The sequence below is a fragment of the Stegodyphus dumicola genome, chromosome 11 (assembly GCF_044657685.1).
Source record: "Stegodyphus dumicola isolate Sdum_Otavi_A_Nest chromosome 11, ASM4465768v1".
Lineage (NCBI taxonomy): Eukaryota > Metazoa > Arthropoda > Arachnida > Araneae > Eresidae > Stegodyphus > Stegodyphus dumicola.
In genome coordinates, this window is record NC_140778.1 from 28,822,785 (window position 1) to 28,966,963 (window position 144,179).

At 32.8% G+C, this 144,179-nt stretch overlaps 2 protein-coding genes across 3 annotated transcripts; both read right to left on the minus strand.

Annotated features, from left to right (window-relative positions):
- Positions 1-15,376: 15,376 nt before the first annotated feature.
- On the minus strand, positions 15,377-65,769 carry LOC146993858 (uncharacterized). Of its 2 annotated transcripts, none has more exons than XM_085826608.1 (5): positions 65,728-65,769; positions 58,060-58,254; positions 32,233-32,385; positions 23,553-26,745; positions 15,377-16,272 (listed from the first exon to the last, which is right to left on the minus strand). In XM_085826608.1, the coding sequence occupies exons 1-4, from the start codon at positions 65,741-65,743 to the stop codon at positions 26,642-26,644; spliced, it is 468 nt and encodes a 155-aa protein (XP_085682734.1). In that variant the 5' UTR covers positions 65,744-65,769; the 3' UTR covers positions 15,377-16,272; positions 23,553-26,641. The 2 variants fall into 2 exon arrangements, with proteins under 2 accessions (XP_085682734.1, XP_085682733.1); XM_085826607.1 differs by having other exon boundaries at positions 32,147-32,385.
- Positions 65,770-68,497: 2,728 nt separating this feature from the next.
- LOC118179708 (uncharacterized) lies at positions 68,498-78,332 on the minus strand. Its single transcript, XM_085826257.1, has 5 exons — positions 77,295-78,332; positions 76,989-77,219; positions 75,061-76,828; positions 72,215-72,327; positions 68,498-69,941 (listed from the first exon to the last, which is right to left on the minus strand). Exons 1-3 carry the CDS (start codon positions 78,330-78,332, stop codon positions 76,430-76,432), a joined length of 1,668 nt encoding a protein of 555 aa, XP_085682383.1. The 3' UTR covers positions 68,498-69,941; positions 72,215-72,327; positions 75,061-76,429.
- Between the last annotated feature and the right edge of the window lie 65,847 nt (positions 78,333-144,179).

Here is a 144,179-nt window from a genome sequence, read left to right on the forward strand (position 1 = left end):
ATGTGCTACATAAAGTCTAAAATTAAAAAATGAAAAACAATTTCAATTACTGATCACGTGTTTAAAACAAACTGCTCTGCATGCAATTTTATTTTATTGAATTTAATTGTAGTGTTTTTATTTTTCCTGTTTGTTTTGTGCTTGAATGGTTTTCTTCAGTTTGCTGTTCACGAGAACAGCTTTCAGGAAAGTGTTTTAAAAATTTGATTTACAGCGCGTAGGATGATGATTTTACACTTCTAGAATACTACTCGAAACCTTGCCTAGAGATACATTCTGAAGCATATGCGTAAATGCACATTCTCCAAGTGAAATGAAATTATCAGTTTGAAGATCTTAAATTTTTTCAAAAAGTAATTCAAAATTTTTCTAAATTTTCAAATGTTAAAACGCATTGAAAGTCTTACGTGTTTAGTACTAATATGGATTTGATAGCAAATTTTTCCCATTTTTTAACTTCTCGAATATCCGTCCCATTTCTTTTTGTGATTCGACAGGGATCAAATTACCTGTTTTCACAACTGTGCACCTCGGCTGCTGGTAAGCCCCACTATGAGCAAAAAAAGACCTAACATTTAATTTTCCACAAGGTACAATAATACACAAAGCTGCATATATATTCTGGCAAATAATCAAAGAAAAAGAAAACTTCTGATACTCAGGCATTCAACAGGTATAGCATAGAATCTCTTTGCTTTCTGATGCTTTAATACAAAGGAGTCCAACCTTTTAACTACCCTGGGCCACACAGGGAGAAGATGAGATATTTTCAGATACATAAATTATCTATTATCAGTGGCAACTCGTGATTTTCAAATAAGCAAATCACATAACTGCTTAGATTTCATTGAAAGGTCTCGGATTTCTCAAGTTTGACTCTTGACAAATTTTTTTTAATTTCACCGGTAACAGAGAATTTTAAAGGTTTGACTGCGTTATTTCAAATTTTCTCAGGGTGCACCACATATTAGGAAGCGCATATATAACACATATATATGGAACATTTAAATGAATGAGTGATTTACTTGATTTATTTGGCGAGCCATCACTGCCGAATGATGGCTGATGACTAAAAAAATTAATACATTTAAACAATTTTAAAACTTTATTAATTTATGATTGATTGAATGTAATAAAAGTAAATTAGAATTATTTTGACATTTGCTTTTAAATTTTATTCATAAAATTTCGATGCAAATTCTAATCGTATTTATAATAAATCATTAAATTAATATAATATTCAAACTTAAATTTGGAAAACTAATGTATTGATGTCTGTCTGGATTGAAGTGGTTGCCATTATCAGGAAGTTCTCAAGATGTTCATCCGATGATATGATTCTAACTTCGGTCTTAGTATGCTTCACATTGAAAATATTTGTTCGCAAATATACATACTGCGAAATAATGATGACAATGAATAACGCATAAATATTTATGAAACTGTATTTATCTGTCGGTAGGCATAATTTATAACATTCGGAAAAGGGACGTCATGAAGTTTCTTTGAGCTAAATGTCAGATAGCAATTCTTGTTCATTACTTACGTTTTTTGTATACTTTTCTGCTATATGCATTTTAAAATTACACGCAGTTACCTAATTCAAAACAGCATTTTGTGTGTTTTTTTACACGAAACTGATTTGCCCCTACTTTAGGCAGAGCGGTGAGTGTGGAACAAATTCTTTTTCTGCTATTTTCAGTGTTTGGTTTGGTACTTATATTGTATTCGACTTGCCGTTCACAGCAAACGTTCTCAGAACGTATTTGAGAAATTTAGTTTAAGAACGTTGGTTTAGAACGTATTTGATAATAATTCGACTTATTAGACATTCAAAATAATTCTAAAATATATTGATATAAAATGATATAGATAATATATTGATATAATTAAAAAAAATAATGTTCTAAAATATATTGATATAAACTTGATAGACATTCAAAATAATTCTAAAATCCTTGCTTAGAGATACATTCTCAATATTAAGCGTTAATGCGCATTCTTAAAGTGAGAAAGGCAATTAACAGTTTGAAGATTTAAAACAGAGATTCCCGAACTTTTTGTTCCTAGAAGCACATTCTAGAATATCCGTAGGACGGAGGGCACCATTTACTCTTTCAAGGGCGAATTTATAGTCGGCTAGAGTTAATAATGCATGTACATAAGAAAGGATTTTGCTTTCTGCTGGTATCTGTGTTAGACGCAAATTCTAGTTCATTAAAAACGTGAAAACATTCATATGGATTTTTACTGAAAACTAAAACATTTTTATTGTGATTGCACAGCAGCTGGCACCTCAGGAAAGTTTTTATCAATATCAGTGTTTCGATAACAGTAAAGATTTTCTGATAAACTTTAAATGTTAAAACATTTTGTAAGTATAGCGTGTTAAGTAGGAATATAGTTTTGTCAGCAAATCCTTCATAATTTTTATCTTCACGAAAATCGCTGCTATTTCTTCTTGTGATTCGACCCAGTCCAACCAATGTTCAGCAATTTTTCCCCTCAGGTTCTTGTGGGTCCCCCCGCTAAAAGCAAAAACCCTAGCATTTAATTTTTCAGGTGCTGCAATAGTACACGAAGTTGCATATTTGGCCTGGAAAATAAGCAAAGAACGAAACTGTTTGTACTCGTACAATAGCTTCAATCTAGGCATTCAGCAGCTGCAGCAAAGAAGCTCTTCCTGTTTCATGCTTTAGTGAAATGGAAATTCTTTAATCGCTTGAATGGAGGGAGAAGAGGAGATATTTTGTGCTACACAAATAATTTCTAATGAAAGTGACAAATGATGATCTCTCAAATACGCAAATCACATAACTGCGAAGGTTTCATTTAAAATCTAGTATTTCCTCAGGTTTTCCTGTATTGGTTTCATAGCATTATTTTAAATTTGCTCAGTGTGTTACATATCAGAAAATGCATATATAGGTAATAAAAGGGAATCAGTCATTTACTTGATTCATATGGGCAGCCGCCACTGCTTGACACTTAGAAGATCTAGCAACAAAAATCAAACTCTTATACAAGAAATTTGAATCCGTTAATATTTTATGATTCTTTTAATGTAATGACAACATCGAATTATTTGGATTTATTTGACATTTTATACATAAAATTTCATAATAAATCCAATTGCAGTGATTAGGGATCATAAAATTTAAATCACGCTGTGTTATTTGACTGATAGTTATAACCAGTGCAGAAGTTCGTCTCTGTGTTCTCGTTTGTCTTATTCGAACATGGAAATACTTGATGCCGATGCGTATGCAAGGGTAGACGCGTTCGACAAATTGCTTAATCCTTATTTCGTATCTAGCGTCGCAATCGCAGTAATCTGTTGCAACATTTATCTTTTTTGTGATTGCTTGTTATTATTATTTTTCTTTACATTAAAAAAAGGTAAGTGAAGTTACATATTATGTTAAACTTAGGTTAAATTTTAATTCTGAAAAGCAACGATTTTGAGCATAATTACTCGAAAACTGTTTATCTCTCATGTTTGAACCATTGTCGTATTCTTGGACGCGTAAATTACTAATTTATTGTAATACAAAATACTAAAATCCTTTCTTTAGTACTCATGCCCGTATTTTCTAAATTAAGATGCTTCATACAAATTGATGTTTGCTCTTGACGACTGGCATCAGGGGTACAATCAAGTAAAACAGAAAAATAAATGCTTTGCCTGTTTGATCTCATTTAAAGTAATTTGCTTTATATTATTCCCTAATAAGCTAATTGTTTTATTTTGAATTTTATCTTCAAGGTAATAAAGCATATTTTTTTTAATTTGAATTTTATTAATATATACAGACATGATAGGGTCAAATTTTATGATCATTCCCATACACTTTAAAAAAAAATATTATTTCATTCGAATAATTTGTTATTGAAACTATGGAAGATTAAGTTTTGTTTGGTTAAAACTGAATGGCATAGCTAATTCTTTCAATAATATCGCGCCAATGCTTAGTCTCTTGTTTTAACAAAATTTGAAATTCCGAATTAACAGGTTTATTCTTTCGTAATTCTTCTAAGGAATCGGTTAACTTTTTCGTTGTTTGGCAAGATTCCACAAAAGTACATCTGAAACAATTTACGTCCATTTTTGTCTTTTGGGAAACTGAAATTCGAAACCAGGTTTTGTGTAATATCCAGACAATTTTCTATTAAGGCTTAAGTTTGGAATGGCAATAATGGACTTAGGCATAATCCCGGAATCATCAGGCACAGGTAAATGTGTATATACTGCATAAACTGTATATTTCAATTGTATTTCTTCTGTTTTTTCGATCGGCTGCATTGAAGTTAAAGGTAATTCTCGGGTGAAAACACTTTCTCTTTCTGGTTATTGGTACTTAAATAATAAATTTGGTAATTTCAACTGTAGCTGAGACGTTGATGGACAACTAGTGTTAGTAGCGTCAGCATGGGTAATCTTTAGGGTTTTGTAAAAATTGTGTAACATTAAAGTTCTGGTTTATTAAGTCTTACTCTCGCTTTGTTTTTCTTCATTACATTCTGATATTTAAACAATTTTTTCTATTTTCTTCCGACATATGGGAAAAAAGAAAACAGAAAAAGGGAAAGTAAAAATAAAAGTAGAAAATAACTATTATAAGAACTATTGCGTTAAACACTTCTTCTTAAAAACTCTCTGAAATTCACTGTTTGAAATATTTTACCTTACCTCTGAAAAAGTGAGTATATCTTAAACCATTCCTTCGAAAATATATGAGCTATTAAGTCAATACCAAATAATTCAAGGAGATGGGGGTACTCTTTTGTTTATTAAGGTAAATAAATCTAATTTAAAGTATGTATTGAAGACATAATAACGGAGCATTTTCCTTCGATTCCTATATCTAAAAATCGGAAAATGGACAAATTTGAATTTCAGAATAACTTGTATATTTTTACTTCACTTCAAATCTGAAAGAGGTATATTTTAAATTCAGTGGTACTTCATAAATACTTCAATCCTTTCTTCTCGAAATGTAATAATTTATAGTTTAATAAACAAATGTTTCGTGTAAAAAAAAAAAAAAAAATTTCGAGTGATTATGCTCAAATCGTCGGTTTTCTGAATAAAAAAGCTAACATAAGTTTAACATAATATGTAACTGCGCTTACCTTTTTTATGTAGAAACAACAATAACAGTAAGCAATACCAAATAAAAAACAAAAAAGATAAATGTTGCACAAATTACTACGATTGGAACAGTAGACGCAAAATAAGAACTAAGCAATTGTCGAACGCATCTACGGCGCCCCCTGTACCTTTACATACGCATCGGCATAACGTAGTTTCGTTCACATATATTTACAAGATCAGCTCAACTTATGTCAACAACTGTAAAAAACATCAACTAACAAAAATTTAAGCGATATAAATAGTACAAATCTTATGCATGAACTGCAGTTTTTTCAAACTTTTGGAGGAAATGTGGTATCGCCGGTTGAAACTCTACGCTATATCGTTGTCAAAAACTTAGCGGTGTGTAGCAAAGAATTTTGGATATATCCCTGGATATCAGCCTTAGAGCATTTTTTGTACCCGGTTGTAATCACAGTTTGAACCTTGTCGTAAACTACGTTACGTACAACAATTTATTCAGTGTAAACTTATTAGACATGTATATTAATTTGTTTTTAATTTTAAGATAATAATTAGTGTTCAACATATTTGGTATGCAATGCGTTTCGCTTCTCTTGCAGTTTTACTTTTTTATAATATGTTGTTGTTGAACAATGCTTACTTGTCCCCCTGGCCTATCCTAATAGGTGCTTTGCCTTGCCAACTGTCATGTCTTCCCACAATGCATAAACTTCTTTAAATTCTCTCCTGGATTGCTTTATGTTTTCCATATGCACAAGCTAATACTGTATCAGAGACAGGTTTACTGGAGTTTAGAATATCAAATGAATTATTGACTAGTTCAAAAAAAAAATTCAGTGTCCTCTTCTTTTGGTATAAGATAGCGGATAACTAGTGGAGTATGGTTTGAAATTAACTGTATCTACATTTGCATGGTAAATTGATTCCTCTGCTTTGTTAAAAAAAAATTAACTCTTGATTTATGATTGTTTTCAGTTCAGTTTTTTCTCCATAATCAGATAATTTTGATTTAAATACAGCAACTTCGATTCAAAATTATATTGCGTTACTCATGCCACCTCACCTGTAATAACACCTTCCAGGAAAATCAAGTTTTTTTCAACGGCGATTATATCTTGCCAATTGATACATATCCAGCGTTATTTATTTCACGCTGTTACACAAAACTATAACATATAAATGTGGCTATGAAAGCTTATCAACAAATAGAGTTATGACGTTTGTTCATCTTTCTCTATTTCATGCTCTAAAACAACTACTCAAAATTACGAAAATGTCATCAGCCAGTGCAGTACGACCAGTTGTTACACTTTCGTTAAATGTTTAAAAAGTCATTATCTTTTTATTCTACTCCACAATTGCAATCTTTGTTTTGCTACATATCTTCATCTCATACAGTTATTAAGGTGTGTTGGAACCCCAAAATCTTCAAAAAATTGTGATTTCGGATTTTTGCATTTTCAATTTTATCTTTCTAAAATCACCATTCTTTAATCTCTATGAAAATTAGAGCTGTAAAAAATGTAGTTTTAATTTGTCATCTACTGCTTTGATCAATGAGAATTTTTACATAAAAACGCGTTTTTCTCCGAGCGTGATTTTTTATACTCGATGTATCTTTTCTCAGGAACTACTGCTCACAGGTATCTCAACTTTTTATGGCTTATTTATTAGATTCTCTAATATTTACTGAAATGAGCTTTTTGTAATTAACTTAGAAAAAAAAAATTCTAAATTTTTTTGTGTGAGAAAAGTGCTAAATTTTACTATGCCTAACAAAATATTCTGTAATTTACTCTAAAATTCAAAATGTTTCAAAAGCTCATTTCAGTATAATCAGATAGGTATACTTTAATCACAGAAAAACTTTCAAGCTTGTATCTACAACAGATTTTGAGAAAAGGTACATCGAAGATGACCAATTGAACATTGTCGATATAGGAGTTTCTGATACCCCTTAATATAAAATAGCAGCAACATAATTTAGACGAATTCAAAAACATTAAAATCCTCAACCTGGCTAGGCCGTATGCACAAATACAAGATCATCTCTAACGAAACGTTTAAATATTATCGTGCACGTGAATCATAAAATGTGGCCTAACAACGGAGAATGTTTTTTATTAGAAGAGAGCGATAGCGAAATGGAAAAATAGCGAGCTAGAAAGATAGAGAAACAGAAGCCGCATTTTAGAATTATGATCATCGTTTTCTTAGATGGCATTTTTGGAAGCTTTGAAATTTTCAGAGCCAAACAACGGTTGGAGGATTTTAGAGAATATTTAGTGCTTTAAATTTCATGCGGTTACCAAAATCATCATTTCAGTTCTATACTCATTAAAATTTTTTTCTTTACAGCCAAAGGGAAATGTGCTTAAAGTTCTCTATGATTTTAATCTCTACTCTTACTACATTGTTCATCATTCAGTAGAGGAACAATGTCTGAGGATACCTTCTGGATGCCGGATAAGTTAATCGAGGGATTAGATAAAATTCTTCAGCTTGCTCTAAAACAGTGTCCTTATTGTAGAAGCTGATATTATACGCGGTAATAGAAATGATATCAATGGCATTAAACACGAAATTTCTGATCTTAAGGTCTCACTATTGGAACAAATGGATTGCCTAAGTGAAAATAAGATGTCGAACTCGAAAAGAATGGCTTCTTCGGTTCTTGAAAAAGGTCATGATGAGATAGTGATAAAGCCTACCTCTGATGGAGTTAATGTATTCGAAGAACTTAGCAGCATGATCAAGCCAGATGATATCAAGGTTAGGATTAAAAGGTTCATTAGAAGAGAAAATGGAGACTTTTTGTTGAAATTAGGTAGTAAAGATGAAGTAGTTAGGCTTGAAAGTGCCATTAAAGAAAAAGAAAATTTGAGGAAGTATATCAAACCAAGGAGGCGTAGATTCATTAAACCGAAAATTATTGTTTATGGTGTGGGGGAGACTTTTAAGAATAAAGAGCTTGTAGATGTCTTGAAACGTAACTGTGTATGTAATGCCGAATGTGCTAGACATTTGTTTGATATTCCTACGAAAGGACTGGGTAGGACACTCCATCATGTTTTTTCCTGCTGATTCTGTTTGTCAAAGGGAAATACTGAAAGAGCAACGTCTGGCAATTGGATGGCGTGTTTTCTCTGCGCGATTATATTTGAGACCAAGACAGTGTACACAATGCTTGGCATACGGTCACTCTAGGAGATTTTGTAAAGTCCATTGTGCTGAATGTGCTGGAAATCATCTTGCGACTGTTTGTAAAAATAAAGACAAACGTAGAAAATGTGTAAACTGTGTGGTTTCTAATCAGAAGTATGGTATAGAGCTGAAAAATGGTCACAGTGCATTTGATAAGAACTGTTCCTCTTTAAAGAGAGAAATTGAATTTATTAGAGTTCACATGGACTTTAATTTTAAAGAATGACCAGTATGATTTAATTTTTATGAGTTTTAGCATGTATGTGCTCATTGGCTCTAGTATTTTATATAATTAGATTTTAGCAGCCGTGTTTTCATTTATGTGTATTTGTTCTATTTTCATATGATTTTACTGTATAAATTTATTTATATGATTATTTTAAGTATCAACCTAAACCACTGCGCCTTAGCTGCTGCCCAGCTCTTTGTTCTCCAAAATGTTATTGGTGTTAGTCCTGATCTGATCTTAGTGCAGGAGGAGCCCTATTGGGTTAATGGAAAATTGGCCTTTATTGAGAATGGTTGGAGAGTTGCAGCTGAAGTTGAAGGGCGAACTGCAATTCTTGTTTTAAATGAGGAAATTGATTTTATAGTGGATTATGAAATGGATGAAGTAACAGCTATTACTGTATTAATGGAAGACCAAGAATTGAGTTTCATATCAGCATACTTTTCTCCTGCAGAGGACATTGCTGTGAATCTTCATAAATTGGAAGAGGTTTTATTTATATATAAAAGGTTTTTAATTATGGGGGATTTTAATTCAAAGCATTTTAGTTGGGGGGCAAAATTGATCGATGCAAGAGGAACGTTGGTGTTTGATTTTATTATATCTAATAATTTAATTTTGTTTAATGACTTTAATTCTATTGCAACATTTAATTCTCCTGTCGGACAAGGTTGGACAGATTTAGCTATAGGATCCAGCAATCTGGATAGTAACAAATGCAAACTTGAAATCAATACTGATGATTCACTGAGCGATCTTCGATATATTGTTATTCGATATTAAGTGTTGATATCACTAAAACATGTATGCTGAACGAATGTTTTGCACACACTTTTTAAATGTACACATAAATACAATTAAATCATTTGCAGTAAATCATTAATAGAAACTTTTATTCCTTGATGAAACAATTTATCTAACTTGTTAGGTTTTATGCATTTTTATCACGCACATATATTTTCATGTCATTTTACATATCTCCTAATTAATATTTCTTTCTTTCACTTTCTCATTTCCTGAAAACTAGTGCTGCTGTTTAGTGTTTCTTATTAAGCTTTCATTAAAATATGTTCAGATTTTTTTTCTCAGAATTTTACCTCATGTTATGTTACAAATAGGCATTATTTCAATATGTTTGGAAGATTCATATATTGAATTCAGATCTTCACTTTATTGTAACGTATACACATGATAGACATAACTATGTCTTCAAAGTTATCCCTACTACTATGATGGTGAAAAACTGCAGTTGCTTATCATACTGTCAAGCTTAATTTTCCATCTGTTAAACTATTAACATGATCCAAGCCAGTCTGGTATTTAACATACTGAGGTAACACAGTTTAATGCATATATAATTATTTTAGATTTGGATGTAATGTTAATGTTTATGTCAGGAGAGTAAACCTATTTTGTAATTGTAAGACTCTTCTTTTTTTAATTGCAATCTATTGGTGTGAGAAAAATATAAAATAAAATTATGTAAAGTGTCATGCACATATTTCACATAAACAGAATTACTTTTGCTTTGGATATATTGCTATATTTATGTCAGGACAATCGAGCTATTTTAGACTCATAAGTCACATTTTTTTAGTTGCAATCTACTGGTATGTGGGAAAAGTATAAATAAAAATTATGTAATGAACGAGTGGTCAACACTATAGATGGCACAATGTTTTTAAATTTTGAGTTATCTATCATATATTAAAGGTTATAAATACTGCATTCATATTTTTTATATAATAAAATTCTATTGTCTCATGAAATCTCTTAGATAACTGTAAATCAACAATATAAATTCTTTCATGCAGATGTAATTATTAATTCATTATGCCAACTTCGTCTAAAAATATCAAAATGATCATTCCCAAGTTTTTGAATGCTTTATATTTTTCCTGTTATTTGCATAACTTAGCATGCAGGCAAATGCCCACATCCAAAATGAACATTCATTGGTTTTCGATACTTTACTGGTGACCAGATAATGTTCCAATTTGTCTTCACTTACCTTTTCAAAAGACAGGCATCATTAGAAGTTGCTTTATATTTTCAAATAATCAAAAACAATATTCTTTTTCAGAATTTCAGTTATTAATGTAAATGTTAACACTATTACATTTTATAATTTCAGAAAATATAGACATACCAATGAAATATTAAAACATTAACCCCTTCTTCTGACAAAAATTTTAAAAAATGCAAAAACAATTTTGTTTTATTATAAATAAAAAAACATCTCTTCATCTCAAGCTCCCGCTCTCCAAAAACTGAATAAAATTTCCTATGTTATTTCACCATTTCTGATATTTTACACGAAACATTCGGCAGTATTCTGAAATCCAATTATAAATACTTAAGTTCTGGTAATGAAATTTCCTGTATATCATTATGTATTTTGTTCAACGAAATTTCTCTTCAATACTTAACGTTTAAGAAACATTCTCTATTCGTAAAAAGCATATTTAACTTTATTATATTCTTTTAAAATACTTCATGAGTTTATGTCTGAAAAGCTCCGTGTTCTATATTCCCCAATAGCTATAACTTTTAATGGTTTATTATTAATTTGGAATTGAATATGCATTAGCTTATTTCCTTTTATCCAACAACGAATAAATTAACTTCTACAACATGTTCCACAATATGTTTTCATCTCGCATGCAATTGTTTTGACACGCGACCAAACAAGTTACGTTATTACATATCAGTCATTCAGCAAATCTCTTATATCTGATTTTACAAATTGCATTTTTGTCACTGTAACTTTACATTAATAAATGTATGCTGCTGAGAGTTTGTATTCTTTACAAACTCGTTATGTCATGTTTTACGCTTTCACAGTATCTCAACATAAAACTCATGATTGCTTTACCTTGTACTGCTCCGTCTGCGGCGTGTCTTCTTGTTTGGCCTAATTCCTAGGCTTGCGGCATCTTGCTCGTCTCCCTTATGCCATCACCTCATTCCCACAACTTTACCACGTCAGACTTACTACTGTCACGTGCCTTCAGGCATCTCTTCAAGAGCTGGGAACAGCATGCTACCCCAGCAATAATTGTTCAGATCGGATCGGATCGCATTTTCTCCACAGGGGTACTGCGAGTACATGTCAGGAACATGCATATCGGATTACGCGGAACTATCCTTGCTTATCTATCATCTTTACAAGACTTCGAGAATTGATAAATACTAATGCTATCATTTCTCCTACCCAATTTGGATTCCAGAAAAAACATTCCACTACTCATCAAATTCTTCGCATTATCGAACACATCAGTATAAGTTTTAATAATAAAGAATGTGTTATTGGCTGCTTCCTCAACATTGAAAAAGTATGGCATCTAGGAATTATCCATAAAATGATAAATTATAATTTTCTTACTTACGTCATGAAAATCATCAATAGTTCCGTCCAAAGTAGAAAATTCACAAGTAAAATCAGGAACTCTCTCTCCTTTTAAGTCAGTTCAAGCTGGTGTTCCACAAGGCTTTGTTCTTTCAACTATTTTCTGTAATATTTTTATTAATGATATGTCTAATCCTCATTGTACTCTTTTTCCCAAATCTACAGATTACACAACTCTGTTAGCAGGCCAGACAGTGCTTTTCAAATTCTTGAGAATGCACATAATGAGGTCGATAACTGGTGCATTAAAATCAACCCTTTTGAATATGTTGCAATTCTTTTCCACATTAAAAAAAAAAGCTACAATTTACAAATCAAAAATATCAAAGTGCAGCTCAACAAATCAGTAAAATATCTCGGAGTGTAACTGGACAATAAATTAAAATTCGAGGAGCATGTAAATAACATTTGAATCAAAGCACAGAAAGCTTTCACGGCAGTTTATCTCTTATTAAAAATAAACTCTCGCTTTAGCATTGAAAATAAAAGAGTTATTTCTCTATGTACGAAGGACCCTGTCATTCTATATGCAGCCCCAGAAAGGGTTGGGACTCCAAACCAAAACCAAACGAAGTTACAATATAGTACGTTTCTCCACATCATCTCTAATGCCCCATGGTTTTTACGAAACAGTATCATCCATGCTGACCTTCCTTTTATTTACATAAAATAATTTCTATCTGTGCATACACTTTACATTGTTACTATCAGTCAGAAGTCTTCAAATCATATTCTTAAAAAAAAAAAAAAAAAAAAAAAAAACTGTGGAGTAGGGAAGAATATATAAGTAAATACAGTATACCTTTATATATCCTGGTAACTACTTAGGTCAACTGTGTTTCAATCTGGCCCTGCTCTTCACATAAAATAAAAAATCAAATGTGAGAAATGAGAGTTACTATTTGCTTAACAGGGTATATTTTAAGCTCCTATTAGAAAGAAACGGTACATAATTTCAAGTTATTTGTATTAAATATAAAAGAAAGAAATTTTAAGACTTTGAAATAAAAAGACCTTTGTTTAATTCATGTCAACAATTACGTCTATTAATCCAGTGGAGAGCTATGAAGATTTGATCAGAGGATTCAGGCATTATCCTATAAAGACAAAATGTCTTTTCTAATAATATATTTTACTTTTTACAGCAACAGAGAAATAAACCAATCAGCATGCAAGAATAGAAAACATTTTAAAATTAAAACAAATCACAAAATATTAGAGATTATAAGTTTGATAATAATCATCAATGCCCGGTCTTAAAAATTCCAACTTACAAGTTAATTAATAAAACACTTATATTGATTATTCAATGCAAAATGCTTGCATAGAGCTCGATGAATTCTCCAAATAGCAAGTACATAAACTGGATGCCCTCACGTTCCAAAAACACAGTCAATTTTTTATATTTCAACACATTGATATTTACTAAGGTTATTTATTTTTTGTTGGTTTTGGTTGTGGATTTCAGATAAATAGGAATAAGTTTATCAAAAAAAAAAAAAAAAAAAAAAATTCCAAAATAATTTTTTTTTATGAATATTTTTCTACCAAATCTTCAAATTCTACACAATGAGGTCCGAGTTTCGATTTGGGTAGTAAAGTTGTTTTTTGAAGTTTGCATTATTAAGAGGTAACACTGTGATAAATCTGAACACTACTGGTATACATAAAATGACAGTTTCATTGGAATGCACTCTATTGCCTATTTGGGAATAAAAGTTTCTCTGCAATGCATGTTGACTTGCATTTCTTCACTTATTTTCTAAAAGATTTTCTTCGAGTTAAAGAAAAAAAAAAACACTTTTTTAATATTAATTATTTATAACACTCATACGAAAAGTTTATTACATAACTGTATTCTTAACCCCTTCGCGCCGACTGTCGGGTCTACGTGCCAGCAACGAACACACTCGCTTCCCGGCCGACACGCAGGCGTGCCAGAGCGTTTTTCCGTTCAGCCCCGACTGTCACATATTTGTACCAGTGTCGTGGAACATTTTAAAAACTATAATTTCTGCCACAAGATGGCACTGTATGTCCATATGGTTTCAGATACATGTACATTAGACCTTCTACTCGAAATGAGAGAAGCATGACTCACATACAAGTTTTTTTGATTATATAAACAAAAGGGGAAATAAATGTATCCGAATGGCGAGCTTTATGACGTCTCTTTAAATTCGCACGTGGTAGTTGTGTATTGTAAGTAGAGAAGTTTTATTTTCGCTAAAGCGTTGGGTATTTCCGTTTGCAGTTCAGTTTTTAGAAAATAATTAGATCTTGTTAGACGTGAATTCTTTCTGTTTTTACTGTTGCAATGTCGAAGCATCGAAAATGTTTAACAGAGCATGAAATAGCAGAAATGATGCAAAATATTTCAGATATTGATTTTGAAACAGATTCAGATAGTAGTGATAGTGATACTATGATATATTCTGATCATAAAGAATCTGGCGAATCTAATGATGATGACTACATTTCGGACATCTGCATGCTGAGTACGTCGAAAGCAAGTACTTCTCCATGGTCATCCACAATAGAAAATTTATCGGAATTACCATTTAAAGCTGTTCCTGGAATTAAAGTGGATAATTCGGTTGAAGAAGAAATTGATTTCTTTAGGTTTTGAAAAGTACCTAAAGAACCTAAGAAATTGATTTCAACAAAAAAAAAAAGTAAAAAAAATCTTCCTCTCCTGAGTTATCGGCTTAATTTAGTTAATCAAATTATTTATCATTAAGCACCAATGTTAATATCACACCAAGATCAGCAGAATCATTAAATCCGCTCAGATTAACTGAAAGACATTTTCCAAAACTTTGTTCAGAAGAGACTGATAAGAAAATGAGACGACGATGCTTCGTTTGTTCACATTCCCGGAAAAATCCTCCAAAAAGGCAAATGAGTTATGAGTGCAAGGAATGTAACGTAGGACTGAGTGTAAATCCCTGTTTTCAAATGAAAGGAGAATTTTAAGTAATATATTTAGTTTTCAGATGTATAATGTTAAAAGTGATAAAATGGTGAGTAATGAAAATACAAGGGTAAAATATGCATTTAAACAAGAAATAAGGTAATTAAAGTATATATAAAAATATCTATAAAGCATAAGCCATTTAAATATTCTATAGAGCATTATTAAACAATACGTTGATACTTCAAAAATTTCATGGATTTAGGCTTAATAGCAAAAAAGCCCTCAGCCCTGGACAGATGCTCGCGTAAGACACTGCCGGCCTCCGCGATAAGCGCGCGTTTGCGCTACCCGGCGTGAAGGGGTTAAAGAACAAAACATATTATTCCGATTTTAGCTTACGTCTGCTAAAATCAAACAACAGTTATAAAAGGAGGAGGAAACAAAAGGAATATGTTTGCTTTTTCTGTCTGAAAGAAGAATGCTCAACTACACAGTACACTAATTTCAAATTTATATTTTATTGGGACTTACTTTCCTGAATACAGGACAGAGAGGAAAAAAAATATTTATTTACATATACATGTAACCATGCGAATCGCATATAAAATGTGACTCTTAATTTACTTCAAACATTTCTTTCCATTGAAAACATGTCTTATTATTTTTTAAATGGTTTAAATATGGATTTGCGGCTCTCGAACATTCATGAAATCCACCATGAGGCTGCTGTCGTCATAAAGTTTGGCCACCCCAGGTATATATAGTAAGTTATTTGCACATGCAAGTATGTTAAAGGCACATATTGCTTTCCACACAGGTACAAAACAACATGAGTGTGTTCGTGCCATGTATACTCAAAAGTCATATTAAATCTTTATCACACATGAACAAGTTGTATGTGATGAATTGTTTGCATCATTAAAATAAAATTGTTTACACACACTGGGGGCAACTTACATGAATGCAATATTTGTAAATCATCAGCACACACAAGTGCATTAAAGAGACAAATACTTATCCAGCAACAATGAGAAATGACATAAATGTGATATTTGTAATTAGATATTCACAGTTAAATGTGTGTTAGAAACACACATATTTTTACCCACACTGGTGAGAAACTATAAACATGTGCTAAATATAGCAGTTCATTTAAATTCAAAGGTTATTTAGCAATACATGAGCTTATTTAATCTCATGAAAAAGTTATATGCAATAAATCATTTTCATGCATGAGTGAATTAGCTAAGGAGTTTATTAAAAAATGCTGCCTTTGCAAGGAGATATCTCATATTTAATCTTCAAATGTTTCATGCTGCATGACTTCTGTTCTTGTGGAAACTTTAGCTGAACCACGCTTTTATACTAATCACCATAATGCCATTTCTTGCAAACTGTAAATACAAATAAGAAAATATCTAGAATTACAAAATAAGCTTACTTGTTCTGAAATATTATTTGAATTTTCAAAACTGAACACAATGTAAAGCCAACAATTAAAGTCGAGAAATTATCCAAATTGGTGTACAAATATTTTTAATTCATATTTTAAATCTGGAACACAACACTATATAAATCTGATTTAAACTTATCAAAAACACAAAACTGTAATTAAACTTTATTACGGTTCACTAGAAAGTATGAAATTATGCATTGTATGGATATTTACCTAAATAAGTGGAATTTGGTTGGAAATTAAGAATACAGATTTGTAAATAGATAAAAAATAACTAGAACAAGAAAAAGAAGTTGAAAAGAAGCATTTAAAAAAGACTGATGAATAACATTTTGAATAACTCTAGAGTTCCATTCAATTAAATGAAATTTAAAAAAAAATTGTGTAAGTATTTTCATTTAAAATGAAATTACATTGAATTACCTAAACTAATATACCCCATCATATTATTTATTTAAATATGATTTATAATGTAAAATGACACTTTCCTTATAATCAAATAATTATAAATACAGTACAAAGTGTTTAATCCGGGAGTCCATAATCCGGAATGATCTATAATCTGGACCTCAAAGCTACAAACTTTCTGCACATGCGTAGCATTTATGCATGCGCATAATACGTTTACACATGCACGTTTAATGAATGTATAACGGACAGTATAAGCTAGGCTAAAATGATCTAATTATCTATTTCAGTTAATGTTGCAGATTGTGTTGTTCCTTAATCTTCTAAATGGATCCAGCTTATTATTTTTTGCAGACTATTAGAGCAGTTTTATAAAAAGTAAGCTTGAACTTTCGATTATGTCAAAGAGTTTCCGATTCTGAAGCTGCCAAAGGATCTACAAAGCGAAAGCATGTTTCGATGTCCATCAAACAAAAAATGGATAAAGGCATGAAGAAAGTGACAGAGAGGTTAGTGAAAACGAAAAAATTTCGACTGACAAGTTAGTCAGTATTCTCAGCACAGCAATTACAGGACTTGAACAGCGGAACTTTGCAACTGAACAAGAAATTTTGTCTGTTTATAGAATTAAAGAGAAAGTATTAGCACATAAAACGAAGCAACTTAAACAACTTACATTGAAAGAAATGTTTAATAAAGTAAAGAAATTTTTTTTTAAATTTTGATACCCTTTAGATCATAATTGCTTTTTATTTCATAAATTACGGTTTCATATTTTGGTACTTTTCAGTTTCGCTTGCACAAAACTCTCCAAGCAGACTTTGTTGCCGACATCATACAGTACACACATAAAAAATGTTAACAAATGTTAATTCTAAGAATTTTTTTATTTTGAAGGCATAAATATTTTAATATGGTTTAACATTTTGTAAAAATACATTCATTTAAGAATTTACTATGCTTTCATGGTTCTACATCCTGATTTGCCGGTTTAAATCGCGTGACCCCAAGTGATCTCATCTCACGTAAACTGCACTACAAAAATCTAATTCTCTCAGCAGTTATCTACATTAATTTCAACTTAAATCTTAATTTGGAATACAAGTTTAAATGCAAGAATTATTTCAATTTGTACGAATAGCTTACTCAGAAAATATGTAAACCGCAGTGCTTTACTTCGCTAGTGCATTCTCATTAGAATTTATGAATTTAGCAATTGATTTTGCCTTTTCTATATTTTTGCCTTCGGGTGTGCAGTGTGATTGCATTCTAATTGACTTAATTACCATGTCTTAGGGCATAAAATTTAACTATCTTGTAAAAATTCTACATAATTGTATGCCAGTATTGAAAGAAATAATCAATCGGATAAGAAATGGCTGCGACTTGTTTTGAAAATGAGGCGTAAAAGGTTATCAGCGAAGATATTCCGTTTGGCATCAGTTGTACCATTATTGGCAACTTTATATATTGCGCCGTCAAAACGGAAACGTACCCCTATTTTTAATTGTATAATTTTTGCATGCCATCTTACCAGATTTAAATTGATGATCTATCATCCGGAAAAACCTATAGTCGGGAATCGCCGAAGTCCCGACGAGTCCGGATTACGGAATTTGTACTGTATAATAGTAAACAACTATCTAAGATTGATGTTTTAATTTAGATGAAAGGTTAATTTCATATAATATTTTTTATTATTATATAATTTATATAGAAAAGGCTAAACATGACTGAATGGAAGCATAAGAGTAAATAACTATTCCAGATCATTATTATAATTTATATAAAAATTGCTAAACATAACTGAATGGATGCCTGCATCGCTATTTCGCTACCCAGTTATCGCTAAAGCATAATTTCATCTCGTTGGTTGTTCAAACATAATTTTCTATAATGAATAATGCTTTTTCTTTGAAAAAATTCTCGGTAAAGTACAGAATCGCCAACTTATTTGTTTGCTGCTTTTTACAAGGGTCAAAACAATTGCATTTTTGTCAATTTTCTTTTACTTTTTAAGTGAAGATAGGTCGATGTGTACATAGATAAAGTCAAGGGTGTGTGCACAGTGCCATTTTTCAGCAATTCTGGGATTTTTGTTTTTAAGTGAAAATAGGTCGCCGTGTACATGGATACTGAGTATGTGCAATTCTTAAAAATGTGTCAAGTAGTGGGTGATTCTGCACTTCACCCAAAATTTTATTGCAGACTTTTCATCATGGGCATTTCCCATATTGTTGAATCCATAGAATATCAAAAAAGGATTTAAAAATTAAACTAGTATTTCAATGGCATCTTAAGAAATACAAAACTATATAAGCTTACGCAATCTGAAATCAGTGCGTACGCTAGATTACGCGAGCTGTTAAATGGGCGCATTTGCGCTGCAATTCTTTAACGGTCCTCAAAACGGAACAATACCAAAAATTCTTTTGTACAGATAGCTCTCCACGTAATAAGATTAGAACTATTTTTGCAACTTTTGGTACAGGTGTCTAATGAAGAGAAAGTAAAGAAAACATAAACATGGGTAAAAGTATATTTACGGGTAACCCCTCGACAAAAACTGCAATTTTTGGCAGTACATTGAGACCAAGTTTGTGCGAATCTTTGACTTTTTATTTTGGCTTTGTGTAGCGCCAAAAATCACTGCTACACAAAGACAAAATAACAAGTCGAAGAATTGCACGGACTCAGTATCCATGTACATATTAACCTATTTTCACTTAATAAAATATCAGAGAATCTCAAACTTGGCATTGTGTACTCTCTTGGCTTGGCAATAAATGAAACAAAAACTTTATGATAATACATGGGGTACCCTTCAGTCTACACTCACCTAAACATGTTAAGAGACCAACTTTCAGAATCAAAATATTATAAATAAATTTATAATATAAAAAATATATAATATAAAAAATTCAAATAATTTTGTTTTCAATGTCCTTCAAAAAATTCTCCAAAAATAAGATATTCATCAAAAATTTCTCACAAAATATGACCATTAAATGATAATGCCAACAAGACTTAAATCATTTTGTCACATATTTTAGAAATCGTATGCCTTTAAATCCTGAGTATGTGAGTTAATCGAAAAGGCACCCCTACAAACTCTGTGCGAGCAAACAGACGCAAGACTTGTGAATTTTGAAAAGAAAAGAAATCAGAAAAGTGTAAAGTGAATTTTACAGAGAAAACTGATACACATTTAAATATACAGAAACAATTACACAGTATACAGTTCTCACGAAAAAATATTAAAGATGAGAAATGAAACTAATCTTAAAATAATTTCAACAATACTTTTACCTTTGCTCAGTACTTCCAAAACCTCCATACTTTCCGAAGCACCTAGCAAAAAAGCTACTGCCTATGACATTTATTAAATTGTTTATTTTTTTAACATGTGTGCTTTATAGCATTTATTATTTTATTTTATTTTTCAAACTATTCCTAAGTTCTTAAAATGGAAAATAATTTCATCTTATAATATGATAGCAGAAAATACAACTGAATTACTTTAGCTTTCTTTATCTATTACATGAAAAATTATAAAAGTTTTCAAAATAAATATCTATCATGCTTCGATTTCTTACATGCAGAGATATGACGCTACACAAATTTCTTCTTATACACACTACACACCTGGTGTCACTGATCTTAATATGTCCAAGATTTGACTGAAAATGTCGGAGATTTCATTTCACTTTTCTAACAATGCAATGGAACGCTGCACTAATTTTGTAAATTTTATACACTGACACATTTGATACTGGAGCACAACAGGCATGGTCTTTAATACTTGTTCAGGATGAGTGGATATATCTAATATAGTTTTCATGACAGGTGCCAAGAATGGTATTACTATCTGTAATGGCATGGTTGTAATACGTAACTGTGTGAAATTCAGAAACATTTTAAAGCAAAACACAAATAATTTACAGCATATACATTGGATGAAACATTTAGCTACCATTTAGAATTTCAATTTTTTAAGTTCTTATCCAGACTTCATTATGCAGCAGATATAAACATTGAACACTTATCATGTAAAAATATATTGAATATTTCATCTTGTGGAAACAAATAAATGGTTTATAATTTATTTTCATCAAATGTGAATTTCTGTTTCTTCTACAGGTTCACTACTATGCTTTACACTATTCAGATTTGCCTATCTGATTTCTAAGAATTTTGCTATACGAATATTCTGTCAACCTGTGAAAAAATTCTAGACATGACCTCAAATGAGATTTTCTAGCTACAGAGACAAGTGCTTACTGCAAAAGCAAGGAAAAGTTGTTTCTAACATATGTTCAAAACACTGGAGGCCACTCTTCTGTGCAGATAACATATACATTTTTGTCATCGCACTAAATGGCTCATTACACACGTAACATTTATCTCTTATGCTTATATCCATATTTAAATCCTCTTCGTGAAAATGAATGAACATTTATACACTACATAAGACTTCTCGGTACAAGTGACAACAGCGATAACCCCATTTGGTTACATCATTCAGAAAGCATACAGGAGCTTTGCAGGAGGAAGTCACTAGCGCGGAACGTTCACGATCTGGGCACCACTTTTAGTTCTTTGAGGGAGGAACATAACATTTACCCACTCTCATAAATTCATTGCATATCCTGGAGAATAAGCCTTTGACATACAATTGGGGGCATTTCTTTCCTTAAAATTCTCAACCTCTGTGCAAAGCTTAAGTGCAAGGGAAAGACAGGCCTACATTCAGAAGTTAGAATTGATTTTTAAGGCATCTTTTACGATTAACGGTGCACTCTGGCTGAAATTATAATTTATCACGAAAACGGAGAAGTACCAGAGCCGGGCTCCAGTGCAATTTAAGCTCTGGGGCTCCTGGTTAAAAACCTATCCCAGCAGAACATTTTTTTTTTTTTTTTTTTTTAATTTTTCAAATGTTGACGAGCATTGTATGGGAAAGAGTAATTGCAAGTCTGATATAAAGGTGACCATGAGTCGATGTTGATGACAAGAGTTCTAAAAATAAGCACGGAGTAGGCAACAAATTCACTTTCAAGAGATAGCAGTAACTGAGTGTGTAGTTGGATGGAGAGCTTGGGGGAAAAGTAGCAAACCTGGTGCCATTTATTGGCCATTTCAGGAGGTGTTGAAACTGAGGAGTTAGAGCAGTCATGTGCAAAGGAGGAAGAAGGTGGTAGGTGGGCGAGAGATTCTCAGTGTGCAGAAGGGCTCTTTTCATTGCCATGCAATTTTGAAAGGGAAGCCGAAAGCAAGGGGAGGAGAGAGGGAGGAGTTAGTCTAAGACATGGGAGTTAATAGAAGTTTAATTAAAATGAAGAAGAGTTGCAATTAGGAGATATCATCTGAATTAGTTAATTGTTGGGATATTAAGTTAATTAGAATTTGAGTTATTAGCCTCTAACAGGATTAGGAAGATTATGTAGATTTTTTCAATAACAGTTTGAGTGTTTCTTAATTCGTTTAATTTTTGGTTGATGAGCATTGTTAGCTTAGATAATTGAATACTGAAAATTGTTTCAAGTTCTTTTATAGCATTAAAAAATTCTATGAAGGCTGACAGGGAGTTTTTGGAGGTTTTCGGTTTTGACCGAGTTCAAGAGTGGGATAAGGTTGATTTGGAGTTTTTTCTATCTACTGTGGTTCAGAATTTTGATGTTTATTGAGTAGTACCTCATAGTAGGATTTTTTTTTTTTTTTTTTTTTTGCTGATTTGCACTAATAGTTTTGGGTTTGAGGAATTTTAAGGAAGCACGATAAGACGCAGAGTGAGAATTACTGCTGTTTACACAGATGGGATTTTCTAAGAAACTTGTTTTTGGGCATAGTGAAGTTTTGCGTTCTCCTGCGCACTTGACGCAACATGGGGCTAGGAAACAGTTTTTGGAAGAGTGATGCCATTTTTGGCACTGTGAAATGAGGTTTTTGTTTATGTACTTTTGAATTTCAACTATGAATAGTGAGAAATGTGTAATGTCATATAGAGAGTCAATTTTGGGTGTAGGAAGAAGTTGAACTTGACATAAAGGCATGGGTTGTTGTGTACATAAACATGTCATTTGTACTACTTTATGTACATTATAGCCTTGTTCAGTTAGAATGTCACTAATTTTTGTGGTGTCCATGTCAATAGGTAATCCTCGTATTACGACTTTAATTGTTTTTTTTTTTTTTTTTTTTTTTTGTGTAGTGCATTGATGAAGTAGTGTTTTTAAGATATGTAGTGAGAGTTCTGTGATCATCGAAGTGTTTGAAAATATTTAAAGAAATTCACCACTGAATGATTTTTAAGATAAGTAGTGAGAGTTTAGTGATCATCGGAAGTATTTGAAAAGATTTTAAGAAATTCACCGCTGCTTTTGTTGTAAAATTTAGAAGAGAATTCAGGGGCAAGTTGCTTCAGATATAAGTTTTGTTTGATGTTGCTTGAGAGTTTTACCATAATAGGAGGTACAAATTTTTTTTTTTTTTTTTAGTGGAATAGTTTGATCCTCAGGAGCTTTAGGAAGAATATTTTGAGTATTATCGTTATCCTGATGATATTTTGTATTGTCCGCATTTAAGATATGAAATTTATTGCTAGTAGTTATGGGATTTTTTTTACGTGTTCTTTTTTTCCTATTTAGGCTACTCGAGTGGGTTTAATGAATCCATCATTTTGAGTTGAGTTATTATCAGAAAGATCAGAGTTATCTAATATTTTCCTTTTTAGATGGTGCAAGTTAACATTACTAGCCGATTTAGAGGAGGAGGGTTTAGTACACAGAGAAATAAAAATATCTCGCTTACCTATTAGGTAGTCCTTCTGCAGCGTGTCTTCTCATAACATCTTTGCAAGTGGCCTTGGTGTATTTATCCAGTTCAGTAACAGGTCTAGTAGTGTCAAGTTATTTTTTCGTATCCTTGATTGTGTTAATTTTCGATTCCAATACCTTGATTTCCAAATTTAGTTTTTCAATCAACAGAAGGTCCATATTCAGTAGCGGTCATTGTATCATCAGTGAAGTCATCCATAGGCACACTCCAGTCGGAAAAGCTTTTATCCAGAGGAAGAACATCATGGTTCGACTTACGATCATGGCTCGCCATGAGAGCGGCGGAATGCTCTGGTGGACGGCGGAATCGTGAAGGATGGCGGAATGGTGAAAGACGGCGGAATGCTGCATGGGTGAAGGTTCCAGAAATTCTCATCCGATTCTCAAGGTTTTGTTTTAGATATAATCTAGAGAAAATTCAATTCATGGAGGTAGGAAAGGAAGGAGGGGCCATCCGGTGCTAGAAGTGAAGCACTGCTTTGAAGCTTGGGGGATTCAGATGGGGTGTTCTTTGCTTACATTCAGAAGCTCACTTGACACGGTTCTGATAGTATTTTGACAGACGAATGCCAAAATGTTTTAAATAAAAGACATTTTTTTCACATCCAAATATTATTGTAACATATACCTTTTAAAATTTTTTAGAGGAGAGGCTTTACTGCTGCTCATTTTAAACTCATCGTTTTAATTTTATATATCTTATTTGTAATTAGGCACATATGTCAGATTAAGTTTTTATTAAATAGAGTAACGCATGCAAGGGCTATCTGCCTAAAGAGAGAGATGCCATCGCGGAGGAATTTTGAAGAAAAACTGACCTTTGAGTGGGTATTAAAAATAATGCATATAATTTTCATTTAAATTTATTCATATATATTTTTTATGTAAAACTTTCAGGTGTATGCTAAATTAGTGTAAATTACTTTACACGAAAAATATAGTGAATGCACAGAAATTAAAGATTTGCAGGAAATGAAAAATAGGAAATATGTATGGGTATTTATGCATGTGCTTGCAAAAAGCATGTATCTACCTTTGACAAAATACATAAATATCCATTAAATTATTTATAAATGTATTTGAAATGGAGAATTTATTCACTTATAAACAACTGTAAAAGTACAGGGAAGAAATCTAATTATTAAATGTATCTAATTTATAATGATTATAAATGTTATCTGAATATATAATAACCTTAATATTGAATTGTAAACATAAATTGAAATCCTGTTGACAAATACGTTATAAAATTATTTAAGCAAGAATTGTAAAGCAATCTGTTAAAAGGTATTGTAAAGCAAATGCTATGAGATGCGCACTTAAGAACATAATAAAGAGTTTTGGAGTATGTATTGTTGAAATGAAGAGTAAAAAAAATCTGATAAGTATAATTAAAAGAATTATTCCCCTTACATTTTATAATAACTCAGTTACAAGTTTTAAATAATATTTAAAAAAAAAAAAAAAACTTATTTTATACCCTTTCAGAAATGTTCAGAGAAAGTTAAGTACTATTTAAAGTATTTCCCTAATTCCTAATAATTCTCTAATTTAAAATGAACTGAATAGAGCATTAATTATAAATTGACTTACATTTTTTGATTTAAAAGATGCCTCAAAAGCCAAAAAATCATGTCATATTTAAGAAAGTATTTTAGGAAAAAGCTCTATAAATAGAAAAGAAATAATGCATAATTTTAATATTAATAATACAATAAACTTTGATCTTAATTTTTGTATCTTAACTGAATAAAATTGAATTACCTTAATTTTTTTTTCTAATGTAATTAACGAAAACTTGTGAAAATATTTCATTCAAAGTAAACCATTCTGAGAAAACTGTCCTGTGAAAAGTATAGCATTTAATTCCGTTCAGAATGAAATGTTGTTTAAAAATATGTTGTTTTCATATACTTAGGACTCTGAAGTGTTGTAGAAAAAGAAAATATATACATTCTGAGAAAACTGTCCTGTGAAACCATTCTGAGAAAACTGTCCTGTGAAAAGTATAGCATTTAATTCCGTTCAGAATGAAATGTTGTTTAAAAATATGTTGTTTTCATATACTTAGGACTCTGAAGTGTTGTAGAAAAAGAAAATATATACATTTATATGTATATTTACGACGTAATTACAAAATATTTACATTCGAACGCGTCAAATCCCATTGAACTCAATGGTAAATGACCCAATGTTTTGATCACCACGTAGGGATCGCCGGTGCTTCAAAGCAGGATACGGGAAAACTTGCTTAGGGCTACTCCATCTTACTTCCTACCTCCATGCTACAAGGAGGGGGGAAGAAAATCTAACAAAGGCCGTTTTCAGGACAATTTTAGTTCACTCTAAATGAAAAAAAAATTGTAAGCATGGTTAATTTTTACTGCAGTTTTCGACACGTAAATAGAATCGAATGCGAGCCGGCCGGCGAGTTAGATAAAAATGGGCAATTAAAAGCTTCCATTCTGCTAAAGAAATGCACGAACTTTGATGCTAAGCTTCACCACGCCTGCCGAAATACCACATATATGTTTAAGAATAATATTAAAACCTTAATGTATGATACAATACTTCAAACATGCGTTTTAAATACATAGGTTTAAAAGGAACTTATTTAGGTTACCTCCTACACTACGCTTTTTTGCTGGGTTATTTTATTGACTAAGTATGTAGGCAACGGCAAACTGCTGATGCCTTTAATATTTCGAATGTTCTTCCGAATTGCGTTCAAACATAATTTATTTAGTTGAACGCAATTCTTTGATTTTCTGGACATTGTTTTAGAAACTGAAGAATTGTTTACATTGCCATAGATAATGATGCAATCCTCCCAGCTGTGAGCGTGAAGGTTTGCACCACAATCTATTAGCAACTCTGCCAGATTTTGATTACCATTCCGACAGGCATAAAACAATGCGACAAATCCCCTGTGATCACGGATGTCGATGTAGTTATTTCCAATCAAGAGCATTTTGACCAAATTTTCTTGATTTGAAATTACCGCCATGTGAAGAGGGGATTGTCCATTTGAGTTGGTTACATTCACATCCGCTCCTTTCTTCCTTAATAGTTCACATATATAAAAAAATAGAGGATTCTTTCGTATAGGAAGCACGTTCCACCGCCATCAACAGAGGGGTTGTTCCGCAACTTGAACACTGGTTCACCTAAAAAATAAAACCTGTTTTGGTATTAAATGCTAACTAAAATACTTTAACAAAAACAAAAGTAATAAAAGCGAAAAACTATGTGATGAATCATAAAGTTTCATATACTTCTCAACAAGTATGTCCGTTTTGAAGAAACGTTTTAAATCTAAAAAATCTTTACATAAATAAATACAGTACAAAGTTCGTAATCCGGACTCGTCCGGACTTCGGCGATTCCGGATTAGGGGGTTTTCCGGATTTTAGATCATCAATTTAAGATAAGATGGCATGCAGAAATTATACGATTAAAAGTATGAAATCGTAATGTATGAAATAAAAAACAATTATGATCTAAAGGGTATCAAAATTTACAAAAAAAGCTTAATATTTGTTTACTTTATTAAACATATCTTTCAATGCAAGTTGTTTATGATGCTTCCACAAAAAATTCAAAAAGTTTCTTTTTCTTGTGTCATATATAGTGGACTTTACAATGCCATACTTCTCGCATAATTTTGAGACGGATAAGCCTTTATCCATTTTTTGCAGCAATTCCACTTTTTGTTTAATGGACATCGAAACATGCTTTCGCTTTGTAGATCCTCTTGCAGCTCCAGAATTGGAAACTCTTTTTGACATAATCGAAAGTTCCGTCCATTATACATTAAACGCACATGCGTATAAAGTTTGTAGCTTTGAGGTCCGGATTACAGACTTTGTACTGTATCATCAAGTGTTGTTTGAAATAGTATTTCGTATAAGTTGTTATAGTTTATTAAATATTTCTATTCCATATGTACACAGGGGGTCTCAGTACCGTGTTTCAGAACTTCTAGGAAGGGTAGAGCCAAAGAGCGTCTATTCTTTGCCTCAATGACTCTGAATCATATACCAATGCAGGGTCTGAAATGCTTTTTTGAAGCTGGAGATGGTGTTCCGCGAAAGTTTTGCAGAAGTTCTTGCAGGGAATCGTCATTTCGCACCAGGACAGAGAGTTAGTAGAATGAATAATTATACAAACGAGTTAGTAGAATGAATAATTATACAAACGGGAAGTTAGCCAATATGCATTTGGTATATGAGCTACGAACTATAGTGGGCCAGCCGCACAGCACTTGTACGCGGAACGACAGGCTATGAGGTGTACACCTAGCCATAATTTGTTTGCAAGGCTGCACAGGAGGTTAGCTGAAACAGGTTCCTTTCAAAGAGCTGTCATGAATCGGGTACAATCAGCATAGACTCCGGACATCAAACAGAATGCCCTAAATCAGGTACAGGGAACTCCACGTTTAAGTACGCAAAGTGTAGTGCACGCATGGAGGTAGGAAAGGTTTCTACCTCCATTGCGTTCACTACACCTTACTTCCTACCTCCATAAGTGCACGCAGTCGGAGTTTTCCATTCCAGTATCTGGAGGCTTCTCAGCAAAAACAAAATGCATCCCTATCACATGCAGCTTATCCAAGCACATCGCCAATTGGGCGATTATGCAGCTCATATTCCTTAAAATATTCACAGGAAAGAAAACTATCATTCTTTTGAAATTATATTTTTAAGGCAGGCAGAAACAGCCTTTTTTGAAACTCAACAGCAAATGGTATTGAAGAGGTAAATGAATGTATATATATATATATATTTTTTAAAATTCCAAGCAGATATAAATATCGTAACGGAAATGAATGACCTACTTAGAGCAAATAATAAATGATTACATTTTGGTAGAACAACTTATGGAAGTGAAGCTAGCCAAAATGAAATTTAAAAAAAGGTAAAAAAGGTTTGCTGAAAAACGTTGCGTACCTCAAGGAAGATTTGGATGGTTTATTTTAGTTAACGCAAAGCAGACTAGAACTATCCGCAAGGGAGGAATTTTTCAAGAAAGCTGTCTCAGATTTCCATTAGGTTTTTGAGGTAGATTTACGTGAGATCCTCTTTTTGCAGAAGAAAATGTGTTCAGAAATTGATACATGTTTTTGTAGAAAATTCGCACTACCTTTGCAGCTTGTTAAAGAGCGAACCTTTCCGATTTCTATGAAACGTATAAAATTTTTAAGTTATATTCTTTATCAGTATAGGATCAAATTTTTCCTGTTTTTAATTATTATGCGTAATTACAAAATGAAAGCTCGATTTCAGAACTAGAAATTTTCTGAAACTGCAGTGAATATTAAATATTTATCAAGCATCATCTGTTACAGTTTATGTAGTTGGCCACGAGAAGGCGCAGCGTTTTTTACTTTAAGCTTGTTATATTTTTCTTACCGCATTGCGGATTTTTGAGATAGATGTAGTGGCAACCCGAAAAACATGTTGAACGTTCTAATGTAAGCATACAATTGTTGTACATAGCTGTAAATAAAGCTTCTGTGTGATAAAAATGAAAAGGAATTGGAAGCATTCCTGTGGATATTTATCAAGAAAGGTAAGCAAAAATTCACTTATCGATGTTGTTAAATGTAAATAATAAGAATACGAAAAAAGATCAAAAGTTGCAACATCATCCACCTGATTAAATTTCATTCATACTGTTTTCAAACAAATATATTGATATTTTGTACTCATTAATAATTTATTCATCTGAGTCTGTTAAATAGTTCATAAATTACAAGATGAAGTTTCTATGGAGAAATTAATAACTGAAACCTAAGTATGAACTTCTGTTACTATATCAATATATATAAGGTATTTTCTCTCTAATTTCCGTGTGCCTTCTTGGTGTAACAGTAACAAAGTATTCGAGAAGTTCAGATTCGTGTCTCGGCGAAGGCGTTGCTCATTTTTCACGTCTCCAGCATCGAAGAAAACCTAATGACTCTACAAGTGGCGCCCGAACTAAAAGGTGGTAGACAATAATTCGTCACAACCAGAATTTGAAGACTGGGTTCCCTAATCCTCACTCACCGTTTAAAAGGGGAAATATATAAGGTATTTTCTCGCTTCTTCCAACATGCCTTCCTGGTGTAACGGTAACATATGCGGCGCATATTCGAGAGGTCCAGATTCGACTCCCAACGAGGCCATTGCTCATTTTTTATGTCTTCTCCTTCAAAAATTTACTTAATGACTCTACATATTTATTTACTAATAAAATAGCATTCAATATATTCCAGGATTTTCTGCATAACTTTTCTAATTTAATTCCATATTTTCATTGTGTTTCATGACAAATGCACACAGACAGTTCAAATTATAAATGATTTAAACTAAAAATTTATTTAAAAACCTTAAAACATAGCTACAGTATCTCAGAAAATCCTTAAAAATAAATACAAAGAAATATGGACTTCAAAGAACCAAACTTTTTTCTTCATTTCAAGTTTTCTCCAAACAAAGCGTTGGTTTAACTAAGTAAAATCACAGAAGATTATTTGCTGGTTTGCGTGGAGATAGTTTTCACATGCTTTCATGAAAGACTTTCTAAGGGAAACGGATTCCCTTGGTTGCGTGAGCTACGTGGCGAAAAATCAATAAAGTATTTAAATGCTAGGCTATTTTATTGCTATTTGAAGCGGCGCCTACCGGAAACATCATCATGACAAAAACATCGCAGATGAACACATCTAGAAGGAAAAAACGCAAGGCGGAAACGTCGTCTACATGAGACAAAAAATAGCAAGGAGCATCGCAGCTTCAAACAGTTTAAAAACGTATCAATTTTAAACATAATAGTAGAAAATATTGTGGTGAAAAGTCATAGTTAAGGAATCAACATCCAAATTTTCGATTATGGGAAAGCACCTACAAATCATCATATAATGATAACATCAGACGCCTAGACGGTATAGTTGCTAGGGAAGCCAACTGAACTACCAAAGGGCCTGGGTTCGAATCCATGGGCGTATGTATATTCGTCCTTTCATAGGAGGCGGAGGTGGCCCACCTCTTAGGTGCCTCCATAATAAAAAGACCACCGCTTTTGGCCTTAGTAGTAGGACGGTTTGTGTCATTGGGGAAAAAATAATGAGAACATACCTGACATTAGTTTTTTTAGGTCAGACATAAGCTTTAAAAGTTGTAAATGTATATTTGCATAAAGATTTGTGAGCTCAAGAGGGAGTAAAAAATATCTTTACCTCTGCGTTTTCTATTTTTGAATTAATCATCATTTTTTTGCTAAAATGCAAGAAGGAAACTTAAGCATTTCGCCAACTGAAAATGGGCAGAAAATTTATGCTACGAAAAGTAGTTAATAGAAGTTTAAACTTATGTAGTTAACTGTTAAAAAAGTCACTATTTAGCTAGTCTCTTCTATCAAGTAGTACTGGAAATTTTTCATTAAAAATATAGTCTTTAAAATGATTAGTAAAGGGAAAACGAGTAACCGCATGAAGTATAAGCATATTAAAATTGTTTACATTAATTATCAAATAGAAAATTTATTTTTTTCACTTTATTAGTTTGATATACTTTTAGTCTTTAGTATTTAGAAATTAGTCACTTCATTAAAAGTGATTTACAAATTTTCCAGAAACACGTTCTATTCTGCCAAAATAATTTTAAAAAATTTGAGCTTCAGTGTTTATGCAAAAAATTTATAAAAATATGCCTTTTTGAATCAATGTATTTAAAGCAGAAAGCTTTAGTTTATGCATGCAATAAAATACTCATATGAAAATGAAAAAGTAATTTTTTTCCCTGTGAAGTAGAAACAGGAGAAAATGATTTAGCAGGCGGATAAAACCAATTATATTCGTTGATGAAGTTTTATGCATGATGTTTTCTTCTTGTTTCCTTTTCTCCCACAATATTTTATACGACGACGGTTTCGCCTTGCATTGTTTTCTGCGTGACGTTTTCATCCGCAATGTTTTCGCCTGCAACTGTTTGAAACCAGGTCAAACTATTATATTCACTATTCGAATTATGGAGCTATTAGCGGTCGAACTATTAATATCCGGAGTACTAATAGCAGTGTTTCCTGTCTGGCCATTAAAGGTATTCCTATCTGGTAATGGATGCCTGAAGAAATAAAATTTCATAAATACTGCGGCAAGACTCAGATAAGGTCACTAAAAATCCAGCAATATAAATGTAAGCAGCGTTGTCAAGGTGATAATGAATTAGTTCAGCATGATCCTTGCATTGTAAGTGACAGCATAATGGTCGTATGAGGTCGCTCTCTTAAAGCTAAACCACATTGTACACCTTACATTAAGAAAATCTATATACTGATTACTCAGAATTACTTTAATTAGTTCATATGTTAATTAATTAATTTATTTTACCCAAAACTTGCAAACCATAATTTTTTTGCTTTAAAAGCAGAATCTATATTTCAATAATAAAACTGGGGATGCATTCAAGCAAACGAAGAAAATAAACAACTTTTGTTCTGAATATGATGTAATTCTTAAAATGTAAACTATAATTTGAGAAAATATATTTCTAAATATAATTGACTACATTTATTTCTTACATCCGCTCCATAATCTAGAAGCGTAGATATTATTCTGTGTATATAACTCCTACATTTGTGATTCAATGCAGTTAATAGAAGACAACCTTCATTTTGTATGTCAGCACCATTCTCAAGCAAGTATTGGACAACTTTTGGTGAACTTTGAGAGCATGCTACGTGCAGCGGCGTTCTTCCAAACCCGTCACATTTATTCAGAATGGACCTGCTCCCGTTTTCAAGAAGTAGCTGTTTCATTGCTGCAACAAAATGTATATTTGAACTTTAAGCATTCAATAAAATGAAAAAAAAAAAAAAAAATACTATCAATGTTATGCATAATGAGAAACTACATGCATTTATATTTAATGATAACATACATAGGTTTAAAAATATTTCTATCCAGAGTATGTCAATGAAGTACTTCCACATATTATCGTCGCCGTAACGTAAAAAACGCTAATTCTACAGCTTGTGAAACAAAAAGAAGTCTAGGACTAATACGATACAAGAGGAGAAACTGAAATCCGCATCATTGGGGGAAATAGCAGTTTGGGAATTCTGAGCCGCATTTATGTCTTATTGCAGCAGGTTAGCATCAGGCCCGCGCCAAGCAAATGTCTAGCGAGCGCCTTTATGTAGTGACGATATTAAAGGGACGGTGCTTATTATTAACATTTAAAATTAAGCATTATTAACCTAATAATATGAAAAACCAAAAATATATATATATATATATTACCATTTGTCTAAATATGCAAATATTTTGTGCTTTGTTAAAAACCGCACTCAAACATATTCATTGAATAATTCTACATTCATTTGTGTTATAAAAGGCCGCCCAACCGGTAAAGTGGTTGATTGAGTGTACCGGTAAAGTGGTGAGTTGCTGACTGCCGTGCAAAGGCCTCGGATTCGAATCCCGGAGAAGTTATGGATGTTTGTAAATGTACAGTGCCTGTGCGGCATGGGGGCACTCTAAATAGGCGAGGTGAAAGTCCTCTTGAAAGGTTGGTGGTAGGGGAAGGAGGGTTCGAGACACTCGGACCCGTTTCCCCAGGTGCTCTCCATCAAAATTAGGGGCGAAACTGAGCTAAATTGCACTGTTGCCTGTAAAGTGCTCAAAGCTGTTGCCAACGGCACGCGTGGCGTATCTTACGCTCCTTGCCACGAGGAACTTCATGGGCTTCTGCTGACATAGGCCAGACAAGTGAGCATTAGTCAACAACAACATGTTATAAAAAAGTAACACTGCAAGCGAAACGAAATAATATACTAAACACATTGCATACCAAATATTGCTGAACACTATTTATTATTTTTAAATTAAAAACAAATTAATATACATATCTAATAAGTTTGCACTGAATAAATTGTTGTTCGCAGCGTAGTTTACGACAAGGTGCAAACTGTGATTACAACAGGGCACAAAAAATGCTCCAGCGCTGATACCTATCCAAAATTCTTTTCTGCACACCACTATGTTGTTGACAACGATACAGCTTAGAGTTTCGACTGGCGATGCTACATTTCCTCCAAAAGTTTGCAAAAACTGCAGTTTCTGCATAAGATCTATACTATTTATATCACTTTGATTTTTATCAGTTAATGGTTTTTGTACTTTTTGACATAAGTTGAGCTTATCTTGTAAAATATATGTGAACCAAAATACATGATGCCGAAGCATATGTAAGGATATAGGGGGCGCCGTAGATGCGTTCGACAAATTGCTTAGTCCTTATTTTGTTCTACTGTTGCAATCGTAGTAATTTGGGCAACATTTATCTTTTTTGTGATTTTTTTTGGAGGGGAGAGGTGATTGCTTGCTGTTATTGTTATTCTACGTAAAAAAAAGGTACATGCAGTTACATATTATTTTAAACTTAGGTTAGCTATGTAATTCAGAAAAGCAACGATTTGAGCATAATTACTCAATTTTTATTTTATTTTTTTTTTTTTTCATCAACCATTTGTTGATTAAACTAAAAAATATTATCCTTCGAGAAGAAAGGATTGACATATTTATGGAGTACCACTGAATTTAAAATATACCTATTTGAGATTTGGAATCAAGTAAAAATATTCAACATATTCTGAATTCAAAAATTAGCCATTTTCCGATTTTTAGCTATACGGAAAACCGAAGGAAAATGTTTCGTTATTTTCATTACGCCTTTAAATTTGATTTATTTACTTTAATAAACAAAAGAGTACATCCCCTTCTTGAATTATTTGGTATTGATCTAATAATTCCTATAATTTCCAAGCAATGGTTTAAGATATACTCACTTTTTCAGAAGTAAGGTAAATTATTTCAAACAGTGACTTTCCAAATATTTTCCAGAAGTGTTTTACACAATAGTTCTTATAATAGTTATTTTCTGCTTTTATTTTTACTTCCACTTTTTCTGTTTTCGTTTTCCCCTACATGTCGGAAGGAAAATGGAAAAAAACTGTTTGAGTATCAGAATGTAATAAGGAAAAAAAAAAGTGAGAGGAAGACTTAATAAACCAGAACTATAAAATTATTGAGTTTTTCCAAAATCCGAAGAATACCCAAGCTGGCACTGCTAGCACTAGTTATCAATCAACGTCTCGGCTACCATTGAAATTACCAAAACAACTTAATAATTAGGAAGAGTTTAGAAAGCGTATTCACCTGAGAATTACCTTTAACTTCAATGCAGCTGGTCAAAAAAACAGAAGAAATACTATTGAAATCAACAACTTCTGCAATAGATAACGCATTTGCTTGTGCCTGATGATTCTGGATTATGCCCAAGTTCATTACTGCCACCTCAAGTTTAAGCCTTAATAGAAAATAATCTTGGATGTTAACAAAACTTGGTTTCGAGTTTCAGTTTCCCAAAAGACAAAAATGGACGTAATTTTTTTTAGACGTACTCATGTCGAATCTTGCCAGACAACGAAAGAGTTACTCCTATTTCTTAGAACGATTACGAAAGAATAAACCTGTTAATTCGGAATTTCAAATTTTATTAAAAACAGAGACTAAGCATTGGCGTAATGTTATTGAAAGAATTATCTATGCCATTCAGTTTTTAGGCAAACAATATTTAATAACACATTATTCGAAAGAAATAATAATTTTTTAAAGTGTACGGAAATGATCACTATTTGACCCTATCATGTCTGTATATATTGCTAACTAAAAACACATGCTTCATTACCAAAATAAAATAATTAGCTTATTAGGGAATAATACAAAGCAAATTATTTTAAATAAGGTCAAACAGGCAAAACATTTTTCTACTTTACTTGATTGTACCCCTGATGCCAGCCATCAAGAGCAAATAGTATTAATTTGTATGAAGTATTTTAATTTAGAAAATACAGACATGAGTATTGAAGAAAGGTTTTTAGTATTTTAATTCTCGTTTGGAGAACTACTTCATGTAACTTCTCATCACCATGCCCATTGCGGAGCTCATTCATGTGAGCAGGTAAGTACTGCTATTGCAGTAGATAACCTGCATAATCACACAAGTATCAAGGTTTAGTATTTTGTATTACAACAGATACGACCGGTGGAAGATGAACAACTTTATTATTAAATGTCGGCTTATTAAAAGACTTTAGAGGAAAATGGTTTAGATATTAGTAATTTTTTAGGCCAAGAATACGACAATGGTTCAAACTTGAGAGCTAAACAGTTTTTGAGTAATTATGCTCAAATCTTTGCTTCGCGTTAAAAAGTTGACCTAAATTTAACATAATATGTAACTACACTTACCTTTTTTTATGTAGAAAAACAATAACAACAAGCAATCACAAAAAAGATAAATATTGCACAAATTACTACGTTTGCAATACGACACAAAATAAGGATTAAGCAATTTGTCGAATGCGTCTACCCTTACATACGCATGAAGTATTTGCACGTTCAAATAAGACAGAAGAGAACAACCAGAGACGAAATCCTGCTCTGGTGCTCTCAACTTTCGTTCGAATAAGACAGTGTGCTAGGCGGAAGGGGCACTCCAGGCTGGCAAACTCGAGGCTGCCCTAACACAGTTAAACACCCCAACTCCTAAAGGCAATCCAAGAAGCTGCTAACCTATCGGTCCAGTAGACGAGCTAAGACTAAGCTGAGTCGACAGGACTACTCAGCAACTCACATTTCATGTCTCTGTTCTGGAAGGATGGTAAAAATATCTGCTTTCAACAGGGGCCCCAACCCCGGACAGCAGAATGAAGTCACTTAAATACTGTCAAGACAGACCGTGCCACAAATCCGGCCTGCTAACACTAAGTCATTGCATACAGATGTCGGTTTTAGGCGCCCCCCCAGGGGGCAAACCAAGGAAGGATATGAATATGCAGTTTTGAGGCTCCAGTCTCACTGGAAACCTCAAGCAGTTTAAAGGCTCGCTGAGTTCGTCAACTCCATCAATGGGGGTGTTACACTCTGGACAACATGTATATCTGACTATATTGCTCCACTACAACCAATGGAACAGACAATACAGTACTGTATCATACCGTACATACCTGAAACAGCCATCACCAGCGATGACTCTAGTCCTGTGGAGACTGATTTTAAACACCCGTGGTCGATACTGCCTAAGTACAGAACCTAATCAGTAGCTTCCCAGGTTTTACCCGAGTCGACCGCCCGGAGGGGTGTTCAAATAGGACAAGAATTTTCCTGTTCAGACAGGCAGCGATACGAACTGCTTGTTTTAATGATTACCCGGCGCCTTTTTGAATTGGCGCCATCGTGCTAAGCACGACCTTCCACCTATTGTCGGCGCAAGCCAGTGAGCTCATAGCCGTCATAGTGGAGGGACGTGCTTCTTTTATCTCTGTGACAAATGTGATTTTTTTCCCGTTTCTTAAATATTTTCATGTGCGCAATAAATTGTATCTTGTGTGTGAAATGCTTCTCTGCATCTTGACACGTGTTTCATATCAACGTGATTATTATTGTGTGTATGCTAGTTCTTTAAATCAAAATTCTCAAAGTCCAAATTTCCAGTAACCATGCCTAACTTTCATATCAATGCTTTTTACATTTTCCCTTCAAGACATCGTTTTCATCCCAAATCATTTTTCTTTTTCTAATTGGATGAAGCACCTACTGCACAAGGCACAATAGACTTCATAACATAAACTTTCATTTTCTTATGACTATCGTTCAATTTACCACATCTGATCTGCCACCCGGCCCTTCGCTGTGGTGCGCTGATAGTGGTTTCTTCCTTCTGTGGAATGGCATCATCTTGCTCGTTGTCCTGCAGGACAGCTTAGGTCAGGAGCCATCTCGTTGGGTAGAGCTGTCGGTGCGGGCCTGGTTAGCATAATGAAAGCCTATTCTCATTGTATCAAAAAGGCATGTTATTAATAATAAACAGTGATAATTTTTTATCCCAAAATTGACATCTTAAAAACTCTCAGGCAGATTTCCAGATTCTATACATATAGGGTTGAGGATTCTTAATGTTTCCACACCCTGCTTCCTTGTTTCATTTGTTGGTCATAGTGGTGAAACCATACTTCATTTCCCTCCCCCAGCTAACAAACAATAAAAGCTTTTTATCGGTGTTTATCATGCAGAGCTATTCTCGGACTTGACGCTTCTTCTTTCTGGCTTCAACATTCTGGACACCACATAGCGCGGAACTTCGACATCCCCAACTTTTCACACAGAATTTCGTTTTCCAACCACTGCCTATCTTTCCAATCTAGGCCCATTTCCACTGCTGCGTATGCGTTGCGGTGTCTATGCATTTCTCCAATCAGTGAGCGAATTCACTTTGATTGACATCTGCAATCCAGTCGATGTGCGGTGACGGATGACGTACAGATGGAGTTCAACAATGTTCAACTTCTATCCGTATGTCTGCAGTTGCGTTGGAGTCACGTGGTAAAAAAGGGGCAATCAGGTGTTATCACCAAAAATTAATGGTGGCAGAAGTTGCGATAAACGCTGGCTTAAGGAAAGAATGTTTTGCTAAAAAATACTTATTTCTGAATTAACATTATAGCGAGAAATCTGCGAGCGGAAAAAGACAGCAATCAGCTGAATTTAGTTTAAAAAATCTGATGTGTACACCACATGACTTTCTTGTATTGGAATATTAAATTATACACATTTTTTCTTGCATTTCATTTACACTTATTGGATTGAATGAAATCTACTTCGCTGACAGCGCATAAACCACAATAGAATAAATGCATTCTTTAAAATTCACTCTAGTATTTGTTTACCATAGCGACACTCTGGCGCTAGATTCACTTAACAGTATTAATAATTATATAACAGTTAACTTATATAATAATTATGTAACAGAAACTAAGTTAACTGTTATATAATCCAATAATTATATAACAGTTAACTTATATATTTCGTTCATATTTAAATCATAATGCACAAAATTTACATCATTTAAAGAATAAAATTATCTAATCATTGCCACATGTTCTATTCAAATACTATAATAAAGCTAGAATGATGTATAAAAGAAATTAAGCAAACAAAACAAAAAAGAAACAGTTTTTTACAGACGATTGAGTATTTCTCATTTAATTAATTCAGTTCTCACTTCACGAGAAGGCAAAAATAAATAAAAACTCAAAATATCTATATTAAAAATTACAAAGTAAATCTTAAACACTTATTTCCTTGAAAAAATTCCAGAAAGAATTAAGCATGATTTAATTGGCAATAATAAATGAATGCATTATCTTTGTTGTTGCGAAGCTAAGTTTCTCTAGATTGGCAACAAATCCACTAGTCTCCTGTTTCAAATGTAAACATCAATGGCCGCCATTAAAAAAAGGCTCAGCGGCACTTAGACAACTTTAACCCATTTATGGAACATCCCTCACATAAAAGTTATTTTTAGCCCACGAGTTCAAGGTTGCACACATGGTTTGATTTGTGATGTCAGCCAGTTTGTAAGGGCATATGGTTTTGCTTAGAACACAGAGTTAGTCACTCCTGCAGATATTTGGCTGCTGTGATGTTGTGAAATTTTGGTCTTCATTTTCGTCAAGGTTTTTGTAGATTCATCTATAAACAGATAACTATAACTCTGTTACATTATACTTTAAAATTGTAAAAAAAAAAAAAAAAAAATTGTGTTATTATTCAATTAGTTACTCTTTATTACTGCAAAAAGAAAATGAATTAGTTATAGGCTTGAATTTCCATTTTGGAACACTAGGCAAAACCACTACCACAAGAATGCATATATTTTCTCTTCATATTTTTTTAGTTGAAATAATAAAAATAATTTTCCAAGACAGAAGATATCCGAAATATCCTTACATGAGTTAACTGATCTTTCAGAGACGTGTGACAACATAGAAGCAAGTGCCACAATCATAGAACCACCTGAAAATGCTACAGCGTCTGTTTCTGATGAGGACTCCAGTGAGAAAGATGGGGGAACAATAAATAATCTGCCTGGTTCTTTGCTGCGTGCACCTGCTTATCTTGTTCGGGATGGTTCTTTTGATGCTTACTCTGACCCAGATGATCCTTCATATTTCCCTAAATTTGATTCTCCTGCAGATGGGGTTCCATCGACTTCTTCTACTTTGCAGCAATCACCTCTAACAAAGAAAAAAAAGCTCGAAAAAGTTGTACGAAAATGGGAAAAAGCAGATCTAAATGTGTAACCCATATCAGGAAGAATTACTCAGTTACCAATTAATGAGGATGTCATGGAACTAATTGTAACATACTCAAATTTATATGCTTCAACTAAGGGTGTAAACCTAAGCTTGACAAACTCTGAATTGAAATGTTTCCTGGAGATTATATTTCTGAGTGGATATGTCTCTTCCTAGATGGCGCATATTCTGGGAACAAAGAACCAATTTACAAAAACTCTTGTTAGTATTGCCATGAGACGTGACTGCTTTGAAACAATATTTTCAAATCTCCATGTTGCAGACAATGCAAATTTAGACCCACTTGACAAGTTTGCTAAATTACGACCTCTTATAAACAACTAAATGAGCTGTGCATGAAGTTTGTTCCAAATGAAACACATTTCAGCATTAATGAATCCATGGTTCGTTACTTTGGTCGACACGGATGCAAACAATTTATAAGAGGAAAGCCTATTCGTTTTGGATACAAGATTTGGTGTGCGGCAACTCGTCTAGGTTACATTTGTTAGTTCGAACCCTATCAAGGTAAAAATCTGGCAAACAAATATAAAGAGTATGATGTTGGGGCTTCTGTTGTCTTATGGTTTACGGATGCACTAACAGAGGAGCACCCTGGGCAATATCATTTTGTTTTTGATAATTTTTTCACAAGTATTGCCCTGCTTGATAAACTTGGTTCAATGGGTCATCAGGCAATAGGCCACAGTTAGAAAAGATCGTATTGATAAACCACCATTGCAATCGGATGTTGCCCTAAAGAAAATGGAAAGAGGCTCATTCGGTTATCGAGTTGATGGCAAAGGCAATATTGTCTGTAGATGGCATGACAACAGTGTTGTGACTGTTGCATCATCTGGTGCTGGTGTAAATCCACTGTGTCTTGTAAATCGTTATTCACAAGAACAAAAAAAAAAAAAAAAAAAAAAAAAAAAAAAAAAAAAAATCCAAGTTCAGCAGCCAAACATGATAAAAGTATATAACTTATTTATGAAAGGTGTGGATAGAGCAGACGAAAACATTGACAAATATAGAGCATCAATTCGTGGAAAGAAATGGTAATCAAGTCCATTTTTGTTCTGTTTCGAATTGGCCTTACAAAATGCTTGGCAATTACACAAAACTTATGATGCAAAACCAATGGATCTTTTAGAATTCCGTCGTCATGTAGCATGCAAATTATCTTGATACTCGTGGTCATCCTGCAGAACCTGGCAGGAAAGGAAAACCCTCTCAGAAGCGAAACATTGATTCACGCTATGATGGCATAAATCATAGGATCGTAAAGCAAGGAAAGCAAACTCGCTGTGCTCAATGTCATAAAAACACCACTTTTCGATGTGGAAAATGTAATGTGGCTTTACATGTTAAATGTTCTTCCAATTACCATACCGAATAATGGGAATAACCACATTTTCAGGGAAACCCATGATTTTATACATTGTAACATTATAGCAATGGTTTTGCCTAGTGTTCCATTTTTGGAACACCATATAACTTGTAAACTAATTAAAATAAAAAAAAAAAAATCTTTTTCAAATCATTGTTTATTATATTTTTTTACTTAACATATAGAAATTTCATGCAAAAATTCCAATTTTTAAACCTTCGGCATAAATGGGTTAAAATTGTTGATAATTCTAAAAATATTGCATACAGATTTATTAAAGGCATAAAAACAACATAATACAATCATTTTTAAAGCAAAAAATGTACAATTTACAAACATATACGAGGTGCACATCTACATGTTATAGCAATCCTATATACAAAATTTCAACGTTCTGAGGCTACTCGTTTTTGAGTTATGCGAGATACGTACGTACATACGTTCGTACAGACGCCGTGAAAAATTCTCTTCAGAATTAATTTTAAAGCAGTTTTATAATTTTTTTTGAAGGAAAAGAGTATTTTATTCTGTTACGTACAGATATCATGCAAAAACATCGTTAAATTGCATTCGATAGCGGTCAAAATGGATATTTTCGTGAAAATATCCTGAAACTTATCTGCCTGAAACTTTTCGCGATTACAATACTTCCTTTTTACTTCATACAAGGAAGTAAAAAGATAAGAAAAATAAGAAAACTGCAACTATAGTACTTGTTCGCAGATAAAATCAGGCGTTCAAGAAAATCAGGCGCAAAAATTATAATTCCAAGTCCATGAAATAGCAAAATTTGTCCTGAAAATTATTTCCTAGTTCTGCATACATATTTACCTTTAATGAAAATGAATGCCTGACTATATCAAACTGCTATAGCAAATCAGATATTAAAAGATTTGTTATTTTTTCTTTTGAAACAGGTAAAAGCTAAAAACGTTAATTATAAATTAAATTTGATAGCCTTTTAAATATTCCGCTGCATTAAAGAGTATGTTAAATTTGTATTTCTCTATTTATAAATATACATTTCTGTCTAACATATATTTGTAAGCACATGGAATATATTTTTAGCAGCCCGTTTAACTTCAACCGGAATGCCACTTTAAAAGGTAATGTTTTTTGTAAGAAATGTACTAGAAGCTGAAGAACAAACTCTGGTGAATTTTTTAGACGATAGCACACTGAAATAGGACCAAAGAATTTAGTTTTAAAAATTGATTTACTTGATGATGCATATAAGCCGAAATATTCATATCGTTCCCGTGTGATGCTAGCTTAGTGGTAAAGGCTGATCGGTAACAACACTTAACTTTTGGGGTCGTGAATTCGAATCCCATGCACTTTTTCCACCCTGTCTGCAATTTTCTTAGCTTCTTGTTCAAATTTGATCTATATTCATGTTTTATAATTTATTTCTATTATTATATGCGTTAAATATAATGTTTTATTTATGATCTCATTTATTTAAATTTTCCCCGCAAAAAAATTTGAAAATTATATAATACGAATTTGAAGCATACCTTTGACTTTATCCATGAACACATCGACCTATTTTCACATAAAAAAACATCAAAGAATTGCACAAACTATGCTTTACGCACTCCCTTGAGTTTGTTCATGTACACATTGATATATTTTCACTTAAAAAGTCAAAGGAGCACACATTTCTACAGTAGAGGCAAACAAAAAATGCATAATCTTAATAAACTGCATTTTAAACCAAACAATAAAATAACACAAAAAAGGAAAAACCCCATTATGTATTTGGCTAAAGTGCAGAATCGCCCGCTTATTTGGCGCTTTGTGTTTGGCGCTTTTTACGAGATTGATAAATGATGCTAAAGCAAAGTTTAAAGTTTGAAAAAAATTAAACATTCAGCAGTAGTAGCAATAAAAGCTCCCTGAGATATGTTGTGCAGACATTGAAGACAATAAAAAATTTTGAACTTAATCAATTTATTAACAATATAATAAATAATAAAAACACAGAAAATAAATTTCAACAATATCAGAGTCTTAGGAAAAATATAATATAACCATCATCCATCAAATAATATTTTTACCTGGTCTCCAAAACACTGGCATTCAATACAAACAAAAATGACCTAAACAGTAATTATGCGGCCTAAAAATGAAGCTGGCTACACATTCAGTAAGTCCATAATCAATGGTCAAGAAAAACACCTGAAAATTTAAATGAAGTTCTTGAAAGCACTTAAAACCGGCCTAACTCCGTTTGCACGAGGAATCGCCGCTCACGTGTTTTAAATTCCGCCTTCACTGAAGAACATGGATGCCGCCCACAGCAGTCACTCATATGGTAGCCTCTGGAACCAAGGAACTTTATTCTGGAACAATCATTTTATGGATATGAACCAAGGAACTTTTTCCGGAACAATCATCTCGTGGACAGGCACCAAGGAGCTTTATTCAGGAACAGCCATCCCGCAAACCGGAACCAAGGCACTTCATTCACCGGACTGCATGCATCCTTCTGAAGGGGCTGGAAACCGCTCACTCAAGTGCCAGGAAAGCAGGAACTGGAAGGGGTTGAGCCAATGATGCCAATGATTTGCAATTTTTGGAGTGCCTGTGGTTCAAAACCATGTACCTCCACATCAGAATTACTAAAAGTGAGCAGAAATAGGAAAAATTTGGCATAAGTGATTTACTTGATGCTCAATAGAGGGAGCCACAGGCTCGAGAAAGTTTAGGGATAGGGATAAGAAAATAAAAACTTAAATATCATAATTTTTTATAAGTTTTTAGGTTTTAATAATTTTTTTGTACTTTTATATTTTATAATTTTTTAATACACAATACAAATACTAAAGCAAAAAGCGGATAGGAAAGAGTTTACGATTAAGAGGCTCATTGGCATGTGGCATGTGTAGGATAGTGCAAATAATAAAAAGGGAACGCAATGAAAATATTCATAGGCAGATTTTAAAATCTGCGGGAGATGTGATTCTATGCGAACAGATTGATAACTTTGCTTGAAGATCTTGATTGCAGGTATTGATGATGGAAAAAGCAATTATATGGCAGCTCGCTGAAGAGACGTCCTTCCTTCATGGCGCGGGGGCTGGAACTGGTGTTGAGAGGGCGTGTCTAGCCCTTTTGGATGGTGGGTAGATGTCGAACTCTCGGCCAATCACGGCTCTCGGTCTCTTCTGTGAGCTGCGAATAGCAGGATCGTATGCTGGCATCTGTTGAAGTGCTCGATTATCAATCTGTTCAATTTTAAGGAATAAATTTTGACTAAGTTTTTTGATAAGATAATCAACAGGTTTAATGTTAAGGTCCGAATGAATCACATCTGTACGGACGTACCAGGCTGCGTTTAGGGCCATACGTAAAGTTTTACTTTGAAAAGATTGAAGTTTTTTCACATGAGTTTTTGCAGCAGTACCCCAGATTGTACATGCATACATAAAGACAGGTCTTATAATTGATGCATAGAGAAGAATTTTGTTTTTAATTGACAGATGGCTCTTTCGAGCTAATAAGGGGTAAAGTTGGGCTCTAGCACCTTTCGCTTTGTTGAGAACATTTTCAATGTGAAGGCGCCAAAGTAATTTTGAATCAAGTACAACTCCTAGGTACTTGTAAGAGTTTGACCAGGGAACATAGTCATCAAAGAACTTAATATTAACGGGAGGGGGCTACGTTTGAAGATCATAGCAGCACATTTAGCAACATTAATTTTTATTTTCCAAGTGATGAGCCAGTGCTCAAGGCTGGAGAGATATCTCTGAATGATTTGGACCAAGTTTTTAAGGCGTTTGTGTTGGGCTAGGATGGCCGTATCATCTGCATAAAGTGCAACAGTGATACTAGGTGATTTTGGTATGTCATTTATGAAAATGTTGAACAAAATTGGGCCTAAAAGTGACCCTTGGGGGATGCCGCTTAGTATAGGACGGGGTGCCGAAATGAAAGAATTAACTCGTACAGAAAAAGATCTATTACTGAGGTACGAGTTAATTATGTGAATTAAATGGGCCGAAACGTCAAGTCGTATGAGCTTGATAATAATTCCTATATGCCAAGTCCTATCAAATGCTTTGGCTATATCAACAAATAAAGCGCCAGTAAGCATATTGTTACGAAACCCTTCGTGAATGAACTCCACTGTCCTCAGCAGCTGGTGCGTAGTGCAGTGTTTTGCTCGAAATCCAAATTGTTCATCAATTAGAACGTTGTGATTTCGGAGAAAATCATTCAGGCGTTTAAGTAACACAAATTCGTATATCTTTGATAACGAAGATAGGAGGCTGATAGAGGTCTATAATTTTGAGGATTTGAGAGGCTTTGGACTGGTTTTGGAATAGGCACAATGAGTGCTTGTTTCCAGCTTTGAGGAAAATAGCAATGCTGTATCATAAAATTTATAAGCATTACTAAGAAAAATAGATAATTGGTGGGTAAATTTTTTATCATACGATTAGAAATAGAGTCCATACCAGGGGCTTTTTTGGGTTTGAGGCTTGGTAATGTATTCACTTACCTCGCTCATGGATGTATAGTGTATTTCTCTCGCGAAAGGCGAGGAGAGGAAACGTTTAACATCTTGTGAGAAAGAACTTGCGCTGTTCGCAAAAATTCCTTCATTATGTGGTGTAAATTGAGTTTGAAGAGAATCCGCAATTAATTCGGATTTCTCAGCGTCTGTGTGAGCCACCGCTGCGTCCGTAGCTAAGGACGGAATGTTAGATTTGTGTTTGCGTAGGCGGGCTGATGCGCGCCAAAGACTGTTATCATTGGTCGTTAGGGACTGAATGTAATTCGTGTATTGTGATTGGAAGAACTGGTCACATGATGCCTTGATCTCATTTTGGAGAGCACGGAGTTGAATTTTTAATCCTGGATTTCTATTTCTTTGCCAAAGTCTCCGTACTTTATTCTTTTCTTTAATTTTGAGTTTAATTTCTTGAGGTAATTTACGAAAATTGGGTCTAAAAGTGGGTTTTGATACTTCCTTATAAGTATCTGTTAAAATGGTCATTAAGTGATCAACTGCCGAGTCTATATCATGGCTGGATTTAATTTCAAGGGAGGGCAAATTTTTACTTTTAAGTTTGAAACAAAAATTGTCCCAGTTTGTAGAGACGAGTGCCAGAGAATTTTGATTAAAAATAGTACAGTTAAGGTCTATGATCACGGGGTTGTGATCTGAAGATAAACAGTTTTCAACAGTCACATGATATCCAAAAGGGATGTTTCGAAAGAGTGCCAAATCAATGAATGAAGGGGCCCCCCGTGAACCATATCTAGTAGGGGAATCCGGCGCAATAATTTTAATTTGGGCGCACTGAGCCCATTTTAGAAGGCCACGACCAGCAGGGTTTGATCTATGACAACGCCAATGCTGATGGTGACAATTTAAATCACCAGCTATGATTAGATTGTTGGATAAGGTGAGCAATTTGTTAAAATCAACCACAGGTAAATTTCCACCTGGTGGAAGATAGGCAGAGATCATTACAAGGGAGGGCGAATTTTGAATGAAAATTTCAATGATTGTTGCCTCGAGTTTACTCATACTCGGAGTGTCAATTCTTTTGTGTGGTATTGAATTTTTAATATAGACACAAGTGCCACCATGATAAACATCACGAGTATTAGAAGCTTGTCTGTCATTTTTATATAATGCATAATTTGCAAGCTTGGGAGCTCTCCCTGGCTGGAGTTTGGTCTCTTGGACAAAAATAATGTCAAAATCTTTCTCTTCCACATAGTCTCTAAACTCATGGAATTTGGATAGGATGCCATTAGCATTCCAGGTGCATAGTTTTTCAATCCCTTCAAAGTATTGAATTTTACTGTCTGGGGATATCAGAGAATTGGAGAGTAATATAACTCTCAAAGATGTAGTATGCCGCGTCAGCACCAGCTCTGAGCTGCGGTAAGGCGTTTTTGAATGCCAAAAGAAGTCTGCTCTGGTCAATACCAGGCTGGTTTGAAATTTGAATAATTGCCAAAAGGATTTCGGTGCAATTTAGCATCGAATTAGCTCCTAAGGGGACCGATAAATTTGGAATAATTTGGGGTGCAGTCTGTTGCATAGCCGCGTCAGCACCAGCTCTGAGCTGCGGTAAGGCGTTTTTGAATGCCAAAAGAAGTCTGCTCTGGTCAATACCAGGCTGGTTTGAAATTTGAATAATTGCCAAAAGGATTTCGGTGCAATTTAGCATCGAATTAGCTCCTAAGGGGACCGATAAATTTGGAATAATTTGGGGTGCAGTCTGTTGCATACCCGTAAGGGCAGCGGAGAAAGAAACTCCAGGGCGAATATTATTTGCACTGGGTGTGGGTGCAGCCGACAGTGTTGGAAATTGGATGTTGTTTTTGAGATTAATATTGTTTGCGTTGGTTTTTTCAGCGGTCAGGCTGGGTTTGGTGCTCGGTTTCGGATTTGATCTATTTTTTGAACCCGGGAATCTCGGGCAGGAACGCCAGTTAGACGCATGATTTCCGAGCGCATTTGTTTGGTTCTTCAAATGGTTTCGGGCAGTCTTTGGCTTGATGTGGACCAACACATTTCACACAGCGTCTTGGGAGCGTGCACACTTCGGACAAGTGAAAGAACCCTTGACAGCGCCAGCACTGTGAAGGGCCTTTCTGACCTTTGAAATGCTCCATAGCAACTTCGGTTCCCAGTAGTTCCGTGATGTTGTAAATTTCAGTTGCTTTCAGGCTATTGTATATCTGTAGGTAGAACAAGGGCATCGGCATCTTGGTTTTCCATCTTTTGAGCTGTGAAATTTTATGGATTTTGAAACCGAGAACTTCCACCACAGTCTGCACAACACTGAGTGGTGTGTTTGAGGGTAATCCCCTAATAACTATTTTAAGTGGTCTGTCTGAATTAAGTGTGTGTGATTTAAATTCTATGTTATTGTCAGTTAAAAATCTAACGACAGTCCGGTAATCTGTTTCATTTAAAGTGTTAAGTTTGAGAAAGTCAATGTCCTGTTTTGATTGGACTGTCGGTGCGTGACATTTAAGTTGGTTTAGAAGAAAGTACCAATCAGCACGAGGCTTGATAAAAATTGGTGGAGGTGCCTGTACTTTTGGTTTTTGGGTGTCTGCCAGCTGCTGAGTAGTATGTTCTGTATTGTCAGTATTTGTTTGGATAACATTGAAAGAGTTTGTAGTAGCTATGTTATTATTATTTTCAGTAGAGATATGTTTGGTTTGGGATTTTTTAGCTATTAAGTGTTTAGGTGGTATGACAAACACTTCAGCATCAGTAGGGCGAGTAAGTTTCTTATTATCAGATTTTGGAGTTTCAGGTGTGATTTTAGGGTTTTCAGTAGGGGTGGTTTTAGGAGAATTTGGAGTGATGGGTTCCGAAATATTTGGTTTTGAAGATTTGGACTGACATTCTTTAAAGAATTCGTCTTCTGTGGCAGGGAGGGTAAATAAGTTAACTCCGAGGTTAGTACATAAAGTGTGAAGTGAAAATAAAATTCTCTCACCCTCGTCAGTCATATGTTTGATCATCAGGTCCTTGGAGGGATTATCAGAACGCTGAAGTCTCTGGATGTCGAATAGCAAGTCCGTGTGACGATTTTTCAGTGCATAGATTTGTATGGCACTTTTCGATAGTTCCATGGCTGAAGGAGAAGCAGGTGGAGGAGCAGTAGTATCCATGTCAGTATTAATCCGTAGTTGAGGAGAGGCAGCGGTAGAAATACCAGCTGGTGGCGCCATATTCGTGTTATCGTTGTCGTGCAGGAGCTCTGAGCTCTTACGACCATCACTTTCTTCGTCCATGACGAGAATGAGCGACGCGAGATACTTATAGCAGAAATATGAATGACGTCATCTCACAGCAACCAATCAGCTATCGGCACGAATCGGCTTTTCAGATGACGTAACATCACGTTTCGGTTTTGCATCTCAATTAAGTTGAAACAGTCCACTCTCAATGCAAACAGTGGCAGCAAGAAAAAGAAGTAGAAGTAACTACTATATTACATTAAAATAAGAACTAAACTAAATAAACATTTCAAGGAGGAGAGATGATGCAGTAAAAGGTTTAAAATAAGCTATATTTTCCAACAATAAATGCGCCAAATGGTATCCAAGTCGATTTTGCCGTTCTGGAAGGCGAATTTCAACGCATTTTCGGGCATGCCCAGTATGTATTTTGAATTGAGAATTTCTTGTGAGCGCGAAATTCGTAGGATTTTCGTGCGTGCTTAAAATTTAGAAGTTTTGATTGCTAAATAATTCGAGAATTCGTTACTTTTTGTTCTTCGGCTGAGCGGAGTGGATTACCGATTTTCAGGTAAGTGAAAGTACTTTTATTTTTCAGTATTTTGTAACGATTTTTAGTTTTTAAAATTATGTTTTTGTAAGGACTGGATTTTCATATTTTAAAATTTTTTGAAAGTGAAAGTATTAATTTTTCAGGGTTTGTAAAGATTTTATGTTTTTAAAATTTACTATGTTTTTGAAATGATTTAAGTTATTAGGTTTTTTTTCTTTTTGAAAGGATTTGCAGTTTTAAAAATTTCCCACTTATTTGTTTGGCGCTTTTTACAAGAGTAAGAAGAATTGGATTCTTGTCAATTTTCTTTTACTTTTTAAGTGAAAATAGGTCGATGTGTACACAGATAAAGTCAAGACAGTGCACAATGCCATTTTTATGCAATTCTGGGATGCTTTTTAAGTGAAAATATGTCGATGTGTACATGGGTAAAGTCAAGACAGTGCGCAATGTCATTTTTGTGCAGTTCTAGGATGTTTTTTTAAGTGAAAATAGATCGATGTGTACATGGATACCGAGTTTGTGCAATTCTTAAAAATGCGTCAAGCAGTGGGTTATTCTGCACTTTTTATAGGTGAATGTATTTTAATTATTCAGTGTTTTGTAACGATTTTAAGTTTTTGAAGCTTACTATGTTTTCTTAACCATGTTTGTTTTTCAAAATTATTAAGCTGTTTTTAAAGGATTTTTCAGTTTTCAAAATTTTGCTTCAACTTTTATTTTAACTGTTCGCCATTGTAAATGTCGCGCCTTGCGTAGTGTCTTCTGAAGGGGTTGCAAATCCAGGAGACAAGACACGAGAGTGTGCCGATTTTGAAAAACGTGCCAAGCAGTGGGCAATTCTGCACTTTCACCAGTCTGTGGCACACAAAATTCCTTAACAGCATCCAAAAACTTCCTAAAATTATCTGAACTACAATCCATATATTGGCATCACCACAGAAATTCACAAAAATAAGAATAATAAATATACTATGTGGATCCGGAGTATGGCTACTGACTGGTGTGTAGTGTACTAAGTGCCTGGTGTGTAAATGAGTAAACCTTCATTTACACACCAGTCAATGCACTTTTCCCCTTTCATTCCAAATCGTACAGAAACTTCAAATTAATCCTACTACATTCAGCCATTGCGCCGTCTAAACAATGAAACAAGCAATATACCTTCTAAACAACACACACCACAAAAGCCCTTGCAAAACTTCCCATGATTCAAAATTTCCCAGAATAATGCAAATGATTACGTTCATAATAGGGTTTCCATAACATTCAACTACTCAGGTTATCATAAATGATACAACAACTTGGCGATAAACAAAACAACAACTTTGCGATAATACAAGGGGGTACCTTAAAGTCAACTCTAACCCTATTTTTTAATTTGTTTAACTTTTTTATTTTATTTATTTATTTTTTTCAGTAACAGTACATTTTAGTTTTAATAATATATATATATTATTTCATTAATATTTAACGCATATTCTAGAAACGCAAAAAATTTTTTAAATTTTCTTCAGCTTCTATGCAATTAGTGATGTTCACAATATGCTTTATAACCTTACTTATCTAAAAAGTGCTAGCGTACTTTATTTCGCAGTTCATAAGCAGAAATAAAAATTTCCAATAACATGGAATTTAGTAAATAAAACTTTTCTGCGTTATACGTCAGGATCCATACTCGCTTAAGCAGGAAAAATTCAGATGTTCAGCGTCGTAACTCGCAAACTGGTTATTTGGCGCCAAAATTTTACAGCGACACCTAGCGGTGGAAAATAAAAATAATCTACGGATACGCGGCAGTGGAAACGCTTGTACAGATGCTGTAGGCGTGTCTTCAATTGACGCAACGCGTTCGTACGCAATAGTGGAAACAGGCCTTAACACTGCCCATTTCCGCAGCAATCTGAAAAACTGGCACACGTCTTTTACTTTCATTTACCGTTTACAAAAAATTATATTTATTAAACTTGCATATAGAAAATATAAAAAATTTTTATGCTTATGAGTAATTTTCGGAACCATTATGCTGTATAGTAAAAACAAACAAAAAAAATAATGTAAATTGAATTTTTCAGTTAATTAAGTTTCATTCTGGGGGAAAAAATATTTAATAATTTATTAAAATCAGTGAAAAATATAAAAATCATTAAATTATCCTTCCACTATAAGGTATTTTTTCCCTCCTTTCCGCATGCCTTCGTGGTGTAACTGTAGCACATTAGACGCGTTTTCGAGAGGTCCAGGTTCGAGTCTCTACGTGGCCTTCGAGAACAAGGCTCTACAGCTCAGTGACGTACAGTGCGTGACGTCAGTACAGACAGTGCACCCCTTCTTTGGGTTTAAGGGCAGCGTTGGGTCAAAGGTTATTGTTAGTCGCCATTGCTACGAAAGAAGTGGTTGAACTGCAATTATTGACCTAAAATCTTGGTATACACCGTGCTTTTTTCGTAGTTGGACACTTTAAATTTGAGTTTTTTTTTTCAATTTGTGGCTTGTTCTAGAAACAATTTAATGTCTTACATGTGTTCAGTGCCACGATGTAATTGAAATTACAATAAATATTTTCGCTTTTCCTGTTGATGCAGATGTGAAAGTGGATACGTGCAATAAAACGGAAGGATTTCATTCTGACTAAAACCAGCAGGGTGAACTTTCATTACTATGACTTTATTGATATTTAAAGAAAACTTAAATGGATTAAATATTCGATACGTTTAATATGTCTGTTTTTTAAGCCAAAATGATTTCTACTGAAAAACTAGTGTAAAATATAAAAAAAAGTAAACAATAAATTAATTAAGTCAAAAATACTACAGGATTATTTAATGTATAGCAAATTTTGTTACATGTACTGCTGAAACCCTGTGCAGTATGATTATATATTAATCATATAGCATTAAATGATTTGTAATATCTAATTTATTTCAGTTTTACTTTTGTCATTATATTTTTAACGATTTAAAAGTAATAATGTTTCTCATTTAAAAATTCAAATTTGTTTGTTTCACATTATTCCCTTTTTTTAAACTTTTTTAGTCATATTTTCAAAATTATTGTGAAACTTGTAATTAATATTATATTTTTAAAAATATATAGCCAAAATTTGAAAACAATATTGTTTACACCAGTTGCTGATAAAGCTTAGATTTTTTTTTTCCCTAAAATTTTGCTGTTACGTTTTTAAAATTAAACTTCATACATTAGCAAAATGCTAAATTTTTGAAGAGCTATAGAGTATATATTTTAAATGGATACAGTAGAATAAGCAATTAAAAAAGATTATACTGGGAGAATGAAGTACTTTCGCAAGGAACGTCCGGTATCCTATACCTATCATTGCAATTTCCTGATATATAGGCTCTACCACGTGCACTTCAGTAACGAGATGTGGGAACCTCGGCTAACTACCTCGCATATTTTTAAATTTAAAGCATAATTCTGCAGTGTGTTCCTTTCAAAATGTTCTGGCTATTAAATTTTCAGAGAATTATTATTTTTCCCCTTTACCATTCCTTAAGGATACAAATAAGTGCCAAAACATAAGAATCAAAACTCACTAATAGTTACAGGCACAACTTTTGATCTAGAGAGCTACGAAATTAACTATTATATTGTGTTCATAAACTCTAACGTGAACATATCAAGATTTCGCTAGAGAGTAATATAGAATAGTAAGAACTCATATCGCAATTAAAAAATTATTTAATAAAGACAGCTGGCAAAATTAAAATAAAATGATTTTCTGTGACAGTTTAAAAATAGATCTTTGGTTTTTATTCTGCTCTGGATCACTGCAAGTTTAATAATAACAGAGTTATTTACATAACCCCATTTGACAATTTAAAACAATGTTGACATAAAAAATTATCATTAAAAATAAATTTTAATGTATTTATATCGATAAATAAATGATGAAATATTCCTTTTTAATATTTAGTTTATTATACGAGGGCAATCCCAAAAAAAAGGTCTCCTATATTTTTAGATATACAAAGAACCGTTTATTTTTTATAATTGCTACATCACTTTAAAGATTGAAGAATGCTTTATTTTTCAACATAATCGCCATTTCAGTCGATGCATTTTTGTAGACGCTGTGGCAGTTTTACAATGCCCATGTCATACCAGCTTGCCGCCATGCCCTTCAGGAAGCGTTGAACCTCATCTTTCACCTCATCATCGGAGCAGAACCATAGCGGCGAAGAAATTGGCGGGAAGAATCAACCCGTTGCCGTTTGTGGTCTTCTGTCAGCATACACGGCAGCCATCTTGCACAAACCTTCCGATATTGCAAGTTTTCTGTTAAAGGTGTGGATGGTGCTTCTGGAAACCTCAGGAACCCAAACGCAGAGAGCATCCAGAGTGATCCTCCGACCTTTACGCATGAGTTTCTCAACTCCTGCTCCTTTCTTCGTCATGAATTTCAGTACGACCGGCTGTAAACTCTATACACAATTTGCGAACGTTTTCGACATCCATGACAACTGTCCACACACTTCCATCAATAGGCGATGAATTTCAACCGGTTTAACGCGTTTTGCGTTAAAAAATCGAATAACTGCGCGCACTTCGCGGTAACGTTTATCGGGAGCTCCATTTCGAATGGCTGCTAAGCCAAGACTGAGCATCCGAGAGAAGCGCCTGCGTGCTTGTGGTAGCGGAGAAGTCACCACTCACAACAGTGTTGCCAACAACCATATTAAAACTTTCTCTACGTCCCCAAAAAATAGGAGACCTTTTTTTGGGGATTGCCCTTGTAAAAGATCTTCTACACTAAATTTAAAAAAAAACAAAGAAATAACCGAAAATGCTAGTTCTTTTATTTTATCGCCATACTGAAGAAAATTATACATTATTTAAAAAAGTCTGTAAGTAAAAGTTGTTTCTTGTCTTACTCTTTTTATTCATATTTTTCATGTTCACATATGAATGAAAAATAATATGTAATGTTTTGTTTGCAGTTCCAAAGCTTAACATTTTCACGTGTTTTAAAGTTTATCCAAACTATGGAAAATAAAATGAGACTAATATAAATAATTATTGATCATCCAGGTGAAAATTTTTATCAAGCATTAAGAAAAATAAGCTCAGATATCTGAAGTCTTAAAGCATGATATATAATAAATGTTAAGATAGTATCATTTATTTAATAATCTCCTATTTACTTTGCATTAGAATAACATAAAATTAGCTTTTACTGATAAATTAGCACGCTGTGGTTCACTCGCTTGGAATGCAGAAGAGAGGTTTCTTCACACTCCTCATCGTGACGTCACGAGAGAACTGGAAGGTCTTGTTTCTCGAAGGTCACGGTCTCGGTGAGGACATTGCTCATTTTTCACGTTTCTTGCTTCAAAATAACTTAACTAACAATTTAAAAATCATTATTTATTTTTTCATGTGAATCTCAATTTACCTATCAAAATAAGTATTTTCTTTTTACAAAAACAAAATTTCTTCAAAATAAAATAATAATTGGACATGGATTCAAGTTCTGGAGAAGGTTTAGGTGTTTGTAAGTATATTTTCGACATGGAGGCACTTAAAATAGTATTAGCACAAGAAGTCCTCTGAAGAGGTTTGATAGAGAAGATCGATGAGAGACCCTTGGACCCTTCTGAGACGTCTTCATCAAAACCAGCACGAGGCTTTCTCGTTCTCGCAGGTATAATTTGGTCGCCCCTTGGTACACCCTCGGCAATGTTCTCAGTGAAAAAACGGCTAAATGGCCAATGAACTTTGGTTACACCTGACGAATGCATAAAAGTTATAAATGTTTGGCCATATGAAGCAACACAAAAGATATATCCAGGAGGCATTCGTAAAGACCGGTATATAACAGAGCTTTATACACGAAACGAATGAATGTATTTCTCTCAAAAAAGAAAAACAATAATAAAAGTTGAATTTTAGCTCACTGTCTTTTCTCTCTACAGAACATTTCCAGCCACTGGTTAAAATTATATGCTATGGATTTTAAAACAGTGGGCAGATTCAGCCGGTTCCTAAAATACAGGGTGTGTATAAAGTTCTGGACCCATTTTGATGTTTAATAACTTATAAAATAATGAAGATATAAACAAACTTATGGCATGTATTGATGGAATAACTTATATATTTTCCTTTTCAGGTTTGAATATCTTTACTTTTGTAAATATCATCTGCGCATGTGGTTAATTTCAGATAATTTCATTTTCCAGTCTAAATATCTGTACTTTTCTAAATACCGTCTGCTTATTGATTGCATTTTTCTTTCTTTTGTTTCTGGCATTGTTAATCGCCATAATGTGTGCATATGGGGATCTGAAAACCCCCATGAATACTGTGAGGCACAAAGGGATTCCCCAAAGGTTAATGTGTGGTGTGGACTAAGGCACGACCAAGTCACTGGGCTTTTCTTTTTTGCAGAAAAGACGGTCTCATCAGTCGTATACTTAGACATGTTGGAAAACTTCGTATTTCCACAACTAGAAGAACTTCAGCCACATGTCTTTTTGCAACAAGATGGTGCACCACCTCATTGGGGTACCATCGTTAGTAGTTCTTTGAATGACCATTTTACAGGAAGATGGATTGGGCGAGGAGGTGCAATTCCTTGGCCACCCAGATCACCTGATATATGGACTTCTTCCTTTGGGGATTTGTAAAGGACAACGTTTACAGGAGAAGAGTGTCGAATATGCCAAAATGAGTAGAACCGAACTCCCGAAAAAACAGCAATTCAGTAATAGCAATAGCGCAACTGTTCAAAGACGTTTTTTCAAGCAGATAAATTCTTTACTTGCTTTTCAGTGGCAGCTCGTAATAAGCACTGTGGAACTGCCGCACCCCCTATTCCACTTATTATTATGTTTAATATTTAATATAGTGAGCCCTTTAGTCTTTAATTCTTTCTTTTCACTTTTACAATACAGAATCTTTAAGCTTAATGTCAGTAGCCATCCCCAGAATGTGAGAAAGGTACGAAAGTCTTTGTTTGGAACTGCGCGTTTCACAGTTCCAGTGACGTAGTGTTTGGCTAAGCAGGTATGCGAGCCAAGGGAGAGAGAAGAGCACTGTCGCTCTTGCAGTGCCGAAATTCTGGCGTGTTATTGGAAATCTGATTTCTTTTTACTCCGCGCGTGTAGTATTCCTTCATCATAGGGACCATAAACAGAGTTCATGAAAATTTGCAACCTTAAAAAAATTACCTTGCTGAAATTTAATCAACATCAAATGCAGATCTAACTATTGCAAAAGCAACAGGAATTTTAAAATATCTAAATGATGATAATTTGAAGTGATGATCAGAGCTTTTTTATCAGATTATGCCTCATGTTGAAATAATATACAACTAAATGCAATCCAGAGAAATTAGTGTGTTTAAAGTTAATGAATATATAACAAATTTCAAAACTGCTATTTTAGAATTAAGAAACTCAAAGTACTGTGAGAATTTTTCAAAGACACTGATGGCAGAAGCTAAGGAAATATGTGACTTTATACTATGTACTGATATAATGCACTAATATTCTTCCACTAAACACTTAGCAGCTGCTAAATTGTTTAAGAAGAAATGCTTTGCTAGTTTTAGGAATGAACATCCTGTAGAAGAAATAATACTGACCACTGAAACATATCCAATGACTGACAAAGAAAAGCTTGAAACTGAGCTAAAAGTATTTTATGGTAGGTCTGATATCCATAAATACTGCAAATTAATTGAGCTGCTGAAATTTATCCTCGAAAACAATCTAGATGATGTTTTTAGTGAAATTACGAAACTGATCAAAATTCTCTTGAGAGTTCCCATGACTACATCAGAGGCAGAACGCTGCTTTTCAACACTGAAAAAAAAAAATGAAAACTTTTCTAAGAAGCACTAGGAATTCAGGAAGACTAAATGCCCTAGTATTGCTTTCAATAAAGCAAAATTTCCTCAGTTGTGATCGACAGATCAAGGAGAAAATTATTCATCTTTTCGCGCAAATTAAAATAAGAAGAATGGATTACAATTTTATATGACTAGATAGAGTTTGAACTGTAACAATTTAGGTTAACGTAATTAAAAAAGGTTTTATTTTTTCCTTGTAAGATTTCATGAAGTTTCAAAATAAATTTTATTTTTATACATGTTAGTTTCCTTTTACACAATTTTAAAACAAATGTTTTTTTTTTTTTGGAACAGCACCCCCACTCATTTTAGATATGAGCCACCACTGCTGCTTTTCTCAAAAACTGCATACACTGCGTCGTTTTTCTCTTTCAATTTTTAAGTAGTAATATTGATTTAAAGGGAAAGAATCGAAAGTAAATACTGTGCTTAAGATGCCCAGTAAAATCTCAGTGCATTCAGCTCAGTTTCACTGCACAATGTGAAAGAATACTCAAACATGTTCAGCATAAATTTAGATTTGACCTAACAATATTTTATGACAAGAACAGTAGATGTCTTTATCCTTTTGACTGCATAGATGGAAGTCAGATCTAATGTGAAACAATTCCTGTAAGAAACCAAGTGTAATGTGCAATAATTCCTGTTAGAATTAAAATCTAATGAGAAACAACATTAGATTTGGTTTCTAACTGGAACTTCAATTCATAATTCAGCAAAATCAAATATATGAATAGGAATTTTAATATTACCCAAGGACTCCTTTGTGCAAGCTATGTGCAAAGCAGTCTGGCCTTCTGAGTCCACACTGACAGGATCTAAACCTAGACTTAAACAAAATTGGACGTATACACGTTCTGAAGACCTCACTGCGATGTGGACTGCTTTAATTTCTTCCATTTTAGCTCTATCAATAACGGTGCCCCTTGTAACATGGGCATCCAATGCTAAAAATAAATTTTAAAACATGTAATAAAAATAATTAAATAAAGTTAAAACATTTAAATTAATGTAAAGTTATACAAGTTTCAGTGAAAATTTAAAAAAGCATATTCATTGAAAAATGCATTATATAGCAATATGAATCTCTACATGCTTTCTTCAGCATAAAAAATGTTTACAAATTTTCATTACTTATTAGAAAACTTAATAAATGTAATAACCAGTATTCACTGTAAAGGTGAATTATTCATGGAAACAAAAGATGTAAAAAAAAATAATAAATTGAGTCAACATTAAAAAATATACCTTTAATTATAGTCAGCAGTCTGGTAACATTACCTATCAGCATTGCTCATGTACACCATCATTAAAATTTGAAAATGGAGAAAAGAGTATTTTTTAATAGCGCAGATTGCATTGTAATTAAGTCTCATGTAATCACCTTTTGCTTTCTTAACTTCCCACTGCACCTTGGAAATGTACGATGTTGTGAATAAAAATTGCTTTTTCCTTCGAAAAAGAAAACAATTTGGAAGGCAGAATTCTTTAAAATGTGCAAAGTTTTTCCTGTATGAGATATGAATAACTGAAAAAATGTATTTCAAAGATAGGTAATGCAAAGCATTATTTTTAGTCCAAAGGGGCTTTGTCGCTGAAGGACTACAGTTTTCTTTTTGCGATTTTGCGTTGAATCACTATAAATATCAGTTTCACTTTTCAACTGTTGCCACCAAATGTTAGAGTCCTACATTATATTTGAAGAAATTAAATAATGAAAATCTGCATAAATGTATGTATATTTCTTGCATTGTGATAAAACAATGGTACATGGAGCCATCGAATTTTGAATGACGTAATCCTCCTACGAATATGGGCATGAGGAAGACCAAATTTGAAATTTCTTTTATTATCGATTTCATATTTTGTAAAACTTACGAATTTTTGATTAACAAATTCAAGGATTTCAAAGCGAGCAATGGCAACAGTCTACCGGGGGGGGGTCCTTTTTATCTCCAGCGACGGAACTGTGTATCGGAAATTCTAAAGATATGCTAATTTTAAAATTATTTTAAGACATTTTTATTGAACTTAATTTTATGGTTTAAGTGCAAAGAATATGATATTTAATAAATAAAGATAACACACAAAACGTTAAAAAAAATGCCCCTTCGGACGTAATTTAAAATCTGAAACCATTCACCATTCACATTTTTTTTTTTTTTCTTATTCTTTTTTGTTTAAGAGGCCAGAAGTTAGAGATTTTGCTTGCTTACCTTTTAGTTATGAGACTGGCTTAATGAATAGAAAAGCTTTTTTGGCTAGTTTATTCGAGACTGGGAAAAGTTTCTTCACAAAGCACTTTAACAAGTAGCTTATACCTGAAGTTTATAGTATAACATTCTGTTTTCACATGTAACATTATATGTACAGGTGCAGGTAAAAGTAAGCGGAAAGGAGGAAAATCCAAGTATGTCTTACCTCTCCTACCCTGACATGGAGGTAGAAAGTAATAGTTTCACTTATGCATCGCTGAAAACTGAATTGTGAATTCATTGCCAAGCCAAACACACATAGATGTTCTTTGGCCAAGCGACGAAGTTTACAATGCTGAAAATATGCCTATTGCACATGCGTGAAGCATAAACCATGCTAGGGCTGAACGCTACTAGAAGTAAGTCCCCTTTAAGAAACAGCGGACTAGTCCGAACTGGTTTTTCCCATACACTGCTACACTACTTTGAAGCAGTGACCCACCCCTCTTCGTGACCAAAACATTCGGTGGCTTGCCATTACGATCAATAAGTTTTGACAAGATTGGAAATAAATATTTCGTAAATATAAGTATAAATGTGTATATTTTCTTTTTATACAATATTTCAGAGTCCTACGTATGTGAAAGACTACATTTTTAAATGACATTTCATTCTGAAAGGAATTATTTGAAACATTTTGATATTTAGAACATAAAATAAAAATAATAAATACACAATCAAGGGTATTGAAAGATGTATACAAATTTACATGCTTATATTCATTAATTACAAGGAAATTGAGTTTTAAACTGTCATACTTGAGCGATATTTTGGCATTTTAATGCTTCCTTAAGGTATTTATCATTTTTAACACATTGTAGAGTCATTAGTTTATTTTTGAAGCAGGAAACGTGAAAAATGTGTAATGCCCTCGCCTGGACCTCTCGAATACGCGCCAAGTGTGCTACCGTTACACTGCAAAGGCATGCTAGAAGGAGGAAGAAAATACCTTATATACTCCCCCTTTTAGATGGCGACCGTGAATTACGGGACCCAATCGTCAAATCCTGGTGGCAATGAATAATCTTCCACCACCCTTTTTGTTCGAGCATCACTGCAAAATAATTGTTTTTTTTTTTTTTTTTAAAAAGCAGGAAACATGAAAATGTGCAACAATGCCCTTGCCGGGACTGGGATCTCTCGAATACGTGTCGAGTGTGCTACCGTTACACCACGAAGATATGCTGGATGGATAGCGAAAACACCTTATTACATAACAGAAACATTTTGCTAAAATATCTATTTTTGTAGTCCAGTAGCTTAGAATTTTCTAAAACAAATTCATAATCAAAACCGCTATTGCAAGTTATCGAAAGATAATTAGGATGTGATTTGTGTGAAAATGCCACTAAACTATACAAATTGCTATTACCCATTCAAGCAATGAATGTTTCATTTATGCGGAAATGTCCCCGCTTTTCTGTTTGTGCAGTTTATAAGGTTTTACGTTATTTCTCCTGTGTGCTTTCCTCCTGTGCAGTGGTTAGCACATTCAGCTTGCAAATTAAAACCCGTGGTTCGATTAACGAGTTAAACACAAATAATTTTTAAATATTTCTTCTTCAAAAAGCTTAATATATTGTCTTCAAAGTCTTAGAAGTTTCACAGTTTGTTCAGATAAACTTTTTAAACAATCCATGCATCAAACGTTATCACCTGGTTTGACGAAGATTGATGGTAGCGATAGTAAGCGAGACAAAAATCTGTTATTACCTTACACTAGGATCAATGTACAGTATGCTAGAATTACGAGCTATAAACGAGCTCAATTTATGGTTTTAGTATCACTTGATTTTTCTGCTGGAGGATGTTATTACTTTTGTAAAGATCACAGTAAATTTACGATTAAAATTATCTTTCTGATCGATCTCGACGGTATCCTGGCTACTATAAGCTGAGTCTAAAATCCAGGAAAGCATAGTTGTTTGTGAGTGTCCTTTCCATGGAGGTAAGAAAGGAAGGAGTGGCCAACTGGGCACTAAAAGTGAAGCACTGCTTCAAAGCTTCGGTCACCAGATCGGGTGTTCTTTGATTACATCCAGAAGCTCGCTTAACAGTATTCTGATAGTATTTCGACACACGACAGTTCCATACAAATAGGAAAAGGGACACTTTCACATGAAAGAAACATTCATAAAGTGATAGATAATAGCAATTTGTATAGTTTAGTGACATTTACGCAAAAATCACATCTTGGTTATTTTCCGATAACCAACAGCGATTTTGATTATGAATTTGTTTTATAAAATTCTAAGCTGTTGAACTACAAAAATATAAATTTTAGCAAAAATGTTATGCATAAAGAATGAAAAATACTTTACGGTACCTTTAAAATTGTATATGTCTTTCAATACCTTTGATAGAGTATTCGCTACTTTTATTTTATGTTCCAAACGCCAAAATGTTTTAAATAAAATAAATTTTTTTCACATCCATATATTATTGTAACATGTACCTTTTAAAATTTTTTAGAGGAGAGGCTTTACTGTTCCTCATTTTAATTTTATATATCTGAAAAATAATTCCTTTGGGCTTACACGTTTTACTTATTTGGGTTAATTAAAAATAAAATATAGTGAATGCACAGAAATTAAAGATTTTCACATGCCAGAAATGAGAAATATGCATGGGTATTTATGCATGTGCTTGCAAAAAGCATGTATCTGCCTTTAACAAAATACATAAATCATCATTGAATTATTTATAAATGTATTTGAAATGAAGAATTTATTCATTTATAAACAACTGTGAAGAAATCTAATTATTAAATGTATCTAATTTATAATGATTACAAATGTTATCTAAATATATAATAACCTTAGTATTGAATTTGTAAACATAAATTGAAATTCTGTTGACAAATACGCTATAAAACTATTTAAGCAAGAATTGTTTGTACTGGAAAGCAATCTGTTAAAAGACATTGTAAAGCAAATGCTACGAGATGCGCACTTAAGAAAGTAATAATGAGTTTTGGAATATGTATTGTTGAAATTAATGAGAAAAAAAAATCTGATAATTAAAAGAATTATTCCCCCTACATTTTATAATAACTCAGTTACAAGTTTTAAATAATTAAAAAAATCCTTATTTTATTCCCTCTCAGAAATGTTCAGAGAAAGTTAAGTACTATTTAACCCGCGGGAAGGCGCGTGGGGTGTATCATACCCCAACCCTACATAAAAGTGGAATATTCCTAACTTGTGAAACTGAAATTCTGTGCTGCTTTCAGTAGCTGAGTTTCTAGTTGTGGTTGACTTTCAGAACCGCTTTTTCTTTGCCTGTGTTTTTCAGAAAAAGATTTATCGGTATTTTGTTGGAACTGGGGTATGACACAACCCACGCGCCTGTCCGTATAAGTGTTTTTCTGACTGAATATTTAGTTCAGAAATTTATTTCTAGAGTGTAACAGTAAATATTTCTACTCGCAAGTGATTGTAAAGTACTTGACATTAAATTCTTAAAAATTTCTAACTGCACTATGGTAAAAAGAATGAGTCCCTATGAACTGGAGATGCAACGCATGCGAGATTTATTAGAAATATTTGAAAGCGATGAAGATTGCATTTCGGAAACTGAAGATGAAACTAGGAATATTTTCTACACTGTTTCTGGTTTCGCAAGAGATAAAACATTAATTCATAATGTTCCTAAAAAAGTAAAGACTGTTCTTATGCTTTCAACATTATATAACGATCGTACTATAGATGATACTATTGGAGGAAAATAAAACATTAGGAATTATATGTCTTTAATTATTGGGGTATGTGAAACCCCACGCGCCCGTTCTAGTAATTTTTCTTGGTGCGCCTTCTGCCGGGTTAAAGTATTTCACTAATTTTTAATAATTGTTTAATTTAAAATTAACCGAATAGAGCATTAATTATAAATATTTTTTGATCTAAAAGATGCCTCAAAAGCCAAAAAATCATGTCATATTTAAGAAAATATTTTAGGAAGAAGCTCTATAAATAGAAAAGAAATAATGCATAATTTTAATATTAATAATACAATAAACTTTGATCTTAATTTTTGTACCTTAACCGAATAAAATTGAATTATCTTAAATTTTTTTTCTAATGTAATTAATGAAAACTTGTGAAAATATTTCATTCAAATTAAACCATTCTGAGAAAACTGTTCTGCGAAAAGTATAGCATTTAATTCCATTCAGAATGAAATGTTATTTAAAACTATGTTGTTTTTCATGTTGTAGAAAAAGAAAATATATTCATTTATATATATATTTACAACGTAATTACAAAATATCTACATCCGATTGGGTCAAAACCCATTGAACTTAATGGTAAATGACCCAATGTTTTGGTCACCACGTAGGGATCGCCAGTGCTTCAGAGCAGGGTACAGGAGAAACCTGTTTAGGGCTACTCCATCTTACTTCCTACCTCCATGATTCAATTGCTTTCAGACGTCAAAAATCACTTTTTTTTTTTTTTTGTTCATATAACGAAGTATAAAGCCAAGTTCCATAAAAATCGTGAGAAATTTTAAGAATAAGAAAATGTCAGGAGAAATATATTGTAAATCGTGTTGGCCAGAGAGCGGTCAAAAATCGGGAGTCTCCCGCCTAAATCGGGAGAGTTAGCAACTCTGTAAATAGATTAAAAATGAATCGAATAAGAAAAAGAAGCTGAAATAGAACATTTAAAAAAGATTAATGAATAAGATTTTGAATAACTCTTGAGTTCCATTTAATTAAATGAAATTTAAAAAAAAAAATTTAATATTTTCATTTAAGAAATCAAATTACACTGAATTACCTAAACTCATATACAGTCAAGTCTTTAATCCGTACCTCAAACCTACAAACTTTCTGCGCATGCGTAAACGCATAATGTATCTACGCATGTGCATAATACGTTTACACATGTGTGTTTAATGTATAATGGACGGTATAAGCTAGGCTAAAATTATCTATTGCAGTTAATGTTGCAGATTGTGTTGTTCCTTAATCTTCTAATTGGATCTGGCTTATTATTTTTTGCAGACTGTTAGAGCAATTTTATAAAAGTAAGCTTGAACTTTTGATTATGTCAAAAAGAATTTCCGATTCTGGAGCTGCCAAAGAATCTACAAAGCGAAAGCATGTTTCGATGTCCATCAAACAAAAAGTGGAATTGCTGCAAAAAATGGATAAAGGCAAATCCTTTGTTTCTCTAACCATTCCGAAATCTGTTTATCAATTTCACGCTGCTCTGCGGGGGGGGGGGGACGTCGCGGCATGCAATATACTGGAAGTTGATCTGTCAGCACTATCCTTATCTTCAGGGCAGATGTTTTTATTTTATTCGGCTTATAATTCCTTACTAAATATAGTATTTCATCTCTATGTACTCTGTCTTTCATATGATTTAAATCAAATTCCTCGTCATTATAAATATCACAAATACACATCAAATAGTTTTCTGGTAGCAATTTTCTAATTTCGACTATGTATGCACATGTTGAAAAAATTTTTTAATGAATATTAAGCTTTTTTTTGTGTGTGTGTGTGTGTAAATTTTGATAACCTTTAGATCATAATTGCTTTTTATTTCATAAATTACACTTTCATATTTTTAATTTTATAATTTCTGCATGCCATCTTACCAGATTTAAATTGATGATCTATAATCCAGAATCGCGAAGTCTTTAAAGACCAGATTAAAGACTTTGTGCTGTATAATGTAAATAAACCAGAAGAAAATAAAAAAATATTTTCACATTACCATCCAAGGACAATGGTGATATTTTTTAATATTATTATTGAATTTTTTCTGTTTTGCATTATAATCAAAGGTACTATTCGATTTCGAGGGCCGTAAAAAATCGCCAAACTATTGTTGATGATAATGCTGCCAAAAATAATTGCAGCAACTCTAATAACTGTGGCAAGAAAGGAAGTATAATAGTAAATAACGATCTAACATTGATGTTTTAATTTAGATGAAAGGCTAATTTCATATAATACTTTTTAATTATTATAATTTATATGAAAAAGGCTAAACATGACTGAATGGAAGCATAAGAGTAATCGTGTTAAACTAAGAATTTACCTTATTCTCGTTAGCATCCTCTGACAATATATGAAATTAAAGTTAATTTATATCATAATATATTTTAAATAATAATATTAAATTGTATTACTAACAAATTAGCACTTACTTTGTACACGAGACATCCTTTCCGCGCGATCAACGTGACAATTTAGACAGACAGACAAAGTAGACAGATGTCTTGTTCTGCACCCGCTAAGTCTTTCTGCACCGATGGGCGAAAAATCAAGCATAGGTGCGAAGGAAAGGTATATAGAAAGGGGGGCAATTTCATATTTGAGGAGAGTAAAAAGGAACTTCATACATTTTTTACGAGTTCAAAAGGCCAGAAAGAAAAGATGGGTCAAAATAAAATTTAAAATAAATGGCCCAAAAATAATAGAGGGGAGAAAAAAAAAAAGAAAGGGCCTAAAGAAAGAAAAGGAAAGGAAGTAGAAAATATCCTAAAATACTATTGTGTCCATGAGTGTAGTTAAGGAGTTCATCTGCAAAAATTAGTGTCTTTAAGAAGCAAACTTTAGCTAAGTTTAATAAAAAAAAATAAATGAATGAATTCCTACATGATAATGCGTATGCCCTTATCTTGAGACCTAACTAGAAAAGACATATATCATCACAGAGATGTACATAATATTTTAACTAAAGTAACATTAACTATTGCCGTTCCCAAAAAATTCATGTATATTTCAGAAAAACAGTAATTGACAAAATCATAAATCCATACACAGTGTGAGAGCATATCAACAAAAATAAATTATACAGTTTATTTTTCTTAAATATTAGTTAAATATAAAATTAATTTATTAATTTAACCGTTGTAATTTATTATAGTACAAGTTTAATAAATTCCGTCACCCTGTGTAACAGCTTTACATATTATTAAAATCTTGTAGTTTAAATAATTTAAATAGATGAACATTAAGGTATTTGTTAATGGCAATATTTGAAACCAGACTCGAGTGCCACGTGCGACTCTCGCACGAAGAATGTAATATTATTTTTAAATGTTAGAATATGTTTTCTCTTCTTGTTTGTATGTCGCCATTTCTTTTAGTGTTAAATAAAAGTTATTGCTGTGTTCTATCATTGGAGTTGCTTCATTTCGCCAAAGAAGTATCACACCTGTATTTATATTTGATCATAATTCCAAGTTTGATACCTGAAAAAAAAAAAAAGGTCGGGGATCTTAGATACAAAAATCACAATCTATACTCATCGATGGTCAAGAGATCCCCATTTTTTCCCTCACAAGAAATTCCTAAGCACGAAGAGGGGGGCCTCCGAAGGGTGTGAATTGCTGATAAGGGGGTCTAGTCTGGACACCTGTCGAGATCGATATCGGAAAATCAGTCGGGATTCTCTTTCCACTCGACTGCAAACGGGAGAGTGAGTCTAACTCATTTTCACATTCGTCTTGTAATTGAATTTTAAATTAAGAATGAATCTGTGTGCATTTTCAGGGAAGGGAAGTTATGCTTTATAAAATTATAAATATGCAATATTTACAATTAAACAGAAAATGACAGCTGTATGAAAAAACAACAAAAAAAAAGGGAATTTTTAATTTTTTGACAGGATGAAATTTAAAATGCTTATCAGCATTTAAAGCAGTGCTTCTCAAATTTTAAGATAAATTACAATTTTAGCCGGAGTGCACTGGAGCCCTAAATAAGATGAGCTCCGGTACTTCTCTTTATAAAACTGAACCACAATTTAAAGGGAAAAAATTTAGAATTCCTAACAATTTAGTTTAACAATAAGCAGACATTGCAATACTCTATTTCCCTAGAAATAGGAACTCATGAGAACATGAGACGTTCAAGTAAAGTTCCCTCACTCACATGCGAAAACCTTTCCTTTTAAGAAAAGCAGTAAATTTGGGGGAGTTTGTTTAGGAACGCGTAAATTTCTCGCCATGCCATCGTATGTAGTGTATTGTTATTGATGCTTACAGTTAGTTAATTTGTGTTCTTAAACGTGCGTTAAGTGATAGCGAGTACAATAAGAGCAAAATACTGAGATAAACTGCTCAAGCACGTCCTGTACATCGTCTTTCCCACAGTATCCACTAATGGGGGGAAGCGTAACCAGCAATTTTACATTCAGCCTTAGGAGTCAGATTGAGGACTCATTTTACCCCTTAAACACATCTGCTTGATGGCTATAATTATATCAGCAGAGAGCACCGGTCAAAGAGAACGTTCTCTCTCACCAAGATTCCTCTCATTTTTTTGTTTCTACCCACTTATACCCTCTTTCTGGAATTTTCATCAGCTATAATTTAAGTATATTTAATATTTTTGTGATGATAAAAGAACTCTTCCCCCTACGATCAGAGCTTAAACTGGGCCGGAGCCCACCGAGTTTCGGTTCCGGTGCTTCTTAGTTTCTGTAATAAATCATAATTCTAGCCAGAACGCACCAGAGCCCTGAATAAAGAAGACTGTGGCACTTCTTTTATGTAATTGAATAACAATTTCAGTAGAAATTTTATCTTAACAATAAAATTATATTAAAAACCGCATATTAAATTTTAACTTATCTCTTTACATTTTATTTAATTTTAATTATTTAATTACTTTAATCTTTAATTATTTCAATAAATAATAATTAATTATCTAATAATTTACAATTAAATTATAAAATTATTAATTATATAATAATTATTGATTAAATAACAATTTATAATTAATTTGATAATTATTAAGACTTTAATTTTAAAATTATTAATGAGTTTAATAGTCATTTTATTTATTTATTTACTCTTGTTCCTCTTTGCTGACAGTCTTCCATAGGACTCCGGTACTTCTAATCTTAGAAATTAAGTCCTGAATTAAAGTCACAGCTAATAAAACTTAGCTGAATATTAAATACATGTATCAAATTTATTGAGAATAAAATTGAAGCTAACAGAATAATAATAATAAATTAAAAAATGTATTTACATGCATACAATTTTATGTTAAATGTACAGAATATTTTCATATGAGAATACAGGAATAAAGAATTGTTTTATTAAAGAATCTTGAAATAACTATAGCTTTTTCTTTCACTTTGAAATTCAATAACTTTTAAAATTACAGTGATATTTATAAAAACATAACCAAAATAATCTGATTAAACATTCCTTTTACATATTAGGTCAACTAATATTACAGCTCATGAAATGTTTCTGGTATAGAAAAAAGGATCCTTCTAAAAATTTTTTCTTTACATATATATAAATATAAATGTATCAGTTCATTTTTTCTATAATTATGTTTTATGAAAATATTCTTAAACTATTGAAAAGAATGAAATTTACTTAGTTTTCAAATGATTATGAGATGGATTTTAATTTAATGCTGATAAAGAAGACCTTTTTAACATTAAAACAGAAAAATCTAAAATAGCTAAAACATAGACACCTTGGATAAAAATTTGCGAGGGAAAAATTATAAATATTAATGAAAATAAAATTTTCATAGCACATAATTTTAGCATTTTAGTAAAAAATTATAAAAATTGCATCATTATACTTTACATACAGCCACTTTACTGAGATATTTATTTCAATATTAAATATATAAATTTCATGTTTCATTTCCTATTTATCTACTTCACTATCTTCTAATTTAACGAATTTTGTTTCAAATCTCAGATAATGCATTAATTCCAGATTCAGCAGCAATTACTTTCACAAAACATATATAAAATTAACAAGATGCTATTAATTTTGCATGAAGGCTTTCCATATAAAATTAACTTCTCAGATTTTCTACATTTATATTGTTCTATATAAAAAGAGCATCCATTTTGGAACCTAATATGACCAATATGAAGTAATAATACATAAGTTATAATTTTAATAGTCGCAGCATACTGAGATATTACATTTGGCCAAAGCCTGCATACCCAGTAATGCAATTATTACCATAGTCTTCATATCCAATGATGCAATCATTTTGCTTATCATATGATAAGCTTGCTTTAAATTGATTTCATTAAAGGGTCCAATAGAATACCTCCCATAGCTTTTCAGTTTATTGGCATCTAACTTTATGGCACTAAGCACAGCAACTGGAAAATTGATCACAAGATTTGTGGCTAATTGTCTGATTTTCCGAGATTTAGGTATTAAGTTTTTATTTTGACTGACATTCCTCTTTGGAATGTCACTGGGTTTGCTTGATGCAGCCACTTGCCCTGAAGATGGTTAGCTTGACTGTTCACAGCTTAATGACACTAAAATGAAGCTTGCCGCAGGGTGGTGAATTTTACTGCATAACTAAGCAAATAGCTCCTTCACATTTACAAGTCTGCTGCTTCTGCACACCTAATCAGCTGGAAGGGATAAAAATTATAAACATAAATAATTACAAAATCAATTCACAATAAATTTTATATTTTTGTTAATTTATTTATTGAATAAAATAAATGTTAAAGTAATTAAAAAGCAGCACTGAATTAAAATATTAGTAATACTCATAGTGTAACAACACTGATACTGCAAATGATAAATTAAACGAGTATTGGGCAGAGTCGTAGCTAGGGTTTTCAGTGCCCAGAGACAACTGAAGATTTTGCGCCCCCTACTGCTTGCCAAGAATGGAAAACATTTAATTCTAAAATGTTGTAACATCAGTTTGGCGCCCCTTGGATTCTGCGCCCGGGCACAGATGCCCCCCTTGCCCCCCTCTAGCTACGCTCATGGTATTGAGACTTTAAAGCATTAGAAATGAGCGAGTGTTGCATACAAAGGTTAGCATTTTGGATGCATAAATTCATGTCACACATAGAGAAAATTATGAAAACTTCCATGCAGCTAGTCTATTTGGCAGGATACAGATATAAAACATGTTTAATAATGAAACATAACTGAATAAAAATATTCATAATTAATGAGGGGAAATTTATAGTTTTGTTACTTTTTATTTCAGTTAATATTTCTATTGTGCAAACTATCTGACTTAATACACTGTTCACTTTCTCTTTGCCAGTATTAAACATTAATTCTGAATTATAATAAATTTTCTAGCAGCTCTGTTATTCATTCACAATGGTAATGGCTTGAGTTAATTTCTTCTGCGTTTATTTCATTTATAACCTCCCAAAGTTTTCAACTACATTTTATCCTATAGTTCCAATCTGAGGTAATGTGGTGCAAATATCCAGTGTTAAACTGTCATAATAATAGTACTATAGACAACTGAAGTTAACAAGCACATATTGTAAAGCTTCAATCATATGCAGAAGTGATTTATATGCAAGTATATCTTTATCATTTGGCCAATTTGAATTCAACAAAATAATCTAATTTTCATAACTTTCTCAATTTTCAGTGTCTGCAGATAATCAAAACCATTATTAAAGAGGGACTACTGCACATTATTGTTAAGAAATATATCACATTTACATTCTTCAGCTTTATTAGTTTTTAACTTTAACAAATTAATATTTAAGTACTAAAGATTAAATATAACACAGTTATAGCTCTGAAGCTATGTGACAGATGCAACGAGTGAAAGCTCTGAAGTCAGATCCCAATTAGTCTGGGTCGTATTTATTTTGCATATAAAACAATACATGTGAATTCTAGTTAAATAGAACCAATGACTAAAAAGCACTTGTTTTAAAAAATACATAATAAAAAATGTAGTTTTCCTATTACGTATCGATACAAAATAGCATATTAAAGTAAATTCATAGCTGCCCGGATTGTATAGTGGTTAGGGAAGCCTGAGTACAATACTGAGGGACCCGGGTTCGAATAACGGACAAGGCATGGACGTAAATTGTTTGTCCCTTCATAAGAGGCAAAGGTGGGATGCCTATTAGGTGCCTCCATAATAAAGAGACCACCATATCTGGCCTTGGGCGTGGCCAATGCAGGCATAGGCAAGCGCCCGCCATTGGAAAAAAAAAGTACATGTGCAAGAAATGAAGTTATTCTGATGCTAATGGTTTCATAAAATTAATCATTCTTTTCTGATAACTCAATTCATAATTATAATGAGGGGAAAAAAGGAGAAATATAGAATATCAAATCCCATTTACTTTCCTGAACCAAAGTATGAAAGTAACAGCACAGTGTATAAAAATGTTGAACAACTGCATCGTCTGTTAACACAATTATAACTGAAGTACTGTTTTGAAGAAGAGTATGGAGTTTTAGGGCAATTAGCATATACTTTGATGCTTCTTATTTCATTAAAGCTAATTCTTATAGATAGGCATAGTAATGTGTTGTTCATCAGCATTTTATGAATTATTGACAATTTCAAAACAAGTATAAATATGCAAAATAAAATAAGGAGCTGTATGACTTCAAGCTCATATAAATTGGAATACCTTATGTTGGAGCATTGCTGAACTCATACTTAAAACAGAATAAAATGATAAATGAAAATTAAAACACTACTATATATGCACTGTATGTTACTTTCCTGTTAAAGCAGACAGAGTCTGGATATATTTAAAAGTTACAAGTTACAAATTTGGCGATTCAATCAGCTTATTTTGTTATGGTGTCTTTATTAAACAATAATGAAATGTCACCTATGGATATTCTAATATATTTTAAGAACATTAGGCTTAAATAAAAAGTTAAACTTTACCTTTCTGGATTTTGGAAAGCCTAACAGATTTCAGTTCACAAAAGTCCCATTTATTGCTATTACAAAGCTTTCATTTTCATCGAGCAAAAGCTTTCATTGAAGGGCAGTTCAACCTGAAAAAAGAAATTAAATCACCATTTTAAATTTCATGATCAGGGTAACAATATAAAGGTTTAGCACTCGGCTTATAAATAATCCTGCTCTTTCAGAAAAATTTAATTGCCATGACAATAGATTTAAGTTGGTAATTTATTTCAATAAAAAAATGTTATGCACTTTCCAGGAAAAACATGAGCACACATACAGTATTTACCATATAACATATTCCTCGAAGCATAGAACAATGGCTTCAAATCACATTAATTAGAAAGTTTGATTTCATTTCTACTTTAACCAGGTTGCCTTCATGGCCATATGACATACAATATATTCTTTAAAATAAAGACTAATGTATCAGATTCAAATAACAAATTTAAAAGTTTTGCCCCATAAGTGAAAACATAACTTTGTGAAATAAATCTTGCATCCAATTTAAAGCCATGAGAACTGATGTTTGAGAAATACTAAAGAAGGTTTATTTATATTTTTGATGCATTAGACATGAACCTGATTTAATCAAAAAGACTTTAATATGGGGGATAGGTTGGAATAGCTTTAACTTCTTTGATAAGCATGTTTAGAACAAAATGTTTTAATGACAAGTAAATTTCCATCATTTGCAAATCATTATATTATTAGAAAATACATTTTAACGAGATACTAACAACTATGACATTTTATGCATAAAAAGAGTAAAAATTAAGCCAGTTATCATTTGGCTTTGTGGTGTCATCGAAGCTTTGCTTCTTCTCCCAGCATAAATTCTTTGGTGGTACAATACTATACTGTCAACAATATTATTTTCATATTAGTTCCACAACAGTAAATTAACTTGTTCCAGTTCAGAGTTTGAATGCGTCTGAAAATTTTTGTGCACAGTTTGAATTTAAGAAAAATCTCTTTGCTTCAGACTTATATTTTCAGCTTAATATTCTAATGATTTACTTTTTTTGAAATCGTATACTACAGCTATATCCATTTGACTTTGAAGGGAAGATTAATAATTTTTATCTTCTTATATCCTACTCATACATCTTTCTTTCTGAGTAGCTATGTGCAGAGTTAAAAAATGTATAGACATATAAAAATAATAAGGACAGCTTAATTATTTTTATTGAGAAAAATTAAATGTGCATAGCTATATATGTAAGAATACATAATTAAATTAGTCCAAATGATATTTAATGCATCTCCTTATCTGTTTTAATATTTTCATTTAATATGTATTTAAATACACTAATCATTTTATCATTAGAATTCTAGTAAAAGTAAGAAAAAAGCTATAATAAATTAAATGCTGTTGTTGTTGGTTTCATTTTAACTTTGCCCAGTTTGTCTTCATGGCCATGGCAATATTTATAACATATATAATACCTAAAAAAGCTGAACTTTTTGTTATGTTAATAATAATAATTTGCTGCATTGAAAAATTACATACTATAAGTAACTGTTCTCTTACCGTAATGTTCGAAAAATAAAAACAGAAAATTTCCCTTTTCCTCCTTCCAAACTTTATTTTTTAACTCCCAAAACCCCACAAACGTTTTGCGAAAATATGAACTAATAATGATTTGCGATTTTCAAACTTTATTTTCTCTTACCGTAATGTTCGAAAAGTAAACAGAAAATTTCCCTTTTCCTCCTTCAGGAAAATTCCCTGTGTGGGTTACAACAATTATCAGGGTTACCATATTCTGGCGCACGTACGCTCACTTCCGATGTAAACAAATCCGAAATTTCGCCAAGCGCCGGTTATCTGAAAACTGCCGAAAAAATTTTAATTTAATATCTTCATAATTTTAGTATTTTTTACCATTTTACCCTTAAGACTAATTAAACTATAAAAGAGCATTTATGATTATAATTTTATTAAAAAATACAGTTTATTAAATCAACAGGTTGAAGAACAGCAAAGTTACTTCAATAAATTCCATGAAATAAAATTTTAAAGTAACACAGCAAATTTCTATGAGAGTCCTGCTTTACAAGCACATCTTATAGCTTCCAGAAAAAAGTTTTCCTTGAATTAGAAATTATAAAAATGGTGGCAAAGTGCCATATATCGCTAGTTTCTATTCCGTTCCGAATTTGCATTATTATGGGAACCATTTAAGACACTTTCTTTTTTATGCCGAGATGCTTATAATGATGATTTTTGCCAAGAAGAATGATACAGTTATAAGTGAAGATTTTTTTTTTTTTTTAAATTGTACACACATGTTCATGCTTATAAAGTGTGCAACTCTTGCAAATTAAAAATCAAGTTTCTTTCAACACTGCTTAAAGAACATAGAACAGTTTCTGGCTCTAGTGTAGAATTTGGTGCCCTCCGATTAGCAACAAATTTTCTTCAATTTTGGCGATGAAACCCAATTTCTGTTTACCATGATTGTTTTAACTTTGATTGCTTTAGCATCCTGATTTTCGTAAATGAAAATAGATCAATGTGTACATGGACAAAGCTAAGGCAGTGCACAATGCCTAGTTTGTGTAATTCTCCAATATTCTCTTAAGTGAAAATAGAGCGATATGTACATGGACACCAGGTTTGTGCAATTCTTCGACTTCTTATTTTGGTTTTGTGTATGTAGCGACCATCTTAAAATTGTGCCTTCCTGGCACCGATATTAGCATAAAAAAGGAATCGCAAAAAGAAAAAAAAAAAAAAAAAAAAGGGGGGGGGACCAACCAATTCTAACTTCTATCTAGTTTCTGAATATATATGTACTATATTTTGAGTTTCTTACCTGCATAGAAATACCACAATACAGATTTATTTTTTCAAATGTCTTCTTAGGTACTTTACACACACGGAACTGCTCTACTTGATATGTTCAGGATTTGAAAGAATTTTATCTTACAAAACCTCATTTCCCTTTATCACTATAATATGTAATAACTGTATACTGCTTTAGAATGTTATACACTCGAGACATTTGATAATGCAGCTGGATAGTCATACTGAGAATATTTCCTCATAATAGATTTAATTAGATGAAAAATATGTAAAAAAATGGAACTGTCTAATTTGACTGCAGGTCTTTAGTATTTTAACACAAAAAAGAAATCACCTAATATATTATTTCATTACAGGTAAAAGAAAGGCATTTCTATCATTAATTCAATAGCTTTGATTGTTAAACTCTGAAATATTTTCAGCACAAAGAAGATACAAGTTACAGTACACATATAGGATGAAGCATTTAGTCCTGCTCCAGAATTGCATCTCAGAAGTATGTCAAATTGGTAACAATCGTATGTTCACTACAGTGCATTTAACTAGCTAACAGATGTAGCACTGAATATGAGCGATACGAAAATCTGTGAAAAGTTATATCAAGGGTCAAAAATTCAAATTTCCGAAAAGGTGGAAGAAACACAAAACACATCATGGCATATTCTGAACAAAACAACAATTCCAGCTTCTTCAATCAAGGTTGGTATAAGCAGTTTTAGACTCTTTAAGATAGGATAGATAAGCAAATGTAGCTTCAAGTCAGCATTAGTTAAAAATGCAATTGAGGTAAAAACTTGCATAAATATAGTTTTTTGCTTTTTAAAAAAATAATTAGATTATGATTTATTAGTATCAAATGACAATTCAAAAAACCTCTCCACAGCATCAGCAACACCCAATTTACCTTCAAATCTAAAATTCTGCCACTGAATGGCTCTTATTAAGAAGAATTCTCCAATCAATTAATACTGACAACTGTTGTGATTCAAACTGACCTAACCGCAAAAAATCAGATTTCTTTGCTGTGTACACAAATCTTTACTACACTGATAAATAAAATGTTGATACTAATTTAACATCTCCTCAAAAGAGCTTCTTTTCTGCTTAGATAAACAAATATTTTTTTGAATTATTCTGCTGTCCAAATGAATTCTTACATACATGACAGATTTCTCTCTTCTGTCGATATGCATATCTTAATAATTCTTTATTAAAAATGAACTTATCCATACTTTATGCACAAGTCTTGTCTCCTGTGTGAATAAGTGTATGACTGTTTAAACTACTCATCTGATTAAATGACATCTTACATACTTCACACACATGAGCATTCTCTCCTGTGTGAATATGTGCATGAGTGCATGGGTATAAATTACCCTTCAGACCAAATGACTTCTTACATACTTTACATGAGGCGTCTCTTGTGTGTGACTAAGCATATGCTTGTTTAAAATATCCTTTTGTTTAAATGATTTCTTACATACTTCACACACATGAGGTTTCTCTCCTGTGTGAATAAGCATATGCTTGTTTAAATTACTTTTCAGACTAAATGATTTCTTACATACTTCACACACATGAGGTTTCTCTCCTGTGTGAATAAGCATATGACTGCTTATATGAGACTTCTGACTAAAGGACTTTCTACATACTTCACACACATGAGGTTTCTCTCTGGTGTGACTAAGCAAATGCTTGTTTAAATAATTTTTTTGGTTAAATGACTTACATACTTCCCACACGAGGTTTCTCTCTGGTGTGACTAAGCATATGCTTCTTTAAATAATTTTTCTGTTTAAATGACTTCTTACATACTTCATACACATGAGGTTTCTCTCCTGTGTGAATAAGCATGTGTCTACTACATTTAGACTTCTCACTAAAAGATTTATCAGATACTTCACACACATGAGCTTTCTCTCCTGTATGAATAAGCATATGGGTGTTTAAAGCAGACTTCTGACTAAATGACTTCGTACATACTTCACAAATATGAGGTTTCTCTCCAGTATGAATAAGCATATGGGTATTTAAAGCAGACTTCTGACTAAATGACTTCGTACATACTTCACAAACATGAGGTTTCTCTTCTGTATGAATAAGCATATGGGTGTTTAAAGCAGACTTCTGACTAAATGACTTCGTACATACTTCACAAACATGAGGTTTCTCTCCTGTGTGAATAAGCATGTGTCTACTACATTTAGACTTCTCACTAAAAGATTTCTCACATACTTCACACACATGAGCTTTCTCTCCTGTATGAATAAGCATATGGTTGTTTAAAGCAGACTTCTGACTAAATGACTTCGTACATACTTCACAAACATGAGGTTTCTCTCCTGCGTGAATAACTGCATGAGTGTTTAACTTACTCTTCAGACTAAATGACTTCTTACATACTTCACACACATGAGGTTTCTCTCCTGTGTGAGTACGCATATGCGTGTTTAAATGGTCTTTCCGTTTAAACGACTTCTTATATACTTTACATGCATGAAGTTTCTCAACTGTGTGAATACGTGCATGAGCATTTAAATTAGCCTTCAGACTAAATGACTTTTTACATACTTCACAAACATGAGCTTTCTCTCCTGTATGAATAAGCATATGGGTGTTTAAAGCAGACTTCCGACTAAATGACTTCGTACATACTTCACAAACATGAGGTTTCTCTCCAGTATGAATAAGCATATGGGTATTTAAAGCAGACTTCTGACTAAATGACTTCGTACATACTTCACAAACATGAGGTTTCTCTTCTGTATGAATAAGCATATGGGTGTTTAAAGCAGACTTCTGACTAAATGACTTCGTACATACTTCACAAACATGAGGTTTCTCTCCAGTATGAATAAGCATATGGGTGTTTAAAGCAGACTTCTGACTAAATGATTTCGTACATACTTCACAAACATGAGGTTTCTCTCCAGTATGAATAAGCATATGGGTATTTAAAGCAGACTTCTGACTAAATGACTTCGTACATACTTCACAAACATGAGGTTTCTCTTCTGTATGAATAAGCATATGGGTGTTTAAAGCAGACTTCTGACTAAATGACTTCGTACATACTTCACACACATGAGGTTTTTCTCCTGTATGAGTACGCATATGCGTGTTTAAATGCTCTTTCCGTTTAAACGACTTCTTACATAGTTTACATGCATGAGGTTTCTCAACTGTGTGAATATGTGCATGAGCATTTAAATTAGCCTTCAGACTAAATGAGTTCTTACATACTTCACAAACATGAGGTTTATCTCCTGTATGAATAAGCATATGGGTGTTTAAAGAAGACTTCTGACTAAATGACTTCGTACATACTTCACAAACATGAGGTTTCTCTCCTGTGTGAGTACGCATATGCGTGTTTAAATGCTCTTTCCGTTTAAACGACTTCTTACATACTTTACATGCATGAGGTTTCTCAACTGTGTGAATACGTGCATGAGCATTGAAATTAGCCTTCAGAGTAAATGACTTCTTACATACTTCCCACACATGACGCTTCTCTCCTGTGTGAATAAGCATATGGCTGTTTAAATTACCCTTCTGGCGAAATGTCTTCTTACATATTTCACATACGAGTATATGAGGTTTCTCTCCTGCGTGAGTAAGCACATACATGTTTAAACTGAACTTTTGACTTAATGATTTCTTACATACTTCACATACATGAGGTTCTTCTCCTGTGAGAATAAGCAGATGATTGTCTGAATTAGTCTTTTAACTAAATGTCTACATACCTCACATATAAGAGCTTTCTTTCCAATTTGAATTAATATATGCATCTTTTAAGTGGTTTTTTTACTAAATGACATCATACAAATTTCATACATACGAGGCTTTTGTTGAGCATGGATATGCATGTGCTGTTTTAAATATTACCTCTTCAACATGATTTGTTACTTTGTTACAAACCCTGAACCTAGAACATGCTCCTCCTAAAACAGGCAATTTGCACTATATTGATAACTGTATTACATTCTTAATATAACTTGCTACGTATCTCGTGAATTTCATCCTCTGAAGGAATTTAAAACTGGCTGCTAAACAGAAATTTCGGTAAAAGTAGTTTTAAGTTGGTTTATTCTAGCATTTCATGCCTGATGTAAATACGCATTTTTCTTCGTAAAAGGATAAACACAAATTATTTATGTGACGTATCTGGTGCTTGCTATTAGGACACTTTAAGAATGCCTTCATTCACAATAATGTTTAATTGAAAATTTATTTCTTATAGTTCACAAAAATAAGACTTCCTGCCCGATCACATAAACATGTTTAAACAGGAATTTGTAAAACTGTGTCACATATGGTATGTTACGACTACCTGAAATTTTTGTACAGTAGCTACCCAATGATTTATAGCTTAAAGAAGTTACATGATACGTTAGAAATTTAGTTACAACTCTTAAGCTTACACGGAAAAAAAGTAATCGGCTTTCAAGCTTTGAATACTAAACAGCATGAATTACAATTCAGCATGAAGTAAACTTTAATTAAAGAGTCACATCATAGTTTTAAAACAGCCACTTTCATTAAAAAAAACTATAACTGCGGTAATTATTCAAATAATAAAATCAGTTTCAACGAAAACAAAACTTATCACGTCAGACAACAATTACAGCGGACTAACGTCTTAAAACTACAGCTGGAGCAAACCGCATGTATTCGTTACTGAGTAACGGGTACATCGGTTGACTCGAAGTACCGATTCGGTACTCACAAATTCATTTCGTTACTCGCATCTCTTCGTTACTCGCATCTGTCGTACGATGCGGTTTATTCGAGTCCGAATGATGCGGTTGCTATACGAATACGAATGATACGGTTTATATGCGAATACAAAAGATGCGGTTGATGTTCGAATAAATGATAGGGTTGCGTCACAATGCGCTTATATTTTTCATAGATAATTTTGAATTTTTCGGAGAATCGGGCAAATTCTTGTTTACATTGTGCGTTTTAGTTGATATACTATTTAGTTGTTGATATTTAAGAAGATGAGCAATTTTGATAGCGTGAAGCGGTATTTTGTATTTGCTTTTTACATTAAGATTTATGTTTGTAATTTGAAAATTTAGATGATTCATCTTTTTTTTTTTTTTTTTTTTTTTTTTTTTTTTTCCTTGAGCGTGCCATAGTTAGATTTTATTGATTTTAAATATTTATATACTGCACTTAGGTATTGTTTATATAAGAATATGTAGGTTAATATAGGTTCTTTACTTCCTTGTATCCAATAAAATCGCAGTAATTATTGTAATCGAGAAAACTTTTGGGTATCATATTTTAACGGAAATATCTGTTTTTGACGATTACGGAATCCATGTGAATTATTTTTTGGGCTGACGCCTGTACGTACGAACACAATGAAAAACTCTCTCTCTCTCTCTTTTTTTTTTCAAAAAACTTATTGTTAAATGTAATCCCATTTACTCTAAGCTGATACTTATGACTAATGATTATGAGCCTAAGTTGATACTTGAAAGGGATTTTTTTCGTGATGTGTAAGTACGTATGTATGCATGTTGCATAACTCAAAAACGGTTAGTTATAGAACGTTGAAATTTTGTATATGGGTCCGTTATAACATCTAGATGTGCACCTCCCTTTTTATTGCAATCGGTAATACTACCAAACGTAAATATGTATATATATATCAAATAAATTTTAATTAAATGTAAAGTACATATATATATGTCCTTATAATTAAGTGTAAAGTACACACACACATATATATATATATAAATATAAAATAAAAGCCAAGTAAGGCGAAAATAAAAGCCTTGGCTTTTATTTTATTTAATTATCACTAAATAAGTTACTTGACTTTTATTTTCGCAATCATTGGTTGTAGTCAGGATTTAAGTTTTAAAATTAGAAGTGCTGGAGCTCTATGGAAGGCCATCAGGAAAGATGAATAAATAAATGAATAAAAATAAAATAACTATTACAATAATAAAATAATTAGCAACTAGAATATTAAATGATTATTATTATAATTCAATAAAAATTTAAAGACAAATGAAAATTTAATTAATTCTTAAATTAATGATGAATAACTAAGTAATGAAATAAAATATCAGACATCGTCTTGTTTGGGGGCTGTAGCTAAAATTACAATTTAAGAACTAAGCCAAGCATTAGATAAATTTAGGCTTTTGATGAGCAAATAATGTACTGTTTACCAGAGTATAGATAGAAATTTGGTTATGTAGCCCATTCTTCTAAAACGACGTTTCGTAGCTACCTTCCACCATCAATTCCTTTTTTTTTTTTTTTTTCCAGTTTCGGTTTATTCGGTTACAGCAAAGCACACTAGGCTATTGCCTACGGGGAGGGAGGCCTTCGTGTAGGAGTTTTTAAAGGGAACTGACTCATATGCAAGTTACACACGGGAATAACAATGAAAACGCCCGTGCAGCTAGCCGTTAGCCAGGAATTGAACCCCGGACCGAACTATTAGTGCTCAGCAACTTTACCGCTCGAGCTCTGGTGGGCTCTTTTTTTTTCATTCGCTGTTTGAAAAACGGGTGTTCACTTTACGATAAAGTAAGCACCCGTTTACTTCAATTAAAATGGGTTAGACGATATGACTCTTCCTACTTTAATCTCACTTAGCTTTTGATTTCTAATATTGATTCAATGTTTTCTGTAGACAAAGTATTCTGATTAGAATAATAGATTTCAAACATGTTCAAAAGTTGTGTATCTGAATATAATTAGGTTTTTATAACATAGGGCACATTTTATTAGTTTCACATAGTTCTAAAGCAATTGAACCACAGCATCGCTGTTTTGAAAGAAAGTAAAAATGTGAGAAATGTATAATGAACATTAATATACAGGCTTTATTAAAAGTAGTCAGTCTTTTAAAACGTGACCGTCTATGCTTTTAGAGGATTTTTGGAGCTCTGTGCATTTGCTCTGTCATCTTAAAAAAATGATATTCAATATCAACGTATGTTTATGTTCTCAAAAATACAGGTCTCTTTCAGAAAGCGACCTCTTAGAAGTCGTCAATAAATGATTCAGTATAGTTATTTTCTAACAGACTATAGAATAAATTTATTTTAACATAAATTTAAAAATGGCTGCTTGTACTAAGAGTTAAGAGCAATAAGACTCTAATTTTTCTTTCGCAATTAGCTATCATGCCAGCTGAATTGTTTTCTGAATAACCTTTATTGTGTATAATTGAAATCTTTAGCTATGCATTCAACAAATATACAACAAATGTAAGACAAATCATTAAAAAAATTAAAATTTGGAACATTAATGATAATTTTTTGTTATACATAAAATATTATTAATGAATGATGAATTTATATCATATTATATATAAATCAAAATTTAAACTCCTGTTCTTTTATAATAAATTGAAGAAAAGCTATAAAGTGAATTAATTTTTAAAAACAAAACGAAAATTTAAAAAAAAAAAATATTTTTCATATACCTAGAATCTAAAAATGACGAATACTGAATTTTACGACTCATGTGTGTATGGGTGTATTTAATTATGGCAAGGTACACTATGGCTATCTGCCTAAGGGGGGATGCCTTCGTGGAGGACTTTCTAAGGGAAGCTGGCTCGTATACACGTTACACATGAAGAAAACCACGAAAACACCCATGTAGCCGGACCGTTCGCGGGATTCGAACCTCGGACCGAACTACCAGTGTTCAGCGACTTTACCACTCGGCCGCTGGTGGGCCGTTTTACGGCTCATATAATAATAAATGCATATTCATATTGTAACAGAAATTTTGTTAGAAGTCTAGCATATGTATAGTTATTTGTGATCTTTTAAAACTGTCGTAACATGATGCATATTTATCATTATCGTGAACCAAAACAGTATGCTTTACATCCTTACAAATATACGTGATAGATTTTAATATTTATTTCTGCATATACTTACGTTTCCCAAAGACACGAAAGCAAGTCAAGCAGATTTTTGTTGTATTAAGCAGACTTAAGTTTTCTGTTAGCTAGTGTAACATAATTTCGGATGTTAGTATAACATAATTTCGGATTCTATGAGCCTTCCAGAATTATTAGCAAAATAGTGGTCTTTACAAAGTGTTTTTATAAGCAAACAGCAGATGTACACTGAGCAGTGATCAACTGATATATTTCTTAAATGATTTGGTTTAGTTGATTATGACAAAACACACTGGGGCTATGTGCCTAAAAGGAAAAATGCCTTCGTAGAGCACTTTCTTAGGAAAACTGGCTCGTATGGTACGTGGTAAGCTGGCTTGTAAGCTGGTACGGGAAAAAACCACGAAACGCTTATGAAGCCAACCCGCTTGCTTGATATCGAACCCAGGTCGGAACTACCAGTGTTCAGCGATTTTACCGCTCGACCGCTGGTGGGCCATTTGTTAAATGAATAAAGGTATACTCATAGCATTATGAAATAACACTGATTGAAATATTTAGTGCTTCACTATTATCTCTAATAAAGTAACATAAAACTTTCCTTACCTTTTATAGATTTCTAAATTTCTTTTAAGTTCTTATTCGTACTTAACCTACACATTTGCGAATGTTTTTATCGATTTTATTGTTAAGTGTAAAAAGCAAGTTGATATTTATAATATAGCATTCCTTATCTCAACAAATAACGGTCTCAACAAGGAGTTTTTGGAGAGGGGATGAATCGGGGAAATTTCACCTTTTCGTCATTAGCGGTTCTGATGAAGGGAATGGGGGAAGCAGCAAACGAAATAACGAATAACGGACAAATAACGTAAGCTAATCTTTAAGGAATGCATGCCCGGACAATGCATTCCTGAATCAGATATTGTCTTTTCTATTTACAAAATGTTCGTTCACAGAGTATAAATAAGGAGATGAATCTTCAGCAGTCATTTTTCTTAGAAGTACTAATCAACGTTTTACCAATACAATCATAAAGGGAACGGCATTGATTTCGTCCATGATCAGTCTAACGTACAATATCATAGGATTATAATCTAAGTTAATACATATTTTGATTACATAAATTTGAGCAGTTAGGAAGTGTTTGGCACCGCGATATAAAAATTATTAACCTCAGATTATCCAACTGTGGGCGTTGTAGTTGGAAGTCCCTTATTGAGTTCTAGAGCCAAGTGAACCTGAATATGAGTTGGGGGGGAATGCTTAATTTTGTAATAATTCTGCGGAAACATTTATGTGGAACAAAGTTTAAAAGAGTATACACAAACATTACACTGAGAGAGCATCTCTAAATTATTATTAGGTCCTAGCCAAAATTTCTGTATATGAAACATCGAAATGGTAACCGTGAATATTATTTTATTCATTTGCGCAAGCATTTTATTTACTTGTATACAAACAAATTCTGCCTAAAAATTTCCCTTGCTTTAATATTTTATTATTGGCAATTCTTGCAGAATATTTTACTTTCCAATAAGGAACATCTAATGAAAAAATAATCAATCGTCACACACGTTGAAATTCAGTTTTCTAAAATACCTTCCCAAACGCTTTTGCGGAGAAAAGGAAACTGAAGAAACAGTTTTAAGTTTAAACAGAAAACAAAGCACTTAAATACAAGAAAAGCACACTTAATTCCGAAACCGCCGCTCTGCCTGTAATACACAAAGCAGTTTGATTACAGATGAACAATTTTTTTAGAATTCTTAAAATAGTTTGCATTCAGCTGCAATTTTAAAATACATAAAGCGCATGAGTATATGAGAAAGCTGAGTAAAAAATTGGTTATGTAATTTTTATCATAATAATTACAATCTCAAACTGTGAATATAATTTTAAATATCGGTGGCATCTTCGGATGGAAAACCTGTTTCTATGTCAGACGAGTTTTATTCAGGAATTTGAATTTTTTCAAATTTTAAGAATACAATTTCCGAAATATTTGACAGCCCGACCTGCATAAGCTTCACTCATACAAAGACAAACCCCATACCGTGACAATATACCGTTTATGACATCTTTTAGTCGTACTTTTCTATTGTGGCAGCGCGATCAAGGAAAGGAAAACGATTAAAGTTGCCATGAAAACAAAGTTGTCGATTTAAGCTGCAGACGACTTTTTATTTTTAGTCCAAAAGGGCAATTAGCCCTGAAGGACTATTAATTTCGTTTTGGCATTTTGCGTTGGTTGACTATAAATGTTACTTTACTTTTCACATTGTTGCCACCAAATATTATCGCCCTGTGTGACATTTAAAGAAATTAAATAATGAAGAATGTTTATAAATGTTTGTATGTTTCTCTTATTGTATGTATTGTTTGTATGTTTCTCGTACAATGGTACCTGGAGCCATTGAATTTTGAATAGCGTTGTCTTCTACCGAATATAGTCATCTGGAAGCCCAAACTCGGAATCTGAAATTTGTTTTATTATCGATTTCATATTTTGTAACATAGCGAATTTTTTATTAACAATCTGAACGATTTCAAAGCGAGCAATGGCAACACTGTACAAGGAAAAAAAATTACCTCCGGCGCGCGAGTCTGTGTATTGAAAATTCTGAAGCTTTGCCCATTTAAAAATTATTTGCCATATTGCTGTTTAATTGAGATTTAAGATTCAAGTGCGAAGATTATGATATTTAATAAATAAAGGTAGCAGATTGTAAGTAAAAGGAATTCTTTTTAAAATTCAGTCCATATAAATTCTTCTGACAAGTGCCTATAATCAGCAACAACAAGTTTTATTAGTTCAAAGGGCCAATTTGCCCAGAACTACTAATTTCGTTTTGGCATTTTGCGCTGATTCACCATAAATGTTGGTTCACTTTTCAAATCGCTGCCACCAAATAATAGAGCCATGCATTATATTTAAAGAAATTAAATAATGAAATTTCTCGTACTGTGAAAAATCAACGAGACCCAGAACCATCGTATTTTGAATAACGTACGTTTCCACCCCAATATGGACATATGGAAGCACGAATTGGGAATTTGTTTTATTACGTATTTCATATTTTGTAAAACTTTAACGAATTTTTGATTAACAAACTCAACGATTTCGAAGAGAGTAATGGCAACTCTGTACGAAAAAAAAAATATCTCCAGCGCGCGAGACTGCGCATCGGAGAAATTAACCCGGAAAAATTAGATTGTAGACTGACATGATATTGCACGACATTTTTACTGTCTTAGTCTTGCAGGTATTGATTTGATTACAAATTATAAAAGAAAATTGCTCGTCAAAGGAAAAATATCTGTCATATAAATATTTTTTCTAAAGTGTTTGAGAACACTTCGGAAGAAACGTGCAATTTTATCAAATGTGTAATATACAGTACATTTTATAAAGTTGTACTTTTTATAAGAGATCTAAATATTGCAGCTCAAATAGTATATGATTTTTATTTTCTGTAAGAATTAGCAATGTTTTTACAGTTATGAAAATATGCATTTATGAAATGCTGTGTGTTAATTGCATGTGTCGTAAGAACAGCGCGTTTACCATTTGCAGGATAACACAATAAAGATTGTTCAAACATCTTAAAAATGTACTGAATATTGAAAGACGAGAAGATACTAATTCAAAAAATCCTTCCGAACGAAAATTTGCCTTTTCCAAAAATGAAAAAAATTAGACAAAGATGCATTTTTCTGAAGCACCTTTCCAATACTTAATATCCCTTAGAGAATTGGCGAGACATAGTAAGGCTATGATTGACGATATTTCAATTATCGGATATCGTTTAATGGTTTTCCTACTTTGCAGTTGTAAACCTGTCTCTAAATTCAAGAAATTAAAGATTTATTTAAAAAATATATAGAGGTTTTAAAAATTTAACGATCGCCCAAAAGAGTTTGTTATGGTTTCTTATGCTGTCGCTGACTTCGCAGTATACCAGTATGCTGCTACACACACTCCTACTAAGCCATTTGTTTTGTGTCTTTTTAGTTTGATTATTGAACATCATTTTCTTCGCATTTACGCCATATGCAATTCAACAGAAAAATTACAGAAATTTTAAAAGCAGCCTATCAGTATTGTTTGAATTGACGAAGCGGCGTTAAGCATTTCATACATTTCCCTGTTCTTTTCAGTCTTTTCTCTGTTAATCGTATGTATTCGGCCTGACAAAACCGTTTTCTTACCTTTTTATTATTGAAGTTCTGTGTATTCACTTAATTTATCAAATATCAATCACGCTTTTGGCACTTATGCAGCATAAAATTCAATTCAACAGCAAATCACAAAATACTTAAAAACAGCACATCTTTAGGATTTTCGATAGACAGTCTCGTGAGCTGAAGATAAAAATGCTTTATTCCGTACAGTGTTGCTCGCTTTGAAACTGTTGAGTTTCTTAATCATATAACGTTGCGCGCCTCTAACTAGCACGCAACCAAGAGGTGACTGTGAAAGCTTGTATAAACCACAGAGTCTTATAAAGGGTTTAAGTCCCTTTTTATTCAACGTACTAATTTACAATTGCGTTCTCTTGACGCTTACAAACGGTGCCAACTCGGCAGTCAAAATAAAAATAAAAACCTGAAAAGAAATTAAAGACAATATTCTAACTACGAGGCTCTCTCAAATAACTAACTCACCGCGTTTTACAATACGGCTGCTAATTCAGCAGACTTGAAGCTCACTGGAACAATTGCAACTACTTCCAGCCAAGCACATAGGCCGCAACGCGGGGTTTTTCAAATCTCTATAACTACCTCCGCGCTCGCTAAGTAAGAATAACTCTCTCTCACCGAACTTGTTTCCTTCTATTTAAATCATACTACTTCCGCTGATAATTTGAATGCTTGCGCGTTCTACTCAAATTTACATATTCTGGCATTGGCAGTTCCAGGGGAAAGTAAGGATTGACAGGAAAGATAGTTTAAACTTAAAATAAATGTTAGTTAAAATAAATATAAACCCTACATTTGCCGCTGCGAGAATTTGGAAAACTTGGAAGCAGGTCCTACAAACGACCTGTTGTAAGTTTATCTAATTCTGAACTAACTGGCGAAAGCCTCGTTTACACAAAAATAATCTTATGTAACAATTAAAATTCTGTTACTCTTTACAAAGGTTTCTTCTTACAGCAACTTTTCCTAGACTTCATCAATCAATCTTGGTCTTTCCTTCCAGCATCTGGAAGGAATAAGTATCAGTATCTTTCTACATACATTATAATTTACACTTTCTTGACACAATAAATTTTTGTTTTTAACGTTTCGTTTTTCTTAGTTATTGCTTACTTCACATTCATTCAATTTTTCAAGCATTAATTTAACTTTACCCTGGCTCTCCACCGTGTGTGGTGTCAAACGGGAATATTCGTGTTTTAGTCTTACAACACTTCCCCTAACCACCATGATTTGTTAGAATTCAACAACCAAATAGACACACCTTACTCGACATTCTACAACTCAATGAGCTACTTTAATATTCTTAAAAATTCAAATGTAGGTGGAGAACCCTACAAAACACATTCATTCTAACTTCCCCCTCATTCATCTTTTAAACATGCAGGCTTTCGCTCTAAAGCATGACTTTACAGTTTAATACTTAAATTTTGACTTCATTGCTTTTAAGCATTCACTTTTAGCATCTACAATTTTATGCTTCTAGACTAAATTCTACTTTTACATAACATGCAAGTATTTACATACATTTACAAAAGTTTAATACATATGCTTTTTACAATTTACCATAAAATGAATAAGAGAAAATAAATTTTTACTTTACTCATCCTTCGCCAAGCTGGCGGCACTGAAACTAAAATTCTTATTAGTACATACAAGAATACGAAGTTATTTTTATCTCCGGCCAAATTTTGGCTTTAACATAACAGAATTAGTCTTTCGACCAACAGAAAATGCTTGTTTTTAGCTTTTACACTTAAAGAAAATAATACTTTTGCCTTAGCTAAATAAAGTAAAACAAAACTAAGTCTCAACCGAGACATATTGACTTTCGTCAAAACATAGAACTTCGTACTTATGCATAACATTTCGGAACAAAAGAGAAAAATATTTATAGAAGGTTTTAACTTATCTTTGAGTTTTCGATGCTTGAAACTCCGTCATCCGTTTTTGACAAAATTGATCCCAAGTTAGAGGTGTCATGGATGTCAATCTTCTCCTTGTTGATCTCCAATTGTCGTCCCCGTTGATCTTTCTTTTGCGTCCTCTACATGCTGGCCTCTTGACGGAGTAATCGTCTTGTTGTTGGCTTTTGCGTTTCTGCCTGGGACGGCTGGTCTTGACGTTCTCCGGTCTGGAGTCCTTGAATTTCTTCTGTTCCTCGTACTTCTGTGCTTCCTGTTGGCGTTTCAGTTTCCGGAACGGCGGCCTTGCTGGCACCTTGTGGCCGTGTGCGCGTTCTTCTTGATGTGTAATTCCTCCTGCCATCCTTTGTAGGTGGTGTTTTTCTTTTTACCACGGTTTCTTTACCCGGTTCATCTGTACTTTTGTTTTTCTTAAACGCCGGAGTTTGATAATCATTTTTTCTTTTTGATACCGACGTCCGGGTTGTAGAAGTGCTAGGTCTCTCTTCAGTTCTCTGTTTCTTGGGTGGTGGAATAGTTGTTGCAGTCTCTGGCCCTTCTATTTCGTTTAGACTTGAGTCCTGCAAGAAACTTTTAAGGATTTCAAAATCATTGGGATTATAGTATTTTTTCACCTGGTCGGGACTTGCTTTACAGATTTCCCCTCTCTCGTTTTTAAGATATAAAACTACTCCTTTGATTTCCTGAATTACATAGGGGCCTTCAAACTTTGGAGCTAGCTTTGCCATAAAATTGTCTGGGGCACTTGATAAAGAAAATTTCCGTTTCAATACTTTATCACCAACTTTAAAATCTGCTTCACGGCGTTTTTTATCGTAATAAATTTTCTGCCTATTTCTTGCCGTATCCGAGGTTTTAAGCGCCTGATCAATTAGTTTTTGCACGTCCTTTTGTTTGAATTCCTGCTCTCTTTGTTGCACAAAGAATAATTTATCTAAAGGCGTAATTAACTTTCTGCCTAAAAATAATTCTGCTGGAGTTTTTCCCGTAGTATCATGATGTGCCGTTCTTAAAGCATAAGCTAATTCATTTATGTAGCCATCCCAGCGCTTGTGATGTGTGCTAACGTAACTGCGAATTATTTTTACAATGTTTTTATTAACTCTTTCTGCTATGTTAGCCTGTGGTCTATACGGAACCATTTTGATATGGCGTATATCAAGTCCATTGCATATGTTTTCAAATATTTGACTAATGAATTGTTTTCCGTTATCGCTAATGACTTTTATCGGTGCACCGTATTTTAAAATGTATCTGTGTAAGAATGCATCTGCGACTGTTTTGGCTGACGCGCGTTTAACTGGAACAATTTCTATCCATTTTGAAAAATGATCTACTATTACTAAAAGAAAACGATTTTTATTTAACTCGCTCTGGGGGAAGGGACCAAGGAGATCTATGCCTAAAATTTCATTCGGAAATGTAGCGCGAATGCTATTTAAGTACCCGGCCGGGCTGTAATTAATATCATTTATTAACTGACATTGATTGCAGGACCTGACATACGCCGTTACTATTTTGTATAATTGCGGGAAATATACCGCCTCGCGTACCCTTTTTAAAGTCTTTCTGACCCCGAGGTGGCCCGCTGTTTTTTTTTCGTGCAACTCCCTCAAAATGCTTAATCGAAGCGAGGCTGGGATGACTGGCTTATACTCAAGATTTTCGTTCGTTGTTTTCGTATAGAATAATAAATTATCTATTATTTCATAGTTTTTTGCTCTATTTCTTATCGCATCGATATCTGTATGCTCAAAGCCTTCGGGGTCTTTCAAATAAGCATAGATATTTCCAAATTCAGGATCAGCTTTCAGTTCAGTAATAACCGTATCTCTAGAATCTAAAATTTTTGAAGTCAACACAGCGCATTTAAGTTCATTACCTTCCTCGTCCAGTTTTATACGAGAAAGTGCGTCAGCTACATTGTTTTCCTTACCCGGTTTATATTTTATTGTGATATTATATTCTTGGAGTTTTAAAGCCCATCTTATTAACCTGGGCGTTAGGTTTTTTCCCGAGTAAAGTCTACCAACAGCCGTATGATCCGAAAAGACAGTTACTGGCGATTTGCCGAAATAAACTCGAAATTTGTGTACAGCCATTAATACGGCTAATGTTTCTCTTTCTGTAGCTGTATAATTCCTTTGTGTTTGATTCAATGTTTTACTAAAAAATGCCAGCGGATGGTTATTTTGCATAAGAACCGCACCCACCGCATAGTCTGATGCATCTGCCGCAATTTCCAGGTTTTCGTCCCCCTCAGGGAATTTTAAAACAGGGGCATTAATAAGCGCTTCTTTTGATTACTAAGAGTGGTTCAACAATATTAGCGAAATCTTTTATGAAAGATCGATAGTAAGAACATAGTCCAAGGAAAGACGAAAGTTTCTTGGCGGTGTTGGGCGGTGGGAAATTCTTAATAGCTTTTATTTTTGAATCTTGCGTTTCTATACCCTTTTGCGAAATTTTATAACCGAGATATTTAAGTTCTTTAGTTGCGAACTTGCATTTTGAGGCGTTAATTGTAAGACCGGCCTCTTTTAATAATTTAAAAACTTGTTCGAGATCACTAATGTGTTGTTCCAACGTACTACTCGTTATAATTATATCATCTAGATAAATTAAAGTTGATTTTCCTAGGACAGGCTTTAGAACAATGTCCATAGCTCTCTGGAATGTTGACGGGGCCCCACACAACCCAAAAGGCATGCGTAAAAATGCATAAGTGCCCGATTTTGTTATAAACGCGGTTTTATGTATATCTTCGGGTCTCATAGCTATTTGATAGTAGCCAGACGTTAAGTCCAAAGTAGACATATATCTCGTCGATTTGATCTGTCTAATGATCTCGTCTATAACCGGCAAAGGGTAAACTGGGAATTTAGTTATGCTATTTAGTTTTCTATAATCGATAGCAAACCTCCAAGCCCTTTTATCCGAAGGAGGAAACTCGTTCTTTTTCCTACATAGTACGACTGGACTCGCGTATTCACTATTTATGGGCGTTATTATTTTATTCTTTAACATCTCCTGAATATGTTCTTCGATGATTACGTCTTTTTGTTTGTCATAGCGGTAAGGTTTAGTCCTACAAGGTTTTTCGGCATTTAATTGAATCTTGTGAGTTACAATCTGACAGTTTCCCGGCTTTTCTGAAAACAAATGAGAAAAATTACTCACCACTTGCTGTATTGCTTTACTTTCCTGGTCATTCAAATGGCTAAGGTCCAATTCAGGTGTCTCCACCGGTTCCACCACCCTCTGGTCCATCTCCAGCACCACGGAACTATCTTGAAAATTTAATTTGGCCCTCGCGGCCCTTAAAAAGTCCATACCTAAAATAAGAGAGTGTTGGAGGTGTTTCACCACAAAAATTAATACTTTGAGATTTTCCTCTTTTACCTGTACGCTTAATGCTACTTTCCCGATGCAGTGACATGTTTTTCCTTGCGCCGCTATAATTTCCGTATTTCTGGTTTTAAAAAGTCGTATCCTATAAAAATTCTTTTTGAAGAACTTTTCACTCATGAAATTGCCTTCTGCCCCTGTATCGATGAGGGCTTCTACTGGTACATCGCCAACCAGGACTTGTATAATTGGTAGCTGTGAGTTTTTTACGATGACTGTATTTAGATGTCTATTTGAGGGTTTTTCTAAAACTTCCGGGGTCTGGACCCTCCCTTTCACAGGCCCCTCTAGTCGTTTAAAGCTTTCCTTTCAATCTGTGTCTTCTGGGTACGCGGATGCTTATTTTTCAAATTTTCTTTTTGGGCCTTGCCCTTCAAGTTTCGATGCGTTAGCTTGATAGTTCTTTCCCCCATATGAGCGATTTCCATTTCTTGTTTCCTCCTTCCTTCTGGTACTTTGGCCCACCAGCGGCCGAGCGGTAAAGACGCTGAACACTGGTAGTTCGGTCTGAGGTTCGAATCCCGCGAACGGGCTGGCTGCATGGGCGTTTTCGTGGTTTTCCCCATGTGTAACGTGTATACGAGCCAGTTTCCCTTAGAAAGTCCTCCACGAAAGGCATCCCTCCCTTTAGGCAGATAGCCCTCGTGTGCTTTGCCATAATTAAATACATCAACATCAACAACCTTCTGGTACTTTGAGAATATGTTTCCCCTCTCGCTCTTTCCGCGATTCTGCGATTTTGAAACTTCACCGCCAATTCGAAAAGTTCCTGCAATTTGGTTGGGTTTCTAATTTCAAAGTAGTCTTGGACAGCGGGTAACAATCTTGGTAATATTATTTCAATAATCTCCGCATCGGGTTTTTTCCCATACAACATATCCGTTAGCTTGATTTTTCGTAAAATAAAGTCCGTCAATTGTGCTGTATCCCGTTGATAGAAACTATATAGCTCGGCTTCCAGCCGTGCGCGATCTTTCACTATGGGGAAGGTCTTTACTAACGATTTTTTGAAATTTTCAAAAGTATACGTCGGGCTTCCAAATTCACCTAGAAGAAATTTGCCTATATTTTTCTACCATAGCGCGGCCTGTCCTCTTAGTGCTGATGTGGCGATAGCAACTTTTTGTCTTTCGGGCACAGGATAGAGCTGAAAGTGGTTTTCTATACCTTCTAAAAATACGGACACCGAATTTTTTCCGTCGAAATAGACGTTTGGCTTGATTGATGCTCTCAAAGTCTGGACCAGGTATCCAAATCCTTCTAACTGCGTTGTCATTTCTTGGTGTTGTCCAGCGGCTTCCATCCAGTTTTCGGCCATTTCAGTTCGATAAGTGTTCGGGCGCCAATATAACGTTGCGCGCCTCTAACTAGCACGCAACCAAGAGGTGACTGTGAAAGCTTGTATAAACCACAGAGTCTTATAAAGGGTTTAAGTCCCTTTTTATTCAACGTACTAATTTACAATTGCGTTCTCTTGACGCTTACAAACGGTGCCAACTCGGCAGTCAAAATAAAAATAAAAACCTGAAAAGAAATTAAAGACAATATTCTAACTACGAGGCTCTCTCAAATAACTAACTCACCGCGTTTTACAATACGGCTGCTAATTCAGCAGACTTGAAGCTCACTGGAACAATTGCAACTACTTCCCGCCAAGCACATAGGCCGCAACGCGGGGTTTTTCAAATCTCTATAACTACCTCCGCGCTCGCTAAGTAAGAATAACTCTCTCTCACCGAACTTGTTTCCTTCTATTTAAATCATACTACTTCCGCTGATAATTTGAATGCTTGCGCGTTCTACTCAAATTTACATATTCTGGCATTGGCAGTTTCAGGGGAAAGTAAGGATTGACAGGAAAGATAGTTTAAACTTAAAATAAATGTTAGTTAAAATAAATATAAACCCTACAATCAAAAATTCGTTAACGTAAATACATAATAAAACAAATTCCAAATTGCAAATTTGGGCTTTCATATGTCCATATCCGGGTGGAAACGTACGTTATTCAAAATTTAATGAATTGTCTAAGAATAAAAAGTCGTCTGCGATTTCCATGGCAACTTTAATAGTTTTCTTTTTCTCGATTGCGCTTCCCCTTAGGAAAGTCCTCCATGAAGGCATCCATCCCCTTAGGCAGACAGCCCTAGTGTGCTTTGCCATAATTAAATAAACCAAATCAAACCTCGATTGCGCTGCCGCAATAGAAAGTACAACTAAAAGATGTCACAAACGGTATATTTTTCACGAAAATAAGTTTGTCTTGTACGAATGAAGCTTGTACAGGTTGGGAAGTCAAATAATTCTGAAATTGTGTTCTTAAAATTAAAAAAAATTCAAATACCTTACTGATATTCGTCTGACATAGAAAAAGGTTTCCATCGGATGGTGCCAACATATTTAAATTTATATTCATAGTTTGAGATTACAGTTATTACGATAACAATTATATAACCAATTTGTTACTCACTAGTTTTCTCATTCACTCATGCCCTTTACCTATTTTAAAGTTACAATTGTTTACTAAGCAGATTCTCAGGAGAAAAGATTTTTTTTAATAAGACTACTTTACCTATTTCAAACAGAGCGGTGACTTTTGATTCAAATATGTTTTTCTTATATCTGCTGCTTTGTTTTTTCTGCTTCAATTGTTTCTTCAGTTTATGTTTCAGTAGAGAAACAAATGAGAGTTCTGGCTCGGGATCTTATGCATCTGGTGTTGAGGGAGCTCCCGAGAAGGAAGGCTCAGCCGTGGAAGGGAGGCTTATCAGGAGGTGGATGGGAGATAAAGGTAGTTGCTACGTCACAGAAAAAGGATGTGTGCTTAGATTATTTTCTTTTTTAATTTGGTGATTTAGGCATTGAGTAGTTATATGATAATGTGTACTTATTTATATTGAGTTCTTAAAAACGTATATCAAGTAGGTGTTTTAAGTGACTGATATAGACCATTTCCTTAAACAGATATAAAATGAAATGTTTCCTTCACAGTCTTTGGAAGATAATTATTTTCTTACTTGTATTTATATTATGACGGAATATCTGCAAAATTGCTACATGTCATCACAATTTAATAAGAGATTATATTTTACTGATTTTTCAGAGGTGATTTCCCTTCGTTAATAAAATTTTAGCCTTTGTGTTTTTCATCGTATTCCAACTGTTTTACTACGTATATGATGATTATCTCCTAGTTACCCTGAACGAGGATTATTTTCGAATTTAATGATTGAATGATCCTATACACTCAGAATTTTACCTTATTCCTTAAATCTTCTGTTCATAATATCACATATACTTTCCGTAATCTTCATTACATTACTCATTTTTATTCTTAAATTTATTTTACCCAGAGATTTTTCAGACTTGTTAGGCAATACTTTTAACTTATTTGTTATATTTTACGAGTGTAATTACTAAAACACGCGTTTTTGTATGTTATATTATTTAATGTTAGATGTAATTTTTAACTTTTTTCGTTCTTTCCAACGTTAGCGATCTTCAACATATTCTGTATTTTAACTTATTTCATACATTTTCTAATCATATAGATGACTTGTATTTAATTTTAGATGTAACATTTCTAGCTAGTTTTGCACATTTTAACCTTCACACTGTTTCATATACTCTAATTTTTAACCAGTTTATATTTTCACACTATATACATGACTTTTGCTTGATTTCTCTCATTCATTTTAACCTTCAAAATTTCCAATATAGTCCTACTTTTAACATAATTCCTACATTTTCACATCATATACTTGACTTTTATTTAATTTTAGGTGTAAATTTTAATTTCTTTTCTATTTTTTTAACGTTTTTAGTTTCCAGCATACTCTGAGTTTTAACTAATTTGCTATATTTTCACACTACGTACATGACTTTTACTTGATTTCTCTTATACATTTTAGGCCCACCAGCGGCCGAGCGGTAAAGTCGCTGAACACTGGTAGTTCGGTCCGAGGTTCGAATTCAGCGAACGGGCTGGCTGCATGGGCGTTTTCGTGGTTTTCCTCATGTGTAACGTGTATACGAGCCAGTTTCTCTTAGAAAGTCCTCCACGAAAGGCATCCCTCCCCTTAGGCAGATAGCCCTAGTGTGCTTTGCCATAATTAAATACACCAACACACACCAACTTATACATTTTAACCTTCATAATTTCCAATATAGTCCTAATTTTAACATAATTGCTATATTTTCACATCATATACCTGACTTATTTAATTTTAGGTGTAAATTTTAACTCCTTGTCTATATTTTAACGTTTTTAGTTTTCAACATACTCTGAATTTTAACTAATTTGTTATATTTTCACATGACTTTCATTTAATTTGTAACGACTTTCATACGTTTCAACCTTCCTAATTTTAAACAGGCTCTTAATTTTAACTCAATTCCTCTATTTTCTTACCATGTATATGAGCTTTATTTAATTTTAGATGTTATTTTTAACTTGTTTTGTACATTTTATACCTTCGTAATTTTTAAAGTACTCTAATTTTGAACTTGTTTATTACATTTTCCTACCATACGCATGAACTTTAGTTAATTTTAGATGTCATTTTTATACTTTTCTGACAATGGGTTTCTTTCTAGTTTCCAACATACTCTAAAGTTTAACTGTTTTATAATTTTTGATTGTAATTGCGCTTGTGATTTTACTATTTCAGCTAAATTAACACGCTTAAATTTCTTAAACATAGAGATAGATTTCAATTAAACATTTAATTTTACAACCTTTAACTGTTCTTCATATACCGTTCGTTGAATAGCCCTTACTTAGTCCATAGTTTATAGTACTATTTTAATTCAGCAATTCTACAATTTATCATTCTGTACAATTTACCATTACTTATCCTACTATTTTTTATAACTTTAACATTTCCTACGTATTCTGGTATTTCCTTTTAATTCTTAATACTCTCTATATCTGAATATATGTTTTTAAGCTCTTCAGTGTTACCAATGTTCAGTTTTGAATCTTGATTCTCATTAAGCTAGTTTGATGGATTCCGAATTTTTAGAATGAAATCTCAAGTTTCATCCATAATTTTAGACCTATATTCATTCCATCATGTAGTCATACAAAATTCTTTCTTATTATTTTGAACGCTCAGTACCTTTTAATTCAGTAATTTGTACTAATTGAATGCATTCTACATCACTTTAAATGTCTCGACTCTGTAAATTTTCACTTTATTACCTTTCCCTACACTAAGTACGGATATTTCTACCTTCATGAACGAATTTCATGTGAAACGGACGAACTTTGACGTTACATGTATAAAAGAAATTTCTAAGATAAACATTTACAGTATTGAATAAGAGATGAATGACCATTGATTTTACCCATTGGTTACCATTTCATCTCTTGAAAGTTTGTTTTATTGATATGCATTAATTTCTAACGCATAATGTTAACACATTTTCTTAACTTAATCCAGTTCCAATTTAATTCACTAGACAATTTCATACATACTCTATTTTTTAATTTCTTAGACTAAAATATTCTTTTCGCAAATGTCAGTTTGCATTAATTTATTTACCAATTTATTTTCTTATGAACGAAATCTTGTGAGGTACTTTACACAACATATATCACTACAAATATACCTATATTTACAGAAGGAACCACAGAGAGAAAGAGTAAGAGATATTTTACCCAAATCTCCACTATAATTTCGAATATTTTAACCTTCTTCATCACAAATACAGAAATTTCTTCGTACAATACTCATCATATCAGTTAAATATTCCTTACCAATACACATTTAATGAGGAATATTCCCTTTTCAATACAAAATTACACTCAAATAAGTGTTAAGTTTTCTTATAATTGTAGATATATGTTTGCATTATAGGAAATTTCTATACATTTTTTAGAACTATAATTTGCTAAATATTACTTTTTCTGAGCGAAAAACTTCAAAGACCATCTAAATCATTCACCTTTTCCTGCAGTATTCCCACAGTACACAATAACTATCTTAGAACTATTTTCTTAATATTAAGAACTAAATATGAAATAAACATTTTTCACTGTAGAATATTTAAGGTTTTACCCAAATCAAGATATAATCTTTACTGAATTTAAGTTATTTACCCAGAATTCCCAACAAATGTTTAGAAAATGTGCGATAGAAAGCAATATATTTACCTAAAAATGAGTCTTAATACATTTTTATTGGTTCCAGATTTACTATCAGTGGGAAAAACCTGAAGTTCATTTTATATACCCTCGTCAGTATACACAGAAAAGTCATGAACCTTTCTGTAGTACAATTAGCTCATTACATACATTTAATATTAATCTAAATAATTTTAATTAACTTTCAACTAGGATTTTTAAAAGAAAAGAATATTTATGCGATACATTATTAAATTACCCCCAAGCGTTGTTAAGGAAAATGCAATTAAATATTCACGTACGCACTAAGAAAATTCCACTCGTTAGGAACAGTAAAACCTTACCAATACTTAAACGAAATGTAAAATCGTGTAATGCATTAATATAAAACCTGAGTAACAAATCATTTCTTATAAGCAGTATACGGTTAAAAAGAATTTTCTTATAACTTATCAACTTTTAAGAAGTAAGAATAAGGTAATGAACCAACTTTTTAGAACTACTCTTTTATTTTCTAAATCTACCCTTTTGTAGTAATAAGAAAATTCAGTGATACCTCTATTTTATTTTTATGTAGCATGTGCATTTCTCCTAACAGATGAAAATCCAGATATCTCACTTTTCCAAAGATTTAGCTTTAGACTTACTTTCATAGGAAAAGGAAAATAATTTTACTTAAAAAACAGGATATCTTCTACTAAAAGACCTTGAAAAAATCGCGATCACATCTGCATGTAACACTCAGTGATTTAGTTTCAAACCAAATTTTGATAGTGTTTAATCCTGCAAGCAACAATTTTCACCTTCGAGTTAAATTTTATACGACTGCAACAGATTTTTCAATGACTTTCATACTCACAGTGTGTAAAAAGACATCTAGTTTTGACTATTTTAATTTATAATATTGAGAAATACACTGATTATTTTCAGAAAACGCCATTTCAGAATCATATTTTACCACTCTGAAACTTTTGAATAACACTTTCCACCATAATGACAACCAGATACTTCATTATTTTTTACAAAAACAGGAATTTTTTTTTCTAATTCCTCTTCTAGAGATTCTGCTATAGAAAGAAGATTCAATTCCTATTGTAACTCTATACACTATTTGCAAAGAGAAAATACACTCTAGACTCATAGCATCATATCACCTATATATTTTTAAAAATTTAGAACAATTTCAGTAAGGCAAATTATCTACAGAGTTTTCAAACACGAATATATTTCTGAAAGAAACTACCTAACATACCGCTCACTCACCTCTAAACCATTTAAATAAAACCAAACAATTAATAAAATATTTGAATTTTCGATAAAGTTTAGTACATCTATACAGTTATTTAATTCATGAAGTACCAAATTTTGAAAATAATAGGAGTAAAAAAATCACTATTTTAGAATTTAGGAAGAGATCTTCAATAATGAGAGTGAACATATACCAAACTTCATGGAAGATTTTTATCGTTTCATACCAAACAATTACCTATTTCGTAGATTCTAAGACCATAGCCCAATCTTTTTCAAAGAATATATATCATTTCACATTAATTAGTTTGTTTATTAAAGAGTGCCATACGAGTTTAATTGCAGGTGCTTACTGAATGACGCTAAACCTTTCAAGGAAAAAATCAAATATTTTTCATCTTTCATGAAAATTTGTGAATAACAATGATATTTCATAAGAGCTAGAAGACTTAGTGCAATGAAACTGTATCAAAAATAGAAAACTATTTTCCGAAATATGAATTCCCATTGGAAATTTTAGATATTCTTATGTAAAGTTATATCCGAAGTTATATCACTTCAGTCGAACTTGAAGACCAACCAGATTTATTACATGATTTGATACATTTCTGGTATTTTTTTCGAAAATAGAAGTTTATATTTTTCATACGCAAACTATTACAACGAATTACTAACATTTTATTCCCATATTACTTACCATTTTTTACTGCACAAAACTATTGTAAGTTCCATGTTCGAAGCTCAGCATCCATAAATTTCACATAATACTACAGTTACACAGTGCAAATTATAAGAAAAGCTGGATACTCTATATTACATACAGAACATATACTACAATACTCAAGGACTTAATTAAAGAATACATTAAACCGTTAAAAACATTAATCACATTTTATATAATTCTATGCATATTTCATATTAATATTAAGCACATTTCACGTTTTTAGAAATGTTGCATTACGTTTTCCAAGACAATGGCCAAAACATCCAACCTTAAGAAAATGAATCATCTAAAATAAGAAGGGGTAGTTTTATTATCTTAAATCGGTAAACAAGCGATTAGGGAAGTGAGGCCTTGTTAAACAAGAATATGTACATATCCTGGTAGTGGTAAGTTTAACAGGCTGTCACTTTCCTAATCACTTGTTTACCGATTTAAGATAATAAAACTACCCCTTCTTATTTTAGATGATTCATTTTCTTAAGGTTGGATGTATTGGCCATTGTCTTGGAAAACGTAATGCAACATTTCTAAAAACGTGAAATGTGCTTAATATTAATATGAAATATGCATAGAATTATATAAAATGTGATTAATGTTTTTAACGGTTTAATGTATTTTTTAATTAAGTCCTTGAGTATTGTAGTATATGTTCTGTATGTAATATAGAGTATCCAGCTTTTCTTATAATTTGCACTGTGTAACTGTAGTATTATGTGAAATTTATGGATGCTGAGCTTCGAACATGGAACTTACAATAGTTTTGTGCAGTAAAAAATGGTAAGTAATATGGGAATAAAATGTTAGTAATTCGTTGTAATAGTTTGCGTATGAAAAATATAAACTTCTATTTTCGGAAAAAATACCAGAAATGTATCAAATCATGTAATAAATCTGGTTGGTCTTCAAGTTCGACTGAAGTGATATAACTTCGGATATAACTTTACATAAGAATATCTAAAATTTCCAATGGGAATTCATATTTCGGAAAATAGTTTTCTATTTTTGATACAGTTTCATTGCACTAAGTCTTCTAGCTCTTATGAAATATCATTGTTATTCACAAATTTTCATGAAAGATGAAAAATATTTGATTTTTTCCTTGAAAGGTTTAGCGTCATTCAGTAAGCACCTGCAATTAAACTCGTATGGCACTCTTTAATAAACAAACTAATTAATGTGAAATGATATATATTCTTTGAAAAAGATTGGGCTATGGTCTTAGAATCTACGAAATAGGTAATTGTTTGGTATGAAACGATAAAAATCTTGCATGAAGTTTGGTATATGTTCACTCTCATTATTGAAGATCTCTTCCTAAATTCTAAAATAGTGATGTTTTTACTCCTATTATTTTCAAAATTTGGTACTTCATGAATTAAATAACTGTATAGATGTACTAAACTTTATCGAAAATTCAAATATTTTATTAATTGTTTGGTTTTATTTAAATGGTTTAGAGGTGAGTGAGCGGTATGTTAGGTAGTTTCTTTCAGAAATATATTCGTGTTTGAAAACTCTGTAGATAATTTGCCTTACTGAAATTGTTCTAAATTTTTAAAAATATATAGGTGATATGATGCTATGTTATCATCTAGAGTGTATTTTCTCTTTGCAAAAAGTGTATAGAGTTACAATAGGAATTGAATCTTCTTTCTATAGCAGAATCTCTAGAAGAGGAATTAGAAAAAAAAATTCCTGTTTTTGTAAAAAATAATGAAGTATCTGGTTGTCATTATGGTGGAAAGTGTTATTCAAAAGTTTCAGAGTGGTAAAATATGATTCTGAAATGGCGTTTTCTGAAAATAATCAGTGTATTTCTCAATATTATAAATTAAAATAGTCAAAACTAGAAGTCTTTTTACACACTGTGAGTATGAAAGTCATTGAAAAATCTGTTGCAGTCGTATAAAATTTAACTCGAAGGTGAAAATTGTTGCTTGCAGGATTAAACACTATCAAAATTTGGTTTGAAACTAAATCACTGAGTGCTACATACAGATGTGATCGCGATTTTTTCAAGGTCTTTTAGTAGAAGGTATCCTGTTTTTTAAGTAAAATTATTTTCCTTTTCCTATGAAAGTAAGTCTAAAGCTAAATCTTTGGAAAAGTGAGATATCTGGATTTTCATCTGTTAGGAGAAATGCACATGCTACATAAAAATAAAATAGGGGTATCACTGAATTTTCTTATTACTACAAAAGGGTAGATTTAGAAAATAAAAGAGTAGTTCTAAAAAGTTGGTTCATTACCTTATTCTTACTTCTTAAAAGTTGATAAGTTATAAGAAAATTCTTTTTAACCGTATACTGCTTATAAGAAATGATTTGTTACTCAGGTTTTATATTAATGCATTACACGATTTTACATTTCGTTTAAGTATTGGTAAGGTTTTACTGTTCCTAACGAGTGGAATTTTCTTAGTGCGTACGTGAATATTTAATTGCATTTTCCTTAACAACGCTTGGGGGTAATTTAATAATGTATCGCATAAATATTCTTTTCTTTTAAAAATCCTAGTTGAAAGTTAATTAAAATTATTTAGATTAATATTAAATGTATGTAATGAGCTAATTGTACTACAGAAAGGTTCATGACTTTTCTGTGTATACTGACGAGGGTATATAAAATGAACTTCAGGTTTTTCCCACTGATAGTAAATCTGGAACCAATAAAAATGTATTAAGACTCATTTTTAGGTAAATATATTGCTTTCTATCGCACATTTTCTAAACATTTGTTGGGAATTCTGGGTAAATAACTTAAATTCAGTAAAGATTATATCTTGATTTGGGTAAAACCTTAAATATTCTACAGTGAAAAATGTTTATTTCATATTTAGTTCTTAATATTAAGAAAATAGTTCTAAGATAGTTATTGTGTACTGTGGGAATACTGCAGGAAAAGGTGAATGATTTAGATGGTCTTTGAAGTTTTTCGCTCAGAAAAAGTAATATTTAGCAAATTATAGTTCTAAAAAATGTATAGAAATTTCCTATAATGCAAACATATATCTACAATTATAAGAAAACTTAACACTTATTTGAGTGTAATTTTGTATTGAAAAGGGAATATTCCTCATTAAATGTGTATTGGTAAGGAATATTTAACTGATATGATGAGTATTGTACGAAGAAATTTCTGTATTTGTGATGAAGAAGGTTAAAATATTCGAAATTATAGTGGAGATTTGGGTAAAATATCTCTTACTCTTTCTCTCTGTGGTTCCTTCTGTAAATATAGGTATATTTGTAGTGATATATGTTGTGTAAAGTACCTCACAAGATTTCGTTCATAAGAAAATAAATTGGTAAATAAATTAATGCAAACTGACATTTGCGAAAAGAATATTTTAGTCTAAGAAATTAAAAAATAGAGTATGTATGAAATTGTCTAGTGAATTAAATTGGAACTGGATTAAGTTAAGAAAATGTGTTAACATTATGCGTTAGAAATTAATGCATATCAATAAAACAAACTTTCAAGAGATGAAATGGTAACCAATGGGTAAAATCAATGGTCATTCATCTCTTATTCAATACTGTAAATGTTTATCTTAGAAATTTCTTTTATACATGTAACGTCAAAGTTCGTCCGTTTCACATGAAATTCGTTCATGAAGGTAGAAATATCCGTACTTAGTGTAGGGAAAGGTAATAAAGTGAAAATTTACAGAGTCGAGACATTTAAAGTGATGTAGAATGCATTCAATTAGTACAAATTACTGAATTAAAAGGTACTGAGCGTTCAAAATAATAAGAAAGAATTTTGTATGACTACATGATGGAATGAATATAGGTCTAAAATTATGGATGAAACTTGAGATTTCATTCTAAAAATTCGGAATCCATCAAACTAGCTTAATGAGAATCAAGATTCAAAACTGAACATTGGTAACACTGAAGAGCTTAAAAACATATATTCAGATATAGAGAGTATTAAGAATTAAAAGGAAATACCAGAATACGTAGGAAATGTTAAAGTTTGAAAATGCGAATGAAATTAACAATGAAATAAAATAGTAGGATAAGTAATGGTAAACGTACTACAGAATGATAAATTGTAGAATTGCTGAATTAAAATAGTACTATAAACTATGGACTAAGTAAGGGCTATTCAACGAACGGTATATGAAGAACAGTTAAAGGTTGTAAAATTAAATGTTTAATTGAAATCTATCTCTATGTTTAAGAAATTTAAGAGTGTTAATTTAGCTGAAATAGTAAAATCACAAGCGCAATTACAATCAAAAATTATAAAACAGTTAAACTTTAGAGTATGTTGGAAACTAGAAAGAAACCCATTGTCAGAAAAGTATAAAAATGACATCTAAAATTAACTAAAGTTCATGCGTATGGTAGGAAAATGTAATAAACAAGTTCAAAATTAGAGTACTTTAAAAATTACGAAGGTATAAAATGTACAAAACAAGTTAAAAATAATATCTAAAATGAAATAAAGCTCATATACATGGTAAGAAAATAGAGGAATCAAGCTAAAATTAAGAGCCTGTTTGAAATTAGGAAGGTTAAAACGTACGAAAGTCGTTACAAATTAAATGAAAGTCATGTGAAAAGATAACAAATTAGTTAAAATTCTTAGCATGTTGGAAACTAAAAACGATAAAAAATAGAAAAGGAGTTAAATTTTACATCTAAAATTAAATAAGTCAGGTATATAGTAGAAAAATGTGATAAACAAGTTTAAAATTAAAGTAAAATGTTTAAAATTAAAGTTTAAAATTCAAAATTACGAAGGCTCAGAATGTACGAAACAAGTTAAAAATAACATCTAAAATTAAACAAAGCTCATATACATGGTAAGAAAATAGAGGAATTAAGTTAAAATTAAGAGCCTGTTTAAAATTAGGAAGGTTGAAACGTATGAAAGTCGTTACAAATTAAATGAAAGTCATGTGAAAATATAACAAATTAGTTAAAATTCAGAGTATGTTGAAAACTAAAAACGTTAAAATATAGACAAGGAGTTAAAATTTACACCTAAAATTAAATAAGTCAGGTATGTGATGTGAAAATATAGCAATTATGTTAAAATTAGGACTATATTGGAAATTATGAAGGTTAAAATGTATAAGTTGGTGTGTGTTGGTGTATTTAATTATGGCAAAGCACACTAGGGCTATCTGCCTAAGGGGAGGGATGCCTTTCGTGGAGGACTTTCTAAAGGAAACTGGCTCGTATACACGTTACACATGGGGAAAACCACGAAAACGCCCATGCAGCCAGCCCGTTCGCGGGATTCGAACCTCGGACCGAACTACCAGTGTTCAGCGACTTTACCGCTCGGCCGCTGGTGGGCCTAAAATGTGCAAGAGAAATCAAGTAAAAGTCATGTACGTAGTGTGAAAATAAAGCAAATTAGTTAAAACTCAGAGTATGCTGGAAACTAAAAACGTTAAAAAAATAGAAAAGAAATTAAAATTTACACCTAAAATTAAATAAAAGTCAAGTATATGATGTGAAAATGTAGGAATTATGTTAAAAGTAGGACTATATTGGAAATTTTGAAGGTTAAAATGAATGAGAGAAATCAAGCAAAAGTCATGTATATAGTGTGAAAATATAAACTGGTTAAAAATTAGAGTATATGAAACAGTGTGAAGGTTAAAATGTGCAAAACTAGCTAGAAATGTTACATCTAAAATTAAATACAAGTCATCTATATGATTAGAAAATGTATGAAATAAGTTAAAATACAGAATATGTTGAAGATCGCTAACGTTGGAAAGAACGAAAAAAGTTAAAAATTACATCTAACATTAAATAATATAACATACAAAAACGCGTGTTTTAGTAATTACACTCGTAAAATATAACAAATAAGTTAAAAGTATTGCCTAACAAGTCTGAAAAATCTCTGGGTAAAATAAATTTAAGAATAAAAATGAGTAATGTAATGAAGATTACGGAAAGTATATGTGATATTATGAACAGAAGATTTAAGGAATAAGGTAAAATTCTGAGTGTATAGGATCATTCAATCATTAAATTCGAAAATAATCCTCGTTCAGGGTAACTAGGAGATAATCATCATATACGTAGTAAAACAGTTGGAATACGATGAAAAACACAAAGGCTAAAATTTTATTAACGAAGGGAAATCACCTCTGAAAAATCAGTAAAATATAATCTCTTATTAAATTGTGATGACATGTAGCAATTTTGCAGATATTCCGTCATAATATAAATACAAGTAAGAAAATAATTATCTTCCAAAGACTGTGAAGGAAACATTTCATTTTATATCTGTTTAAGGAAATGGTCTATATCAGTCACTTAAAACACCTACTTGATATACGTTTTTAAGAACTCAATATAAATAAGTACACATTATCATATAACTACTCAATGCCTAAATCACCAAATTAAAAAAGAAAATAATCTAAGCACACATCCTTTTTCTGTGACGTAGCAACTACCTTTATCTCCCATCCACCTCCTGATAAGCCTCCCTTCCACGGCTGAGCCTTCCTTCTCGGGAGCTCCCTCAACACCAGATGCATAAGATCCCGAGCCAGAACTCTCATTTGTTTCTCTACTGAAACATAAACTGAAGAAACAATTGAAGCAGAAAAAACAAAGCAGCAGATATAAGAAAAACATATTTGAATCAAAAGTCACCGCTCTGTTTGAAATAGGTAAAGTAGTCTTATTAAAAAAAATCTTTTCTCCTGAGAATCTGCTTAGTAAACAATTGTAACTTTAAAATAGGTAAAGGGCATGAGTGAATGAGAAAACTAGTGAGTAACAAATTGGTTATATAATTGTTATCGTAATAACTGTAATCTCAAACTATGAATATAAATTTAAATATGTTGGCACCATCCGATGGAAACCTTTTTCTATGTCAGACGAATATCAATAAGGTATTTGAATTTTTTTTAATTTTAAGAACACAATTTCAGAATTATTTGACTTCCCAACCTGTACAAGCTTCATTCGTACAAGACAAACTTATTTTCGTGAAAAATATACCGTTTGTGACATCTTTTAGTTGTACTTTCTATTGCGGCAGCGCAATCGAGGTTTGATTTGGTTTATTTAATTATGGCAAAGCACACTAGGGCTGTCTGCCTAAGGGGATGGATGCCTTCATGGAGGACTTTCCTAAGGGGAAGCGCAATCGAGAAAAAGAAAACTATTAAAGTTGCCATGGAAATCGCAGACGACTTTTTATTCTTAGACAATTCATTAAATTTTGAATAACGTACGTTTCCACCCGGATATGGACATATGAAAGCCCAAATTTGCAATTTGGAATTTGTTTTATTATGTATTTACGTTAACGAATTTTTGATTGTAGGGTTTATATTTATTTTAACTAACATTTATTTTAAGTTTAAACTATCTTTCCTGTCAATCCTTACTTTCCCCTGAAACTGCCAATGCCAGAATATGTAAATTTGAGTAGCAACTACCCTTATCTCCCATCCACCTCCTGATAAGGCTCCCTGTCTCCATTTCCAGATAAGCCTCCCTTCCACGGCTGAGCCTTCCTTCTCGGGAGCTCCCTCAACTCCAGATCCCTAAGATCCCGAGCCAGAACTCTCATTTTCCCTCTACTTGTTTCCACTGAAAAGAATTTAGGAAGGTGATTCAGAAATCTGATTTAGAACGTTGTGTGATGATGATTCAGAGATTTGATTGATTGATTAGTTTTTCGTGGAATCTTCTTTACTGGAAAGTAAAATATTCTGAAAGAAGTGCCACTAACTAAATATTAAAGCAATGAAGAATTTTAGACAGAATTTGTTCGTATACAAGTAAATAAAATGCTTGCACAAATGAATAAAATATTCCTCATCGTTCCTATTTCGATGATTCATATACAGAAATTTTGGCTGTCACCTAAATATAATTTAGAGTTGCTCTCTCGTTGTAATGTTTCTTTATACTCTTATAAACTTTGTTCCAAAAAATCGTTACAATATTTAAGCATTTTCCCCCCTTACTCATATTCACCTTCACTCAGAACTCAGTAACGGATTTCTCTTTCCACAGCGCCCAAAGTTAGATAATTTTAGGTTACTGGCAAGTACTATCTATACAGTAGAGACTCAGTATAATCTGACATGTGTCAAATCATCAGTTATCTCTTACTTCATCAGAGCTGGTAACGCGCAGCGGACCGACAATAAAGTGCTATATTCACATTATATTTTCCCTTTCTTAGCTTTTGTCTATTTTGCCCCTTTCTGTTCACTTTTTGAATATCTGATGTGGAATGAAACGATCTTTATGATAGTAGGTGTTTCGAAATGTGTAGTCCTTGATTCTTTGGTATTTAATTAGGATTGTTCGCTACGTAAGATCCAATGCGGAAATATTTCAGGTTACAAGGAAGTACTGTTATGTACAGGAGAATTACTTCTGCCATCAAGGTATGAAACCGGCATTTTTATTGTTCTTTCAAAGTTGTCATGTGAACTTTGATTCCAGTTGAACTTCAACTAATTGCAAAAGAATAATACTTCCAAATTTATTTTGAAATAGTGTTAAAATAGTATTGATGTATTATCAAGCTACATGGAGCTATAAGCGGCTGAGCAATAACGTTGCTGAATAATGGTACTTTGGCCTGAGCTGGAATGTAGGCATACGGGCTGCCTTCACGGTCGTTTTCATGGTATGCCTTCGTTTTAAAGAATATACTCACTAGTTTTTCCTTAACATTACCTCCAAGAAGGCATCGACCTTAAGTAGACAGCCCAAGCGTGCTTTGCGATAATCAAATAATACACCTATTATGTTACACGAATGATATGTGTTATGTTATCTACGTCTATTATGCTACCTACACCTATTACGTTATATAACAGTGCTCTCCATACACTGTTAATAAAGTATTTACGCCAAGGAACTTTCTTCAACTATATATATAATTAAGTAAATATTTCTTTACTTGTACGCTGCTGACCAAAAGTTCGCACGAAATTCAAATTCTGAACTTAAACCTTGTACTTGAATTTCATTCGTCAAAGTTCAACCGTCATTGCAGAAGGAAATACTGAAATATCATACAATATTATCAGCTGAACTGGATTCTTCTTCACATCTATAGGTCAATAGCATTCCGGACAGAGATGCTTTCTTGATTTCAAAAGATGAGTCAAATAATGGTGCATCTTGAAATTTTCGACGACAAGTACAAGTACAAGTGACGGGGGACGTGGGAACTGCGACTCTACCATACTGCACCACATCCACCATTAACTAGAGCAGCCCCAGATGTCAAAAAGGGGGCAAACAGGCGCCTGGCCGATTTAGTATGCATTGATTATATTTATAAGTACAAAGTATTATACGTCATTAAAGATACATATTACAAGATTTCCTACGGTGACCTTGATAACAACTATAATTACCCGCACAAATTATAGTTACACATATTGTTACATTGAATAATACTTGACAATATATGACTTGCTTAAAATATACCTTGAAGTACGCTTAAAATTTGCATAGAAATATGAACACTTATAAGCATGATATAACACTGATTATATACATTACATATATATGCAGTAGCTACTTAATATAATACAGGGTAAATACATAATATTATGCGGTTCAGAATACATTAGCACATAGTAGAGAATACAGGACTTGTCGTAAAATGCTATGAGCATAGTGATTTGTCTTGGATATATAAAATCACCTATAACTTGGATTACACTAACATTACACAAGCATAAATAAGTAAAGAAATACTGATACAGGGATAAATAAATATGCATATTGGAGACGCATTTATTAAGTATATAGTACATCCAGACATTACACTTGGGGTAATTAAATTAATTCATAAACATGATTGAGTAAACTTAGTTGCGCATACTTGGAAACATATAATGAAGGTTATAATGTTTTGACTTGGATAAATAAGGTCATCTATATTTACGTACAGGGGTATACATTTGCATGAATAAGTGCGTACGAATACGTTCGATACACATGGAATATGCATTGCACATTGAGTGTATTGTATACAGCCTAGGTTAGTAAGTTATTACACACGGTGCGCATTGATACACGTTATACATATAATTATTATAAAGAGTTGACTTGGATATGCATAGTCATCTATTAGATACACATTAAACATGCTGGGGTCGATAAATAAATACATATATATGGATATAAGGTACACGTACATTAGGTATGCATTGAATAATAATTGCAGTTTTGACTTAAATAAATGATGTCACCTACATTGGAAACGCATTACACGTGCAGGGGTAGATAGATTAAAAACATATACATAGAGGAGTAATTACACATACTTTATTAAATATGCATACGCTTTTCGATACACATTCGGTATAGGTACACATTGTTATTATATACACATTGAATTTGCATTGCGTATTGAGTATGTTATATACAGCCTGTGTATTGAGTATATTATATACAGCTTATTGAGTACATCATGTACACGCGATGCACATTACACATACAGGGTCATAATAGGAAAAAAATATATATAACAAACACATACACAGATGAGTACGTACGCATGATGCTTATAATGAATTCACTTGGATAAATAAATCTTCTACATTGGATACACAATACACATACAGAGGTAAATAAATAATACGTATGGATAAGTAGATACGCATACTTTATGTTTATAATGAAGTGACCTAGGTATTATGAGGTTGCCTCATTAAATACATATTACAGAATAAATTAAATATATACATATACATACAGAAATAAATTAAATATATACATATTCCTGGGTAAGTAGATACAGTGGTGCACATTATGCACTGACACTTACATATACGTTACGTATATCTAATAGGTGACTCTACCTATTAGATATACGTAACCGCATACATATTAATACTAAATACATATGTATAGATAAGTAGATACGCATACATGAGTGATACATTTCATACACATTATACTTTGAGTACATTGCATCTACATATAAATATGCATTGAAATATACGCATATATAGGGAATGATACTTGATTACGTTCATCTTTGAGTACATCTGCATATAAACATACTTTGAATTATTCTCATGTATGATGAATTCACACTCACTGGATGCAAACGTAGTAATAAGACACATTATGCATGATTCATTAAGAATGGACAGACCCGGTACTCTTATGTTTTAAAATAATACTATACGACTTGGCAGAGGTCCTTATTCAGTTCAGATCTTATTCAGTTTTTCCATCATATTACTAACCTTAATCGTTAGATGTTCTTGTTTCACTAGAAACTTCCGGAAAGGGTGTTGATTTGTGATAGGGAATCTGATGTGCGGTGCAGTGGTGAGTGGGCAGCTGGTAAGGTAGTCCTCCGGAGTGCCTACTTCTCCGCACGTGCATCTATCTGTTGCACTGATTCCAAATCTGTGGAAGTACTCTGGAAATGGGCCGTGTCCGGTAATATACCTGATCAGCTGTGGGTTGGTGACTAATCGAATCGGTTCCACATACCCAAAATGATAGTACGTCCTGCGGCCTGTTGTGCTGCAATCCCACTCTTCCTACCATTGTGCCGTAGCTTTTAGTCTGAGTGACTTTTTCAGGTGGGAAATAGGCCAGGGGATGTTAACATGGGTGTGTGCCTCTTCTGTGGCAGTTAGCAAGGCGGTCCGCCGTTTCATTTCCGTCATGGCCGGTGTGGGCCTTCACCCAACCTATTCTAATGTTCCTATTTTGGTACTCACGTAGATCATTTTGAAATTCTGTGATTATGGCCGAGGAATGTTCCAGGTTGCTAATAGCGTGGAGAGAGGAGAGGCTGTCAGTTTTGATGGAGGCTCTATAAAGATTTTGATTGAGGGCATAACGGATGGCTTGAACTATTGACAACTACGTGATCTGTCAGCCCAAAATAGAATAAAAGTATTGCATTAAAGGTAAGAAATGTAAACGGAGAGAAAGTGAGCGCAGCGTTTTTAATAGATTAGTACATATTTTACCATTGTCCTATATACAGGATTGTACATACTTGATGACTGTACAAAAAAGGTAGTAATGTTTAAACTATTTCTTTCACATTGTATTATTGCTAGAAAACTACTTGTTATTTTAGCTATTTTCTTTCAAATTTTTACTTTTACAAATCTGTTTTCTAAAAACATACAAAAAGGACTAATTTTGATTTTTTGCACTTTACTTTTTGAGTGCATAAAAAGAGGGAAAAAAAAGGGTAAAATAAAATGTGTTGATTTATTTTGAATAAAATAAGTCTCCATTAATGTGAATGACAAACACTCCGAAAGAAAAATACACTGTAGATCCTCATTTTGCTTTCTTTTTTAGAGCGTCCTATATATAGGACAAGGGTAAAATCCGCTATTATATGACGTCAACACATAATACCCCTTTGAAGCGAAATGGTTAAGTCCGTTTCATCCGATCGCTGTAAAATGTAGCGATCAACTATTTCTTGTCCCGTGTTCCCTTTTGTAAAGAGTTATATTTAGCATCTGAAAGCCATTTCACACGTTTTATTGGTATGAAAGAAATTTACTTTTCTGAATGTTTATTTTGTGAGGTAAATTTTATTTTGCTTATCCAAAATGAGTCGAGAATTTCTACAGCTGAAGAAGACATTAGTTGATGAAGATATAAGGTATTTCTCCCGCCTTCCTAGCGTGCCTTCGTGGTGTAGTGGTTCTGCAAGCTGGGCCGGTATCTCCAAAGGTCCGTGGTTCGCTTCCCGGCGAAGGCGTTTGCTCATTTTTCATCTCTCTGGCTTCCAAAGAAATGCCTAATGTCTCTGGCACCCGATCTAAAAAGGGTGTTGGATGATGATTCTCCTCACCCAGGATTTGGCGACCCCCCATTCTCCCTTTAAAAGGGGAGTATATAAGGTATTTCTCCCGCCTTCCTAGCGTGCCTTCGTGGTGTAGTGGTCAGCATACTGAGCCGGTATTTCAGAAGTCCTTGGTTCGATTCTCGGCGAATGCGATTGCTAATTTTTCATCTTGTCTGCTCCCCAAGGACATGGTAATAATACCACCTGATCCAGATGCAGTCAGTGACAATGAAGTTATAGACGATGACTGCATTAAGACTAGACACGGCCAAGCTATTTGTGACGAAAACACAGCAGAAACAGTGTAAATTTTAGTAGGAAATGAAGATGATGAAATATGTATGCCAAAAACCTGATTGGAAAGATTGCGTTCCTAAATATTCACGTGCTTCAGAAATATTTTCTGAAGTTTAGGAAAATGCCTAGAAAAGCTGTTTGTTAATAGAATTACCTGGTTCTTGCATAATAAAAAACTGCTAAATAAAGCACAGTTTGGTTTTACCCCTCATAAGAGTTGTGAAGAGGCTCTTTTGTACTTAAAAGACATAGTGGACGAAGGTAAGAAGAGAAATTTACACACAGTTTTAGTGTTTCTTGATATCAAAGGTGCTTTCGACCACGCCTGGTGTCCTGGGATACTTGTTTTTTTAAGGAAAGCTGGTATTCCGTGTAATATTTACCACCTTATTAAAGATTTTCTGCATGACAGATCTGCATTGCTCTGCCTTGGCCACGTTTCTTCCTCCCGCATTTTGGAAAGAGGTTGCCCTCAAGGCTCGGTTTCCGGACCTTTATTGTGGAATTTAATTATGAATGATCTACTCAATAGACTCTCACATTGTCAATTGCTTTTGCTGATGATCTACTAATTTGCTTTCAAGAGAAGTGTCCCATTACTCTCTTTAATACGGCTCAAAACACCCTTACTATTATTTCCAATTGGTCCAGAGAACAGAAATTGGAATTCAATCCTAATAAATCTAAAATTATGATAATTAAAAGAAAGCATGTCAGCTATACAAACCAACAACTGTACTTGGATAATACCTTACTCGAAACGGTGAATGAAATTAAATATTTAGGCGTTATTCTTGATCATAAGTTTTGTTGGAAAAATCATATTATGTATTTATCCAATAAGTGTGAAAATATACTTAGAGGACTTAATCGTGTCTCTTGCAATACTTTTGGTTTAAAAGTTAATGTTATTGATATGATTTATAAGCAGGGTATTGTCCCCTTTATTTGCTATGCTTCTAGAGTGTGGGGAACAGCTTTAGAAAAGAAGATTAATTCCCGTATACTTCGCAGAATTCAAAGAAGAATTTTACTAAGAGTTGTGCGTGGCTACAGAACAATTAGCTATGAAGCCTGTTTCGCAATTTCAGGATTTCCTCCGATTGACCTTCATGTTTTGAATGACAAAAGTTTAAAGATACCATCAGCAAATTTATGTTCGATGCCAAGGTGTTGTTTGAAGATCTTCCTCATCCTGCCAATCGTTTGCCAATTCAAATTATCATTTATGACAATTCTGTTGATGATAATTTCCCTGTTGTGTGTTATACAGATGGCAGTAAAATTAATAATCGAGTTGGATTAGCTTATGTCGTTTTCCATAATGGTTCTGAACTGGAATACAAACTCTTTAGAATTCCCAATGAATGCAGTGTTTTCCAAGCCGAATTACTGTGCATTAGTGAGTCAATTAAGTGGATATCTAACAACTGTTCGCTAAGTGCTAAATTTCTTATTCGCACTGATTCTCTTTCATCCTTATTTTCTCTTAGGAATATCTTCTCATATAATAAATTAATTGTGACTTCCCATGCTCTTCTTAAAGACCTTAATAATAAAGGTGTTGATGTTATCTTTTCTCATGTACGTGGCCACACTGGCAATCTAGGAAATGAACGGGCTGATTGGTTGGCAAAACAAGCTACACATCTTCAAGTAATTACTTCAATGATACTTCCTAAGTCATTTTACAAGAACAAAAGTAGGGATGATACAATACTCGAGTGGAATGAACTATACAGGAATTCTACTACTGCCTCTTTGACTAAACTATATTTTCCTTCCATTCCTCACAGACTGAATAATAAACACTTTTTCTGCAATTTTGAAGTTACTCAGTTTCTAACTGGACATGGTAAATTCAATTCATATCTGAAGAGATTTAGATTATCTAGTACAGACTTGTGTTCATGCAGTTTCGGGGGAGTGCAAAATGTCGAACATTTGTTGTTCTATTGTTCAAAGCTCAAGGAAGGACGAAAGGAACTCATTTCTAAGTTAAACTCTGTGAATATTTCATTTCCTCCCCCTCTTCATGTTTTTGTTCAACATAAAATGGCTTTCTCTTTTTTCTGTAAATTTATCTCTTACGTATCATCTGTGAATTTGTAAGTTTATTTTATTTTGTGTTGTGTTGTTGTATTTGTTTTTTTTTTTTTTTTTTTTTATTTACCTCTGTAAGCCTTGTGTAATACTATGTGGTGCACAAGGATTTAAAATTTTCAATTAAAAAGAAAAAAAAAATGATGTTTTACAACAATTAGATGTATTTTCAGAACATCTAAGCATTGATGAAAGAATGGTGCGCTATTTCGGTCGACATGGTTGTAAAATGTATATGAAAATAAAACTAATAAAATTTGGAAACAAAATGTGGGTATTAGCTTCTTATGATGTTTTTCCATTCATAATATTCCGTTTCAAGGAAGACAAATGAATGTAAAAGAATCTGTGTCTCAAAATGTGCAAGAATAGAAATGTAGTGCATCTGACAGTAAAAATTTGCAGATATATGTCAAATGGAAATGAAAAGCGAATCAAAAGTGAGAACAAAACTATCGGAAGCTCGAAAACAGAGAGAGAGCCTCTATCAAATACTGTAATAGAAGGTTTGGTGTCAATTGTGAAAAATCAAGCGCTGCATAAAATTTATATGGACATTTGTTTTACATCACATAGAAATTTTGTTAAGTTGAAAGAAACTAATTTTTTTTTTTTTTTTTTTTTTTTTTTTTTTTTTTTTTTTTTTTTGCTATTGGAACTGTAAGAGAAAAGAGAATGACCAATTATATACTGAAATCAATCAAAATGATGAAGAAGATGAATCGTATCAAAGATGATCAGAAATTCGATTCAAACAATGAAATAATTTGAGGGAATGAACGGTTCGCTGGAACGATAATAGAGTAGTATCAATGCTTATAAAATTTGATGATACAGGATGTAAGTCAAAAGTAGAAAGAAGAGTAAAAGTTGAAAGACAAAAAACTGATATTCCAGCATGTATTTCCTACTTATAACAAATATAAGAATGCGTAGATCTATTTGACATCTATATGGAGACATATTTTCCCTCTATACAAGGTAAAAAGTGGCATTAGCCCTATTCCTAAATGCTTTTGAAATGCATTCATTACGTCTTGGAAGTTAACAAAATTTTTCAGCACAACTGAAGCTCTTAATTTTCTAGAATACTGACCAGCTATAACAATCAGCTGTTTGGAATTATCAATACCAAGAAACATCCAAAGCATAAAATTAGTTGCGCATCAGAGAAATCCGGACTTCTTGAAAATGAAAGTGATTGTCAAAACTCTGATGAACGTCAGCGTCATTTTCAATTAAAAAATTGTAGTAGAAAATCAAACACTAATTGTAAAAAATGCAATATTAGCTTACGTTTGAGTTCGTTTTTACTTCTTTGTACGAAGTAAAAAGGAAGTATTGTAATCGCGAAAAGTTTCAGGCAGCCGATTTCAACGAAAATATCCATTTTGACCGCTATCGAATGCAATTTAGCGATGTTTTTGCGTGATATCTGTACGTAAGGGCAAAATAAAAGACTCGTTTCCTCCAAAAAAAATTATAAAACTGGTTTGAAATGAATTCTGAAGAGAATTTTTCGTGGCGTCTGTACGAACGTATATGTATGTACGTATGTACATATCTCGCATAACTGAAAAACGAGTACCTTCAGAATGTTGAAATTTTGTATATAGGACTGCTATAACATGTAGATGTGCACCTCGTATTCTGGTTGCAATTGGCCACACCAAACGTATATATATATATATATATTTATATATATATCCACTCTGTTACCCGGCTCAGTGATCTCAGTTTCTTTACTCTTATATGTTTGTAAATTGTACGTTTTTTGCTTTAAAAATGATTGAATTATGTTGTTCTCATCTTCCGGTTAAGGTTTTTATGCCTTTAGTAAATATGTATGCAATATTTTGAGAATTATCAAAAATTTTAAAGCTGTTTAAGTGCCGCTAAGCCTAATAATTTTTTTGATGGCGGCCATTGCTTGTTTACATTTGAAACAGCAGGATATTGGATTTGTTGCCAATCTAGACAAACTTAGCTTCGCAACAACAAAGATAACGCCTTCATTTATTATCGCGAATTAAATCATGCTTAATCCTTTGTGGAATTTTTTTGAGGAAATAAATGTTTAAGATTTACTTCGTAATTTTTAATACAGATATTTTGAGTTTTTATATATTTTCGTCTTGTCGCGAAACGAGAAGTGAATTAATTGAATGAGAAATACTCAATCGTCTGTGAAAAACTGTTACTTTTTTGTTTTGTTTGCTTAATTTCTTTTATACATCGTTCTAGCTTTATTATTGTATTTGAATAGAACATGTGGCAACGATTAGATAATTCTTTAAATGATATAAATTTTGTGCATTCTGAGTTATAATATGAAAGAAATATAATGCTGTTAAGTGAATCTAGCGCCTGACTGTCGCTATGATAAACAGATAGAGTAAATTTTAAAGATGCATTTATTCTATTGTGGTTTATGCGCTGTCGGCGAAGCAGATTTAATTCAATCCAATAATTTTAAATGAAATAATATGTTTAAATGAAATGGAAGAAAAAATGCGTATAATTTAATATCCCGTACAAGTAAGTCGTGTGGTGTACACGTCAGATTTTTTACCATTATATTGAAAAGAAAGTGCTTGAAAGAAAATAATGCCCTCTAACTTCATAGCACTAGATTTGACTATCGTCCTATATATAGGACAGTTCGTAAACTCTAAGAAAATAAAAGTTTCATAACTTTTTCTATTTATTATCTTTTTTACTTATTTATAAAACAAAATTAGAAATTTGAAACAAAAATTTTACTTTCTTCCATCATTGGTAAAATACGGGTTAATCTTCGAAACTGTGTTTAAAATAATACTCCTTAGATGTGAGCCTGAAATTTTCTCCCTATATTTAGAGAATACGCTACGTTTCCAAGCCTTTTAATGTTTCGTTGTTTCTCAGATAATATTATCAGGAGGTTTGACTTAATATCTGTAATAATAAGGCAATAACAAATAAAAGAAGCTGTCTGGTTGCAGATGTGTATATGCTAAGCTTCACAAGGAAAAACGTGGAAATAAAGCATGCGATTAAAATAAAAATTAAAAACATTTGCTTCTTGCTACATGATAATTACACAAATACCTAATATGTTCATAACCTCTATCTGCTTTTGCATTTGCTTGTAGAGTAACTCATCTATAACGAACTAAAATGTCAGGTATTAATGTACCTGAGGTATTAATGAACTAAAATGTCAGGTAAAATAAACTAAAATGTCAGGTAAAATGAACTAAAATGTCAGGAAAAACACAATCAGTTACCCATTAGTCATCCAGAGCATTTAAACCGGGCCTTTGTTATAAAAAATTAGACAAAATACCAGTTTGAATGAGGCGAAGGCTGTGAATAAATGAAAATGAATTTCGAGGCTAGTAAGCCACGGGACACTTTTCTGCAGGAAAAACAATGACGAACATTTCTATTCCCAATTTGAAGGTTAACTTTGCTTTACCAGAACTCTTGTTAAAAAAATGTAGGAAGAGTAGGAACTGATATCTGCCACAAACATCATAATGTGTGTGTGTGTGTGATTATGGCAAAGCCTCGAGGGCTATCTGCCTAAGGGGAGGGATGCCTACGTGGAGAACTTTCTAAGGGTGTGTATTTGGTGTATTTAATTACGGCAAAGCACACTAGGGCTATCTGCCTAAAGGGAGGGATGCCTTCGTGGAGGACGTTCTAAGGGAAACTGGCTCGTGGAAACTTACACATGGGGAAAACCACGAAAACGCCCATGCAGCCAGCCCGTTCGCGAGATTCGAACCTCGGACCGAACTACCAGTGCTCAGCGACTTTACTGCTCGGCCGCTGGTTGGCCCCAAACATCCTAATGAAGCGATATGTCTACAGGAAAATGCAAAAAAGTAGAAAATCAGCTTGAAAATGAGAAGTAATAATAGAAACGAAAAAACTTTATAATTTGAAAATTTTTATCGCATAATTTAAATAACCTACGTACTTAAAGTAACTGTACTTAATTAAAAACAGATGTATGTTATTAAATCATCCATTCAAACTAAATTGCTGAATTCCAAATTAATATTAAATTTACGCCTGTTAATCTTCTATTTTGCATTGAATCTAATTAAAAAATAAATGTAGCGTAAATTAAAATTCCCACTTTCTTGTTTGAAAGTATTCTTTTATTAATGCTGTTTGAATTTACATAAAATATTAACTTATCCTCCAAATTATACGGATTGAAATGCTTGGGAGTTGTTTACTATATTCTATTAATTATAATATAGATTAATAGATTTTTCTGCATCTTACTAAACTTCTGTTCGAGTAACTTTGGCTAACGTGGATGCCTTCTTTGCGGAATATTACTTATTCTAACTGGTTATAAACATAGCAACACGGAATATTTTCTTGTATATACTTTATAAAAGTTTGTCCAAGAAGTATTAAGAAGATTTATCATCGAAGGCGAATTTTGTAAGAAATAAATCTCTTTCTCTATATATGTCAGCAAATCAAATGGCAAATGCCAACCACCATACCACTATTTTAATTCTATAAGCCGTAAAATGCTTAAAGCTTCGAAATTATTTTACAAAATTATTTTAGAAGTAATTTGAATAATTTTCAAAAATATGGTAACCAGTCGTGTTTTTTCATTTTAGTCCTCAGTAGCTTTGTTCGTTTGTGACAACTCAAACAACGTCCAAGTCAGAGCTACATGATTTGGAATGTCTCCTATCCATCATGTTAATCCTGAATATAAATAGTCGCAATTTTTTTAACAATAAAATTAAGTGAAATTTCTAGTTTAGCCTACTGTCCTAAAATTTGCATAGAAAGGAAGATACTAAAGAAAGAAAAGAAGTATTCTATAGCAGGTAAAATAAAGATTCGACACTTTTTTTCCTTTTCTAATATAGTGTGCTATGGGATTTTCCATCGTGTAGGAGTCCTCAATCTCTCTGAAAGTTTGTAACCGATGTGTTGAAACACCGTGTATGTAAACATGTCTAAGATGTAAGACATGCATTTTAATAACAAATATTTTACGAAAAAGAAGCAAGCTTACACAGCTTGCTGAGTGCAATTTTTTTTTCAACTTTTAGTTCGGATGAGGAATGATTAATCGAATTTTTCAAAAACGGCTTCCAGTATGTGACGGATTTTAAAATTAAATATAATACACTACTTAAAATGAGTTTTCAAAATTGATGACCACCAGTTTTTTTTTTTTTTTTTTTTTTTTTTTTTTTTTGTGATAAAAATATTTAAAATTACGTGAAACGAAAGTTGATCCACTACAAAATTTTGTGGTTAAACGACACTACTCTGTCTCTTTGAGGCAAAGGGGTGGTTATGGTACGTAAATTAGATCATTGCATTGTAGCTGGGTCGTCATTAGAATGCGATCCTCTGTCAAATGTCTTCGCGATATTTCTGGGAGCTTTGATGTGCCGTGTTAGTGATGTCAGTAGAATGAATTTAAAATTGGCCGAAATTATAACAAAATTCAAAACTTCTAATCTAAACGTTTTGTCCCAAAAATATGCTTATACCTGCACGTTTTTAAAGTGATGTAAAAGTAATAATGTGAGAGCTTTTCAAGCTTTTGCGAAAAACGGAGTTACAAACGGAGTTAGGCTACATACAAAATCGAGCTACGGTTCATTAAGAAGGTCAGAAATCATCCACTTTGTAAAGTTGTCAACTTAGTGTAGCCTTAACTTAATCTGTTACCTGTTCCCTAGGACTATCAGTTGTAATGTCTTAAAATCTTGGCGGTGAGGAAGGGCCTGTACTAAGAACTAAATAAACTGAGAATGGAAGTAAAATGAACATTTCTTGTAGCTTCTAAGTGGCGGTGATTCGCATAAATCCTTCGATAACAATTTGCAGTTATAATAGCATTTGACACGTAGAGTACCAATACAGTAAATACTAGTAAAATTCAAAGAAAAAATAATATATTCAAATCTCATTTCTATTTTGCGATCGCAGTGGGGGCGAATGAAGTGTTTATATACAGGAAAAGTACAGCGTAATGTGATCTGTGAATTTTGAAGTTTAATCCGCAGTTTGTTTTTTAACCACCAGCGGTCAAGTCGTAAATTCGGTGAACACAGGTGGTACTGACCTGGGTTCGATTCTAAGGGAACGGCCTGTTTTTATGAGCATTTTCGCGGTTTTCACTAAGTTCAATGTGTATACGAGACAGTTTTGCTTACAAAAATCCTCCACGAAGACATCCCTCACATTAGGCAGGTAGCTCTTGCGTGCTTTGCCCTAATTAAATAAACCAAACCAAACCATATGCAATTTTTTATTATTTTTATTTTTAAAATATTTAAATTTTTGTGAACTGTTTATTATAACACAAGGGTTACAGTGGTAAGTGAAAAAAAAACAGCCAGATCTTCTCGACGCACAAGTACACACAAAATACAAAAATAAATTTACTAATGACCATAAGATTTATCATAAGAAATAACTAAGCGTAAGAAAGATAATTGCATTTTATCTTGACCAAACACTTGGAGCGTGAAAAGAAACTCAATGTGTGCAAGTGAAAACTGGGAAATGAGTTATTTGCTCCACGTAAGCACAGTAGAGCAACAAATGTTGAACATTCTGCATTTCTCTGAAGCTACGGAAACACAGTTCTGTGGGAGACAGCCCAAATGAACCACTTAAGTTGCAGAAGAAACTCAAATGGGACAGAAACATCCTTATGTGACACTGAAATTTAACAGAAACAGAATTTACGTTTGAGTAAATTGGGAGTGGCAGAAAACAGAATTTAGGTTGGAGTAAAATTAGAGCGTCAATGCGACATAGAGAATATGTTACCAGGAAAAAAAATTCTGCTGAATGAGTGTCGCGATTCGAACCGATGCCAGATTCGGAGGAACTATAGAATATATTAGAACTGTTAGAATATATTTGAACAATGTACTAAACACATACATTTAGATACGGTTTGCTTCTGCGAAGGTTTTACACTGCATCTTTCTCAGCCTCAGTCTTTGCCATCTCAACATGCCACTTTCGCACAACCATTCAGTTTGTTCTATTATTTCAGTCTCATCAATCTACCTTTACGTTTCCATTAGATATTTTAGAATCTCCCTTGTATACATTATTTTTCCTAAATATAGAAATAAGAATTTTTATTAACTTTGCTCCGAAATTTTATTTAGAGGTTAGTATTATGTCAAAATAAAACCATTTTTATTAGGAGTGGAATCATTTTTATGGTTATTCTGAAGGAAATGAACTTAAGACTATCATTATAACTCAATGAAAAGATCATCTCCGACCTGCTCATTTAGCTCTGTGCTTAGAGTTTTGCGTACGAGCTTGAATGAATTTCGTTTTAGTTCCCGAAGTTTTGCTCTGCAGGTAAAACTAAAGTTTGATAGTTCAAGCTTTATTGTAAAGTAAGTTACTGCACGAATGAAATTTTCTCCTAATCGATAGCTCTTATATCACTGAACGTCAGCAGTGACACTTACTAAATATCGTTGTTCCTATTCGAATGGGATAGTCCAGCACAGTACAACACTGGTTTACGAAAATTGAAAGCTGTAAACAAATACTGTACTCGCTGAAGGAAAATATAACCCGTGAAACCTTAATGGGAAAACAAGGATACGTTCAGTTTCTTACAAAACTATGTATTATTAGTTAGTTTAAAAAGTGCAGACATTGTTTCAATTTTATAAGCTACTCCCTCCGTCTCAAATTAGTTGCTATATTTAGTTAGGCGTAAAAGTTTGTCCCATACTAGTTGCTGCATTTCAAGTAGGTGAAGTCATAAATAACTTTCCATCGACATCAGTCAAATTATACAATTTACTACAATGAATGTATAGCTGTATAATAGGTTTTCATTCTCAGTTTTTATATTCTACAAATGTAGCACTTATTTTGGGACAATTTTTTCGGAGCAAGTTTACAGGTTTCGCACGTTCTTAAACCACGCCGCATTTTGTAAGTACTCTACCGCCAGTATATCAGAAAGATAAATGTTTATGTAATTAAGGCAAAGCCCGAAGGGCTGACTAAGGGAAGGGATGCCTTTCGTGGAGGACATTCTACGAAAACTGGCTCGTATGCATCCGAAAGATCATTGAACACATTAGCTAGAAGATAGTTTTATCCTAATACTCATGGAAGAGTCCTTGCAAGATGGGGCGTGGCTTAAGAGCGTTCAAACTACTTTTCCAAAGCTCGACAAAACTTAAGCTCTGTATCTCTGATATTTAATTAGTCCTAATCAACAAGCTAAGATATTTGAAAACAATAAATACGGTTCTTAAGAACATTATATTTTACATTTTAATCTAATTTATTTAATTAAATATTTAGTTAATTCAAAATATATCGAATAAAAAACGATAAATACTTTTATGGAATTCCATTATATATTTTGCTACATTTCAAATAAGAAGAAAGATAATATTCAGGAGGCATGCAAATTCATGTCACGTGTAAATGGTTATTTATCTAGTATCCTATAAAATGTTTCGCTATTCCACCTGGGCCATATTAATCGATAATCTCTACTGATAGACCATATTAACCTTTAAAAAGGCTCTTTCAAGCTTTAGTTATAATATGTAATTTTTCTCATTATGATGCAGATAAGCTAGTAATCAACAAGACTTATTAGCCTCTGAATGATTACCTGCTTAGACTAAAAGATTCAGAAGTCAGGCATTTGGGCTGCATACCTTTATCGAGTAAGAACAAATAATAAAGAAAAATCGAAAATGAAGTTTTATCAGGCAGCTTAAGTTTGAATCAGCTCAAATCGTTGAAAATGAACATTATCCATTTAGTATCTAACTATAGAAGTAACTTAAGATCACATTTCTTTGAAGATTAATACTCATTACTTATACGTTCACAGATGTAGCAAAGAATGCCACTTTCTGAAGGAAACCTCTTTATAATTTTTCTAGTTTTGAATGAAATTTAAGTACTTAACTATACCGAGGAAAATATTTTAAAATTTATCTCAGCTCATCAACATATTCCACCGAAACTTGCCATATTTATTAACATAATACCATATCTCTTTCGTGATTCTTACCAGACTATTTAATTGTTGTATGTTACCGAAGGAGTTGCTGATAGTTTCAAAGGTGTTTCACGTCTTCTATATGTAAAGACTGTGATTTATTCGTTGGACCAGGAAAATAAAAGAAATAGATTATCTTTAATGGTATTTTCACATGGGACAAGCGCTACCTGAATGTGTGTTTATTATTGTACGTCAAGTATTAGCTAAGATTTAAAAAAAGGAAAGATTTTAAAAAACCGATAGTTCAAAAAACGAGTTGTGAAATCAATGTACAAATTTCATCTCGCAGGAAGAAGGTAAATTCAGTACTTCGAGATAAATTTAAGTTTTGTTTTATGCACTGTTATTACAGAAAGAAACTGTATGGGTTTAATTAGTATATGATATAGATTAGTCTCATACCGATTTAAGAATTTCGACTGTTATCAGGATTAGAAATTGATTGTCATGGTCGGGTTAGAGGGCACTTGCTTTAAGAATACTGCGCAGTGATCTTTACTTATGTTTGTTTATGTTCTCCGGATGTAACTGGTAACTTTCTGAACGGGTCTTCTTCCAAATTTAATCGCAATAACAGGGCTGATTGTAGTTACAAATATAATTTATGCCATTTTGTTTAAATACGTTAAAATTGTGTACTATCTTCCGAAAGTTTGGACAAGTAATACGATAATAAAAGGCTATGCATAATCATAAAAATTACTTTAACTCACGGTAATTATATAACCCTAACCTTAGCCCAAACTGCGGATGTTTTTCGAGTTCAAAGTACAAAGAATACAAAGTACAAAATTCGAATATCTTTTTTTCAAGTTTCCCATAAACGTTGGCGCTTTACAAAAGTCACATAAAATCCACAAACTCGGGAATCAGGTTATGATTAGCAGTTTATTTCTTTTCTGGTATAAGACGACTTTTAGTCCAGAACTTCAGCTACAGATAGATGGTGCTGTAAGGAACATATTGTTCATATTTAATCCTTTAAAACAATATCTCTAGCTTAACGTTCACGTTTAAAGAACAAACTCTTTAGCTTAAAACTCATGTTTAAACATTTGAAACAAATACTCGAGTTATTAACTCATACAGTTTTAATAGTCGTGTGTTGTGTTAGCAGATAGAAATGAATAACAATTCCTCTTTCAGAATACGCCTTTTTGTGCAAATCGCACTATAGTTTGTCAAGTTCGTTGATTAGGTTTTGAAACTTGTCTAAACATACAGGATATCCCGCTATTCTACAACAAGCGTAAAGCTTCAGGATATTTAATGCACAAACTAGTCAATGCTATCAGTTAGTTATTAGTTGACTGCTTATTTACAAACAACCGAACTAGGGATGGGGTTAAAAATTCTAAGACTTAATCGAAGTAAATAATATATTTTATAAACTATTTTGTATTTCAAAATCTTTTATTTAAATTTACTTAAACATACATCTGTTTTATTCGTGTGTATAGTTTTTTTCACAGCTGTTGTATAATTCTAAATTAATTTTCCACTGTTTTTCAATGTTATTATTAAAATTTGAATTAGAGCAATTTGTCTTTCAGAGAGAAGGAAATAAAAAATTTTAAGGCTTATTTTTAAATAAGGGCAGGTGTTCCTGGGTCCAAGTCCTATTCCAAAAACGCACTCATGACAATTCATGACAGTGTTTTTGGAATAGGACTTGGGCGTGTTTTGCGTTTCTTACAAAGTTACAGAATATGAACTATCTAATTCCGCTAAATATTCAAAACATGGAGCACACAGTGCAATGTAATTCGGTCTGCTGGCAAGCCTTAGATTTAAAAGCAGGTTTAGAAATAATTTGATGTATGTCTCTTTTCAAAATAGAAAGAGTCCAAATTTAGTTTTTGTAGAAATTCAGGCTATACTCTTAATATACGTTTTTGTAAAATGAGCTATTCTAACCAGTTATGGGAAGCGTAACATCGAATAATGGCTTATAAACTTAATCACTGTTCTCTCACAGAATATAAAGAAGATGAATCTTAACGGCCGTTATGCCTAGAAGTACTAATGCACGTTTTGTTCCTAAGCTTATAAAGGAAACGGTGTCATTTGATCTATGATCAGTCTGATGTACATAATCACAGTGCTATAATCTAAACTAATAATCTGTTTTCATAATATAAATTTGAGCATCTAGGAGTTAATTGGCAATATAAAACTAGTTATTTATTCATAGTGAGCAAGTAATGAATCTTAACGTTATGCCTAAAAGTACTAATGCACGTTTTGTTCCTAAGCTTATAAAGGAAACGGTGTTATTTATCCATAGTGAGCAAGTGATGAATTTTCAACGTTACGCCTAGAAGTACTAATGCACGTTTTGTTTCTAAGCTTATAAAGCAAACGGTGTTATTTATCCATAGTGAACAAGTGATGAATCTTAACGTTATGCCTAGAAGTACTAATACACGTTTTGTTTCTAAACTTATAAAGGAAACGGTGTGAATTGATCTATGATCAGTCTGATGTAATAATTACAGTGCTATAATTTAAACTAATAATCTGTTTTCATAATTATAAATTTGAGCATCTAGGAGTTGATTGGCGATATAAAACTAGTTATTTATCCATAGTGAGCAAGTGATGATCTTCGCATTTAAATATTGAAAATTACTGAACGCTCCAAGTGAAAGATTTGTTTTACATAAGCGAATGTCCAAACATGAGTCTTAAAAAAGACAAATGTTATATCCTAAAACTGTTACTTAAGCATTCGAAGAAAGCAGTTAATGTGTTGCTGTTTGTAACACATTGAAGGTCAAAAATATTTAAAGCATCCAAAAACTGAAATTGATTGTTGATGCATTAAAGAATCTAAATTGACACTTAAATGAAATAAATGTGTTACTTCGGATAATGTTTTATTAATAGTGGGATCGAGAAAAACACAGAAGTTTTCTTTCTGTTGGTGCTAGTATTTATTTATGATATTTTAACCAATTCATAAAAAAGTGAAATAAGTAATTTAATTTTCATTATTAAGGAAACTGAACCGCATTGATTTAATTCATTTTATATACACAACCATTTTTAGCACAATTGTTTAAATCTTGTGACTAATTTTTTGATTTATTTAAAAAAATTGAGCTGTGTCTTTCTTCTGCAAATGAAACAATTTCAGAAAGGGAAGTTAGTAGTTTTGCCATATAGGACGTTACTCCCATTGGATAAGGGTTTGGAAAATACTTGATGATGAAAAGTGATGTTAAGAGGTAAATTTTGCGTAATAATTTATCATATTTGTAGCTTTATTTGCAATGTTAGTCTATAAAGTTTAAATGCTTCTGAAGATCCTTATAATCATCAATCATCATTTTAATAAAGATTGGTAATTATTAATTAAATATCTAAACTTGCCGGCAAAGTTGCGATAGCAAATGATGTTAGAAATACCAATTTATATTTGTAAATCTGTTGTTTAACAAGCTTGATTGATAAGTCCTTTCATTTAACGTTTAGTTTTTAATAAATTCCTGAATGAAATGTAACTCGGTTTTATATCTAACCTAACTACACTTTTCGAAAAAACTTCTAAAGCACTCAAATTGCTAAATACACGTCACATTCTTTTTGAAAAAAATATAACTAGATTAGGATTTTTTAAATTTTGTTAAAATTTCCGCCAATTTTAAATAAACGAATTGCCGTCACTCACAATGTATGTCAAAGATTCAATATATATGTGAAGGCCTCCAACACTCTCAAATGCATTGTATAATAGGAAATATTTTCGCTGCGGCGAATCATTTGGATCGTACAAATGGTGTTAAAGACAAAAACGAGCCCACAGTTGTGAAAACTGTCAGCAAATTTGCCACACAGCAAATATTCGCGGTTGCGAAAGATTTCCCAAACACAAGGCAACCCAGCGGTCCCAAAAGTTACTCAAACAGATTTGTCTCTAACTAGTTTTACGGCCCACCAGCGGCCGAGCGGTAACGTCGCTGAACACTGGTAATTCGGTCCGAGGTTCGAATCCCGCGAACGGGCTGGCTGCATGGGCGTTTTCGTGGTTTTCCCCATGTGTAACGTGTATACGAGCCAGTTTTCCTTAGAAAGTCCTCCACGAAGGCATCCCTCCCTTAAGGCAGATAGCCCTCGCGTACTATGCCGTAATCTAATAACCCCCCCCCCGAAAAAAAACTAACTAGTTTTACTTTCAAACCCTAGTAGATGAATTTGCGCCAAAAGGCATTCTATAGACTACCTAGCTACGAAGGAAACAACGTTATAACAAACGCTTCAAAACCATCGCTTTTCTTCAAAGAGATAACTCAGTTTTATTCAAAAAATGGCATACTAACACGCGTATCGGTTTTAACAAAGCGATTTTTAGTATTTCCTATCATAATAGGGTACGGAAAAATTCTTGATCAGTAATTTGGCAACAATTCATATTAAATGTTGGATTATAGTTGATTTAAAAATCCGTTAATTCTTCGAATCAAAGATAGTTGCGAAAACTTCGATGTCAAATTTCTCATCCAAACTAAAAACGCGTACATAAAGAATAAATTCGACGAGTTTTGCACTTACCGAAGAGTATAAGCTTGCTTCAGTTTTCTTCAATAACTATAATTAAAATTTGTCTTACATGTAATGTACTAGTCAAAAGTCACAATTTAAAATTAGAAGAAAAAATAAAGAAAAATGTTTTAGACGTAATTTTAAAATGAAACATGAGGAACTATTAAATTTTAGAACTAAGTAAAATATAAATTAAAATGTTAAAATAAATTGAAATTTTTTAAAAATATTTTAAACTAAGGATATGACGATGCAAATTAATAAATCATGCTTTAATACGTTGAATAAAACATTTTAAACTAAAAGATATGAACATGCAAATTAATAAATCATACTTTAATGCTTCGAAAAGGCTAATCAATGTGATGTACGTGTGAGTAACACGTGCATACGAAAATATCCCTAACATTAACTAGGAAAGCCGAAATCTTAGTTAAGATAGACATGTTACAATTAATAATCAAATTTAATAAGGAAAAGTAACAGTTGCCGGGTACATTATAACGGCTTAAGAAATTCAGAGCACAGTACAGATGCGAGTACACAAGTTCACATATCTCGGCGAAATAGAGACGCACACATTTGTTGAAATAGTTCCACTTGACTGCCGGGGAAAATTCTTCTCTCCCCGTCAGCCTGTAGGTTTGCCAAACGGGTTTACTGTTTCGCCAATTGGCGCTTTTCTGTACAGTTTTTAAGTCCGTATCGCCTGTTTGGCGCTGCCGCTGCAAATGGTTAATAATTTAAAGCATTAAAATTCGAAAGTATAAGGAATACTGATCTCAAGTTTCCTTCAACTTGACTTTCTGAGGGCAAACGGATTTCTTAGCAATTTCTTCTTTCTGAGCACCGATATTTTGCAAAAGGTTTGTGGTAATATTTACGCTGCTCATTTTCTGTAATAATAATTTTCTTTCTAAACTACACAAATAAAAAGGTTAACAAGAAAAAACTTGGAAGCTGGCCATTTAATTAAAATAAAATTTTAAGTGTGAGAACATTTATTTCTTTCTGCATAAGAATCAGAAAAGTACCTGATCTATTTATACATTTACTATTAAAAAAAACATATCCATAATGAATTAAAATGTAAACACAGTCAGATTCCCATTAGTAATCCAGAGTTTTTGAACTGCGCCTTTGTTAAAAATGTTTAGACAAAACAGCCTTTTGAACTAGGAGAACGCTTTGAATAAAGCGCAATGGATTTCGAAGGTAGTAAGACAGGAGACATTTTTCTTCAGGAAAACAATGACGAATATTTCTGCTCCATTTTGAAGGTTAACTTTACTTTTCCAGTACCCCTGTGGACAAAAAAAAAAAAAAAAAAAAAAAAAAAAAAAAAAACTGATATTTGTAATATTTGTAATAAACGTCAGAATGAAGTAACATTTCTGAGGGAAATACGAAAAGTAGAAAATCAGCATGAAAATGAGAAGTAATAAAAGATAATAAAAGGGAAAAACATACTTTGATTACATGACTGAAAGCTATACATGATTTGAAAGATTTTTACAGTAATCATACATACTTAAAATATTAAGTTATCCTCCAAATTATACTGATTAAAATGTCGGTGAATGTTTGCTATGTTCTATTAATTACACTATAAATTAATCGACCTTTCTGCATCATTATTCGTATTTTGTATTTACGACCTTTCTGTTCGTATAACTTCAATTTTTGCTAACCTTTTTATGCCTTCTTTCGTTACTTGGAAATGTATTGGATATGAATTTGTGGAATGTTACTTATTCTAACTGGTTATAAGTATAGTAACACAGAATATTTTCTTGTATGCTTACTAAGAGTTTGTCCACGCAGTATTAAGAAAATTAATCTTCAATGGCGAATTTTCTCAGAAACATTTCACTTCTGTATTTAAGTTTATGTCAGCAAATCAGCTGGCAATGCCAGACACTATACTGATTTTGACAGCAAATTTAAGTTCTACTAGCCGTAAAATGTTTTTGAGTTTCGAATTATGGTACAAAATTATTTGTAGAGGTACCTGGTATAATTTTCAAAAATATGGTAATCATCTTGTTTTTTCTTTTTTTTTTTTAATTTAGTGCTCAACAGCACTCCAGGTTTGTGACAGCATAAACAACTTCAAAGTCTGAGCTATATGATTTTGAAGTGTCTCCTATCCATCATTAAAGTCCTGACTAAAAATTGTCGTAATTTTCAATAGTAAAATCAAGTGAAATTTCTATTTTAGCCTAAAGAAAGAAAATTTAGTATTCTTTAACAGTTAAAATAAAGATTTGACACTTTTTTTCCTTTCCTAATATTTTTTAGAAATTTTCTTATAATCATAGTCATTTATTTGTAGTAATAAAGTGTGATATGGGATTTTCCATCGTGTAGAAGTTCTTAATCTCTCCTGAAAGTTTGTAACCGATGTGCTGAAACACCGTGTATGTAAACATGTCTAAGATGTAAGACATGCATTTTAATTACAAATATTTTACAAAAAAGAAGCAAGCTTTGCAATTTTTTTTCAACTTTTAGTTCGGATGAGGAATGATTAATCGAATTTTTCGAAACAAGCTTGCAGTATGTAATGGATTTTAAAATTAAATATAGTACACTACTTAAAATGAGTCATTTCAAATTTGCTGACCACCAGTTTTTTTCGTACTTTTTGTGATAAAAAATATTTAAAATTATATGAAACTACACTTTATCCATTCCGTAACTTTTTGTTCAAACAAATCCACTTTGTCTTTTTCAGGCAAAGTGGTGACTTTGGAAGATAAATTGATCATAACTCTGTAGCTGGGTTGTCATTAGAATGCGGTCCGCTATCAAATGTCTTCGTGATATTTTCGGAAGTTCGATTTGCGTTGGGAAAGACGTTAATTGAATTAATTTAAAATTCGCGGAAATTGTAACAAAATTCAAAACTCCTAATCTAATACCCCAAATATAAGTTTAAATCTGCACGCTTTAAATTGATGTAAAATTAACCGTCTGACTGCTCAATTTGTGAACCGAAATCGCTTCCAAAATTATGTATTTTATTTTGCATATTTTAAATCTATATATATTGGAGAATTGAAAAATACTTTTTTTATTTCTAGAAAATATTTTTTATATAGATTTTTATCATGAGAAACTAAGTTGCCAGAAAAACCAATTTCAGATGTTATCATAAAAAAAAATCTTTTTTTAAACAAATTTCAGTTGAATTATCGTTAATTTCTATTTATTGCATAAGATAAAAAAAGTGTAATGTATATAAAGTTCAAGAAAATTTAAAGCACTGAGGAAAAAATACCTTAAACGTAGTATAGTATGATAGAACAAGTTTGTTGAATCATGATCAGAGTCATCGCTATTTGAGGAGCAGTCTGAAAAATTTATATCACTATCACTGTCGCTATCAAAACTAAAATCGCTTTCAGAATCTGATAAGTCATCAGAAATATACTCTCTGTCAATCGCTGAAAGTTTTCTAGCAGCCATTTCTGTAAGAAAAAAAGTGGCAAAAAGCGAAGTTTGAGCGGTAATACCACGTGCCTTCAAATGCCGCAATTTAGTGGACAACTAACGATATCTGTTGGCAGAACCGTAATACAAACGTCTAATACTATATACAATTTTTTTCAATGAGTTAAACGGGGAAAAAAGGGGATGTGCTCCTCAATAAAAGAAGAAAAACACCTGCCCGCGGGAATCGCGGGATGAGCAGATTTTGCTACATTTGCATTGCCCGTGGAAATTGCGGGATGAGCAGCCAGAGGGTTAAAAACGACATGAATAATTCCTCTGAAAAATCTACAATGTGTGATATAAATTTTATTAAAAGATCTAAAGATATAGATTTAATTATTTATATGACTTGGCTTTACAATCATCCGTAGAATATTTTATTTTCAGAAACATGTTTTACTTCAATTGCTGCTTGTGTAATGATGACCGAAGTCTCAGGGAAGTTCTGTCATTAAACCAGTGCACACATTGATTACAGACATGTTGATTAAAATAGTTAAATTTAAAAAATTCATCTTGTAAGAAAAAGCAGATTAATTTTTTTCACAGTGCCAATCCATTTTCCGTGCCCAGTTGAGTCATTTAAATTATGCCAGACTTGTAGAGATCAATATAAAAGTAATATAAATTAGAATGGATTAGTATTCTCGTTCATTGCTACCAATCATAATAATAACACTTATCTCTGAGAACGTTTTAAGAAAATTTGTATCTTTTAAACAAGTGAATACACCTTATGCAGGTTGGGCTCTCAAATAATTCGGAAATTTAGTTCTTCAAATTTTAAATTTTTTTATGAAATGCATCTGTCATGGAAACAGTTTCGATTCGATGCTGCCACGGATTTTCTCTTGAAATTATATTTACCGATTAAGATTATAATTTATGAAACATTCATACCCAAATTTCAACTTACCAATTGTTTCGTACACTCTGGTAGTATATATAGCTTATGATTATTACAAGCTATGACATTAGTATTTTTCACAGTTTTTTTTTAATGAAACTGCGTTGTCTATTTTCGGAAGAGCGGGGGCTTTGGAATAAATTATAGTGTTTTTTGTTTCTACTGTTTGTTTCTGTGTTTGAATTGCTTTTTCTGCATTATATTGATGTAAAATTAAGGGAATTTTAGAGAAATTCTAAAGTCCTTGTGTAGGGATGCATTTTCAAAACTATAAGTAAATGCTCATTGATCAGGCTAAAATAAAATTAAGAGACAAAATAACATTTCAAACGTTTCACTAACAATTGCATTTTGAACACTAACAGTTGCATCTATCCTTCTTTGCCCATGCCACAATTTTGGGTGAGATTAGTTACTCAAATTTAACTGTAAAAAAGGCCTGACCTTGGTCATTTTTTTTTCTCTCACACCTAACCGGGATGCATATTTCACAAGTGCACATCAGTGTAGCCACTGAGGAAGGGGTTTCGAAAATGGACCAATGAGCTCCTATTGCTCTTTTGATGCGTGTGAGCGTATACTGTTTACGTTTTAATTTGCATTTTTTTCACAATTATAAAATGTATGGCGTATTAGCAGAAAATCTTACAGTGCTTTTGTTTAATGAGCTTAATTAATCAGTGATACTTCACTTTCGCGATTTTTATCACGCATTGATATTTTGATTGATGTTCAAGGCATATTATCGCTATTTACATCGAGAAAATGACTCAAGCTACAATTAACCTCGAATGTTATGCATTTAATAACACCTGTGGATTAAGAAAACTCAAGTTTTATTTTTACTGAGCTGAAAGGGACTAGAAGCGTTACAGTGAACCCAGTCTCTTCTTATTTCAGTGCTTGCATTCTTTAATTTTGAAAGTGTCAGATTCTCAATTCATGCCGTGTATGATTTGATGATATCCCTTGTTAATATTAAAAGATATGTGAATAAATTCAATATATACGTTGTGGATAAGATAAATTCATTCTCCTTTGATGAATATTTCTTGTGTAGACAGTACATTTAAGAGTAAGGTGTTAGTAAATGTGAAATTTAACACACTAAATGTATACAAATGCAGATTAGTAAAGTTAATTTTGAATAATATTCTGCATTGCTTATTATTATAGAACAACTTTTTCATATGGACTGATAAAAAAAATATTTCATATAGACTGCAGTAAAAAGTGCCGAGTTCTATTTACATATGTAATTGGTGTAAATATTTTTCTCATATGCATAGTTTTATGCAAAGATAGCATTTGGACTCATATGTGTATCACATATTTTTTCTTCATCTTATTAAGTAATATTTCACATGCATATTTTTGTGGACTGTCCAACATGTGTTTGTATTTATTTCAAATTCTTTCAACCAGATAATGAAATCTTCACAATTGCTTATATTTGATCTAACTTCGCAGTTAAAATTTTGAGAAGAAATCGACAATGCTTTAATTATTTTGTACAGAAAATTGAGTGCCAAAATACATTCAACCGTCTTGCTTAAATCTTAAAGTGCGCGAAAGGTCATGTGTCATGACAGAAATATTGCTGTATGCCCATTGCTCCATCCTAGAAGCCACTCCCTTGGTGGCTACGCAGATGTGCACTTGTGAAATATGCAGCCGGGATAGTATTAGCTAGCGATGCTGGCTACTGCACCCAAGTGCCCGGTTTCGAATTCCGCAGAAAGCATGAATGTTGCATGTATAGTGGCTGTAAATATAGAGTGCCTGCTCGGCATGAGGGCACTCCAAATATGCGGCGAGATGAAACTCCTGTCGAGGAAATGTTGGTAGGAGAAGAGAGGTGGCAGACCCTCTGTCCCGTAACCCCGCGTTGCACGCCTTTAAAATTTTGGGTGGGACTGACGAAACTCGTACTGTCACCTATATGGAAAGCAAGAGTCTTTGCAAATGAATTTGCCACGCTGTTTGCGCTATGTCAGGCTAACAAAATGAGAGTGAATTTCGAGCTGATGATTCGACATGGTAGCGACGATATTTTAAACTGAAAATCTACTAAGAATTAGTACTTAATAGTACAAAAACTCTAATCCTATAATTCAGTGGTCTGGGAAATTAGAAGCCGTCGAAGCAATCTTACGCCGCCAGGGAATTTTTCGTTCAGTTAATTAGCATTATTATGATTTATTTATCATGGCAATAATTTTGAGAAATTTAAGGTTTTACTGGTTTCGAGTCCACTTTTATATCATTTTGATTGCCATTAACAAACGAAAATTTGTAACTTTTCTGAAAGTTTACAAACTCTGATATAAAATCTTATTAAAAGATATGAAGTTACAGATTTGATTATTTGTACGTCTTTGCATTACAATCATTGCTAGCACATCTTACTTTCGTAATTTTGTATTACCTATATTGCAGCTAGTATAATGATGAATCAATTTCCAAAATTTAGGAGAAAAAGTGTAGTCATGAAATGCAGATCAAATTTTTCACAGTCCGTTTTTCCGTATTTAGTTGAGTCTCGTAAATTATATCAAACGTGTAGATTAATTCCAAACATTAAAACTGCATATTAGTTGCGCAGGAAATCTCAAAGATATTTCGTTTCAGTTTCTAAAAAAAATGCATGACATTCCTATTCATTGATACCGATCAACATTAGCATTTACCTCTGATAACATTTTTAGAAAATCTGTGAAAACAATTTATTAATTCTAAGCAAATAAATGCAGCTTATATTGGTTCGACTTTCAAATACTTGGGAAACTTAGTTCTCCAAATTCCAACAATATTTTAAATAATTTTCATTAAATGCATCTGACATTTCGATTTGAGGTTAGTGTCAATTTTTAAAATTGTAATTGCATTTTGAGGTATCTATTACTATTATCCGATTTGTTACTTACTAGTTTTTTCGTATACTTCTGCGTCATATGTATTTTAAAATTAGACGAAAACAAACGCAACCAATCTATGTTTCGAATATTGGATCTTAAATGAAACCACTTGCCTGATTTAGGTTGAGTGGTGGCTTTGGAGTAAATTGTAGATCTCTTGTATTTAATGTTGCATTTTGTACTTAAAATTGTGTGTTTCCATTTCTGTTTACCGCAAAAGCAGTTGAAATTAACCCGTTACCGCCCAGTGATGTACTTATAAACCAGCTATTGAAACACCCACTGGGAATGATATCTTTTAATTACTCTCTGTGATTGGCTGATCAAGCTTAAAAGTACATACAAAATACTAAAATAAAAACTCAATGCCCAGTTTAAATTAAAACTTAAATATCCCACATCTCAATAATTACCACTCTCTTACACTTCTTTTCGACTGAACAGATAGTTTTTACTTTCATGCTCTCTTTCAGGCACTCAGAACACTTCCCAAGTGATGCTCCGCGCATATAGGTGGCAACGCAGTGAGGCAGAGGAAACGGTTCAAAGAGTGTTTCCTCAGACTCTTTCTACTTGATTATGCGACAACTCGCGACCTGCATCAACTCGCATATAATTTAATTGCCTAAAACAATTTGATTGTCATAATTGATATTTACTACAATACATTCGGACTCATTTATGCTGAGACACATTTCAGTTAGGAAATCTCTAAAGGCATAGTCTGGGATTGCGCTGACGCGCGGAAGCCCGCTTCGCGAACTGCGTTCGCCTGAGTCGTCTGAAGTTAGGCAAGAGATGCTTCATAGCGCAGGTTCCGATTTTGTATTCAACGGGGAATAAATTAAGAGCAAGTTATACTTTTCATCATCAACAATACCTCAATACAATTATGTATTCTACATTTTCAATACATCTTTAATTGTTCTGCGTTATTTAGATTAGAAAAATAACTGTTCTTATTATTGAATTTTTAGCTTAAACATGCTGATCTATAAATAGTGCGCTGGGCATTAATGGTACTTAATACTGTTCTTTTTTCTCATTTTTTTGTAGAATTTCCAGATGTAAAGTGTCTCACACAGCCGCAGACCTCAGAACTGACGCAATGACTGTAGACATACACTTGTTAGAAATTTTTTCCGTTCGGTACAAATTCAGGAGAATTTCAGCCCAGAAATGTCGAATCTTCGGTACTTTCCTTTGCCCGTGATCAAAACAAACAAGCAGCTTGAATTGCCATATCTTAACACAGGTCACTATACGGATGCCACCATGACTAACAACTTTACTGCCAAATTATTCTTTATTTCTCTATAATTAAATAGATATTTTAAAAAAAGAAACAAATAAATCCCTCTTATGACGTGCATAGTCCCCGCCAAGAACGCCTCGCCGACCGATGAAGGCTGCAAGTTACACTGCCTACTCACCAGCCTCGAATAGTATATTGATTATCTCTCTATCCAGAAACGACATCAACTTAAACATAGTAAAAGAACGCCTTGCTCTCTGAGATATTATACAGATGTAATAATAATCTGAGAAGTAATTCAATAGTCTTCTTGCCAGGAAAATCATAACCTAATTTACCAGGTAATAAGTTTCTAAGATACACAATTTAGTTTCGTAATAATTTTTTGAAGTTAAAAAAAAAAAAAAAAAGTCCTGCCCTGCTTTTTCAGGGGGGGGGGGGTAAGTCTGTAATCCTGCTTTGTCAGAAAGTACATAAAGCGCAAATAAGTGAATCTTGAATAAAATGAAAAAAAATAATATATGCATAAATTTACGCTTACCATTGTAACGAAATATGGTGAACTGATTATGGTGTTTTTTACGACACTTCCTGTCGTACGGTCATAATTTTTTAGAACTTCGGACGCAAAACTCTGCGTTCACATCTGCTCAGAGAATTTTATTTTGTAGGACATTTTTTCTGTCTCTACGTATTAATTGCTGTGGCCCATGCTAATACTGCTTAAAGAAAGATGGGAAAATTAATGCTATGCAGATTGTATTTATTAAATTTAAAGCCTTGTTTTGATTTTCTTCCTATTATATTCTAGGCAGACATGAAATCCAAATTTGCCTTGTCAGTGTTGTAAAAGATATATTCTTTGAAAGAAAGCATTTTATCCACTATTAAGCTTAAATATTTCTGTCATCGCATCCTCATCCTCAGGTGAGATTTCAGAGAAAATGTGTCTTAATGTTTTCTTATTTTTACTCTATTTTATCTTAAGGTACACACTCTTATGGTGGACCGACTTGATGAGCCCTTATGTGTGAGGTCCCTCGTGGGATTCTGTGATAAGCTGTGGTAAGAGCGGAATTAATTTCCGCTGTAAACCAGAATATGCAACCAAAGCATCATGTCTAAGTATTTATATTAGTGTGCCTATTTATTATAGCATTATCTGTTTTAATTTACATTTGTATATTCATCCATGGTTTGTATCTTCTATAGAGAACCGCACAACATTTTGAAATATTGAGGATTCACTTCTGTCGAAACGGAGAATGCAAATTACTTAAAACAGTCGCGTTGAATCCCCATTTGGAATATCTATAATTTATAGCAAGATACCAAGGCGAATAAAGTCCTAAAAATCTGAACAGATGTTATATAATTAAGGGTCGAGTCTTTGCTTGAAATTGTTTTTTTTTTTTTTTTTTTTTTTTTTTTTTTTTTTTTTTTTTTTTTTGGTGTTGTTTGCATTTCTATGAAGTCCCATTTGCCATAAAGTTTGAATATTACTGATACAAAACATTTTATGTATGCTAGAATTTATTAAGGGCTTTTGAAGTATCGAAGATATTTTCCACTTTTAAATAGATCTCGGTTAAAGACAGTCTGAAAATGCAAATGGCTTCAGTTTCCAGACTTGGAAAAGTAAAGTTGTCAAACAGTTTAGGATATTACCTGGCAGTTCCATTAGTAAAGTACCAATATTAAATGTTAATGTTATGAGGCAGCGGATAGATAAATCATAACTGTCAGAGACAAAGCTCAAAAAGCATTTATGACTTTAATTTCTCTTCGACAGATACTCTAAACTACAAGCAATCAGCATTTACAGGCAATCAGCATAATAATACTCTACGCAGCTTCTGTCTGATCAGCGGGTGCACGTTCAAATCGGCAAAACTTACAACAACTTTAAAGCAAGCACCTCAGAATAATATACAATTCTCGTTGATTTGTGCGTAATACAATAAATCATCACGGGTTAACATGAAATCCTCAGAATCACTGAGAAATTTTAGATTAGATGTGCTACTCATAATAATTTAATTATCAAAGGAATGGGAAATTACGGTACTGAAATTATCCAGCCATAGGAAAGGCCGAGGACTACCTTCTCAAATCCCAATTACTAGTGTATATATTGTATATATTTTTATCTTTACTTAATAATATTTATTTATTTTCCTGGTAAAGCAGGATTACTGACTCTACTCACCTGCTTAAGCAGGTTAAGGTCTCGATGTTTCGCTGTATTTCTGCAAAAAAATTGTGCGTAAAATTCGGTCAATGAAATTGCAGTTCGTATGTCACGTGCTCAACATCTTCAATTCTTCTTTAAATATTTTACATCTATTTCAGTTTCATGTTAAGCTATTTTACTATTTTTTTAGTAATGCAAGAATAGGAGATTACTTGGCTGACCAAGCCGGCCAAATACTTGGAACTTTTAAGTAATTGGGATTGAGAAGAGGAAATCTATAGTTAGTTATTCAAACCTCACTAGTAGTTTTACCATAAAAATTAGGATTTTTCCTTTCTAAAATAGTGCGCTGATGCTACCCAACAGCTACATGTGCCATGTAATTGCTTTCAACAATAATTGCTGTTTTCCAGGACAGGACCTTCATAGTTCTGTGCTCGCACATGTGCCGCCACTTGTCAGGGACCTAGATCACCAAAAATGAAATCCTTAATGAACAATCGTAATTTATGATAGTAAAAGCCCTTGGGTCGAAGACTACGTACTGCCATAGATTCAAAATTCAAGCTTGTAGATAAGCTCCGACCAGTCTTGGCATTTTCTTCCAGGAAGGAATGGGTTTCCAATTTTTCCCCACCTCAGTTTATACCTCATCTGAAGAATACTAATAGGGGGACCGGAAAGTAATGTCGTTTCTGCGCATGTCGACAACAATATGCTAAATACTGAAGTGGAAGCAAATCCACGTCATACACTCTTAACCAACCTTTGTCGACCATCCAAGAACATTTAAAGCAGAATGGAAAAATAAGCAAAGCAGGTGTTTTAGGTCTCTCATAATTTGTCCGAAAAGAACAAAGCCGACCTATTCATCACATGCAACGTATTGCTTCAAAGGCACCATACAGAACCGTTTTTTGATCGTTTGATTAGTCGAGATAAAAACATAAGTCCAATATGATAATCCAAAACTCAAAAGGCAGTTTTAATAGGGGTTAAAAGGGTTTACATCCCGAAAAGGCGCTTCTGGGTGTTTGGTGGAGTATTCGCGGAATTGTTCATTTTGAATTGCTGAAATATGGAAAAACTGTTAATTCAGATCTTTATTGTGAACAACTGGATCTAATGAACCAACCTTTAATCGAAAATTATCCGGCGATTGTCAACGGAAAAGGCGTCATTCTGCAACACGACAATGCAAGACCGCACTGTGCAAGACGAACACTGGAAAAATATAATGAATTGGGGTGGGAAGTACTGACTCACTCACTATATATTCGACCGATATCGCAAGCGTCAAACAGATAGTCTCTATAATATAGCTGCTGAGTTCTTGTATTAAGGCGAGTGTCCTATTATGATAATTGCTGCCCCTTTCCCTAAAGCCTAAATGCGTTTTTTAATATTTTAAAATCTTAAAACTGCTAATTTCTTAATTTTATTTTGCTTGAGTATGTCAATTTACGCTTAATAGTGAAAATGCATCCTTAGAAGAGAACTTTTAGACTATCTTTTTCTTAATTCTCTCGAATTTATACAAAGAGCAGAACCATTGTCGCACACTTTCTAAAATAGATGATTTCCTGAAAGTACTTGCGGGGAGTAAAAACTGGAAAAACAATTTTAAGCACAAAATTATGCAATAGATATACGATATTTTATTAGAAAGCCACCGCTCTGCCTCAAATAGGCAAAGCTGTTTCTTTAAAGAATAGACAGTGGTGTCAAAAGTGTGTCGCACCGGTCTGTAAATTTAAATTACGTAAAGCGCAAGGCTATATGAGAAAACTAGTGAGTAACGAATTGGTTGTATTTTTATCATAGTAATTCTAATCTCAAACTATAAATACATTTTTAATAGCTATGGCATCATCGAATGGAAACCTGTTTCCGTGTCAGGCGCATTTCATAAAGAAATACGGAATATTTTTATTAATTTTAAGAACACAATTTACGAAGCATTTGAGAGCCCAACTTGTATAAGCTGCATTCATTTGTTTAAAAGCTAGTAAAGGGTTTTCACAGATTTTCTTAATATGTTATCAGAGATAAATGCCGATATTGACCAAAAGTAATGAACGACAATATAATACATTTTATAGAAACAGAGATATTTAGATTTCATATTTTAATATTAATCGCTACAAGTCAGACATTATTTAGGTGACTCAAATAGGAATGAAAAATTGAGTCACACTGTCAAAAAAAATTGATCGCCATTTTCTTACAACGCTTTTTTCTTTAAATTTCATTTGTTTAGACAGCATGTCTGTAATCAATGTGCGCACCGATTTAATACTGAAAAAACACTGAAACTTGAACAAGCTAACGAAAAGCTAGGTCATATAATAATCAAACACGTGGCTTCATATCTTAAATAAGATTTATAGCTCTACTTGTAATCTTATTCCATGATTTGTAATCTTTGAATAAGGTGCATATTTTGCAGAGGAGTTACTCATGTTCATGTTTAATGGTAATCAACCTAATGTGAAAGAGGACGTAAAACCATTTAAAACTTAAAATTTCTGCAAATCATTGTGATAATAGTTAATGCCATGACAATGCGAATTAACTGAATGGAAAATGTATTCGCTGGTGGTGAAAATTATACCAACGGCCTCTAGATTAAGACCACTAGCTTTTAGGCTTTGTGTTTTTACATCCTAGGAAATGCTAATTTTTAAGAAAAGTTCAGTCTAATATGTTGTATCATCAGCTCGGAATTTATATTCCATTTTTAACTTCAGATAGCAGATAATGCAAGGGAGTCTAATTGCAAACAATGTTCACTTGAGTTGGGTAAACCTTTTTAAAATGCAAAAAAATAAAAAAAAAACTGTAAACACACAACATAACGGGTTAAAATTTTAAATTATCCTAACCTTTTGAAATATTAGTCAATTTAACAACTACTAAATGCAATGGCAAAGTAAGTTCGGTGAAAATCCAAATAAAAAATGATTAAGTCATTCCTGTGTTTTATAACCGAAAATACAACACAAATGATGAGGTTATTTTCGCTTACCATTAAGTTTGAAGTATTATAAACACCAAGCTTAACTGAAAGTTTAACATATTATAGGTTTACACTACTCTTGCGTAGCTTACCAGTTAACAGTGCAACTATTTTTTTGGTTCTCAATAGATTTAGTATTAATTACTTTTTACTAAGGTAGTGTCGAACACCCCATTACCGAGTTAAATTCTAACTTTTGCCGCGTGTAGTTTAAATATTTAAAACTTTCTGATCTGAGCAAAAATTGTGGCGTCAACAAAGAATTGTCTACATCAAAATGTAAGTGTTGTATGAAACAAACAGACATAAAAATACTAATTCCGAAGTCAAACAACAAAAATCATTGCTATATTTTCAAATTTTTCACAGGACTAGTTTCGATGGTTTTACCTTATGTTTGACTTCGGAATTAGTATTTATTCTGCGTGTTATTGTGTTAGACATAAAAATGTAAATGGAAATGAAACATATAAATAAGTGAAACATATAAATAGTTGTCGCAAACTTTTTAAATGTGAAATTATTTTATCCCGCTTCCGAAACTTAAAATTAGTGTTAATTTTTAACGCAAGGTTTCAACTGGAAATAAAAGAATGTTTATTGTTATTTAAAAAGCTCAAGGACTTCAATCAGTAAAGATATGCTTCGAAGAAATTTTTATTTACATCACAAGATTTACATCTTTAATCTGCTAAAAGAATGCTTAGCCTTTTATTCGTCAGCAAATGGACAGATACGTCTTCTAATAGACTTCACTCGCAGGGAGTCGAAGTAAACTTTCTGCTTAGACTCCAATTCTTTGAAAAAGCAATGGGTCGCACAAAATGGACGTAGATCTATGTCTAAGTATGTATAAAATTATGGAGTTCGTTTAAGCATTCAACACAAGTTTTGTTATTCAGAACTAAAGTAAAGATTGATCAGAGTTAAGGTAAGTAGAGTTTAATTTCTGTGATTCAAAATTAAGGTAATGTTTGATCACGTTATGGCTCA

What these genes read in the sequence shown, in the direction of transcription:
- LOC146993858 (XM_085826607.1), bottom strand. An exon ending in TTGCACAAAGGAGTCCTTGG is followed by an intron (nt 32,386 to 58,059) that starts GTAATATTAAAA and finishes ATTTTGTTGCAG; the next exon opens with CAATGAAACAGCTACTTCTT. An exon ending in TTCTAGATTATGGAGCGGAT is followed by an intron (nt 26,746 to 32,146) that starts GTAAGAAATAAA and finishes TTTATTTTTTAG; the next exon opens with GTGAACCAGTGTTCAAGTTG.
- LOC118179708 (XM_085826257.1), bottom strand. Translation starts at nt 78,332, where the DNA reads ATGCTTATTCATACAGGAGATAAACCTCATGTTTGTGAAGTATGTAAG. An exon ending in ATACAGGAGAGAAAGCTCAT is followed by an intron (nt 77,220 to 77,294) that starts GTGTGTGAAGTA and finishes CACACAGGAGAG; the next exon opens with AAACCTCATGTTTGTGAAGT. An exon ending in AGTCTGCTTTAAACACCCAT is followed by an intron (nt 76,829 to 76,988) that starts ATGCTTATTCAT and finishes AAAATTATTTAA; the next exon opens with AGAAGCATATGCTTAGTCAC.